Source organism: Leuresthes tenuis, unplaced genomic scaffold, assembly GCF_036924035.1.
Source record: "Leuresthes tenuis unplaced genomic scaffold, fLeuTen1.0.hap1 SCAF_12, whole genome shotgun sequence".
Lineage (NCBI taxonomy): Eukaryota > Metazoa > Chordata > Actinopteri > Atheriniformes > Atherinopsidae > Leuresthes > Leuresthes tenuis.
Window position 1 is genome coordinate 27,383,670 of NW_027325366.1, and position 144,179 is coordinate 27,527,848.

The following is a 144,179-nucleotide window of genomic DNA, read 5'->3' on the forward strand; positions in this document are numbered from 1 at the left end:
TTACAATTCTCTTTTCTGAAGAATGTTTTTTGTTTTTACTAAAATGAAGCTGGTGAGAAAAAGAGTAAATGATCCTTAATTCTTTGAGTAGTTGCCATTTTGAACCACTTTGTACACCAATGTTATATTACATGCTGCTTATAGTATGATTCATGAAACACACTACTGGCATGAACATAATCAGTGTAATCCAATCCATTTTGACTCTCTTTGGTACAATCTTTTTGCCACTTTGCAGCAGAGCTTTGAATGAATCGCCCACTGGGTTAACCTAGCTTACATTTGTGTATGAAAAGAGGCAACGTGAATGGCTCCTTTACAGCCAGGGGTTGACAGAAGCAAAGGGCAGAATGGCTGCTCTGCTTTGTGGCTTGCTCTTGTGCATTTTTGACCCTGTGGTCTGCATTGTTGCTCTGGTCAGACCTCTGTGTACAGAATTCAACAACTGAAATGCAAAACAACCAAAAAAAAAGGAACAAAAAATCTGATCAATACAGGAGAGTTGTACTATGTGTTTTGGCCTTATGTTGCTGGCATACCTGATACACCTCCAAGCTCAGCTATGAACTTGTGTGGAATGTGGTTCAAACCAAGTCTTTAGAATATAAATCAATTTAGTGGACTTAATGTTTGAAGGTAATCAAAATAATAATATGATTAAAAGTAAGTAGACAGACAGGTCACAACATTGCTGATGAAGCAAAAAAACATTTGGACTTCAAATCATCAAGGCAATATTCAATTAGTAAAAGTAAAAGTTTTTTCTACATTTCTCCTTTAATTATATGAAAATCATCTCAAGATAAAGTACAATTTTGTCCTTCATATGAATTTAAGGTGAACATTTCTAAGACTGAAACTTATTAATACAAAACTGCAGGCCAGACTTCATGAATTCTATTTCTAAAAAAATGCCATGGATGAAAAATGCTTACATTTCAATAATAAAAAGGGTAGAGATGTTCTTATATACCTGATCCCTCCTTCCTCATGGCTGTATTACTGTAAAGTAAAGTATCAATTTATACTGCTATCTGTTAGTGAATAGATAAACTCTACGTGCATGGATTATCCAAACACAGACTCTTTTGTTAAGGGTTATAACTGGAACACAACAAACTAATCACCATAAATCATAATACCATTTTATCACCACAAATATCCCCCAGAGCTGTTACATTTCAGATGCTGTGTCCTTAAATCTACATAACCTCAGATTATGTGACATTTGTGCTTTGATATCTGGCCACGCTGTGCAAACTTTATAAACTGTGCATATATCCTTCTTGCTGGCTTATCTAATGTTTAACAGATTACAGAGTGTCAATTATTCCACAGCAGACTTTTACACCCTTAGCTCTATTTTACCTCAGACATCATTGTGGCTATCAAAGGCAGTGGGAAAGAATTACATATCCTTTGATGAAATATTTAGTTTGTGATAAATGCCTCAGAATTGACTGTTAAATCACTAATTCTTGGTAAAACAAATGAGGACAGATAAGAATAAGTTACACATTAGTATCAGCTGCTTTTTGTACTCATACATGACCATACAACAAAGCAACACAGCTAAACTACTTGTTGATCTTGCACATATTTAATAAGAAATTCCATTATGTGAATTTGTATTTTCATTGATCAACATCACCTTTAGACATCCTCTTGAGACCCTGTGTCCTCATATGAGTCATGAAATGAACCCAGGGTGCCCATATGAGGACATACTTTTCTCAAAAACTGCTTCCTGTTCAAAGACAATGCTTTTGGTTCTGTTCTTCATCAATAGCCTTGAGAAATTACAAATGCATGCAAAAATCAAAGCTTGTCTTGGGAGGTGAAAGTTTGGGTGCAGTGAATTGTCATAATGTACACTTTTATACATGTTTCTATTTTGATATACCAGTAATATTAAAGGGGCATGTGAAAAGGCCTGTGTGTGATCGGAAAAGGCTGCGGACACTTAAACAGTATGTATTAGCTCTTTGGACTAGTTCAGTCTACAGCTATCTGTTATGTACAGATATAGCAGTTTAAACTAATATGATTTCTTCTCTGAAATAATAGACTTGGTAGCGACATACATATATACAGCACACCACATGCCGACACTTTGCAGCTTGAAGCACATGGGCTGTTTAGTTTTTAGGCGATGTAGGACAGTTCAGCAGGTGCTGGCGTGTTTGTCTTTGACATGAGGAGGTTTGTTTTCCCAGGTATATGACCTGCTCTTATCAGTCCTGTACAGTCCAGCAGGAAATCACCACTGTTGACTGCGGTGAAAGTCTACATCAGTGGAGAGTGAATCCTGTAAGTGAAATTTAATAACTCTCTAAACCTTTGTTTGGAGAGAGTTATTTATTTTATTTTTCCAGAGCAGATGTTGTTTGTGTTGACAGGAAGATGCTTTCGTTCAAGTGTAACATGTATCTGGATTTTTAGTGAGAGAACAAACACCAGACATCAGAGTTTCGTCACCTTTCCATACTTTGTGTGTGGCTGTGGCCATCAAAGAGAGAAAATAAGTTTGCTTTCTTACAGTTTACAGCCCATTTATATGCTTCATGGTGTGGTGATGACTGGTAATCACAGAGGCAACTGCTGATAAGAACGGCTGCGTTGATGTCAGGTAATAAAGTTTAATGAAGAATTAGCTGTAAAAAGATTAATTTCGTCCTGGAGATTGCAGCAATAGTTTTCTTGAATGTTTGAGTGCCTTGCAAGCTGGATGTGCAATATAACATTTAAGTGTGAGACAGTGTGTGAGAAAACCACACATTAACCTTACCTGAAACAGGGATCAAATGAAAGGTGAAAGATGGCAAACACAGATGGAGATAAACAAAGAGAGTGGAGGGTGGTAAGGCGAAAGGACACACTAACATTCTTATAGGAATCAAATGTGATAAAACGGAAACAAACTGCACAACTGAACAGTATTTGAAATGATAAGGACTTGAACGCTTGAGGGGTATTTCCAACGCCCAATGTTTAGATACACACTGACACTCTTAATTCAATGTAACGATTCAAAGGAGTGCTTGAAGAGGTGCCCATTTAACCCATGAGTGTTTGAATATCCTGTCCCTATGTTGCAGTGCTCTGGCCAATCACAGCTGAGCAGATTTTATGGTGCCAGTAATTTTAAAGCTCACTGCAGGGGTGGCTGAAGCAGTTTTACGCACGAGGTTAAAGTGGAGTTGTTTGGAAAGCGGACATTTCTTAAAAAAAAGGAATGACTGTATAAGAGTTTGCGTTAAATTTGACGGCTTACATAATATGTTTAGAAAATAGTCAAATTTAAAGTTAATCTATTACAAAAAGTATATTTTCAAGTTTTCTTTAGACATCTGGATTTAAGTGCGCTTTTCTATTTTGCAATTAGCTGTTTATAGGGTGCGTTTTGGGTCAGAATGACTGCCACGATTGAGAAATCCAAGAACTTTCGCATTGATGCACTTCTGGCGCATGGCGTAGAACAGATGACGGACAGCAGCGGTGAGTCTCCTGGACTGTTTTACAGCGGGAGCCCGGATGAGAGTCCAGCGTCGACCCGCGGCGCAGAGTCACCCTCCCCTCATTCAAACCCATCTCTTGCCCCGCCAGGGGTCCTTTCCAAATCCCATCTCTTCAACCTGTCCCAATCAGGATTCGCTGCTCTGCATCAAGTGGGTCTCATCGGAGTGCACCCAGGATCCATATACCCTTTGGCGGCCCTCGGAGGGCAGCACCCCGCCTTCATGTGCACTGGCTTCGGACAGCTGGTTCAGCCATACACGGAGCAAATGAAAGGGGGAAGCATGGCCTCATCGCTGCCCCCGGAGGCGTGGATCAGGGCAGGGATGATGATGCCCAGACTGGAATATGGCGGTGAGTGCTTTTGAAAACCTACTTTTTACTTGCAATAATTGAAGGTAACAACGTCTAACCTGTTTGTCTGTCCAACTCAGAATATGTCGAGTAAAGTTATTGCAAAATGATGAAAATGGGTTTAATGAGTCCAGTCATTTTTTTAGGAGAAATAATTACAATAGTAATACTAATGACTCTAATAATAATAATAATATGTTATCTCATCTTATATTTTGATTTAAAAGCTTTGTTGGCATTAGTTTTGACATTGACATTCTGTCACGTATGGGCAATTAGTCACATATATATATATATACATAAAAAGCAACTTTTACATGATGGTAACATCTGAGTTCTTTCACTTAATCAATTAATAATATTTATAGTTTTTTTCATTAAGGTAATGGACCTCTGTTATTGTTTATTACCCTCCTCCAAAGCAATTCCCTCATGGCAATAAATGTTAAGGGACACTATGATGTACAGGCAGGTTGGTCTGTGGTGTCCAAATAATCATCTGGGCACTTTAGGATTTGGCCCTCTCTCTCTCTGTCTTTCTTTAATTGTTTAGATAATCTGTTTATGTCTGAGAGTAGGCCTTTTACTCACATGTAGGCCACATGTTGTTCAGATATTTGCATTGAGATGTGTATTTGATAAACAATGTGATGTTTCTGTTCTCCCCCTCTCAGCTCCAGGTCAGGCAGCTCTCCTTGGGAAGTGTCGGAGGCCCAGGACAGCTTTCACTAGTCAGCAGCTCCTGGAACTGGAAAACCAGTTTAAGTTAAGCAAGTACCTGTCCAGGCCAAAACGCTTTGAAGTGGCAACCTCGCTCATGCTAACAGAGACTCAGGTTAGAAAAAGACTAAAGAAAAAAAAGCAGTGTACCTTATTATCACATTTTTGTTATCTCACTACCTGCCCTGTGGTATTTAAAAGAATGGTGATTTGAAATAAGTTTACCTGTACTGTTCAATTCAGCCAGACAGTGCATATAACATAGAAAAAACAACAATAGAGAATTAGAAATTGATTTTTTATTATTTATCCCACCGCTTCTAACAGGATAGTATACTGTCAAATACATTACTCTGTCTTATTTTCTTAAATCTTTTATTTATTCTTTTAATCAAATTCTTAGGTGAAGATCTGGTTCCAGAACAGACGTATGAAGTGGAAGAGAAGTCGCAAAGCCAAGGAACAAATAGGAGCAACCTCACTGACGGACGCAGAAAGAACCAGGGTGGATATACAGAGTATCAAGTCTCATGGTGACTCTCACAGCTCGGGACTGGAGGATGAAGATGAGATAGAGGGAGAGGATGCGTATGGAAAAGAGATAGGGGTGCTGAGGGGTGGCTCCTTGGGCTCTGTTGGCTTGACAAGGCATGCGGGAGGAGGATTGAGGAGTTACAGCTCTTACTCAGAAGAGGAGATGGAGGAAAGAGCTCCTGGAAAAAGGAGTGGAGTTTTTCCATAGTTGCAAACTTAAGCATGCTCTTATTAAACATAGTTATGTTTATTATGTATGAAATCACAATACACAGTGCAAGGAAGTGCAAATATATTATGGCGTATTTCCACCAACTTGACCTCCCACATGAATATGTTCTGACTTCTGCACTCTGGATTGCATGATTATTTGATAAAACCAGGATAGTGACATCTTTTTCTACCCGGACATTTAATTGTATGATAACAAGCCATCCTTGCCTTATGACCTTTTAATCAGTTCTGGCTTATGTATAATTCATCTGTGATTTACTTATGATAGTGACAGAGAAACAAAATAGTTGTAAATTAGTAAATGTGGTGCAGTGGTTCACACAGCTGCCTGACAGCGAGTAGGTTCCTTGTTGGAGCTGTTTGTGGAGTTTTCATGTTCTCCCTGTGCCTGTGTGACTTTTCTCCCAAAGTTTAAAATACATGCGTGCTACATAAGGTGCATTGGTGACTGTAAATTGGCCGTGTGTGTAGGAATATGCATGGTTGTGTGTTTCTCTGGCATGACCCTTTGAATGACTGGCAACCTGTCCAATCAGGGTGTTCCCCCAACTTCAGGCCAGTTGAAGCTGGGAGGCCAGTGTTGCCCTCTGCAGGATAAAGCAGGAACTGTATAAAAAATGAATGGATTCATGTACATGCACTTAACTGAATAAATTGATTTAATTTCTCCAAGGTGATGCACAAACAGATAAAAATTAATCAATAAATAAATACTTGGACACAGTTGTTGTTAATAGAGCCATTATCCACACTTCTTGGTCTGTTACAAAGTGCTCGCCATATGAAGAAGTAAATTTGGACTGTTGGATGCTGTTTTGGTTTATCATCTTATCGGTACTGTATGGTATATTTAATTAGAGCCACCCAAACTCTGCACATATAGTATTTATGTTTGCTGTTAACATGTTTTTATTCTTATTTATATAGGCTATACATAATTTAATATATTCTCTTAAATGTGACATTAGACATTTTAGTGTGTCCGGGTAGTTTTAAAATAATAAATAAAGCTGAAGTCTTGAATGTGTGTTGAGCAAATTTTATTAGGACTGAAAGCATATATAGACGTATGTAATTCATCACTGAAAGGGCAATATTTTACTTACGTCGCTGTAGGGTGGAAAGTGTTTGTTGGTTTTTTAAATGACTTCCTGTTGGCAAATTCTAATTTGTCCCCCGCTGGTTGCTGTCATTTCCGACCCGATCAATGGCGCGTTGCCATGGAGACGCAGTAGCTGACAAACTTCACTTATTCGCTGTGCGGTGTTTTCGTTAGTCCAGTGGAATAAAATCCCTCCAGTGGAATAAAATCCAGTTGCTGAGGTGTAAGGTAAGAATGCTGTAAGAGTTGCAATGAGTTGTAGCAGAACATTAACGCTATGTGTAGTCGTTGGGTTTCTACTCTATGAGTGAGTAAGTTTAGCCGTGTTGTAGACACCCGAATGTAAAACTGTTGGTTTGAAAAAACTCTTTAAGCTTAATGTTAGGTTTCATTAGGTAGGACTGCTAGCTCTCGTGTAAAAAACTCGTGTCTTAACGTAGAAAACTTCTGGCAAAAGCCTGTCTGTACTATATACTTTGTTAAATGCCTTCCTGTTTTTCCCAAGCCATGCTAGCTGGAGCACGGGGTCCTGAGCCTTTTGGGTCAGTAGCTTCATGGATGTCCTGCACCCCAGGAAAAGATAACAAAGTATGTCTGAATAATGTGTTATTGGCTTCTGTAATGACTTGTGACCCCTGCTTCTGAGTTACATTTAAGTTTGAATGACACTCTCAATAAGTAATAGAGTAGTATTGTCATATCTAAATCTATCAGTGTCTTTTTTGTTTATTTGATTTGGTCTCAAAAATAAATTTTAGAAAGAACTTGCCTTGTCTGTTCAATAGCTGTTCTGACATACAGACAGCTGTGTACAAAACTGATTTATGAGTCCATTTTAGTCAGTCATATATTTATCTGAGTAAAACAATGGACGTGGAGGCACTGCAGGGTCCTTGTAGTGACAGATATTCTTTTGATTCTTCAGGTTTCTTTTGCAAATTGAATATAAAAGGGTCGCTTTAATTTTTGTTGGCTACTTGTTTTAGAATAAGTATTACCTGAAAATAACTTTCCCTTTTCTGAAGTACCTGTTGGTTAATGACTCTTTCAGTCCAGTAAAATCATTTAATCTTGATAGATATATTTCTCCAGCATTTACTTCACTCTATAGTCATTTAAAAGTAAAGCATTTTACTAAAACTTTACAAAAAACATTATTTTGCATCACTCCACCTTACAGAATCCAGGGATTCAACCCAGACGACAGGGTGGGAAGTACCAAAGACAAGCCTCGAGCCAGAGAAGCTGCTTCTTTGGTGTGGAAACTAGGCCAGAGCTGATATGGGAGGACTGGGACCTGGGAAGAGAGTTCACCAAGACACTGGTGTTAAAGAATATTCATATCAAGCTGCAGAAACTGCACATAAGGTCTTATAAATGCACAAACATACTCAGCCACAATCTAAACACTCAGATCCACAGGATAACATGACCCCTCTTTCTACCTTACAGACCTCCAGGGTCCAAATTTTTCTCAACCTCAATTCCTAAAATAGTTGTTCTCAGCCCGGGGACTTCTTTCTCCATGCTGGTCATCTTTAGACCGCTCCAAAGGGTAAAACATTCTAGTACTAAATGGAATAACACATTGTCCCTCTGAGATGCAAAAATGAAATTATAAAGCAATCCACTTCTTTTGTTTCATGTTATCTGCCAATGTAACGCTTTGTGTGTCTATCTGACCGTGTGGGACAGTGTGAATATGAGGACAGCATTGAGTTTCACAGTAAGGAGGGCAGCTTTCAGGTATGCCTCCGTGCCATCATCCCTCGTCATACCCTGGAGATGCCTGAATCTGTGATGCTTCCGCTCTGTGCTGTTCAGCACTCATTGCAAATTAATTTCCTGCTAAAAAACATCGGGTACCTCTAAATCTTGTTACTGTATATTTGTATGTCTTTACTTATGTATTTTGTGGTGTGCAGCAAGAAAGTTTTTATATGTATAGGCCTTTTTGATTTTTTTCTGCTTTTGCAAATTTTACTCCCACAGTAAACTGAAGACGTCATTCCAGTGGGAATGTCCAGCGCCGTTTAAGCTGAGCCCAGAGCAAGGCATGTTGAAACCCAGCCAGGAGTGTCACATCACGGTGGTCTTTCAGCCACAAGAAGCGCGGGTGTACCAGCAGCAGGCACACTGCAGATTTGGAGAGGAAGGGAACGAGGCGGAAAGCTGCTGCACTGTGATTTTACAGGGACTAGGTACGAGTTATTGGTTAACAAGAGTAGAATTCTGACATCTTGAGCAGACATACACTTTGATTGCTACTATAGACAGTATGATCAGTACCTCCAGTTACTCTTGTGGGCACAGTTTGCAGTTCAAGTTTAAATTTATGGTTATGTTAAACTCCACTTCTCTCCTTAGTTACATATATCTATATGCATTATGTCTACATGTAAATCATAAAACAGTTGTTTATTTTTCAAATTAAGCACTTAAGTTACTGATTTTTCTGTGTGTGCAGCTTTATTTGGATGTACCAAAAATGAGTGTCTGTGTTATGGATTGAACCACATTATATTGGTATATTCTTAATCTCAGACAACTATGCATAAGGATGTGAGGATCCAAATCCCTTTAACTTGCTGTATTTTCAGCTAAATACCCATATCTTCAGATAAGAAATTCCACGAGCAACGATGAAGTGGAGCATCCGGTGCTGCACTTTGGGTCGGTGGCAGTTGGTCAGAGTTTACGTAAACACTTTGACCTCTTCAACCCAACTCCTGTGGGTAATACACATACACATACACAGACCCAAATATACACTCTTCACTTCACTTCTCTCACATCTCTCCTTTCACTCCTCTCCATCAGGTAAATGTGTTTTTTTCTCTGTCAAGTCTGCCCGGTGTGGCAGCCATGTTGGAGTCAGAGTTCAGCTGTGATGTCACTAAGGGTGAGGTGGCTCCTGGTGGATCACTACGGGTCTCGGTCACTTATTCTTCCGCTGTGGCGGACACTTTCTCTGTTGAGTACTTGACTCTAAAATATAGAGGGGCACTCAATGAAACTCAGCTCAAACTCACTGGAAATTGTAGAGGTAAAAAGGACGCGCACACAACTTAAAAATCCAATGTTTTTTTTTAACTTGCAAAATTAAGTAAGTGTATGCTTCTCCGACATAGTGAAAAAATCTATTTCTACTTAGGTCCTAAAGTTTCCTTGTCCTCCTCTGTGGTGGACTTTGGATGTGTTGAAGAAAGAGGACCAATAGTACAGACAGTGGAGCTGATTAATTCTTCCACTGTGGAGGCTATCTACCAATGGGATATTGACTGTGGGAACAGTGTATTTAGCATTCTACCAGCAAGTGGCACTGTGCTCCCACAGAGCCATACCACACTGAGGGCAGTTTATAGACCCACACACCCTATGGCACACTACAGGAGAGTGACATGCCTCATACTGCACAAGGTATGATATGCAACTCCGTATACACTCATAAGAAGTAGGCAAACATAATTAAGACCATCTACCATCTTACTTATTCATCCTTTTAGGATCCATTATTTCTGGACCTGATTGGGACCTGTCACTCGGAGCTCCTGCAACCAGCCATTCTGAAACCTGAACACTTGGTTCTGTACAAGCTTCACTGGTACCGCAGACAGGACTCAGACTCTGCCAGTGTCCCACATCAAGACTATGACACTCACATGGACCAGCAGGAAGCACACTTCTGCACAGAGGAGGTATTTTTCCCCCATAAAAGTATTTCCCTGTTCAATACTGTTTAAACAAACTTTTAGTCACATGTAAACAGCAGCTGTTTTTGATAAAGGACAAAGTATTGGCTTTTTTTATTTGTCATTGTCTAGCTCTCAAATCAAAAGACAAACAGTGCCGCTGTCATGTCGACCACACCCATGGAGGAATTTTACCAAACATGCGTGGGATATATGGATCCTCTCTCTTCAAGCTGTTCTTCATCTCCACATGTGTCTGTGGTGCCAAGTGAACTGTGGTTTAATCACAAAATGGCATCCTCTTTGTCTACTTCATCTGCTTTCTCACAGTCTGTTTCCATTACAAACCACACCAGTGGGAAACTCAGGTAGCTCTGCTTGTCATGGATCTTTGTTTGTCACAGCTGCATTTTCCTGATTGAAATGTAACCTTTATATCTGTTAGATTTGTTCTTCCCTGATAAGGCCTATATTACACGTGATTCTGTTCTAGCCTGGTGTGGACTCTTCTCCAAGACTCTCCATTCTCTGTCTCTCCCTCATCGTGTGACCTCTGCCCACTAAAGTCCACCTCATTCCGTGTGACATATGACCCCAAGAAGCTCAATACCCTGCATGGAGCACAACTTGAATGCTTTGCGCAGCATAAGGTAGTATTCTTGCACAACCTACTGTAAGCAGTCTATAACAGTGAGTAATAGTTATTTTCCTATTTGAGTTAAAGTTGCAGAGACATGTCTTTCATCCATGTTGTAAGAAGTGAACAGTTGTGAAGTTCTGGTGTTGTGCGGTTATTGTAAACCTCTATGCTGCAGGACAGTCCTGACTTAAGACAGCGACTGTTGTGTCCTCCCTGGTGTGTGACTGTCAGAGTCATCGGCCACTCCTTTCAGCCAGGCAAAGAGCACTTTATCCCAAACTGCTCCCTGAAGCCTCCTCAAGTGGTGAGACACAAGCACAACCAAAAATACCTGTTTTATCATTTTTAATAGATCCCCGACTAAATAAAATAAAGTACAGCAATGTGAAAATATTCCATCACAAATAAAACTCTTCAATGAAAAATAAGTCAAAAACGTGTAAGCGCTAGCAGATAAATGTGACTAAAGTAATAAAGTAAAAGCACTGGTTTGTTCTCTTTGTGTGTGATATATTTTTATGACATTATTAGGTTAATTAGTTCTGAAATATTAAGTAAGCAGCATTTGATTGTTGCAGTTGCTAGAGAAAGTGCAAATTTGAATTACTTTGAACACAGTTTTATTTATAGCTAAACCAAATAAATCTGAGACCCTGTCAGATGAATAATGGGAAGTTTAAGAGGGGAAAAACAAAAAACTAAAAAAGAAGCTGTGATGCCAAATACTTTTTTCACAATTTTTCTTTTGTGTGGAGATATTCAGACATTTAGAAAAATAAACCATTTGACAAGTTAAGAAGGATGGATCACTATTTGGTGGAGCTGTTAACTCGTACACGATATCTCGATATGTGCAAGTTTGTCATTTAAGGAAATGTATTTAGTTCCATTCTGTCATTTACTTAGTTCTCAATGCTTGAAGAGTTTGGGTTTTCTTTTAACCTACTGGGTCCTGTTGTCTCAAGAAACACATCAACACATTGTGAAAATAAAAATAGTTTATTAGAAAACTCTGTTAAACACCCCATCCTTAAACAATGAAAATGATTCTGTATTAACTCTGTCACCTTGTTCTTGATAGGTGTTTCCAGCACTTGGTGCCATTTCCTATCGGACAGTGCTACTGCAAAATGACGGAGACCTGCCTGTCACTTTCTGCCTGGACCACAGATCAAACTGTCCTTTGGTAGAATCAGTATGTTTACAGCCAAGCTGTGGTTTGATCCAGCCAGGGGATCACCAAATCCTCACCCTTAGAACAATTCCCACAGAGGACAGTCCCAAACAGGGGTTCAACCTGTCCTTACAGCTCAATTCAGCTAAATTCAAAAGGGTACCACACTACAGAAAAGACATTAGACATTCAACCTCATTTACATTGTTCATGTTTTTTTACTTTTACTTTGCAAATATGTCTCTTTCTTTTAGGAATTGACTGTTGTGAGTGTGGTGGAAAAGATGTGTGTGTCTTTGGAAAGTGGCAGCAATCTGTATTTCCGTCCAACTGCTGTGGGTTCACAAACCCAGCGCACCCATCGCATCAGGAACTTAAGCCACCTTCCTATACGGTTGCTTGCTTTTATTTTTATCTTCTTTTATTCTGGTCCTGTTTTCTGCCATTTTCAGTCATTATTTGTTGTTCTGACTTATCTCAGCATCATTCATTTTATTTGTGGTTTCCTGTGATTGTTCTCCATGATAGCTTTCAGTGGAACATTCCAGAGCCAGACCATGATCTTATCTTTGTGAAACCAGATGCTGGTGAACTGCATCCAAATGAGAACTCAGTAAGAGAAAATATCACATACCACACATTAATGACTCATTAAAAATGAACTACTAAGCCATTTACTTTATTTTTATTACAGGTCCAGATGTGGTCCTTCAGTCCTCAAGCAGAGAAAACATACACATTTAAACCAACTCTCACCTTCTGGCCACTTCAGAGTGATGCATCAAAGAAGTCACACCTTACCCTTGAAGTTTTTGGAATGGGTTCCAAGGGCTTCTTAGAGGTGACTGTCATTGTGTTTGCGGAGAACTTTATTATATGCTGGTGTGTAGATGCTTATATAATCAGTTTCCACCAATTGAAATGAATGTTCCACATATTCTTAAAGCATCAGATGAAGAGTTCTGCTTCTTTTTGTCTTTATCAGGCAGAGAAAACAGATCTGGACATGGGGGAGACTCTTGTTGGAAGCTGTCACTCAGTTGAGGTTCCGCTTGTGAACAACGGCCCCTGTCCTGTTTCTTTTTGTCTCTCTGTACAGGAGACACTTAAAGAAAATTGCCCTTCTTCTGACTCTGAAGCAGGGCAGAGTGGTAATTGCTTTTGTGGCCTTCCTCATCATTGTTTTACTCTAAGTGGGATGTTCATCACTTCTGTAAATTTGCATGTGCATCTTATATTCTGGTCAGGATGTAGTTTGCACACTGGTAGACTAATTTTTTCACATGTGGCCATTTAAGCCCTGCAACTTGACTGTGAAAGGGGAACCATCGCCTCACACTCCACAATGCTAATCCGATCCACTTTCAGACCATGCAGACAAGCCCAGTACCTCTGGACCATCAGCTACCAGATTCTAAATTCTAATGGTAAACAGAAGATGTATGCACTCAACATAGCTTGATATTTTCTACTGTTCAATTCTCAATACTTTCAGCTGTCTGTATCTGTCTGTCTCTTTGCAGGGTTTGTATCAGGCCCCCCTGAGGCACTGTGTGAAGTGCGAGCTAAGGGAGTGTTTCCCACCTTACAGGTGATTGATGGATGCACTGGTGGGAGTGTGGGCAGGCTAAACAAGGGGCATTTGTGGAAACTCTTCTCACTGGACAGCCTCAATCAGTACCTGCTCTCCGGCCCCTCCCCCGCAGAACTCACTTTTAGAACTCCCATCAAGCACAAGTTGGTTTGATGCAAAATGTATCAAGATTCAATATACAGGAAAATTGAATAATTAGTCCAATAATTTATTGACTCTCATCAGGAATAGTCATATTGCTCGTGCAGAGTGTGTGCATGACGTTGCCCTCTTTTTCGGTCTCTCATTTCCACAGTTGTCGTTCAGTTTTCACCAAAACCCTGTTGGATTTCAACTTCAGTTCTGCTCCTCTGAATTCAGACCCCTCACAATTTGTGTTGATGTTTCATAACCCGGGGTCTAACCCTGTAGACTGGTATGTAAACAACAGACTGCAGAAAACACAGTAAAATCAAACCATCGAATGGACAAGAGACCAGACTGATGTGTACAGTTCTTCATTTTAGTATTTCAACATCTGTTAGAAATTGATCGAATGAACATTCTGCTTCTTCACTATTTTTTGGACTTTAACTTTGATTTTAGGGCTTTCTTATTTCCGGAGGACCAACAGATGGAGCTTGAGTACTGGGCAGTGACAGGGGAGTTCAGCAGCACAGAGCTGTACCAGATGAAGGTCTTACATTTCCTTTCAATTTAAAAAAATAAAATACATATATATATATATATATATATATATATATATATATATATATATATATATATATATATAATACATTTTTTATGTATATATATTTTTTTTTTAGGATAAATTAGGTTAGGAATTCAGAAAAGGAATAAATAAAGCAATTTTTTTTTCTTATTGACAGGTTCAAGACAATCAACTATTCAGTGTTTCCCCTCGCTCTGGAACTTTGCTGCCTGGTCAGAGAAGTGCAGTGCACTTCAGTTACAGGTCGGAGATCATTACACCGTGTATAACTCACATAGAAGTCCAGTTTCAGTTTAAGATTTTATGTCAGAATTTTTCTGACGGTGAATGTTTTGAATACAAATGACGTGTCTTGTACAAAGCTGCTCTTATATGGATAAGAATACACTCATTATTCTATATAATGCTTTTCCTTCACAGCCATGACTTTGTTGGAACAGATCGGCTTCCTGTTGTGTTCAAACTCTCTTATGGGAGAGAGATCATGGTGAGGTTTTATATTAGGCATATATTTATTCAGTTCTGGCAACACAATTATAAAAATTGACTTGCGAATTCCTGCAGAATCTAAATTTAAGCAGAATTTGCTGTTATTTGTAGTTGTTCCCTTCAGGAGTGCTATTCCAATATTGTCTCTTTAATCTGCTGTTAATATTTTCATCAACCATGTGATTTTTTTTTCTGTGTGCAGCTGAACTTTCAAGGGGTGACTGTGGAAAGGGATAAACCGTATATCCACTTTGCCTCCAATCAACATGTCTTCACTTCTGTAACTATTGGGGACTGCAGTCCTCCAAGGCAGGTGTGTGCTTGATTCTCTGATATTTAACAATCTAACATACTTTATACTGTATGTTTAAAATTTGAGGTCTTACGAAGTTCCTGACTAAATGCCTCAACGTTTGTCTGAATTTATTCACTGTGCAGATGTATGAATTGCTCAATGGTGGGGTAGTGCCAGTCCGTTATGAAGTCGACACAGCTGTGTTGTCACAGCTTCAGCTGGACAACTTTAACCATCCGTTACTGTGTTGCCTCAATCCAGAAGGAGAAGTCCTTCCAGGAAAAACCACTGTGCTCGAATGGATCTTCTCTCCACTGGAGGCAAAGATGTACCATGTATGGACTGAGCTATATTCTCTTTACCTTTGGTGCATTGTCCTTTCACATCATTTATTTTGTATGGTACCACAAAGTGTTTTTCTCTATTACATTGTTATCATTAAGCTCATAACAATTAAGAAATGAGTTTTAGGCCATGGATTGATAACGATGATGTGATGATTTTTGTCTGTGATTTACTCTTTTTTTTTAATCTATTCATTTCCCCAGATGGATGTTCCGATCCACATTCAGAATGGCGAGTCGACACTGGTGAGGTTTGAAGGATGTGGGGTTGATACTCCAACACTGAGCTCCTCAAACTCCTGTACATGCAGTGATAGCAAGGCTCCTGTTCACCGTGTTCAGAGGGTGCCCTTTCAGGGACAGGTAAGTTCACATGTGAATAAACAGAGTTTAGTAAAACAAATGCACATTCCTTGTCTTTGGCGTATCATTCGGGTATTATTTTTACTCTAATTTAAGAAGACATTTTCGTCTTTATGGAATACCAGCAGCCCATGAAAGTTTTTGTGTGTGCAGGTGTTATTCCTATCTGAAGACAGTGTTTTTCTCGGTGATATCGCTGTTTGCTCGCAATCTTCAAGAATCCTCTTCCTCACCAATGTGTCCCACACAGACACTGTTCAGTATATGTGGGAGCTGCCACAGCAGAGCAACCAGCAGGTTTAGTTTTCCTCTTGAATCAGTTCAAACTTAGAGCTAAAAGTATTATACCCCTTCTGACCAGCTTCGCTTGTGCACGTCTTATGTCAGGTGGTGCAGATGCATCCGGAGCGAGGCTGTCTTGGTCCCGGGGACTGTGCTCTTTGTGTTCTTACCTTCACTCCTACAGATTACCCCACCGTCTATATGCTTGATTTGGTCTGTCAGGTACCACAGATGTGCCATTGTTTAATTAAGGATGTATTAAGTGGCAGATGGTCCTACTTTCTGTTAAATTTTACTATGGGTTTGACAGACAATTTTTTCACATAATGTTACATTCTCTCTTCTCCAGGTTATTCAGGAAGCTGCACTTGCTGAATATCATGAAGCTTTGCAGCGCTGGGAAGATGAAAGAGAAAGACAGCAAGATGAATTCATAATCACAGACAAAAATGTCCCAGAGAGACAAAGACTTTTGATTGATAAGGTTCAATACTTTGAAAAAAAGAAAAGAAAAAGTTACATCATTTTAAAATTTTAACAATGCATTCTACTTGTATTTCATTCTGGACACAGGAACGTTTAGCAGCACCTGCAAGAAAAGGGCCGCCACTGAGAAAATACAAGGTTGCTTTTATTTGCAGTCATTATTAACCTTCTAATTTTTAAATGTGGTGTAAAAACCTAAACTTTTGAGAGCATAATTTGTGTGATCTAGCTTTCTATTTCCCCTTTAGACTCTTCCTCCCATTTGTGCGAGCAGTAGTTGGGAAACAGTTGGCGGCCTTTGTGTTAAACAAACAAGAACTGAGCGGCAAATGATGCGAGAAAAAGCAAAAGTATGGAAGCGACCTGTTCCCCCCAAAGCTGATCTGCTGCCGCTGAGTGTTACAGCACACTCCCATGGGCTTCTGGAGTACTGCACACACTTTCCTGATCAGTACAATAGGCTTTGCAGGTAACATCTTTTACACACCTAATATAGCTGAGGAAATTACCTGACTTTGCAGTTATAGAAATTTTATGCTTCTATAAGAAAAGTTCACATTTGGAGTTTAGGAAATTGTCATTCATGTTCCAGAAATGAAGATCTGCTTGCTGTCATGTAGCTGAGACAGTCATTTTTTACCTTTTTTCTTTCAGGTACCTTCAGCAGAATAAGGTCCAGACACCTGCAAGCTGTTCTGAAAGCCCATCCCTCCCTGCTGGTCTGTCTACAGCTCCACGTGGCCCTGAGAGAGACCTCCTTGTGAACATACTAGCCCCTTTGCTACGGTAACACCCAAATTATATACTGCAAGAGTTCACACACATATTGTGGCTGAATTTTTACTTCACATAAACGTAGCTGTTTGATATGAAATGATTTGATTTACAGAGAAGAGCTTTGTAACAAGTAATGATCATCTCTGTCATTTCAGGGACATACTTGATGATTCAGCCTTCATCCAGTCTCTGATTGCTTTATCTTCCAAGCCTAATATTTACAAGCCTACAGAAATGTCTCCCACTCTGTGCCCAAGAGTTCCATCACTGCCCTACCCCGCAACATGTGCCACCTCTTGTTCCCCCTCTACACCTCAACCTCACTTTCTGTTGAAGGGGACAATTGACAGGAAGGGGACTACAGTATATTCTGAAAACAGGCCTCAAATCCAGTCCACACTACAGTCTCAGCATGCTCCTGCTCATGTGAATGAGGCCATTATGATGAACACTCTGCAGAACCTGATGATGGAAGTCATCAGAGGAGAGCTTATTTTAACAGCACACCCCCGTTCCATTAGCCTGCCGCCATTTTCAAAGAGGTAAATACAAGCCCAACTTTCACACACACATTGACCGTGACTCTGGCTGTGTTATCGTTCTCTTCTTTTTGTTATACAAGAAATTAACTTGTTCTGTGCTCCATTAGAAGCAGACAGATGTCCAGAGCCATGGCTGAGGAGGACCACTAGATACTCAAGTGTCATCATCTGCCCAATTCCCAAAGGTCTGCCTCCCTCAAGTACGTTGATTAAAATCCAAGCCACGCTATTCAACTTGACACATGTATCCCACCCAAAGTCTTCCATCTTTTTTCCTCCTCCATCCCACCAGCATATTTTTGTATGGGGCCCTCCCCTTCATAAACATCTCCACAAAAATGTGACTAAATACGTTTCAGCATAAATGTTTCATCAGCTGATAGTTTGAATAAGTAACATAGAAACTCTTATTTCTTTTGGGGACTTTCCCGAGATCAACAATGTTTATCTGGGTATAGAAAATGACAAATTAATTGTTTTAATCACTTAGCATTAAGTAATTGTAGAGTAAAAAACATGAATGTAACGTGCAAATATCAGATCTATTCTTGTCTCATTCAGCTTGTAGCATGATTTATGGGGGTGGGGGTGTTCAGCTGGTATACAGTGGCTGTAAAATTAAGATCAAGTCTGTTATTTCTTTAAATCTATAAAATATATTGCATCTAAATTTCTACTGAAACTGAAATTAAACTAAATCTGTCAGTAGTTCCGATGTTTTTAGTTATAAAGAATCCCCTCTGACCAATCACAGAATTTAAGGCAAATTATGATAGATTTATTCAACAAAAAAATACATTTAATTTCATTTACATCTCATTTAGAGTCAGTTATCCATTATTCTTTTATAATTCATTTTATTTACATGTACTGTATTTTGTGCTCAAATTGACCACATAAATTAAACAGCAACAATGAGCTACCATCAAAATGTCCATTATTATAAATATCAATATATATATATAAAAGGCCAAGTTCAAGTATACGATGTATAGTCAAACAAATGAATTGGGTAATGTTTACCCCTCTCTTGCAAAGGCATTTTATGCATCTTGGTAACGAACAAAAAGCATCGCTCTTTCATTAAGAGGCAGCTGTGATGGCACCTTGGCAAAACTGTTAGATGGAATTTGATGATATATTTTTGGTGAACATAAGGCAGGTTGTTTAATAGAACCAATGTCACAAATAAGCCAAAAAAAGAACAACAGTGCAAGAGGTATTTGTTGCTTATTGGGCACTGAAACGGCTTAATCGTATCACCCGACAGTGTGATCAGTGACCTGATAATCAAGTATATTAAAAGATGGTTTGTGTAACTGATCTAACAGATTTTTTTGACTTGACACAGTTTTAAGACATTTGTTGATTATGTCTGAACTTGGAGATAGTGGGGTAAATCTTATCATGAAGATATTGGACCTTTTCCTCCCGAGTTCTCAGCTTCTCATATTCAAAATAAGGGATCTGTAGGAGAGGGAGGAGACGTGTTTTAATTCAATCCAATTATTAAGATTCTTTCTTCAGACAAATATAATATAAATGATAAATCTCTTATTTTTATGATTGACCAACTCTTATTTACATATGTCAAAAGTGTTATAATCAGAGAAGGGCAAGACAGTTGAGTCCATTTCAAATGACATCACAGCATATGTGGAAAATGTGCAAAAGGAAAGAAATAATTTTAAAAAAAGAATGTACACTAAGTGATTTTATATATAATATGAAACTGTTGTGAGTGTGGTATATATATAATAGTATATATTATATATAATATACACAATAAAAAACAAACTCATGTAAATTCATGTAACTGCAGGTTGGTTAAATGTTAACTTACTGAGAGGAAGCTGCAAATTAGCAACCTCCAAATCTTTGATATCTTGTTTCAGCAATCTACTCTCATCATGTTTGCCAGTTCTGAAAAGCCTACCTGCACCACCTCGTATCCAGTCCTGCAGAGGTGTCGCCTCTTTGTGACTTCCTTCCCCAGCAGATGCTGTGTGTTGCTGCAGAAGCGGTTTTGACCATCCAAACATAGCGCAATCCTATTCAAGACACGATGCAAGGTTGAAATATTCCATTAAGACTTTGTGCAAAAGTCATGCCTGGCCAACTTCCAAATCTAAGAAAAATTAAACAAGGCTACTATGGTTTAAAGAATTATCTATCTGCCATTTCCAAATACTGTATATCTTCTACCTTCTACAGAAACACTTTAAACTACTGTCAGCGTGCTGAAGTGAATCCAGGCCTATTAAACAAAACAGGGTTTACCTTCTGGAAGTTTGTTCCCACTGAGACAGGGGCAGGACAAATCCATTCTCATCCAGGCATATTTCCACATCTGGATATAAAACAACAACTGTCTATCAGTACAACTGAAGCAACAACACAAGCATGGCTTTGATGAGCCCCTTTTGGAATTTTGAAGGAGAAAACCATAAATTGTTCCTATACCATCTATCTTAGGAAGCTAAATTTACATGTAACATATTAATCTAGAATAACTGCCATGCTGCTGTATGTTAATCACACATTTATTGATATGGTTGTTGCTTACCTATGGTATATCCAACTTGGGTAAAGATTCTGGTGGAGAAAAACTTCCCCCCTAGCAGCACTTCAAGTGGACCTTTGACCTGTCTGTACAGCAGACTCTCCACAGGTGTCTCAAAGGCTTGGTCCATGGAGGAAAACTTCTTTACACGGAGGAAGAAGGGCAGTCTGGACCCCTGACAGGGAAGGCATGAATAAAAACATATTAACAATCATCAGTTACTGTTATTTTGTCAGTCAAGATCCTCTTCAGGCAAAATGAAAAGGAATTGACAATAAATAAATTTTCTATAAACTGTATTTTGTGTGAAGCTCACCCAGTAGTATGTGCACTCTAGTGAGGTAGAGAGATGGAGCTGTGTCAGTTGCCCCAAAGTGTTCTTGTCCACTAGCTCCCCCTGTGCTGTAGGACAGACAAGGACACCTTATATCAGAGATATTATGTAAGCCACTGCATGCATACAGTCACTGCTATGTCATGCCTCTATTTACTGGTAAGAAGTACAAAAATCAATTGAAAGAACAGTTACTTATGTATAGAGAAAAACAGTTTTACATGAAAGTCTCTTTAAATGAGCAGCTGTTACCATCTGTGTACATATTAGGTGAAAGCAAAAAGTGACAAGCTCACTGTGAAACTTCACACTGACGTGAGAAACATAGAAAAGCTGTGATTGAATTAGACTGTTGCACATACCTTGCAGCTTCTGTAGGAAATACGGGCTGAACACTTTTTTTATGTAGTTGAGTGGGAATCGTTCAAGGTGAACGCAGGCATGCAGCGTATCTATGAGCGAGCGAGGCTGGAACTGGGAAAACCTTGCTGACAAAATGCTCTCCAGCTTTTTAAACATCTGACCGGAGCACTGAGGAGCACCACAGAGGGGACAGAAGGAAAACAAAACAGATTAGTGTGCTGTAAGCAACTGCAATTTCCTTCTTCATGACGAAAAAGCAAAGCACGTGCAGGCACCTCACGTAGCACATGCTAAAACTGAGAAGTCTTGTGAAATGATATGCTCACTTGTTGTTAGCAACATGGTTCAAAGAGCTGAGGAAAAACACTTAACGTTTGATGTCAGCTCTAATGACGTTAATTGTCAACAGGTCAGTAACATGATTTGATATAAAAAAAAGCAATCCAGCGAAGATGCTGAAGGGCTCAACACTCTTGAAGAATGCATTTGTAAATAGTAAACAATGTAAGAATGACTTCTCATTTCATAATTGCAAAGAATTTGGGGGTTTCAGCATCTACAGTACACTATCATCAACAGATTCAGAGAAGCTGGAGATATTTCTGAAAGCAAAAGATAAAGATAAAAACTTCAATGTCTGTGAGCTTCATTCCCTGAAGCACCAGTGTTTTAAAAACATATTTGTTTCTGTGGCAGAGGTTACTGGGTGTCATAGGGAACACTTTTAAAATGCACTGTCTGTGAACATAATCCCGTTTTGTATCCATATCCAAGTTAAAATTCTACCATACAAAGAAAAATGTACAGAAATGCCTCTGTCTTCTCTGAACACAGGCAAGAATTTCTTGCCAAGAATGATAGATCACACTTACATTAAATGATAATATGACAAGACAAGAATCAGTCTCACCTGTGGCAGGTAATTGAGTCTCCCCATGGCGACTACCTGTTTGGCTATCTGAAGGTTGGTGTGTCTCTCAGCGCTGCACACAAAGTTCTCAGCCACAGCCTCGAATATTGGCTCAGAGCGGCACCTCATTTGCAGACAGTACTCCATGACAGTACTGATGAGCTCTGGATCACACTTTCCCATCCTCTCTGACACACAAAACCATATTTAGTGATTCTCTTTTACCATCTGTAGCTTTTTACCACAGAACAGGACACAAACAGAAACAAGACAAAGTACAAAGAATGAAATTTAACCTGACTAGTTATAAGTTACATACGGCTAGGTTTACCTCAGGCCATTTAAAGCACAAATTAAGTAAATAGGAAAAGAGAACACACCTGGCAAGTGTTTCTCCATTGCAGCCAGCAGCTCTTCATCGTGCTGTCCCAGAATCATAAGCGCAGAAAGTACCTTAGTTATGTCATCATCACTGAAAGCTTTAAAGACACGAGATGCCCTGTTGCTCAGCCTCAGCACCAGGGCAATGGCCTGTGAAACAAAACAGAGCAATGTATTCAAGGCGTTCTTTTAACTAAAACAAAGACAGATTAACTAAACTGTCATCACAGAACAGCAGAGTTGTGACTGTCCCTACCTGTCTCTGCTGTAACCTCAGGAGGGACTGCAGAATATCACTAACTTGATGGGCTTTCAGCCGGTGGACCATCCTTTGTGTTTGTCTGTGCAAAGCAGACAGCATCCCTGTTTGCTGCTGGCTGCCTGGGTCATACAATACAGTCAGCAGGGAATAGACTGCTACAGCCTCGCTGGGGGAGACCATATCGTCTTCTACAGCTGTGCTGATTGAGTTCATGACTTCTGTCCCCATGGGGCACTGGCGACCTTCTAGGGCGCATGCCACCTTCCCCAGGTGGCAGAGCTGTGCCACCCCAATGTCCCTTTTGGAGAGGAGCTCCAGGCTCTCTTTCACCAGTATGAGGACAGGAGGGCTGTGGGCTTCCAAGCCAAACTCAACACAAGCTCCAAGTAAAGTGGCCAGTCCCTCTGCTCTGTCATTGCTGGGAAAGTCTGCCAGCTTGGAACACAATCCAGCGATGACATCCTCCTCAAAGAGCGACTGAATATTTACAAGTTTACAAGTTACATTGCCCTGTGCTTTGGCATATGGGGTGTATGGAGATAAGTGTGGGACTGCTCTTGTCGCACCTTTATGTGTCATCCGCATTCCAGCGTGGTACATGGTCAGTTCATTGTCTCTCCTCTCAGGTGTTCTGGGAAGAAGGGCTGCATTCCCAACGCCAGCTGTTTCATTGCGCGTTCTTTCCCATTGGAAACAACGCACGTCGGTTATGCACGGTTGTTGCGCAATTACAGTTTTGCTGGCCAAATCCACGTTTGCGCATCTTCCAGCGGTACTGCACAGACTGAACCCACGGTAAAGAGGAAAACAAGCCGATGTGGTCTGACATGCTGCCCTGAGTGACGCTGAGATACATACGATAGACTTCATTGTTTTGTCTCAGAGATGCTCCTTCCTGTATCAGAATAGCACAAACAATTCCCTGTCGGTACAGAACATTGACTCATTCAGACAAACGGATATGTTAAACGAGATAAAATATAAGCTGAAGATCTACTGCAAATAAAACAAACTGAAACTAACAACAGCTACTTTAAAGTAAAAAATATAAATAAACCACAGATACAAATCTCAGCAGTAAGCAACTACTGGCTTTTCCAAATAAAATAGTCGACTTACCCACAATGAGACACTGTGAACTTGTAAGGCTGCAGCACATTACATACAGAACTCGCCTTCACTGTTTTGTAATGAAGTTGTGTAATATCACATGTGTTTGCATGTGCTGCCACTCTGTGGCCAAATCATATATTGCAAGCTGGCTGCACGTTATATACTCAAACCACTGTGGATTGGTTAAAACTGCTGGCGGGAGGGAGTGGTAATGGGACGGAGAAGAAACAGGAGGAGCCGTGTCATTCAGAGAGAGGGGACACATCCGACTTTTCTGACATGTGCGCTGATCGTCTGTCATAGACGAGACTGAACAGGTTCATGACATCACAGTTTAAAGTATTCTGCATTTTATTGAGGGTGGCGAGTTGTAACATGTTTCTATAAGATGTATTGATTTTTCGTCAGTCGCATTTCTTTTTATTTTATTTTTCTGTAACTAATGACAATGCAACCATGCAATTTATCCTATTCTATTCCATGCTATTCCATTCTATAATAAATAGCTGACTCCATGGTTTGTAAATGACAGAGTAACTGAAATCATTACACTGATACATGCAGATCCATTATTGCACAGATGCATCACTGTGCAGTGACTGCAGAGTCAAACAGACAGTGAAGGTTGTCAAATACAAAAAAAAACTTTATCTGAATGAGTCTCTTCAGGTTTTCTTCCAACAGGTCCAGATTCAGATACTTTAATAATCCCAGAGGATGTATAGGAAGAGAAAACGTACAATGGTATGATACAGTAAATCAATAATCTAGAATCAGCAACAACATCTACAAACCATCACACAGGTCATTGAGGTGCTTAAGGCAGATATACATTACATTACATACAACATATGAAAGCTTAATAGCAAGAGGAAAAGAGGTTTGCATAGTCCTCCAATCTAATAATCTAAACCAAAGGGGAGGATAGTCTCTGTCATTTCAATCTGGATTGAAGTGGTGTTAATATTCTACAAATTTTCCAGTTAAACACTATTGTGTTATGGCTGTCATCTACTACATGTATAGTATCCTAGTCATTGGCCGCATACAATGGTAATTCTTGTGCACAAATAACTCATTTTTGATGTGTTGAGGTCTTTACTAGAATAGAACCAACTCATAAAAGTAATTCCATAACAACAGCCATTTTGACCTTATCTTCCACCTCCTCATGTGAATATTGCAGTTCAATCAATATCCACAAGATGGTAGTAGAGTCACATAAACTGATCTCCCTACAGTTCATGTTGCCAAATGTAAAGTGAGTTTATTTCGCTCACATCTAAAACAGGCAACATGCTATGAATTGTAACGTCACTGTAAAATAGCTCTAACTGCGACTCAATAGATTGTTCATATTTCCGTGTGTGGTAATCCATCCTAATGCAAATTTTGTTCATTTCTGGGGTTGTACTTTTGTCACTCAGAACAGCTCAGGCTCTAATACTAAAGTTTTGAGCTTCTTCTTTTTTTAAAAAACTGTAAGTCTGTTAAAAGTTACTGTGTGTGCTTTGATATGACTGCCATTGTTTAAAGGCTGGTTCAAAAGTCATTTGCACCCACTATCTCCAAGACAATCTGTGCAAGTGTGTGTATGTGTTACCCATCTGGCTGGTCCGCTCAATCTCTTTGCAAACAAGCAGCAACACCACAAGCCCTCTGGACACAAGTTGGACAAAGAAGAAAGAGCAAAGAGACTCGCAGCTTTCAAATGGGGAGCTGGGCAAACTAGATAAGATCAGTTATAATAAAGTTACCGCTCTGCCAGTAATGCTGATGAATCACTCTGAATAGTCACTCTGGCTGTGTGTGTGTGTGTCTCTCTATAGGGGGTGTGTTTTGTGAGAGAAGTGAAAGAATCAGTATGACTCTGCTGTGAAAAACCAGCTTCATCTACAATCCCTTAATCCATATCATCACCTTCACAACTGTTGAGCCACACAAATTCAAGCAAAGCACATTGAGGACTGGACTCTTGCTGTTTTAATAGGCTTATGGGGTACTGAAGTGCTGATGTTGTAACCTGTAAAAACAATGGAATATAATGGCACAGCAAAGCTGTAAAGCTTTGGCAGTTGTGTCATCTTGTTTGTCTGATCCTGAAAATTAAATGTTATACTCATACACACCTTTTGGACCAGCTAGGTAGCTATAGAAAAACTACAAAAATCCTTTTGTAAATACAGCAGTCGGTTTTTTTCCAGTGGAAGCAGCTTAAATGATTTACTGTATGACTGTTGCACAGACATAATCATATACGTCAATAAGTCAAAGATGAAGAAAAGAGTTGGAATGTGCATATCCAAACTTGATGAAGAAACATTGTCAAACAGTTACTGCTGAAGTTGGAAATTTGGTTGATTACAAAATTTCACTCTCCTTTATCTTTGGTTTTGACACCTGAGGGAAAGATGTGGCTCTTTAACTGCTTCATTGTATATCATGTTACAACTCTAATTCCAAAAACGCTGGGACAGTATATAAGATGTAGATAAAAACACAGATTTGTCATTTTTCTATCTAATGGCAGCCACATGGGGCCAACAAATAGCTGAAAAAGGAAGTGGTACTGAAAAGACACAGCTGGAGGAACATGGTGCTACTAATGAGGTTAAGTGGCAAGAGGTCAGCAACATGATTTGATATAAAAAGAGAACCTTCGAGAGGCAGAGTCTCTCAAAGTAAAGCTGGACAGAGGTTCAGCAATCTGCAAAAAAACTGCATCAAAAATTGTGGAGCAATTTCAGAATCATTTCCCTGTGTGTAAAATTGTGAATGCTTTTAATATTCCATAATATACAGTACATAATATGATCAAAAGGAAAATACTGCATGGCCTCAGGAACATTTCCAGGAGTAATTTTCTGTGAACACAGTTCCCAGAGCCATCGACAGATGCAGGTTAAAGTTATATCATGCAGAAAGCTGCCATCATCTGTGGACCAACACTAATTTAAAATGGACTGAGGCAAAGTGGAGAAAATATTATGTGCTCTGATAAATTTAGATTTGAAATTATTTCTCCAAATCATAAACAGTGTGTTATCTGGAGAGAAAGGGGACCATCGAGCATGTTATCAGTGCTCAGTTCAAAAGCCTTCATCTCTGCTGGTATGGAAGTGCATTAGAGTCAATAGAGCTGGCAACATGCACATCTGGAAATGCACCATCATAGCTAAAAGGTATATACATTTTTTAGAGAAACATATGCTCCCATCTAGACAAAGTCTTTATCAGGTAAGGTCTAGCATGGTATTTGTAAAGCTGACAAATACAACGCCTCTAGATAGCTGGGTAAAAGGTATCCTTTTAAATGTTGTTGAGTAAGAATGTACATTTATATGAAATGATTAACTGATCTAAATATGTCAGTATTGTTCTATATTTAGGAGAATAAAGAACCTTTTTTCAACCAGTGTGGGAAATTCAAGCTTTCTAAAAGTGATCAAACGCGATCAAGTGTGAACAGTTAAGAATGAATCATGTTGTTAGATTGCAAATTAAGAATTTTTAATTGATTGCAAGTTTTGTTAGAGAAAAAACTACACTCTTTCATGATGTGTTGCAATCTCAGCTCCTCTGCTCTGTGCTGTGGCAGCTGGTCCAGGTGCTCATGCCTGTTAGTGCATGTGAGTCCCTGCCAGATTTTCTTCAACTCAAACCACAGTCAACCTCGCTTCCTTGGAAAGATCTGTGAGCTGCTTGAAGGCCTTCAAATTTGTTTTCACTTTTAGTTTTGTTTTGTTTTTCCTCCACTCTCAAAAAATATCCCATCAATACAGCAATGTTTGAAAAAAAAAAATCTTTATCAAACTGCAAAACATAACCACGACAACATTATTTCCATAATGACAGGTAATGCTGTATGTACACATGGTTCAAATGGCACCTATTTGCCTTATCATTTCAACCTATAATTTCAGCAACAACCACTTCATTCTCAAAATTGTCCTGACCTCTAAGCTAGTGGGTGAAAATGTATTTCAGAGGAAAAACTGTGTTTTAATGTGAATGAGAAAAGCATAGGAAGTGCTATGTTTGTCTTTTTGTGGACAATGCCTGAGATTTTGTCTGCTCTACTGTGACACTCAGCGATTGTCTTATGCAATTCAAAAAGAATCTAACAAGGCCAAAAAAATAATCTCCAAAATCAGTCACAGATACACTAAATTTGAGAGGAAACCTAAGCCGTTCAGTTCAACTTTCTGAGATAACTTCAACAATTCTAAATCTTTAGACAATTCAAGTGACATGTTTACTAAAGACTGCATTTCTTATGATATGATTAATTAAGACAGAAAAACACTCACTGCCACTGCAAAAGGTAGTTCAGGGATATGATATGTGTGACAGACCTTCAACTGTCTCATATAGAAGAAATGACCCATAAAGAGAGAGAAGTTAACCTTAATAATTGTTATGCTAAGTCACTTAGACCTAGGACTATTTCTCTATGCAGCCGTCTTCTAGTAGGTGTGGATGTGATGGGCCTCAAGCTGTAGCAACGAGAAATCACAGAACTCAAGTGTTTGATCAACTCTGCAAAGTTATAGATTATTCTTCAGGATGAGAGGATTACTGGTCAATTCTGTCTGCAAATTTATATGATCTAACATAAGCCCAACTATGATGACACTGGGTTAAAAAAGCTACAAGAGAGACAGAGCAGAACACTTCTGAATAACACCAAATGAGGGAGCTTTTGCTGACAGATAGCAGGCAGGGTTTACTTTCGTTACTTGCTGTAACAAGACCATAATTTTGCATAGCTTCAGTTCCTTCCTCTCTGAAAACAGACTTTCTGCTTCTGGACATGTAAAATCATGTGGCAGCGGGTGGTATTAATATTTTATACTACAACCTCTCTCTCACACTCTCAGTATGTGTGTGTGTGTTTGCCAGTTATGAAGGAATTTCATGAACATGCCTTTCTCCTGGGGATTCTAGAGATGACTGTGGTTTATTTTAAAAAGGTTAGGGCCATCATGTGTTTCTGATTTAGATCTAATTCAAGCTGTCAAATAAAATATTAGCCCCAATGGGATTTCTAATCATTTTTGATCATAATCGCTCGGGAATGTGTTTTGTGGACTTGCAGCTAGGGCAAGGCATATTTCTGTGGAAACAGAAGGGCACATGTGTGGCACAGAGAAAGATAAAATAATAGGAGGAAAAACGGGGTGAAAGAGAATCACATCCAGAGATAGGTGGTGCATTCTGGCAGGCCGTAGGAATCTGTTTCACGCCCAGATGAAACCAGTGTCAGAGGGGGAATGTGTGTGTAGCGTGAGTTTGATAGGTGTGGCAGGACAGAGGTTAGGCCTGTTAGCTTTTCCTAGGTGGAGGAGGGTGGGAGGGAACACTTCATAATACAGACCAATGCTGTTAAACTCAATTAATGAGAGACCAAGGGGGAAACCACAAGTTCTTGCAAGTGATTGTTTTGTTTTGTTTTTCTGCACATGTATTTCTTCTGAAGATTTTTCCAGTACAATGTGATACAAAGTACAATATAATACAGTCTAAAGGTGCAATACAACATTATCTTTTATGAAGTGATACAGTGACAGAGTAACTGTTGAGATGTGAAAGTGGACTGAGTCCAATATGTACTTTAATTTTCAGAAAGCACAATAGTGACCCTGTGAGGTAATCAGGCACAGTGGTGCTTTGTGTTGTGGCAGCATGCTCACAAAGACAATGCTAACATGGTTAATCTGTATCTGACTGTCAGTGGTGTTGTGAACACTGTCACTAATCAAGGGGTTGGGAAGATTCACATTCTGAATTGTTGATCATGCATGGGAAAAAAACAAGAAAAACAAAAAAAAGGTTCATCCAATAAATTTCAAAAAACATTTTTGTAAAAAGACAAATCCTGTCAGAATGGCAAAAGATGAATCATAAAAAAACAGACATGCTTGGCCTATATATGGCAAATAGCCAACAATCTATGATCTTACATATACTTCTGAGCTCCCACTCAGTAAAAACGTCTGTCTGAAAATGTAAAGATGCTAACCTACAGTAAGTAACTTTACAGAGGTTGACTTAATTTTAATGAATCTTTCCTTGCAGGTGAAAGGAGACCACCATGATGGCAGTGACACCATCCACAACTGAAATCCTCAAAACTGGAAAATGTTTTACTTATTTTCAAGCAATTAGGTTTGTTATTGTTGTTTAGCACCTGAACTCTTCTACAACAAAGTCATACAGTTGTGAAATATGCAGTATGTGGTTTTGCATCGTCTTGCTGAAATATGCAAGAAGAAAACAGTCAAAGCCAGAAGGAGAGGTCATTTGGTCTGTTTTGCTTTTGTTGTGAAGATAATAGACCTGACATGCTCTAGTTATGGCAGTGATGTTACAATATATTGTTTGGAATTGCTGCATCTAAACAGTGAGTCTCTCTGTATATAGGGTATATATAGCTACAGGTTAGCAAAGAGCAGTGGCCTTCTGACTGGCCAAACAGGGAGATATCATCTCTCCAAGTCGAGCCAGTCATAAGCTGTAGAGCTAAGAGGGAGGAGGAGGAGCAGGAAATTTCCCAATATTGTTAATTGTCAGAAAGTGTTAGAAATTGAATACATAACCATTCTGAGGCAGTTTCAGCTGCTGATGGGCAGATATGTGGGCAGGGCAGGGCCAGACTTCTGTATTCATAAATCAACATTGGCTGAATGAGAAAAAAATGGTATAGATTCAAACAATTGTAAGCACATGACCTTTTTCTTTCATTGCAAAAACTTAAAAATTCACAAATTTGGGGAAAACAGATGAGTTTTTAGAGGATTGTTAACTACTGGAAAGGGTCTTTAAATTCAAGAAGTAAGTTTTCTTCCCATAATACCTCCAACAATGACTGACTACGTAACATGGGCTGTGCTGAGGTCGAGCTTTCATGGTGCCACTGATAAATCCCTGTCAATAATTTCCTCCTCAACAACAAAAGATCTTTTAGAACAAAGCCTATGTTATAAGTTTAATGTAATGACTAAAAAATGCATTGTTGGCAGCTCTAAGTGAAGTTCCCATATCTATCAGGGCGTTCTCCTTTGCAGCACTGACCTAAGTCTCCACAGATGTATTATACATGCTGGAGGGACATGTCACATATCTCTACTCTGAGCAAGGAGTAAGTGATTAAGATGTAACAGTGGAGGAGTAAACAAGTAAAGGGAAATAGGAAAGGCTGAGAGAATGCACTGACTTCAGCGGGAGAAGCCTTGTCTCAGACTCAGTCTTGAGGAGGACAACATAGCTCTTGCTGCAGAAAACCTTACAGACAGAAAAGGGCTTGAAGAGACACTGATGGCCCATTAACCACAAATGTCTCCACCTCTTTGCCAAAGGTAGTATCTGTTGCAGGACAGATGTAGAACTGAGCAGACAGGATGAACTGCCAATATTATGCAGGATGGCTGAAGCTGTCTGGCTGAGCTCTGAACTTGTTTGCACATTTAATTTGTAAAATTAGTGATGAGATTTTTTCACTTCATGCAATGTATTCAAAATGCAGAGGTAAAGTGTTGAACACTGATGCTGAGTCATTTTCTGGAGATCAGTTCATCTCAGTGTCCATAGTGGTGAAGAATGGAGCTGCTTACGGACAAGAATTCTACCAATACACCATGCACAATATAAATCTACTGTATGTGGGCTGATGGCCATCTGGTTAGGGGCTGTTCAGTGTCTCCTCCCAGCAGGCAACTAAAGCTGAGCCAAGACCCCAGGCCCAACACCCTGCCGGACTTTGAAATCAGATCTTTATTGTCCATAAAGCCTCAGCCAAGTATGAAGAATCAGCCCTCCCTAACAAAACACACTTACCCAGCAGAGAGGGGGACAAGATGAGAGAGAAAGGACGGAGGAGAAGAGAGGGCAAGGTGGTTGAGAGAGAACACCCAGTAAAGTATGGTACAACTGTCAAGCTTATGTTCACAACTATGCTGCAGTTATTTATGGCTCATTGAGAGATAACTCAATTTTCATAACTTTCTAATTTTGTTGCGGTTGGTCCCAGGTCACATATCAATACAGCACTCTCCATGGAGATAAGCTTTGACTAAAACATCATAGTTTATTCTGTTGACTTTATTTTGACATATGAGAGAGTAAAGAGGGAATGAGAACAACAGCATAATAATGAAGATTGAAGAAAATTTTATCTGCTGAATACATGGATCAAGGATGTGCTTTAAGTGTATTGTTACGTCATTGAAAACAGTAAACTTGAAAATAAACTCCTGTATCTCTATGTAAAGACATAAATGAATGGCCAGATTATACCAGCATAAACTCAGTTTTGTGAATGCTCCACACCAACAAACTGGCAAAGTCTCTCCTTCCATATAGGTGCTCACACTTGCTGATGATCAATTAATCAAGTGTATTTAACTAGCAGCACTTGGCTGCTAATTAACCTCTTAATTCCTATGTAATTTCAGACACTGCTTCAGCATTTTGTCAGCATATTTTAAATAATCAAATATTATAGTATGTCATGAGTTGTAGTTCATGTAAGATTGCATTTATCTCATTTTAGGACCGTTTTATTATTGTTACTACATCAAGACAATCACTCTTATTTTCAAAAGTTGGCCATAGCTTAAAAAATGTGAATGTGAGACCAAAATAGACATAAATTAAATAGAAAAAAATGCTCTGAATTTGTTAGAAATTGTGTTATGCAGGAATGATGGAGCACAGATTTACAGATATGCCTTTGGAACATTGATTAATTCATGCAAATGAAATATTAGGCATGCTACTCACCTGTCTACTCGTATAGACTGTACTGGTAAGAAATGCCTGTGAAGTTATCTTATAAACTGTCATCCGGCCCTACCTTTCAAAGAAATATTGACAAGTGTTTTCTTCCCTCAGGGTTCAAAACCCTTCAATAAACTATCACAGCAGGTGTTTGTTGTACAAATATCAACCATATGCATATTTAGAAGACACAGAGTCAAAACTTCTTCCAGCAAGCATAAATCCAGTGTTGACTCTACACTTTTCAAGAACCTTTTTTTGGAATGCCAGTACATCTGTTTATTCATAAGATCATCCATCAGTTATACTCAGAAAAACCCTCTTAATGGTGAGTAGTGGGAACATAATCTCCAAAACTGGACTGCTGAAGCCTGGTAAAACAGCCTGGGCTGATTAATCATGAATTTTGCTAAGGCATAGAGCTAATGTTTGGCTTAAACAGCAGATACAGATCAATCTTTGTGTACACAGCTCAGGGCAGTGGTGTGACAAACGTTTCACTGACACATTTTTGTCGACTTAATACTCATCAATCATCAGTTAAATAAAACAGGCAATCTGAGAAGTATTGTTGATCATAAGCATCTGTTAAGGGTTACAGCTGATCTTCCTCTATGCTAGCTACGTCCAGAATGCTACCATATTTTTTTCCACTCTATTACACATCTGACTTGAGCCAGTAAAACAAAAGGGTCTGAAAAACAGTCTCACATAAGTCCATCACTCAAGCCAGACTGTGTTGATCATGTGCATAATTTGTTGTCTTCACTTGACTGAGCCCACCTATAAAAAACACAGAGTGTCATCACCACTTTAATGTCTATTTATAAGCCATAAGCATGAAATCTTCCAGATCATGAGAGTGCATCTAACATGATCTGAATGCAGTTTTGGGCACAATTTCTGTGAAAAGATTACTGGACAGAAACTGCAAGACTAAAGAAAGCCAGAAGGAAATTCTAAATGATCCAATCTAGAGTCTCACAAATCTCAGTCTTATAAAAGAATCCCATATCATCAGCCCATGTATCCCATCCTTTTTTGTTTTGTTTTGTTTCCTAGTACTACATGCCATTATATGATTAAATTACAACACTCATAAATGTCCCAAATATGAGTCAGTTGTAATTGCTTTTACTGGGCAAGTTGGACGTTGCTGAATCTAATTGTGCGTACAAAGATCATAGGCCAGCTAATGTAAGTCGTAAAATATACAAACTTACTCATCTAAGTATGGCATAGTTGTTGTGTAGATGATGAGTTAACTGGTCAATAAATGGGTTGTGCCATGTATTAAAGGAGCCTGCGTCAAAGAGTTATGACCTTTTATAAGTGGGTCGGTGAAGCATTCTAAGATTTATTGTAATATCAGGCTTACATTGCATATAATGTGACATTTGTAACAGTGTATGACAGTTCAAATAGAATACATTATATAAGAAATAGCCTTTTAAGGCCTATACCATAGCACAAGATACTTGCATGCCAGAAAACTAGAACAATTTCTGAATATTTCTCTTTTTAAAAGTTTCATTAGTAAGATCTTTCACAGCCATAACGCACCATCATGACATATGGCTGTAGTTACTCATAGCACCCACAATTATATTATATAATCACCTTTATTTTGCTTTATTTTCTACCTGGTAATCCAAGGCTTCAATTGCACAAAATTCCTGTGTAGATATGATCTTGAAATATGCATAAAGAGTGCACATTTCCACCACTCATTCTTCCTTTGGAAATACTAGTGTTGTACCAATTTTGCAAGTAGCTCCAAGTGATATCTGCTCTTCTTCTATGCTTTTCCACAAAATAGCACAAGCAATTAAGAAGAAGCAAACACAATTGCAAATGGGAAAAGCTAAACTAATTGGTAAAAGAATAAGGAAAATATGAGAATATAAATAAATAAATAAATAAATAACATTATATGTAACACTTAAATAGTTTAGATCAAAATGTATTAGTCAGCCTTTGGCAGTTGGAATTTGTAAAAGTGAAGGCAATAATAAACATTAAAGGCAACAATATATGCCTTTTGGGTTTTCTCTTTCCCCTTGTGTATTTTGAAGGTTTTTGTGTATTGAAAGAGTTTGCAACATTCAAAGGCTAAAGTTCATGCTAATGGGAGGTCTTTAAAAAAAGATTTTATTCATTTTTTTGCACCTACAGAAGGTGAATGAAAATACATAGTTTTGTTCAATCTGTTTCACTCTCTTGTTGCCTGTTTACACCTGATATTAACATGCATCCTGATTGGTCCAGTCATAAGACAGCTCTGATTACAGGTTTAAGTGTACACAGGAGCGTTGGAGATTCACTGAAATTGGATTGCTCAGATCACATTCAGATGTGGTCTGGAACATGTGGCCTTATCCTAATAATGGTGTGAATGCATAATCAGTTTAGGACTAGGTCAACAGCAAACTATTATGCTCAATTATTTTCTCGCTCTTCAATTGTTCTGGAGAAAAAAAGTGTGACCAAACAAAGGCTGAATCTTTGCCAAAATGAATAATTGCTTAAAACAGCTGTGAACCCAATGCCAAAGCTTAAGGTCCAGAAGTGTGCTGACACTGAGCTATGCAACACTGCAAATGCTACTTTTACTCCTACATTGCATCTGACGTTTATCACATAACAACTTTTTAAAAATGTTTTCCAAAATATGGGAAAAACAACATCTGAACACATGTGGGGGTGCAATATAATACCAGGCATAAACTGATGAACTTACATCTGTCCACTTGTGCTTGGATGACTCAAAATAATTGTTAATATCATGTTTAAACTAACACATTCTTATTTTCAGCTGATAACATAATTGGTCTCAGTCAAGAGTCCCTCACTTCAGTTTTAAACACACAGACTATCCCTTTAACAACACTTTCCAATGTACTGTGAACAGCTGCAAGTTTTCATTTTTTCTTTTGCAGCAATAACTAAGCATTTGCATAATTTTTGTCATCAGTTTGCTTTCCTTTGCTCTACTATTGTACTACTTTTTACAAATTAAAAGCACTTGGTTAAGTTTAGGAAAACATGATGGTTGGGCATAAAACACTCAACAAATGTTATGGCAATAAACGTTTTTCCACATTGCCATCCAGAAGTGTCCTACCACTGTTCCATTATTGATTCTCATGCAAAAGTCACTCCTAAAAAACAACTGTTATTCTAGCTTTTTCGTCTTCTTAGTCTCCATTGACATTAATCCACATTTGCACAATATCTACCTGGTGGATTCTTTGGACACCTCTGGATGAAGAATGAGCAGCTACTACAGCTACAGCTAACTTTGATCTGTCTAATCTGAGCAAGCTGGATCTTTTAGAACTTGTGCCCTTAAAAGTCAGGAGCCAAACCAACCTTTTCTAACAGACAGGTGACAAGAGGGGCTTCAGAAATGCATGATATGAGTGAGATAAAGTTGCTTTTGAACATTAAAGCATTTAAACCTTTTCTTGCAGATCCCCACAAATAATGTTGTGAACTTGTAAATATCCATAATAGCTATGGGCTCTTAAAATCCCCAGTTATGGGTTTGTGCATTGGCGAGGAGCCCCTTAATCAAAGGCAGTGGTACTAGTCTGGGTGAGCATGCCTGTGTTTGTGCTTGTGATTAATTGTATCACTGCTGTGGAATGAAGTCGGGTGACAGGTCTTTTATTGGCAACCACAGCACAGTCGTATTAAATTTCAGTGGATATGTCCTTGGCCAGATAGGTGATAATATACCCCCGCCACCAGCGTACACACATCAGATACAGAGTTAGCAGTGCACCAAGAGCCTGCTAAATACAGTAATAAGAATATATTGACTTATTTTGTGCACAAAAGTTGTCCGAAACAACTGTTGTTAATGATACTGGGAAGTGCACACTGAGGTGAAAGTTAATCCATAAATAGACATGACGTGTCAGTCTGTTGGCACAAATAGAGGAGAAGTTCCATCACACCTGTACTGACACAGCCTCATTTCGTAAACCGATTTCGGGGAACCGTAAAATCGCAGTGTACCAGATCCATGTGTATATTTGTCTGCTAGTCTGTGTGTTTACCCCGTGTCTGCTCTTTTAGGTCCTCCCAAAACTAATTGCAGCCTCTCTTTTCTCCCCCTCCCTGAATGACAGCGAGGATTTCGCCTCGCCCGGAGCGACGTCACACTAAGGTGGAAGAAGACGAGCTCATTTTTCCTGCTTTTATCGTCCAAAGAAAACACACTGACAGACTGTGCAGCAGAAACGCCTCTACCTGCAGCCGGTGGGCACCGTAAATTGTTTCAGCCACTTCATCAGTACGTCAGTTTAGAGCGCAGAGAGAGTGATCAACACCTCAACGCGTTAAAGAAAAACTTAAAAAATAAATGAAAAAAGCTATCAATGAGGGCAGCAGCGTTTTTCGTCCTCTCCGTCTTCATTGTAACGTAATTACGTGTACACTTCTCCGAGTGGCGAAACTCCAGGACTCAGACGGAGCTGTTTCGTGCGCAGTCAGATAAGACTTCGCTGCTCTCTTGGGTATTCTCTCTCCTCCTTGAAAGCATGTAACACGCTGCGACACACAGAGCAGAACGACAATGAAGAGGTTAACCACACCTTTGAAAGCGGACATCTCTTCAGTAGCCACTTGACCAACTTTGTTGCGCATTAAGATGCGCCCGACAGAAGACCAGTTGGACTTTTGCGCTCACGCTGACAGCCACTTTGCTGGGAGCTTTTACTGATTCGTGCCGTCAGAAACAAGGACCTCCTATGTATTTAAGTAATAACCACACTCGGTATTGGCTGAACTCTTCACATTAAACTTTGCTGGGAAATCTCATTGAGGATCTGCAACGTTCAACATGACGGTTCGTCTTTCACGGATCCAACTGGCCCTGTTCTTTATCTTGCTCTGTCCGGTCAATATCATCGGACTCTGGTGGTAAGTTACCACGTGTTTTATGTGTCACACTTTTTTTGTCAAACAAAAATCTGGTTGGTATAAAAAACTTAATTTGTGCGCACGATGGTGCGTAACCGTGTCTTACATTTATCTACAGCACCATCACTCAGCATGATCTCATCAGCTTTTAATTCAAATATTCACTATGGTCAATTCCCAGTTGGACTGGGGCAAGAGCCTGATCATGAATTCTATGATAATTTTTAACTAATGTGCTAAGCAAGATTTAAAAAAAGGACCAAGCGCAGTTTTGATGTTTTATCATTTCATATTCCTCATAACAGAGTAGATCTGTTTATATGGCATATGTATTTTAGTGAAATATTTTTTTACATATGCTTTTGCCATTCTTTGTGACATAGTATCTCTTACCGAGTTATAAATACTGGAGTTGCTGCACTCAAGAAAGAAAAAAACTACAAGGCTTAACAATGGACATACAAAGCTGTGTAGTAACTAAGCTGCATATTTGTGCTTAGGAGTTCAAAGATTTACAGAGAGAGCAGAAAGATAGAGGAAAGACACTGAAACAGTGAGGTGAGAAGTGTGTGCACTGTATGTTGCCTGCAGTGAGTAAGAGGACAGAGAGTTTGGTGGAGGTGGTGTTGATGGTGTGTGTGTGTCTGTGCAGAAAGTTCAGAGTGAGGAATGTCAGGTGGCCCTCTAGGCGCAGTGGATATGTCATCATAAAACAATCCATATAGGCTCAGCTCCGCAAGGTGTGTGACAGTTGAACAGACAGACAGACGGGCCCAGCAGATGAGCTGATAACATGTTTTCTGCTCTCTTGGGTTTCTTTCTGTCTGTCTGTTCAGTGCTTTCGTTTGTCTCGTGTGCAGCGTTTCATTAGACAACATCAAATGGTTCTGTCCTCTCACACACACGCACACACTTCTGCAGCATTTGAAAGTGAAGCTTTGTGGTTTTGTTCTATTGAATCCTCCCACTGTTCATTCTCAGCGCAGTCAAGGTCAATGTGGGATGTAGTGTCAGGGAGGCTCTGCAAGTCTATGTGCTGTTTGACTGGCAGATAGCTCTCCTCATCTTAGCCATTTTTCTGTCACTTGCTTCAAAAGTGAGGTAAAAGTAAGTAATTTTTGGAGATAAGTTACTGAAACTGACTCCATCAGTAGTGTATATGCTTAGGTCCACAGAGTAGGAGAGGGAGCATTGAGCAGCAGGGATTCAATCTGTCTCTGAGCAAGTAACATAGTCTGTTTCTATACTACGATTCATCCACAAAAGTAGTCCACATGTTTAACAGTGTGAGACCACTCTCCAAAAGAGTGCAGCATCATACTACAACACAGCCTGAGAAATGTTGTGAAGCTGTTCCAAACCTTAATCTATTTGATCGTATTCTGGAACACACATTTTTTCATTTTGTGCATGTGGATATAGAAATGCAACCTGAACTCACAAAGGAGAACCTGCAATAGCTTTTACATTAAAGGCTCAAAAATGTAATTTTTTACCTAAATCTTTATTTAAATATGGAGATTGAGCTTATGACTCAATATGTCACAAAGTCCATGTTTGATGTCTTGCTCCATCATGGCGGGAAGCTTCAACATCTTGTTACAACTGTCACAATGTCAAGATTCTACACAGTGTGCTACTTGATAATGTTGATTTTAAATTCTGCTGATTTATCAAAAAACCTTTCAAGGAGGCACGGGAGAGAAAACAGTTATTAGACCTATCCCCCTCGATGTTTTCAACACTGCCATCATAATGCGATTTCCTACCACGGCGTTTTACACTCCTGTGTTTATAAGATGAAAACAAACATATTTATTACATGTCTTTGGGTAAGACTAGTCTGGAAAATAACTACATAGAGGAAGGCAGTCTCTGGGCATTTCATTAAACTGTCACAAAAGGGGCAATTATCAGATTTATTGGGTGGTAAAAGTTCACATTTGGTTGTGGAGTTACACATGACTGTCAAGCTGGAAAGCTTGACTGTAAAGGTAATTGATTAGGTTTCCACAAACAATTATGTTCTTAGATTTAGATTTTAAAATGTCAATGGTTAGGGTTAGGCATTAAAAATCACTTGTTTAAAGTAGGATAAATATTTTTTACAGCTCACTAACTGGTGAGTCCCAAGAGAATGTTCAGGGGACATTTTCCACATAGATAAATTACACTTAAATTGTGCAAGAGAAGAGCAAATTACATAATGTGAGGTGGACAGACTGTTGCGTCTCAGCTGGTTGAAAACAATTTTCTAGGTGTTGCTTAACCAGATAAACATCATTATAGGTTAATAACAAAGAATCAGTTTTCATAACCATGGTTATTACATTTTCAGAGACATCAGTGTGAGTGTAAGGCCAAAATTTGTATTATTATTTTTCAGTCAGCTAAGTTGCTATGAGTTATTCAGCTGCAGTAACAGATTTCAAAGCCTTCAAACTAAACTAAAGTCTTTACACAAAGTTTTTGCTACATCTGGCAGAATCATGCCATGTACAGGACTATCAGCTAAATCCAAACCAAAAAGAATTGTGTGTCAAAGTCTGTTTAATTTCTGTAGAGTTCATGTCAGTGTTCAATTGGCCTCACATTTTGCAGGACTTGGGGCATTTACTGTATATTAAAACTAAAATGGATTTAGGGAATCAACACAGAGGAATAAGCTACTTCTTTTTCATCCCCACTGACATAAATTGTCATCTTCTTTCACTCACTCACTTGTCTGCTGGCTCGCTTACACACTCACACACACAGTGACTGACTGTGATGCAGCCGGGGTGAAGCCACACCTGTGGCTTGCTCTCAAGACTGCCAGGACATTGATTCTCTCTGTTGAAAGATGCTGGACATACCATCCTACGTTGCTCTTTTTCTGTCTCATGCTCATTCCTTTTGAATGTCTCTATCTCCGTATGTCTTTTGAAGGAAAATGACTATCATCTGGATAGGTTGTCGCTGAAGGAAAAGAGAGCTGCAATGAGAGACGCAGAGTGAGAGATATGAAATGCTTGGAGATAGCCGTCCTTTCAGAGCCTCTACTGATTAAAGCGCTCTAATCATTTGGCCTGAGAGCAGAGAGCTCAGCTCAGAGGAGTGAGGAATGTCTTTGCTCTCTTGTACTAGTTTTGACTGCAGTGCTTTGCAGGGCCAACTTTGTTATTTGTGTGCGTGTGTCACAGCCCTGGTTTGGCGGTCAGCCTGCACAGAACATGCCACAGTGCCACAGGTGCACGTACACACTGCATTTGTGTATGTCTGTGTGTTTAAGTATCCTTCTTTGTGAGTTCATGTATGTGTCAGTCCAAATACATGTCCAAACAGTAGATCCCAGTTAATCTGTCTAACGTGCACTCAAAGATGCACAACAGCCCTCATTCAGTCATATGCCATGGTTATGGGAAGATGTACTGTATGCACGCATATTAACACACAAGTGCAGAGTGTACAGTCAGAACCTCCATCATCACTGGAAGAGAGCTCCACTGTAACAGATCTAATCTCGTCCACTCCAGTCCCGCTCTGAAAAGCTAAATGTCTAATCAGGACCAGGGAGATGGGTAGAGATAAATGACAATGTGGGTTTGGCAAGATGTATAGTACAGAACTGACATTAAATTGTTTATGTGTGTATGAATGGGATTGCGTGTCTGCACTTTGGAGTGTGCCTGGAAGCTTTTTTATAGACATGGATGCTTACAGTGTATACTAGTGTCAAAAATATCCAGGGAAAAGCAAAAAAAGGATGCCAGTCTGACCTGCCTTAAACTTATTTTAGTATTCTTTCTAAGACACAGCATACACAAACATTTTTTAACTTCTCTCGTGTTGAAAGTCAGATTTGTCATCATTCTTTTTTTTTTTTGCACAAAAAAAATCCAACGGAGACTAAACTTCTTATATCTCACACGTAACATGAAAGTTACCAGAGGCTGCAGCTTGTTTCAGAATGTTCTTTCTTGACCGTCCTCTCATCTCAGTCGGATGCACAGAAACCAGTATCATTTTCCCACTTTGGAGGATGGCTCTTTTTTACAGTGGTTGGGAAGATGAGCTGCTTTCTGCTTTGACAACATTACATTACTGTATATGAATTACACAAATGGCAAATGTAAATTAAATCTGTTAAGCAGGTGTAGTAGTACCAAGTGGTCAAGTGGGTTAAAGTGGACATGGCATGATCATTTAATTCTTAACCTTGGGAACCTTAAGATTAACTTCGCATACTTCATAACTCCAAATAGTTTATCATTAGTCCAGAACGAGAGTAAACTTTCTCTTGGGGACAGTCTCCTCTTGAGAAAAAGAGAATCTGACTAAAGTGTTTTCTGATTGGTCAAATTCTTTGATGTTTGCCGGGGAGTCGGGAAAGGGGACGGTGGTGACGTGTGAATGCGCATTACTCCAGTTGCTGGCTTAGAAGTTATGAAAAAAAGAAACAGAGAGAGAAACACATCACGTTTTCAAGCATGACAACACGTGAGATTCAGACCTGGAATTGGATCCCAAATATCAGAAGTGAATAGCACAATGGACCTGTCACAACAAAGTTTACAGCTGGATGTCTGTTTGGTAAACATGCTCAGTACCTGCTATTGTGCATTTGGTTGTGTGAGTAACTCAGTGTTTCTGAGCAGTCGTAGAAGCAACAAGGGGATACGTTCAGTTGTCTTGTGTATACATGTATTACCCATAGTGCCATTAGCCCACTTAGCTACTTGCTGAAGTTTGTTAAAAAATCTGTTCACATGTCCAATGGCAACACAAAACAGACAGTTTCACTTACTGCTTTCGTTTGAGATTTGTGCTCTTTTAGTGATGAAGCAGTCATCAGTCTCCCTGCAAAGCCAGCAACATACTGGTTCTTGTCTATAAAAATGTTGTCCGTGAAGAGTAGCAAACACATCCAAACCTTTTCTTGACTGTGCTGCTGACCAGGAAAAACAAACTGCATCCACTAATCCAAGATTACTGGGTTTTTGGGAAGCTGAAAAGACTCAACTTGTCCTCAAAACCAAAAACATCATTTTTGTGCACTGCCAAGAGAATTTGACCATATAAGAAAATTCTGCCTTTCGCTTACTGTGACATTTGAGTGCAAAGTTGTCAAAAAACAGTTTTGTGAGTGATAGTTTGAGACTCCTGAACAAGACAACATTAAGATTTAAGGTGATAATACATCATTTTAAAACTGCAGATAAGTCAGAAAACACGGAAAAGCAAGCCCTGGGACCTTTAAAAACTGTTAAGTTCCTGTCACCAGCTGTTCAATAGTTTATATCTATTAAAATGTAAGCTTGTAAATTAATGTAATCTTAACCTTAATTTACATCGTTGTTGTGTTTGATGACCCCAAGATTATTTATGTGTCAAGTAGGAAGATGAGTTCCATGCTCTGGTACTTTTGAACTGATGGTTTAAGAATTTATTTAATATTAACTTCTGTGCTCTTTGACTATGAAATATCAGTCCAATGAATATCTGTGAGCTGAAGTTGTTTCGGATAGGCTGAAATTTCACAAATACCTCAGTGGCTGGCCAAATTAATTTTAAATATGTCTACAAATAATTGTCCCCGATGAAGCCCAGTCTCGTGTGTGACAATCCTGTGCTAAAGTTATGGGCTCAAACTGTGCACCATTATCTTGCCAGATAGCTTTTCTACTTCTAGATTTGGACTGTGAAAGTGTTTTCATACCCAAACTGAGCTAAGAACTTTGTGGCTCCGTCTAAGCATACAATAGGCCCTAGCTGATAGTGAGAGGAGGTTCTTTAAACTTTTTCTTCTTTTCAGATGATACTGGCCACACAGAACAGTTACCAGAGTCTATGATAAGTGGGTTTGTTGTAGAAAGGAGTGATAGTAATGGCAGTGTAGGCGAAATTAGATTTTTCACAAAACATTATCACCATTGTGTTTTCCAAGCCATTAACACTAAGTCTCTCTATTGTGTTGAAAAAAATATTCTATCACCATGACAAACATTTGCGTCACTTTGCTCACTGTCTGACAATGGAATCAACATGTTGCATCTCTTTTTGAGTGGAAAACATACCACAGCTTGCCAGAGGTAATTGCTAGTGTGATGTGCTCTTGTTAAAAGGAAAATGATTGTGTAATGGCCCCTATCTAGTTGCTATACATTTAGTTTGGTCTAGCTGACTTGGTTTTATGCATGACGAAGGCCACTCATCTCAGTCACACTTGGTTGAGTTACAGAAAGCATCAGCTTACATATCAGTTTACCAACTCTGTTTTCTGCAATCCATAGGGAGCATTGAGCTCATCCAGGCACCTTTTTAACCTCTCGTGTTTGTCTGAATATAACCATGGTCTGAGTCTGATGTGTATCTTTTGGCTGCCGGTGCTGCTGGGTGTGCCACTGTTGTTAAAACAGAACAAATGTTTTTCTCATGTGAAATTGCTTTCTCTTGCTGCTCTCCCTTTGGTCGCACTGAATTGTTACTGTTGATGGTTGCATTGCAAATTCTGAGTGTTGAAACTTTTTTTTGACAGATTCCATTATTCTTAGCCTTAGTTTAGATCAACATGACCAAACATGTTTGAAAAATTTGTCTAGAGATGGCAAACATTTTTTGTGTGCGTTTTCATTTTTGGCTTATTATATAATTTTTTTACAACCTTGCTTATATCTTTGCATGTCATCTTGTGTCTTCCTCATCCCACCCTAAGCCCCCCCATTTTTAGACTCTTTCTCTGTTGTCCTTTGACCCTTTTCCTTTTCCGCGCAGTGTCTAAGACTAGAGCTTGTCGTGACTATCCTCATCTCCAGCATACTTGAGGGATTAAGAAGAGATGAAATTCACTAATTCGTCTGTGAAAAAAGAAAAAACAGAAGGGCCCTGTACGCTACAGCTCTATATCTATGGTGCAGTGAGATCTTTAATGAAACTAAGGTCTCTCAGAGCACCATAGTTTAATCACTTTCTGATGCCCTTCTGGGCCCTTAAAATAATTAACTAGGTATCTATTTCTAATACTCCATCTGTATTTGAAACCTTAGTTTTCTCTCTTATTTCACCGACATAATGAAAAACCCAAGCCTTTAAACTTTGTCATAAAGTTGATCTATATTAGGTAATAAATCTGAAAATCTGATTTATTGAAGATGTTTTTTAAGTAGTACAAAACATTAGAATAACTTTAACCCTATACAGTTACAGCAGACTATTGTAGGGTATGGGTTTAGATATTCATGATCAATCTATGAATCTAGGATTTCTTTTGATTCTTCATCTGATTATATCTCTGATTGTTAGGCTATTCTCCCTCTGTTTGTGTCTTTATCATGAGGGGCAGTGTTTCCCCAAAGCCTCTGATAGCGTCGATGGCTGAACATCCTGCATGTGTTATCTGTTCAGGAGCTGTATCACAAATTACAGACTGAAGAGGAGTGGCACTTTGCACGAGAGATTCTGATTACTGCCTGACTTTGAAGTTTCTACTGGCAGGTGTATGCCAGTAGAAACCTGTTATCTATGTTCATGTCTGCACTGTATTAAATGCACCTGTTTGGATAACTATGGACATGTACGTGTGATATCTGCATCTTTGTGAATATTTCTTATGCATATATTGTATACTTGACCCATGAATATGTTTATCTTTACTGAAGGATCAGACACGTAAGCTTCCTTAAAGGAATAATATACAAAATATGAGTGATTTGTGTTTGTAAACCGCCTTCACTGCAGAGTAATGATGCACTCAAAAATCCCTAAATTTTCAAAATTAAGACTGAAAACAAGGAAAATGCCTTCATGTTTAATATGTAAAACTGTCTACCTTACCTGTGGCTGAGTTACCTGAGCAACAACCTCTTGTACCTTTTTCTTTTCTGATTTTTTCTTGTCAAGAATCGGAAAGGAATTAAAAACTCAAGTCTGTCACAGCTCAAAGCAATAGATTGGAGAAATAAATTTTAATTTACCAATTGAATCCCAGTGGTTATATATTAAAACACAAATAAACTACCCCCGATATTCAATCTAGTGGTGTCAATATTTGCTGGACTCACAGATCTAATGTATATAAAAATGCAATGTTCAGCATCCTCAAATGACTTTGCAACCACGTGCAGCAATATTGTATTAATATAGGCATTCAAATTATGACTTTGAGCTCCTTTATCATTTAGTGCTTTAAGATAAGTTTTATTTTCAATATAAAAAAGCAGCTTATTTTGTTTGTTTTTCTATTGGTACCATTGTCTTAGTGACCTATGTCAGAACTGGACATACTATAGGTTGTCTACCATGCAGTCACCACAGAGGTCCACAAATCATGTGTAATGGCTACTCACTAAGTCACAGCTCTTTACTTGGGCTTTAATTGAGTTTCAGCAGGTATAGCCATTATTGTAAAGTTAAGGTTTTGATGAGTGCTTATACGGCAGCTCCAAGGTCTTCAGCATCTTGCTAACCTGAGGTTGTCCAAGACTGAAAAGCTAATTGATCTTTAGCTATGGCAGCTGCCATATATGAGTTGATTCTGTTCCCTCTCTAAGAGTTGGAGGGTAAGGTTAGCAGAACCTCTTTAATTCTTGTCTTACAAGTCAGGATGGCTGCATTAATTGATGTTGCATATGTCAGGTAAGGGTGAAAACAGCTAACATGGTTCCTTATATTCGTTGTATTTTCAAATTATTACATTTTTGGGTTTCAGTATTACACATTTTATTCACGTTTTACAGTAAGTTGATAAAATTCAGGGCAGATGTCCGCTTTAAAAACATTTACTGCAATTTGTCAACTTCTTGCTGACCTCCTCCACTATATTCCAACAGCATTAGCATAATATTAGAGTTACATAACATATCTTCGTTTGCTTTTTCTAATTCTTCTTCTTTGGTGTTTAGCAGCAGTCAATTGTCATGTAAGACATATCTTTATTATTTAGACAGTATTTTTTGGCGTATATGTATCCTTATTTTATGGAGGCTGCAAACTCAATTATGGTCCGCCACTACAGAATTGTACTTGACCACATCATAATGAAGTCAAATTGGAGAAATTTCCACACCTCTAGTCCACACAAGTTTGTCGGAAGCTGCTTTATAATCAGAGTCGAACTGAGTGCTGATTATCAGTCTTCACACCTGCATGCTGTCATACTCTGGTGTCTATACAGACTCTGGCCAAAATATTCAGACCACAGCAAATTAAGAAAAAACAAAGCGATTTCATCTGTATTAGTCTGTACATGCTGTTTTGTTTTTAAACAAGCACTGCTTTTCACGCCTGGAATATGCACTTCTTGGATCCCACAGTAAAGTATTTCCATAATACTTTACCTCGAACATTAGAGGAAGAACACTTCAATGTTTTTCTTTCCAAACAAGGACAAGAATGCTTGGCACTTGCAGTACATTTATCCCATCATCCAATTAATGCACCCCATTTTTGGTTATATCTCCAGCAATGTACTTTTCCACCTGAGTTCACCCCATTTCCAGCAATCCCACTTCCCTCATCACGCCCCGTTTCTAAACTTCTAAGGCAGTTCAATGCACATTATCCAGACTCCAGAAGAAACTCAGGAATGATTTTATCCCACCATGTCAAAAAGTATTGTTTTGATGTACTCTCTTACTTTGAACATAAGTTACTTTGACATATGTCTTAATTGTTAAAGTCTTAACTTGCTCGAGCTCAACAAAGGATAGTTGTGTAATTAGACAAGAAAAATGTATAATCCGGAATCATCTTCAGTTGTACACTACACTTCTTATGTAACTTCCCAGGCTGAAGAAGATACCATGTGGGAATGAGTTGTGTTTATGGGGTTTTGGTCTGTTAGTGGTTGTTACAGTAAAAGAAGAAAAAGAAATGCTGCCCACACAAAAAACTTCACACTGCCTATACTGCATATACATATCACACTGAATGTTTTCTCAAAACTTTGATTTGTCAGTTTTGAAACCAACCAAACAAAGAACAAGAGACATTAACAAAGTATGAATTCCTTATCAGCACTGATCACATGTAGGATGCCTGGTTAAATAAATCAGCTTTTGTTATTTGGCTGAGACTATTACTGAACTTAGACTGAAAAGACATGTGAAAAGGCTTTGTATTCTTTGCTAGATTTCCACAGCCACACTCCCATCTCACACCGTCTACATGGATATTAGCTACAGATTTTAGGTATGGGAAGTTGGGCTTTTACTGTGGTAGTAGAAGGGGCTGCTTCTCTAAGTGACAGCATAGCATGCTGTGAGGGATGCCATATTTATGAATGCTCAACAGTCCTTTGGCTTGCTTATTTCAAACTTTAAGAATCTCAAATAGATCATTTTGTATTCTTTTCCTCCTCCATGTTTCCGTCCATTTAAAATGGCATGTGGGGAGTAGGGACTACCCAAATTCCACCACACTTTACACACACGCCTCATCAAATATACTGGTGGTTGTTGGACTGATCATGGGTAATGGGAAGATTGGAAAATCCTGCCCAAAACCTGTCACATGGTGTGTTATGATCATTTCATTGGAAAAGGTTTTTGATGTGAGGCAGAGTGCAAAGTGAAGTTAAGTGAAAAATCACATGTTCCCATTTTGGAGGGAAGCTGTTTTGGCAGAGTTGAAATAGATGTTAATATAACAGGAAACAACCTAGAAAATAATGATTAAAAGCAATTGAGATTGATGTCTTAACATATTTTTGTGATAAGGTTTTTGTGTAATGTAAAATAAAGTGTTGCAAGTCAAAGCCCAAATGACTCATGAGTAGTATACACTACTACAATGCTTAATGTTAATTCTTCTGTCTGATACATTGTGTCTTCATCTCTTTCATCGGTCCACTTTGCAGTGTTTTCTTTTTTGCTGAAAAAGATCATAAGGAATGTTTTCTCACTTTGTGAATGCCCTGTAACTGTCTTAGTCTTTCTCGCTTCCAGGATTCTTTTCTCTGACAGTGACACAGGACTCTACCCAGTGCATTCACAACTTTTACAACTCTACACCTCCCATTATAAAATCCAGTCTGGTTTTTAATCTGCTGACAGTTCTTGCTTCCTAACTCTGCCCCTGGCACACATATTCATACAAAAGGAAGAAAAAAGCCACCTCTTCTTTGCATCCAATCACACTGCACTATGAACATACAGATATTTGTTTTAATCTCTCTGTCTGTGTTAGGCTCTTGCTGTTTCCGAGACACACACATTCCCTGATGGCAGTAGTTGAGCAATAAGCGGTTTTTGAGAGGGAGTGTGTTCCTAAGTGTAGTACCTCCATCTGCTAATTAGCACCTACAGACTGTCTGTATGACTTAATTATCTGTTTGACATGTTGAATACTTACTCACACTTTATCAAAACAGACACCTGTATTGCAAGCTCTGCATTGTTTCCATGGCAATGTTGTCAATACACTCCACAGCAGATCTGTGTGTCTGCATAGGCCTGGGATTCAAGCTCAGATGCAGGCACTTGTATGTTTTTCAGTTGTATTAATTCATATTTTTTACTTTGATATTCAGGTTTTCACTCCACATACTACCCATCCATCCATTTTCTTTACCTGCTTAATCCAAGTGTAGGGTCGCAGGGGGGGCTGGAGCATATCCCCACCGAGAGGCGAGAGGCAGGGTCTACATGTTGTGTATGTGATTGTTTAATTAAATTAAGTTTTTGAATTGCGCCAAATCACAACAAATGTCACTTCAAAGATATACTCCAATTCAAGTCAATTAGAAATACATGGCACTGTGACCTGGAGGCAGACTCACTAAGGATGGGCAAGACATCTGGAAAGACTGGCCCATGATCGAGATGCATGGAGAGAGATAATCGGAGGCCTGTGCCCCAAATGGAGCCACAGGCGATGACTGACTGACTGATGATCCATTTCATTGTAATACAGTCACAATTCAATCAAATTAATTAAAATCCAAATTAATCCAATTCATACGATGCCAATTAACTAAGATTGCATTGAAACTTCTCTTTGATTTTGAACTTTTCTCTTTGATTAATTTCCCGTCTTGAGTATGCATAAGGCCAAGGTGGAGAGAAAAACTCCCTTTTAACAGGATGAAACCTCAGCAGGACCAGGCTCAGAATAGACAGCCATCTGCCTCTACCGACTGGGGGTTGTGAGGACAAGAAAAAAAGGACAATAAGCACCACAACACCAGGCCAGGGATACCTGCTGAGCTAAAGAAACATTAGTTGGTGACAACAAATATTTCACCTGTGCATGGAGAGTAAAGAGAGCAGAGTAAAGAAAGGTGCATTAAGATAGGGTCCCCCAGCAGTCTAGGCCTATAGAAACATAAATAAGGGATGTTTCAGGGTCACCTAAGAATCACCTAAGAATCCCTAACTCTAAACTTTATCAAAAGAAAGTTTTCAGCCTAATCTTAAAAGTTTAGAGAGTGCCTTCCTCCTTAACCCAAACTGGCAGCTGGTCCCACAAGAGAGGGGCCTGATAACTGAAGACTCTGCCTCCAATTCTACATTTAGAGACTCTAGGAACCACAACTGAACCTGTAGTGTGACAGCAAAGTGCTCTGTTGGGAAAATATTGAAAAATTAGATCTTTAACATACGATGGAGCTTGTTCATCGAGAGCTTTATATTTAAGGAGAAGAACTTTAAATTATATTCTGGAAATTATATTCTAAAACTGGAGAAACATGATCTCTCCTGTTAGTTCTCATCAGAACTCTGGCTGCAGCATTTTGGATCACCCGGAGACTTTAAGAGAATTTTTGGGACAGCCCAATAATAAAGAATTACAGTAGTCCAATCTTGTAGTAACAAATGCATGGACCAGTTTTTATACATCACTTTGAGACAGGATATTCCTAAATTTAGCAACAATACGAAGATAAAAGAAGGCAGTCATAGAAACCTGTTTCATATGTGAGTAAAAGGACAGATCCTAATGAAAAAATAAATCAGTGGTTCCTCATTGTTGTACTGGAAGCCATGATTGTGCTATGTAGAGTAACTATAGAGCTAGAAAGTGTCTTCCTGAAGCACTTAGCACCAACTTCAGTTTTATCTGAACTTAGAAGCAAAATTCTGACTCATCCAGGCCTTGTCTTTAAGAAATGCATGTTGTCTAACCAAATGCTTGGTTACATCTGGTTTCATAGAGAAGTATAGCTGTATATCATGAGCATAGCAATGGAAATTTACACCATGCTGTCTAATAATATTACCTAATGGAAGCATGAATAAGGTGAAAACAGAGCACTGTGGAACTCCATGACTTACTCCAGTGTGTGGGGAATATTTAAATGAACAAACTGGAACATATCTGATGAATATAACCTAAACTGGTCTAATGCAGTTCTTTTAATCCCAGTAACATGTTCAAGCCTCTGCAACAGAATGCTGTGATTGATCATATCAAATACAGCACAGAGATCCAACAGAAGGTCATTGATAACTTTCACTTATGCTCTGAATCCCGACTGAAAACCTTGAACATTATGTGGAATTGAACTATGTTTAATTCTATTACAAGATGAATTGAGTATAATCTGCGCTGTCTACATTATTCACGTTGTATTTTACATGCTGGTGTGTATTTGATCGTTTGCCTGCAGACCTGCTTTTTTCCATGACATGATTGATAAAGCAGTTGGCACAAGGTGTTTTCATTCCATCATCTACTGACATGTTAGCTTGTCAAATTAATGGTTTTATTTATATGAAAAAAGATATAACTTTTCTATAACACTGGAATTGTGCAGCTGTGTGTACATCCATACGGTCTCTCTGTGTGCACACACTGACAGACACACATGTCTTGCTGAGAATCAGACCGCCAGGGGAGAGGACTGGGGAGAGTGTTTGCTCTGCTTCTTAAAACAAACTCTCCAGGCAGATGAATGATATCAGGAGGTGTGATTAACAGGGACAAGGCTGAATGAAAAACTGTGAGGTAGCCCTTTGGTCACCCTCACTTTCTCTCTCCCTTGCTGTTTCATGCTAAAACTTAAAAGTAGTGGATCAGGTTTGCTTACATGCAAGGATTATAAGAGTGTGACATGAAAAAAATGACAGGAGACTGTTAGAAAAGGTGTCTTACACATACAGAAGAGTGGAAATAAAGTAATCTTGTAAAGCCACTTTCCTGTTATGCCACTGAAGTGGCCACAGATGCTGGCAGTGATTTTAAATAGTAAAGCCAAGCCTCTTTTTGCCATTAAGAGTTAGAATCAACTATTTATCTGTATTATATACACTCATCTATCAAAGCTGCTTAGGAGGTCCAGAGCTGCATTTGTCAAATAATAAATGTATATAACCTACATCTGTGGATGGCACGGTGAACTGTGTTCCTAGACAATGATTTCTGGAAGTGCTCCGGAGCCCATGCTGTAGTTTCCATGACAGAATCATGTCTATTTTTAATGCAGTGCCTTCTGATGGCCCGAAGATCACGGACATCCAATACAGATTTTAGGCTATGTCCAATGTGCACAGAAATGTCCTCAGACTCTCGTAATCCCTTGATGATACTTCTTATGTGTTGTAGATGATGAAATCTTTAAAGTCTTTCCTGTATTAAGTTGAGAAACAATATTCTAATATTGTTCCAAAATATGTAGATGCTCTTGTTGCAGATTGCTGAACCTCTGCCACTCTGAGTCTGAAAGACTCACTTTTCTGAGGTGTTGTTTTTATACCCATTCATGTTACTAACCTGTTGCTAATCATCATAAGTAGTCGCAACATGCTCCCCCAGCGGTTTCTTTTTTCGGAACACCTTTCCCACCTTTAGTTTCCCAGCGTTTTTGAGATGCTTTACTGCCATCAAACTCAAAATTAGCTAACATTATTCATGAAATAGTAAATTGTCTCATCAGTTGATTTGTTCGATATGTTCTAACCCTTCATTTATGAGGTTTTCAAATCATTTAATTCAGTTTTGATTCTCATTTTACTCAGTGTGGGACACTTTTTTAGAATTGGGGTTATGCATACTTTTCATTTTGAAAGGATTTAATCTGGGAAGTTTAAAGGAGAACTGATTTGAAGGGTATGTGTGGTTTTAGCGGTAAGGTTCCTAACTGGTATATCATTTACAGAAAAGCTGCATCATCTTGGAAATCTAGAAAGTCTGCTTTTTGGTTTCCCAAAATCATCTTAAACGTGATTAAGATACAACTGTAAATTGCCTTTCTCTTGACATGCATCCAAATATGTGACTTCTAACTTTGTGAAGACCACACAATTCTTCCAAGTTCTTTCAACAGTAAAATAAAGACTTGTTAATATGACGTCAGAGCTAAGATGCCGGGAAACTGTGCTCTGTTGTCTCCCACGTGCCTATTCAAGAAGCACATTGTCGCCACAGCTGAGATGTGGTGGGTAGAGCTGGCAGGCTTGGGGGCCAAAGAAGAAAACTTAGCTGGCATTGATTTTTTGGCAGCCAGTGATCACAATGTGAACTTTCCTGACATGTTGCTACAGATTGATCTGTTTCCTAACATGGTTCAAACTTTTGCAGGGCAGTGGGCAGTCCTCTGGTCATGGACCCTAACAGCATTTGTAGGAAAGCAAAACGCCTAGCGGGGAAGCAGGCTGAACTTTGCCAGACTCAGCCAGAGATTGTCAACGAGGTGGCCAAAGGAGCGAGGCTGGGTGTCAGGGAGTGCCAGTACCAGTTCAGGTATCGCCGCTGGAACTGCACCAGCCACAACAGATACTTTGGCAAAATACTCCAACAAGGTGAGTGAGTAAAGAACTGATGTGTCCAATTTTGCTTATGTAACGACAATCTCTGTGTATTACTTTTCTCCTGTCTTTTACTTGTATTATATGATATGAAGTTACACTTTTAAAGAAATCATTGAACATTTTAGGAACTATGCTCATTTGATTCTTTCTGTGGGTTAGATGAGATGACATACCCAACTCTTAAATAAATAGTATGCTACAGGTAATATGCAAACATACTTGAGTACTTTTTTTCCATTAGTATACTTCAATAAACTAAAATGTGGACTGGAAATATATACCAAGTACACTAGTAGTATATAGATGAGTGTACTTGTTGTTTACTTGAAAGTGTACTTTTGTAAATTTAAAAATGTTCCAATTTAGTCCTAAGAAGTATTAAATTAGTATACTTTCTAGTACAGTACAAGTACATGGTCCGTAGTATACTATACTTATACGCAAGCATAGTTAATAAAATTAACTTTGTGTATACTACTTTTTGCTAAGGGACAATTAGCAGCCCATCAGAGTAGCTGACTTATCGTAAATAAAGAAAGGACATCTGTTACCAAAATGTAAATGAAACACTTTGTGGTCATGTGTATATTTGCAATTTGTGCAAAATCACTGCATTACATGCAAGATGTTTTGTCTGACAAACAGGTTTGGTATGACTTACAGGTGCTTATAGGGATATTTTGGGTGGAGTTAGGCTCACTGTTTTCCCTTATTTACATTCTCCAGCTGCAGCTTCATATGCAGCCAACAATCTCGAGTGTGCTTTTCAAAATAATGTTTAGCAACATTATCTATAATTTCTGCACAGTGGTATAAGTTGCTGAATGCAATGATTTGAAAAATGACACGGTTGACTTAATGAGCTTTAACGGTTCAAGTAAAAATTCTCCCAGTGAAATTAATTCTAAATTTATGGTTGAAAGAAAGGTGACAGTGCTTTGTTTTTTTCTAGTGAAAAACAGCTTTGTTTGCAAAGTAGACAAAATTATGAAAATGTAGATGGATAGGAGATGATCTTGTTGTTCATAAAGGTAGAAACAGCATTTATATTGTCATCGATGTTTCTTGCTTTTGACTAAGGCTGGATACATGGTTTCAGTGTTTGCATGTCCAAACTTATTGCAACTCTGCAGACTCTCACAGGATCCTACACATACTACCTTTTGGGTCAGCTGTGCCAGAGCTCCTTCATGCATGGGCATGAAATGTGTCTACTGCACATTTTAAAGGGTGTGGCCACACCCTTTAAAATGTGCAAAAAATGCCCATTATGGTTCCTTTGTACCATGTCTTCTTTGTTTTGATATTTTGTTGATCTGGATGGAAATGGAATCAGGTATTAAGCATGCTGACTCAGAAGCAGCCAGGTGAGGATACGTGTCACACAGCGGACAAGCAGATGCGAAAACTTGCAGAAAATTGCCTTGAAGGCCGGTAGATTATAGACCGGGATTGTTTGGTCTTGTGTGTTTTTTGTAGCCTACCAGGTAAACAGAAAGTGACCCAATCCTTGCAACAGCAATTTAAAAGTTGTATATTGACACAAATACATTTCATTAAACAGATCATTTATGTTGTGTGGATTTGGTCAGACAACAGCTTAATAAAAGAAAACACACTTTGTGAAATCAATCAGGCTCTATACATTTATCATCAGTCCTTCCAAAATCTTTTCATGAGATTTTAATTCTTTGCAAGCTCATTACAAAAGTGTCATGTCCAATTTTTCAGCAATCAGTACCTTGGGATTGCAGCCGGTGCTCTTACGTCAACTTGAGGTCAGATCCCTGTCTGACAGCATTCTAACAGACAAGGGTGGCTGTTGTATTTCAGACTAGACATACTCACACTTGACTGACTCTCCTCTTCATCAGATTGGGCATGCTTGAAATGATTAGCTAAGATTGCATTTTCTCGTAGCATCTCCCTTAAGATCTCCTAACATCTTACTAAAACTCTTTGAAGTCTCTAATATAACTGACATCGGGTCACAGCTGGGTCTTCTGCAATTACTGTGTTGGTTTTTCTCTTGTGTGATTAGATTCTTAAAGATCTACTTGTCTCCTGTTTGACTGGCATTACAGGAGACCTTCTACTCGTTGTGTTTAGTCAACAAACAAGGAACATTTGATATTGAGTCACGCAACCAAGCATGTTATTAGATTCCTTTTGTTCTCTGCTGTTATTCACTTTAACTGACGTGTAACTTTTTATTCTTTTCCAATTTCACATGCTGTATTACACCACTCTGTGGGATTACAGGATAATTGGCGGTTTCTCAACCAGTGCTTTATAATTCTCATAAACTTGTGATTATTTCTTGACAGAACAGTAAACAAAGGATTTCACTTGAGGAAGGGAATGACTTGAAATGCTCTTTGACAGTTTTTACCGGTTCTTCTAACAGAACTTTGAACTTCTACAGCCATGGTGTTGAAATCTTCAGAAACTGAATAGCAACATTTTCTGTTTTGAAACAGTTTTAAATCATTCTTATATCAAGCCAGTTTGTTGTTTTAATGCAAAAATATTGTAAGTGCTGCCTCTCAGTTTCCTAACCCATACAATTTGATCATGTAAGGACATCAAAAAAGTTAAATCATCTAATATTTCATGTTGCTAAATCTTGATAGTTAAAAAGAATGTTTTGTCTCTTATCTCAACTGAATTATAACAACATGACTGTTGTCAGAATCTCCGACAGAGGAAAAAAAACTAAAGTGTAGATGGAGAGTGAGCGAGAGGAAGAGAATGGGGAAAAAAGGGGCAAGAATCTACCAGTTGAAGACAGTTAATCATGAATTCCTGCCTGTCTACAAGGGAGGCCAAAGTGCTCTTCTGTTTTGAAGCTTTTGTCCTCAATTACCTGGATCTGCTCTTAATGGCTGTTTATCATACTCTAATACTAGTAAATGTCCAAATAAAAGTGCCTCTGTATTTACCCTCTATAAGTGGTTTACTTAACCACATTGACATCTGTTTAAAGTTTTTGCCATTTCATACTGTTATGAAATCTTCTGATGACTCATGTTTTGCAAAATGCAACACAAAAAATGCACATCAAGTTTGAGTTCACTCTTAATTGGTCATTGTATTGCAAAGGGTTCCATTTGAAACTCATCCCCCCGAAAAAAAAAAATGGAATCATTGAGAATAAAAGTGAAAGTGCGGTTGTTTTTTAAACTGGCGCGCAAACCGCAATTCTGGTTTTTGTATTTATCATTTTGGCTAGTTGTCTTTCATTTGTGTTTGCGGCTGCTAAACACCAAATAGTGGAGGTAACTTCAATATGCATAATTTACTGAATTCCCAGGTTTTCTGTTTTTTTTTTTTTCTTTTGCATTTGATTTAATGTTTGCAACCAAAACCAGTTATATAACCATTTAGCAGGACTGGTGGCACAAATATAGGTGTAAAATTATATTTCATTCCTTTTTCTTGTTAAGTGGGTTTATGTGGAGTACCTACGTGTAGTCGATGGCTGCAAAAGACGTCGTCAGAGTGCTCTCAGTTTGGAGAAATAGGGATGAATTTTGATGGCCAAACTAGGCTAATACTGCCCAGAGGGAGGTTACATGTATATCATGTAAAATAACTCAAACCTCACAATTTTCATTGTGGTTTTAGCAAGAACAATAGAAAGTATTTTTACCCAGTGTTATATTTGAATCACAGTTTTATGCTTTGTCATTATCTTCTCACTTAAAGAATCTTGCCACTGATCAGCTTTTTTTGTTATATTACTTGGACAGCTTACTGATGGGCTTTACTGTTGCAACGTTTAAAAAAAATCGTGTTTGTATGAAGTGATGGGGAGCAGCACAGACGTTCCTCGGTTGAGAAATGAGTGAAAAAGTAAACAACTCACTAATACAAAAGTGACAGGATGTAAAATTCAAAATACATAGCAACTGATTTTCCAGTCAGCTACAATCATATGCATATCTCTCTATATGTAAATTAAGGTGGGCAGTGGAGAGAGAAGAAGGACTCAAATGCTGACACATAGGTAGGAGTTAGTGGAAGAACTGCACTTGAACTTGAAAAAAAACCTAAGAAGTATCAAAATCTGACTATATCCTGACCATGAGAGAACAGACACAAACTATGGAGCTGTAACTGCGAGGATCTGACAGTGACTATGAGAACCCAGAGAGCTTAAATACTGTGGAGCAATGATCAGTTAATGGTTGCAGCTTAGAAGATTGAACATAGGTGTGGCAGTGGAGCTAATGACAAGAGCAGGAGAGGACTGAGGAAACTGTGGTTGAGAAGATTAAATCAGAACCTGAAACAAATCCTAATAAGCTCAAATGACTAAAAAACAGACACAAAAACTAGATAGAAACAAAACATAGAAACAACAAAACTTGAAAAACCAAACCAAAGTAAAAAATTACACAAGTCCTAACTATACCAGTGCTTCGTGGATATTACCCGCTTTGTTTTTTAGGTATTTTATAATGCATTTCTGAAAAACAACATTTTATTGTGTGATTGTGACAGGGTGATACAAGACAAACTATTCCCTGAGAATGCAGTTGTACCTGTAGGACTTTCTGGAGAACAACCAACTTGACTAAACCCTCACATTTCTGCAAAAAAACGTACTTAAGCAAACTTTACTCTTTTATTCCACTGTAAACCGTGCACTACTTCCATCATGTGGTGTGTTTGTTAGATAACGTTCTGTAGAAAAGGATTGTCACTGTGTTCCACACTTTGCTCCATGTTAAAAAGTGTTATGGCGGCTATATGCCAACATATTTCTGAAGGGGATTGAAATTAAACTTCTTGTAGTCCGCACATCTGTGTGTATTTCATGCTTCAGTGTTTTAGATGATCAATGTGATAATGGATGCATCACATTTCCACTTGTACTAGACTTAAATAAGAGCACACACACTAAAGTGCAAATGCTTTCTTATTGACTTGCGTCAGACGGGCAGAGAGAGACTGAAGGTGCAAAGTGTGGAAATGTGCGAGGTGTCAAATTTTATGTGAGTGTATGTGTGTTTGTGTGGGTGTAATAGGGTTTTTTTTTTTTTTTTGGGGGGGTTTTAGTTGATTTCACAACATTACTGAAACACTGCCATTTCACAGCTTTATTGCAAGAGGTGCAAATGAATGAATGAACATGTTGACACAAGATCTTAATTTGTGTCTGAACCAAAAAATTCTTTCCTCTGGACACGAACATTTCACACACTCAGCTCCAAAACAAGGTCAAATTTCTGCTTTCTTGTCATTAATCGGCAGTTATTATCCTTCTTTCCTTGATCTTGGCTGTGTTTAAATAACATACAGACCCTAAAGCAGTCTTGACACGCAGTGTGAGCCAGCCGGTGAACGGGATCCTGGTAATCACACAGGGGCTGCTGCAGTTCTTCTTTTAGAGTCACAATAGATTGTTTGTAAATCGGTGCTGCAGGATAAACACAAACTTGCTAGGGGCTGTCTCGTGATTGCACACACAGAGTCATGTCAAGATTTCACAATTTTTCGCATAGGTAAAAACATATCTGAGAATAGGTAAGAGTAGATTTGAAATTTGGACAACTCAATAAGACTCTGCTATGGAAATAATAGCACGATGAGCTAAGAATTAATACAGAGAAGACAGTATTTAGTGAAGCTGTTTTCACATCAGCAACCCTAAAAATTTCCAGAGATGTTCCAAAGGGTTTGCAGCTGTGAGAGGTGGTGTGTGTGACTTGTTGTGGCAATTTTCCAGCCAGCTTTCTAGACATGTATTTGGAGCATTTACAATACCACACACACACACACAAATACTATTTGGGTTGTCTGTCTTAAAGGAATCTAAGTGGACCTTAGATGACGTGTGTCAACTTTTCATGTTCTTTCTCTGGCTTGCATTTTTCTTATTTATTTTCTATGTGCTCTGTCACTGAAAATGTTAAATGTTTCAGCACTCTCATAGAATGGCACAGTGTCTGTACTTCTCTAGTGTACTTCACCTCTGAGACTATGAGTATGAAAGTAAGCAGGCTAAACCCATAATTCAAGTCCATACAGATAGCATAGTAAAGATATTATAGTTTTTGGTTAATGCAATGTTGTTTAACCATGTCCTACATTTATCCAGTAGGAGATTTCCTTGTTCAGAGGCAGCTGTTTAAAATAATAATGAACATATTGGCGAGTTAATTGAAGGTTGTTTTTCTTTACTTGGTTTGTTTGTGTGTCTTGACTTGATTTTATAGCTTTCTGTTGCAGTTCTCGAAGGTTCACACTGCAGACACATATTTTGTCATCAAATCCAACAAAACATTTAATGTGCTTCTTTCTGTAAGAGACTATTGTTTGTTGGTGTTTTAAAATCTTTGTTTAACAGTAAGGTTATTGTCTGAGATATGATGCACTTGATCACCCCTGTGTTGTTGCCCAAAGATTGAAAAGTCATTAAATGAATATGTGCTAAATGCTGCAGAAGGAATTAGGAGCAGACATAGGCAGGCCCAGACACCCACCATGGCAGAGAATTTGTTTGGAATTCATGTCTGCAAGGAAAATGTGAAACAGGGTGCCTCAAATCATCAGATTTTTGATACCTTCTTTAACACTTCCCTCTTTATCCTCTCACTTCTGCAACCCCTTGCTTGTTTTCATTTCCACTCACAGTGTGTCCTTTGCCTTTCTCATTTTTTTTGCCAAGTTTCAGATTGATAGTTTGCTCTGGGGTTAAAAATACCTTCTTTACTGCATGAAAACAAAGCTAACGAAAACTGAACAAATGTCAATGAAAATAGGTTAAATAATACTTTTAGAATACATAGATGCAGGGATGCTGGGAGGTAAGACATCTTGATTTGAGTTTATTGTGGCTTGAAAATCTGAGCCCTGTGTTGCTGAGAAGCCGGAAGAATAAGGTGTGGTTTACTTGAGCTGTAACAAGAGCATGTAGCACACACTCACAATCTTATGTAGACAGTGTATGTACCACCATAAATGTGTAATGTTATATATACAGATACAACACTGATTTACTCAATCTGGCATTTTTCACATCCAATCCCCCCCAAAATATGAAATATCAGATGAAAACGTCACATAAACATTAGATGAGCTGAAAAGTTGAGAAAAATCTCAAATATCTTACTTTGAACAATACTTTTTACTTATTTACCCAATGATACACATGCACACTTATAAATCTACCCATACACGAAACATCTCATGGGGTCAGGGTGTACAGCTGGTATTGATATCAAGGCATGCTGGAGTGTGCAGGTTTCGTCACACGCCACCCATTCTTTGTGTGTGTGTGTGTTCTCATTCCTAATGAATCCCATTCACTGAATCATGCGATATGGAGTTGGCAGTGTTGATGTTGGTGACTGTACACTCACTGCCTTCCAACTCTTAGAAATAAGTCATTCACTTACTCTCCACACACCATACAATGGATGGGATATTTTTTTTAGCTTATGACAAGCTGTGATGCATTCTCTAACGGGTAAAGCGGACATTACATTGATTTACAGTATATTTATTTCTAGGTAACTAATGCTTACCTAGAAGTACTTCTTGCCTAACCCTAACCACAACCTTGCATAAAGTATTCTTACAAAAACTTTATTTAAGGGGACTTGCTTTTCACAAAGCGACGTATGGCCTCATTTTTATCTCCATTATACCAGTAATTTTACACACATAGTCACCACTACATTCCTATTTACCCTTATTTAAGCCCTAATCATCATTGATAAGATCATTGATAAAACCCATATCAAAACCCTAAGTTAAAGGTCTTATCAAAACAGATCTCTAAACTCCAGTATCTTGGTCTGACCCTCGCAAGTATAGAGTGCTCCCATGCCCCATGAAAATAGAAAAACAAGCATACTCATACAGATTAAACTGCATTTACACAGATGCAATGTGATATGTATGTAAAAAGGTTTGATGATGGCCATTTCAAATATCTCAATGTTTGGAATTGCAGGGAGGATCAGTGACTAGATCAGACACACGATTAATCAGTCGATTTGATAGACTAGCGTGTGCTCTGCTGCTTAAATTTTTTAAACTATTTTCAACTTCCCACCGCTAGCTATTCTAGCAAGGCAAAATAACGGACCCACAATTCTATTTGGCAACACAAAATGTTACCCTTTTCAAACTGGATTGTAATGTAATGTTTTTGTCACAGAGCAGTACATTGTTATATTCTTTGCCAGCACAGTTAGACAGTTGTTGGTTTTGGTCTCTTTCAGTCATTTCTGTACAAGAAAAAATATGAAACAATGACAACCTTTTTTTCCATTGTTAACTTTTTCCTTTGCTAAATTTTAATGAGTCAGACCAACTGAACTCAGGTTTCTAAAAATATGTTTAATCTGTGGGAGACTTTAGATTACCCTGACATTCAGATTTTTCTACCAAGTGTTTTATCACAAAGTAGACTGATTTTAAGATGTAGCTTGGACAGGAGCACACAATAGATTAAAAACCCAACAAAACTAAACTAAAAGGAATGAATGAATGAACATTTACAAATCTGAATTCTCTTATTTCAGTCCTGGGTGTAACTGCCATGGCTGCTATTTTTATTTTAGAATTAAAAACAATAGCTGCAATGACGGAGGATATGCCGTGTTGAGTTGAGGTTGAATATGATGCTGAAGCCACCGGGCAGGACACACGATCAATTTGCAGTTGTGGTTGGACATTCCTTTAGCCAGGAGTGCTAAGCTCTGCACCCAAAATAAACCAGCAGCTGCGGTGTGTATGAAAGTGCAAGTGTTTGAATGTGTGTGCATTTAAGAGAAACAGCACCTCTCAGCACCACAAATCCAAAGATGCTTGATGTTGTGGTTATGTAACAGGACTGAGAGGACAGTGCTTGTATCCTGTTCCATGAAGCTGAGACGTTGCCTGAATGGATTAAAAGACATGTCTGTATGATTTGATGGATGGAAATGACCTTCTTTTGCTTGTTGAAATAGTTTTTTGTTGTTGTTATTGTCCTCCAATGTATTGCAAAAAAACCCAGAAATTATCAAATACTTGAAAGAAAAATTAAGTAGGTTTACTATACTTACTTTCTGCTTACCCTTTGCTTGCAAGCTATAATATAATGTAGCATACTTTTTGACATATCAGGTTGGTCTTTGCTTTGCTTGTCAAGCAACATGTTAGCTTGTTAACCAGAAACAGCTACGCTTGCTCTGTCTAGGCATTAAGACTTGTTTCACATACACATACACTAGTAGTCCTTACATATAGAATTTTATGGTCTCCAATATGTGTGCAAAACTCCTTCTGTTTTTATTTTTTTTTATTTTTGCTGGAATTTGCTGTCTGCTAGCTAGTTGGAAAAACAATTATGCAAGAAGTCATTAAACTATTCAAACCATTAAATACCAAATGTATTCATTTCCAAGTCAAATGCTGAAAAGCACAGATAGTCACCAATGATATTAAATTGATGAGTTGCTAGTTGGCTAACATACAAAATAAATACATAGGAGTTTATACAAAAAGAAAATTTATTTAAGTGTCTACTTAATGGAACCTTCTCACTTAGCCTACTTTATGGCATGCACCATTGGTCTTGTTCTTCTGCAGTAGTCCTCCATTTACACAATCCATAAAAATGTACAGAATAAAACTTGGTAGGTTGTACCCTCTCCCATGGCTTCTATGAAGTGTATGTCAGTCTGTAGAGAAAAGCATCTCCTATGATTAACATTAGGGAAATATCCTTGTGCAAAGGAACACAGCCGAGAATCAATATTACATGAAGTCTATTCTATCTGTTCTATTCCATAATTCTATCATGGAAATCATTACATGAGCTCAGGAACATTTCCATAAATCTTGTCTATGAGAAATGTCATTGTCGTTTCTCTGGACCAAAGCTCGTTTAAAATGGACTGAGGCAAAGTGGATAACTGTTTCTTTCTGGAAAGAAAGCCCTCATCTCTGGTGGTATGGGGGTGCAGTAGTGCTTATGGAACTGGCAACTTGCATGTCAGGAAAGGCATCATTAATGCTCAAAAGTATATATGCTCCCATAGAGACAACACCTTCTCCAGAGAAGGCCTTGCATGTTCCATCAAGACAATGCTAAACCACATACTACATGTATTACAACTGCATGACTTTGTCGTAGCAGAGTCCAGGTGCTCGAGATTATGAGATTTGCAAATCCCTGTATTGTGTTTTTATTTACATTATACACAATGTCCCAACATTTTTGGAATAGAGGCTGTAGATTACTTTTGATGACATCAGATATTTCAACATAACTGAGATTACTCTAATCATGAATTTTGGTGACATTGTCTCTTTTACTGCAGATATCCGGGAAACAGCATTTGTCTATGCCATCACAGCAGCTGGCGTGACACACGCTGTGACCCAGGCCTGCAGCATGGGAGACCTCCTGCAGTGTGGCTGTGAAGCGACAAGGAATAGAGCGCCTCCAAGGCCACCTTCATCCTCCTCATCTGGGGATGGGGTTAAGTGGGAGTGGGGGGGATGCGGAGATGATGTGGAGTTTGGTTATGAAAAGTCAAAACAGTTTATGGATGCCAGGAGGAGAAGAGGCAAAAGCGATATCAGGACACTCATTGACCTCCACAACAATGAAGCTGGCAGGCTGGTAAGAAACAAGTTTCTTTTTACATTTTCAAGCAGTAGAAGTCCCCACAACATCAGCAACTTTCATAGAAAAAATAAAAAGAGGCAACGATGGTGCTTGCTCTTTGGAATCTTCCTTCATACCACATCATGCAAAAGAGAAAGACATCGCCTCTAGCCATATTTGTGCAGTGCCGTAAACTGATATTCTAACAAGAATCATGTTTCTGTAACAAAAAAATAAGAACGTGCCACATATTTTGTCTTCAAGCCTCCGAGGCAAGTAACTTCTAACATTTCCACAGGCCTTGTAGAAATTTTAACATTCTTCTTTGTTGCCTTAATTAATGCCCAGTGAATTATGGTTGCAAGAAATGTGGTATCAGAAAAGCGGTGCTAAGATTAAAAATGGACCCCTTTGTGACTTGTCCCTTTCTACTGCTTTTTTAGTCTCAGTATGTTACTGTCCACTTGCATAAATGTTGCACAAGAACCCCTCACAGTTATTAGGTTTGTTTTTGCTTGGGTCAAACTAAGGTAGAGAGGAACATAGGGGAGGTTTTTTGGCATGTTGTCCAATTGTAGCACTAGCGACAAACCATTTGAACATCATAAAAAAATGGCACACATATTCCCAGAGGTTGAGAAATAAAAATGCTGTGATGGGTTCACATTTCTGTTTGTGTGTATGCATGCATGTGTTCTTGTACGCACACTTTGTTGGTGCATGTGTGTCTAAGCGGACAGGTGTGTTTGCGTGTGTGTGTGTGATGGGTTAATTATGTGCAGTATAAGTGAATGATCTGTTGTCAAGGCTTGTTAGATGTAGGAAGGCCAGAGGCAACATTGAGGTAAAAGGGGGGTTGGGGAAAAATTCCTTCAGATCAGCGTCTGCTTTTATCTTACCTATCTATCAATGAGTGTGTGTGTGCCCGTGTATGTGTGCGTGTGCGCATGCTCTGTTGGCTTTGTCTGTGATGTATGGAGAACACAATAACACATTTTTCTTTAGTGAACTTGTCATTTGTCAAAAGCCTCACTTCGGGGTACAAGTTAAAAGTTCTTTGTCCCTTTTTTCTGTTTGATCAACCTTCTCTCTTTCCTTTTTTTTCACTGCTTATACTCCCTCACCTCTTTGTTCCCCTCTCCTCAACCCACACCCCCTGCCCACACTCTCCCCTGCTAGGCAGTGAAGCTCTACATGAGGACTGAATGCAAGTGCCATGGACTCTCGGGCTCGTGCACCTTGCGCACGTGCTGGAAAAAGATGCCTCATTTCCGTGAAGTGGGCGACCGCCTGCTGGAGCGTTTCAATGGCGCCTCCAAGGTGATGGGTGGCAACGACGGGAAGACCCTGATCCCTGTTGGCCAGAATATCAAGCCACCAGATAAGCAGGACCTGATCTACTCGGACGAGTCTCCAGATTTTTGTCTTGCAAACCGGAAAACGGGTTCACTGGGAACAAGGGGGCGAATGTGCAACAGCACAGCCATGGACATCAGCGGCTGTGATTTGCTGTGCTGCGAGCGAGGCTACCGGGAGGAAACAGTGGTGTTTGAGGAGAACTGCTTGTGTCGTTTCCATTGGTGTTGTGTTGTCCAGTGTAAGAAGTGCCTGGTACGAAAAGAGCTTAGTCTGTGTCACTGATGAACTGAGTTGGCTAGTCAAATTACTTTGTTAATTATAACTACTTCTGTTACTTTTTAGGTTCTTGCTTTAGTTTCGCTGGTGTGAAAGAAGGAAAGGATTTGGACCATGGTGATCTTTTTTGTTTTAGTTTTTTACAGTCAGACCATAACCCCAGGAACTTTCATTTGAAATATTAAACCACATTGTTCGATTCCTATGAGCTTTGAATGGATCGCCAAAGACGTTCCCTCTCTGAACTACCTATTTCCTGTTTCGTGCATATGACAAAGGACCAAAGAATGTTCATCTTCATTAAATAAAAGGACCTGTGCATGGAGGATCTGGTCTTGACTAAATGGCACAGTTTGAGTCTCCTCCTTCCACTCCTACTTCAACAACAGTGCTTTGTGTAGCTATAAACTAAAGAGTTGCATTCACCATAAGCCTGATTAACCTTATTTCATAAACTGGCAACAAATTTACTAGTACCACACTGAGCATGATGAAACCTGGCAAGCCTGTAGTGACTATTGTACTGTCTGTTATTTAAAATCATTCAATGAGTCCATTGTTTCTTATCTACATTATGCTATAAGATGATATGGTCCAAATTCCAATATTTCCATTTTACTTTAACATGTGTGTTCATCCAGTTACTGTTGTCTAACAGTATAGTCCTATGTTTAATTAAACATCACCAGCAGTCTGTGAATGTTTACACCATACTACCCACAATACATTTTGTCCAAATCTTTTAAAATGTTCATATAATCTGTGTCTCTCTCTCATTGTTACTGAATTTTATCCATTTCATCAAATGTGGACACCAGGTACAAAAAAAAAAATTCTGGTCTTGACAAATGTTTTCTGCTACTGTGTCAATATTATGCAAAAAAAGGGAAGCTGTGTCACATTACAAGTTAGAAGAATGCTGTCAACACTGTTCTTTACAGGTGTAGACTTGGCCTGCCAGGAATGACTCTTATTTATATAAAGATATGATGACAAGACTACTCACCTCCATCCCTCTCAGAAGCACTTTGGATACAGTAGCTACCGTGGACTTCCTCAACAGCGTGGCAATCAAAACTTCTGGTGTTGGCTGTTTCTTCTAAACCAAAAAAGAACCTTATGTTCCCCTGACATTGTTTGATATCAAGAAAATGTACATTTTTGTTAAACTATTAAGATATACAGGGCTAATATAATAATGCACTTTGGATGTTAGTTTTGATTTGATACTGTAAGTGCATATTTGAGTGTGTATGTGTGTGTGTGTGTTAAAGAAGGTTTGCAAGATTATGTATATGTGCAGGTTAGCCAGTTATCACCATATCCTTCACTCGACAGTACTTACGTTGGTATCTGTAAGTTCCTGTCTGGCGTCTATGCTGGTTATTAAAAGCACACCTCTCTGTGACTCTCTGTCTCTGAATGAGACGGACAAGATCTTTTCATTGTTGTTCATTTCCATGTGGAAGCTTGTTCCCATAAAGCTACCATGTCATCTCATTTATACTTACGTTTTCTTATATGACAACATACAGGAAGCATACTGAACTATAACACTGCAATGCTTCATCTCTGTTGATGTTTTTTGTGTTCAAGCAACTGTTTAGTTGGTATCTTATCTTGCCATTAATAATTCCAAGTCTGCTCTGTCTGATCTTGTAGCTGGTGGTGTATCATTACTCATAACTGTATGATGTTCCCAAAGTAACCTTATCTTTTATAGTCTGCTCCATGACAGCATTTTTAAGAGCCAAAAACAAATGAACAGCTTTGTAAATGTATTGATTATTTTGTTATGAAAGTTATTGATGATGAACATCTTTGAAATTCTTCATCAAAATTTTACCATAGAAGCCCACAGCTTTTTGTGTAAAATAGATCAGTGTTTAATTGAGACTATGCACCTCCCCTAAACATGCCCCTAAAATAACGTATGCTTACGTCCTTCTGCTTATGGGAGTGTTATTTTACAGGCTCATATTTAAAGGTATGACCAAACGACTGAAATCCTAATTGTGTTTAAAGGACTGATTACATTTTTCCCATTAAGGCGTCTGCAGAAAAGCAGTAATCTCAACACCACTGACCTGGGTGTTTTCTCATTTGCGATTAAAAAAAAAACCTGAGCATGGCACTAAAACACCTAATTAAAAAAAATCTTCCCAGATATAAATGTGGCAGTATTGACAGGTTCAAAAAATGAAACACAAACTACTTAATTTATCCAAAGCTTAGTAATGAAATCCAACCAGATTCATCCATTTGTCATTTTTAAAGGCAGTTTTTCCCATGTTGCTTTTCATTTCCCACTGCAGATACTTTGATTTCCTTCTGATGTTACTTTGTAATTTCATTAAACTAAAAATGTGTAAACAGAATATGATGACTAATGACTCACACTCAAAACATCCCTAGAATTTACCCCTCTCACTATGCACAGCACATTACAGAGCAGTGTTGCTTGATTGTCCTACATTGTTTCATAAAAATGCTGCTGAAAAATATCTTCAAAGAATCCTGAAAATAAAATTGAGGGACCCAATTAAACAAACTTTACTTAAATGTGGTCCTTTGTTGACCTGGAACTCTATATAATAATACATGTCAGTGTAGCAAGAACTGAATATTATACTTTATTAAATCACCAAAAGGACATTACACTATTGCAGTATAAATTAGTGAGCAAAAATAACTAAATGAAAATGTATTTGTTAAAAGTTTAGATGTAGAAGTGAAAAAGGTGTGGTTAAAATCTCCACAGATCATCATAAATGCTTTTGCATGTTGTGTCTGTAGCTTGGCGGCAGTTGAGCTGATGATGTCATATGCTGCATCAGTAGTTTACTGAGGTAAACTCTCTCTCCAGACACAGTGGACAAAAACTCACAGCAAGCAGTTTCCCATCTTGGGGGCAGATTTGCTCCTTCACAGTAGCATGTCCACAATTAGACCATCCGTTGTTAACGAGCACCAGTCCCTCCTCCTTTACTATTACTGCATTTCCTGCTGTATCTGTCTGCCCTATAGTCTAAGAGTCAGCTAGAGAGACACTGGGTGGGAGTATTTCCTTTTATATTTCCAATATTACTGCTATATAATCTTTAAATTGACAGACTTGTCCATTTTACCTGCCAGTGGTTTCACATTCCCAATGATGATTAGAGGAAGCAGTTAAAACATCTTCCTTATTGCACTCCATTTTGCTCCTGCCTTACATCTGTGATGTCCCCTCTTCAACTCATCAGGATTGATTAATTAATTTTCATATGGCCAAGTTTAAAGTCCTGACTTAAGTCCAAGTTGTGGAAGGAATTGAAGTGAGATGTTCATGAAGGAAAACCCACCAACATCCTACAAGTGAAGCTGTTCTGTACAGAGTAATGGGTCCTCCAAGGTGACATTGAGGACTTTTTGAGGGCTCATTGACACAAAAAATGTTAAGTTGTTGCTACTGCTGCAAAAAACTGCCAAAGCATATGCACAAAGGAATGCAGCATTGGATCATTTTTAGTTTAATTTGGTGACCTTAAACTTATCTTATAATTTTAGTTTTTCAATTTATTTCTTCAGATATAAGAAATGAACCCAGAGGAGACTGCCAACGAGCATGTTGCACGTTTTATTGATCTTTCAGCAATTGAATCACACACAGAAATAATAATTTTCAATTATCATTTTACACAGTTTTTTTCTTTGTGTGTTAAAGACATCTGTTGTGTATATGGTCGGTTTTGAGATTTTCCAAGCTTAGTATTGATCCACAAAGGCATCATACTCTGCCTTCTCCTAAGGGTTAAGGGTCACTACTGTGTATTAGATATAAGACACAGACAAAAATTAACTTGTGCTTCATGTTGCAGGTATTTGGATGAATTCAATTTTACTTTGAAGTGTAAATTTGTAGTTGTGACTTTAAACCAAACACTGAAGCCTCGTTTTAAAATGTCATATTCCGCGAGGCGGAGACAAATCAGTCTAATTTCTATATAACATTTACGTCTTGTACTTCTTACCCCATTTATGTTTTTTTCTTCAATTATTTTGACCCAACCAGAACCTATCTGTGCATTTTTTTTCGATTCAAACCTTGGTTCGACTCAGCAAGTAGAGATATTGTTTTGAGATATTTATGCCACAGAAATGTAAAAACAAGGGGGGCAGGGGGCTGTATTAGTCTAAGAGGTACAAGTTAACACAAGTTCATATTTTCCAGGAATTTGTTACACAGTGGTGTGCAGCACTTGGGCCAGAGGTTGTGTTTACGACATGGAGAGGTTGGCCAAAATGCCATAAGGCACTCGACTCCTCCTGTCTCCTGAACCTCTCCTCTCCTTCTGACTTTAACCTGTGCAGGCACTGCATGTTGCATGGGCAAAGCCAGAGAAAATAGACAAGAGAGCAGATAGATTTATTGGAGCGTTGGTATAAATATAGTTGCCTGTCGACATCTGTGTGCATGTGTCTGCATGTGGCTGTCTTTTTCAGTGTGTGTGAGTTTGTGTCCGTTGGAGTGTGTGGCCAGGCTATAATAGGCGTATTTTTTCCATGGGTCCCTTTGAGAGAGAAATAGTGCCTGAGGAATGCAACATCATCTCTAATAGAGATGACTTTTTGGCTCCACCTATGTTGACTCTTGAGTGCTTATATACTTCAAAATACAGCCCTGCACAAAGCATTAATGAGGGGTTGCCACTGTAAAAGGATATACAGTGTTACCCTGCAGACAGTTGATCAGTAAGACAAATAGCATCCTGTTATTGCTTATCAGCTATGGTGGAGTCTTGGTGGTCTTATGCTTTAATTCATTTATCCTACAAAACATAAATTTACTTGCTACAAATCAGAGAGAGGGATACTGTGTCAACAGAAGGGATTCAATTGTATGAAAATGAAAAATGAATAGGCCTCTTTGGGGAAATGAGCAACAATGGAGGGAAAATTAACACAAGAACAGATGAAAAAAAGCATGGAAAGACAGAGAGCAAGATAATGAAAGTAAGAAAGAGACAGAGACCTTAGAGGTAACACGACACTATAATGCTCCTCCATTTGTGTGAGTTCTCCTCCAATCCCCAATACCCTATCAATCTAGCAGTGAGATGTTGATTACACAAAGGGCACATCCAAAGATCAGCTCTGTGTGGGGTTTCATCTGATACCAATGAGTGTAATAATAGGAGTGGGAGAGACTAACACATGCAGCGAAACAAGTTTAACTCGTGTTTACGAAATGAAGCCATCTCACTTATTTTTCTCATGAAATATGTAGAATTAATTATGCGCTCAAAATACACATTCTCAAATTTGCACTCATTCTCAAAAAGCGTACTCATGACCTCTACGTTGGTGGAGCTTGGTGTGTTTGGAGGAGACAGTTATCTTTATGGGTTAATGCAGGCCCTGGAGGTGATGGCTCAGCTGCTGCCGGAGTTCCACAGCCCACCCAACCAGCCTGCTAATACAAAGAGATTTAATTGTCCATTTTGTGCACAACAAAGCATCTTCCCTGTTCAAGCAAAGCTTGCCTCAGGAGCATTAAATGGCATTTACTGTACAACAAAACACCTCTGGGGCCTTTGACACGACTTATCTTGCATAGGGTTGTTCCTGAACATGAGGTGAGTGGCGCGCTAAGCCAGATAAATTGCTTTACAGATAAAACACAGCTCGAGCAGTGTCAGGTTAAAATGTACTTTGGCAACGTAACTGCACTCCTTGAGAACTATACTTTGTGAGAAAATATAAGTGCTTTTCTCAAGGAACCTGTCATCATTGCAACATCCTAAAACAACACTTGCTGCCTTGAGAAAGACCCATTGACCCACATCTTTGTCTTGGGTGGATAAACACTGAGATGACCTCGCCGTTCATCTTTAACTCATCTTTCTCCATCGCCCTGGCTCCCCTAAATCTCCCTACATGCATTGTGCTTTTCTGTTTCTTCCTTTCCTCCCTCTTTGTCACTCTCACATTCTTGCTTGCGTTTGTGTCATTTATCAAACTCAGTCTCTCTGCCCCATGTTTTCTCCTTCTCCTCTGTTATCTTGGACTGTGAAAACATGGCTGCCAGGAGTTGGTGGGAGACCGAGGGCGCCTGGTGTCTATTGGGGCTTCTTTGGCTCAGGGTCTGTTCCTGTGTGAAGACAGGGCAGGCCTTTTTCACTTTAGAACAGATAATAAACATGGCTGTTTGTGCAACAACAGACTTGGAACGCCTTGATGAGAAGCAAACAACCAGGTTACTAAAGTGCTCACATATGTGCATGAGCAAATCTTGAAGAGTACACACAGCATCTTTTTCCATTTCCATTCAGTTCAAGAAAATGCTCAGCCTTATTAAAGGAAGCAGTAAAGGCCTCCGTTTACTGTAAAATACTGTATGTGCTGGTCCATTTAAACCCAGTGTATCCATAATGCAGTATACAGGTTTAAACAGTGTTTATAAAACGCAACCAGTTATGTCTTATGTCCATGGTGAATAGACATTTAATGGCCATTTTGGTGTTTAAGCACAAGATGGCGTCCTTGGAGCAGAAAGTAACTTCATCTTATCTAACTTAACAGTCTTCACTGATAGGGCTGATGGTAATGATCTTCACAATAATGGCTCAAAAAATATACATGATACATATAGTATTATCTAAAGTGACTTAAACAAAACAGAGATCACAAGACAGATAAAAAAGGGTGACAAGAAATCATGAAACAAACACACAACTTTCACTTTAAATCATGTGTGGATGTTTGCATGTAAATGTCAAAATGTTGCAAACGTTGTGTCTGCCAGAAAATGAAACAGAAAAGTCAGCTGGCATTCTCATCTTAGAAACCCATGTAAACATCCATCTTTTTTAACTGTAATTATCACAAAGCTTTGAAACAAATTCTTGGATCTGTTGTGACTGCCACCTCGCATACCTCTTGACCTCTTGAGTTGAACTTGCACACACACAAATGCACAATTTGAGCGTGCACACACATACACACAGTCATAGACACAAACATTTTGAGATAACAATAGCACACAAACATGTTGTAATCATACCCAATTAGAGATGCCCTGAGGTAAGTGAGGCGGCACGAAAAACAAGCACATCTGACTTCTCTAAGTGAGAAGACTGTGTGTATATCCATGTGAATAGCTTTTGTATAGAATGCTTTTAGAATGGCATGATCAGATTTTTAGATTTTCTAAATTTCTGCATATTTCAAAGTTCTGTTTTGATATGCTACATTTTCAGCACAAGGAATTTTGTTTAAAGCTTTATGAAAGTCTCCTTTTAAATCAGGATTAGTTTAGATGGTTGTGAAGAAAAGGAACTATAATCAAGAGTGAGTTCCGGCAGCAGTAGAGTACTGCACTCAAACCCAGGACATTATAGTCATACACTGAGCAGCTTAGTAGGTTTCATTAAAGGACTTTGAAAAGGACACTTGACTCTTTTTCTTTTGGGACCAAAGTATATAACACTGGATGACAACGACAACTTTTCCTTACATTTGTTGCCCCTTACACACAACTAATACAATTACAGAAAATAGCTCCTTTATGAGGAATGAAATTTAATCCAGTGTGAGCTGGTCAAAGCAAGCTTTTGCTCTAAACCCAAAACCCTGCCCAAAAAAAGTAAACAGATACACACAAGTTATAAAAATATAGTCTATCGACCAAATAAACCATATATTTAGGTCATTCACATTTATTAATTTAGCTGACAATTTTATCCAAATCGACTTACAAATAAAAAAAGAGAATTTAAGTTTCAGTGCAGTAAGAAATCTGGTTCTACACTTGGAGAGCCAAGTCATCTAAACAGCAGAGTTTAAGTAGAACAAGAGCAGTAAAGTAAAGTGTTGGGAGAGGAGGTTTTCAATCTTCAAGAGATTCTTGAAGCTAGAGAGGAATACCCTATGCTCTGATAGCACTTGGTAGCTCGTTCCACAATCATGGAACCACAAATGAGAACAGTGTTGACTGTTGTGCGTAGAATGTAAAGTGAATGCATGCAACATATTTCCATTTGAAGGCACAGTTTAAACGACAAATGCTGTCTTTTGTAATAAATAAATAAACAATAAACTAATAAACAACACTTGCTTGAATGCAAAGGATTTGAAGAACTGGAATGAGCTGATACTGGCAGATGGTAATGAATAAGATGATTTCAGCCTTTTGAAGAAAGGCTCAACTAAAGTGTATGGGGTTAAATGAAACATCCACTGCATCCCCCTTGGCCTAAAATATAAGTTTACTTTCCTGCTGAAATATAAGTTTACTTTCCTTCTTTTCCAAAGAACCCAAAAATATTTTCTTTTCCTTTCAACAGGGGAAAAAAATCATGGAAGTTCATCCCGCTTTGGTGCCTGTTTTGTTAAAGGATCCTCGGTGAAGTTTTATCTCCCCTCGGGCCTCTGTTCTCTGTACATTGTGTGAGCTGTTAGAATCATCCAAAATAAAGCCAGTTCTCACTACCCGAGGATATTTTCATTCCCTGCAAAGACTGGTTAATTGATTGGAACCACACTGAGGCCCCAGCATAGGATTGCAACACAAATACAATACAAAACAGTGAGAAACAACTTTGTTTCTTTTCTAATAACACACATGTGTTACTGGCACTGAGGAGGTACACCATGTGTTACATTTACAGCATGGCATGTGTAAGTGTACTTTGTAGATCATTAAAACAAACTAGCTTAAAGTGAAAGACAAAATGCATATGATAGTATTAAATGTCAGTAATAGGAAAGAAATTCACATCCCTACCGATTTACCTGCTGATTTAAAAGTCCTATCCTTCTACTGGTGCAAGATTAAGGCATACAGTGTTATGCTGTTGTTTCATTGGAAGTGTCCAGGGAAAACACTGAAGGAGGAAAAACTGACTCAGAGGTAGACAGTAGAAAATTAGGTGAAATGTGTGGGGAAAGGTGAGCCATACATCTCGCATATGAGAAGTTTTTGTTTTGATCTCCTTCTTTTTCAGACCAGCACTTCAGTCATATAGTGTTGATCTTGCAATCGTCTAACAAGGAGCCATGTTATCTGTCTCAGCATGATGTTATTGCTCAGCTATTTGCACTGTTTGTCCCATTCTGTCTGATCTAAACATTTGAAGCAAATTCACTCACAAATCGTGTGTCAAAAAAAAACTTCAGATATTGACAGTCTGAGGCACCCATACTGTTTTTCCTTTTCTCTCTCCGTTTCTCAGAAACACACATGCACAGTACCAAGAATTTATTTGTTAGACGGTTGTTACCAGAGTTGAGGCTTGTAATTGACAAACCTCTGCGCTGCCGCGCTCCTCTGCTTTGCTCGTTTTCATCAACCCAGTCCAAAACTTTCCAAGAAACTTGACCTTTGCTTGAACCCCCCTTTCAGAAAGATGCCGAGAGTAAGGGTGTGACAAACATAATTTACACTGTGCGATGTTACTGGTCCATGTGCTGAGGTAACCAGAGGCCAGGACGCAGAGAGACAAGAAGAGGGATTTTTGCAAAAATAGCCGCAAGCTATCTTTAAGTGCATGTACATTGTAATTATACTTGACCTTATCATAAATCCTATTACAGTAAACTACCTTCTACTTAATTTGTGGTATGTATGACAGTTTGGGTTCAGGATGATCCTTGTGAATACATTAAGCGGTGACAGTAACTAGGAAACCAACTCTGCAATTTCTCCAACAATGAACTCGAAAACTCTAAAGTTATGGAAGCCCACAACTGTACCAATAGAACACATAAAAAGAAGGTCAGGCCACAGTGGGATCTTTCTAAATTAAAAAAGAAAGTAGTATACTGAATCTCTATTAAAGATCCACCTGGAACTTTACCAGTGTGAAGGACATAGTTAAACCAAAGTTGCCATGGTTTTCAGTCAAGCATTAAAGCAGCTGCAGCTGAACTTTATAGTTAGAATGAGGGAAACAATCTGTTTTGATACAATTTAAAACAACGCAGAATTCTGGTAATACCACAGACATGCTTTTGTGCACTTTTTTTTACAATATATGAGATGACTGCTAGCACTGCAATGTTTTTACGCTAACTTTGAAGCTACAGTACACTACTTAAGCATAGAGTCTGAAAACAGTGGCAAAGCTAGCCTGGCTCAGTTCCCAACAAAACCTGTACAGCAACACCTCAAAAGTTCACAAATCAACTTGTTAGAAACAGTTTGTTAAACGAAAGACATAGAGTTTATATAATACAATTGTAAATCCAAAAAAAGATGGCATTCTGTGTAAATTGCAAAAAAAGAAAAGAAGAAAGAATGCAATGATTTCCAAATCTTTTCAACCAATATCAGTACCAGAACAAAGATGTATCAAATGTTGAATGTGAGACAGCCACAAAAGTTGGGACAGGGACATGTTTACCACCATGTAGCATCCCCAATCATCTGGGAACTGAGAAGAAGAATTTACTTTTGGGAAAGAAATGTTGCTCCACTTTTCTCTCATATATAATTCCTGCTGCAGCCTTGGATCTTCTTTGTTGTATTTTGCATTATGATGCAAAATGTTTTCAGTTAATAAAAGGCTGGGACTGCAGACAGGTTAGCACCCTGACTCTTCTACTACAACCACTGCTGCTGTAATAGATACAGTATGTGGTTTAACATTGTTTTGCTGAAGCATACAAGGCCTTCCCTGAAAATTGGATTGGTTGCCTGGATGGAGGCATATGTTGCTGTAAAATCTGTATATACCTTTCAGCATTATTGGTGTGGTTTCCACATGTGCAAGTTATCAGTTCCAGAGGCACTGACGATCCCCCATGCCATCAGAGATACAGGTTTTCTTTAAGTGAGCATTGATAACACGCTGGACGGTCCCTCTCCTCTTTAGTCCAGAAGATGTGGTGTACATGACTTCCAAAAATTATTTCAAATTTTTATTTGTCTGATCACAGAATTGTTTTCCAGCTTGCCTCGTTCTATTTTAAATGAGGCCTCTTCCTTTCAGTTCTAACCTGCACATGGTACAGTGAACTGTGTTCACAGACTATGATTTCCGGAAGTGTTCCTGAGCTCATGCATTGATTTCCATGGCAGAAACATGTCTCTTTTTGACCCACTGCTGTCTGATGGCCTGAATATCACCAGCATTAAAAAATGATATACTTTTTTACTGGGATACAAAGTGTCTCTGCATCCCAGTTGTTGAACTGTTGGCTATGAGTTCCTGCCCATGTTGTCTACTGAGAGAATTCTGTTGCTTTTACCTGTGGACACTGTATGTGTGATCATCAGCTAAGTTGTTGCCAAGCAACAGAAACAACACCCCAATCCATTCATGGCTGTCTCTGAAGATCTTCCTCCTGAAACGTTGCATCCTGTGAGCTGTTTTAAAACTCTATTTATTTGTTTAACACCTTGTTCAACTTCTTTTTCGAAACAACATTTCGAATTTGCCAGAAATGTGTTTTCATGAGAAAGTCTGTAAATTTGATGAAGTACGTCAAAGCTTTTACTAATTAGAATAGTGCAATAGTACCAGAAAAAAAGTTAATCGCTTTGAGGGTGCAAAATCCTTTGTTTTGGCCTGGAGGGTAAGGTCACCAGACATTCTAGTTTGACACTTGGCTGTGTTTGAATTTCAGCAAAACAAATCTAAAATTGTTGGACTGAAGTCATCAAGAACACAAACTGAAGAAACTTAAAGGTCAAAAGTTCCGCATTTCCAGTTTTTTTAACTGTAGTATAACTGTGTATAACTTCTGTTTCATAATTCTACCACACTAAAAGTTTACAAGCTGATGGCATAAGACCATAAACTATATATTCCTGAATACTGTATGACCTAATATGTTTACATGGCACTCTCCACCAGACTGTGAAAACTTAGCTCAGTCATGTCTCTCCCTGCAGGACAATAAGGATTCCATTGAAGCAGACACTGCAACCTTACAAAAATACAGGCGCTATTGGGAAAACTTTGTGTTTTAGTTTATTATTGAATTAAGTGTTCGTCAGTTTCATATTTCATGTAGCAAAGAGAGAGAGACTGAGCAGAGCAAGATAAAAATAATAAATGTTTTCACAGGAAAATCTTGTTAAAGCAAAAAGATATTCAGCGACAAAACTGGAAAATGAGAAACAAAGCTGGAACAAGTACTTCACAAAAATTAAGTTTATGTCTCTGGATACAAGAGTCAGGCTGAACTGAGAATAGGAGTGAAATGTTTCCCACATCATTCTTAATGAATGTTCCTAAACAGAAACATGCTCTCTGCTAAAAAATGGGACACTGTGTGTGTTAAAGGTTGAAGCAGAGACAGCAAGATAGAAAAAAAAACAACACTCAAAGAGGTCCAGAATAGAGTTATACAGCTGACCCAAGTTCTCGACATGGGTTCTGGTCCAGATGTGGGGAGTGTCAGAGTTATGTTTTTACATTTGAGTGACTTTGTGTGCAAAATCTCTCTCTAAATGTGTCATTTAATTTAAAAAAATGGTGCAAAAATGATCATGTTTTGTAATTATCAGTGGTTAATTCTGAAAAATATTTTCTTAATGTTCCTGAAGAAATAAAACACTTAATGGTAGGCAAATTAATGTGAGTAACAATCAATTTTAAGTAACTATCTGATCAGATTTTGTCTTTATGTAATGATACGGAGAAACACGTACGTCATTCAGTTGAGAAAGTAAACAACGATATGATGAACAGTAATGTAGCCTTCACTGAACTGCTATGAAATCTTTTAGGTCTGAGGTGTCTTAGATGATGAGAACTCTTCTTTTGTCACTGCTCTCAGTAGCTGTTAGCTTGGCTCCCCCATGAGAATTCCCCCATGCTCCTCCAAACAAAGAGTGCTCTGACCGCCGCCTACTGGAAGGTATAAGTAAGTCACACAACCTCACAGATGAAAACTCAAACTATCCATTTGAAGGAATACAGATTTTAGCACATTATTTGCTATTTGGCTCCCCCTGCAGTTATAGGATGTAACACCACTGTAACAAATAACTCCGTCTGAGCCCTGCAAATGTACAGGCATACACGGGATTTTTTTTGTCATGTTGAGGAGACCATAAAGACGCTGTTAAAAGCTGACAAGAATGTCAAGCAACTGAAAAGCAAAATGGTGTGGTGCGGAGCTGGAAACTGAAGTTGTGAACTGCTGTATCTCAGCCCTGAGGTGCTTATGGGCAGTTTCAGACCTGGAGAATGTACATAACAAAAGTTAATGTACTTCAAACTGAGCCTGTAGCACATAGTTTAAAGGTTCATAAACTTCTCTAGTGTTGCTTTAAGTCTAAATCTAACTCTCTACATCAGAATTTTGACTCATGACTCCATATCTTTCCACTGGTAAAGCTAATTCGGACTAATTCTTTTTTCTCTTAATTGTGACTTAAGTGAACATTTCACGTAACAGTGGGACATATTTTTCATTTTATCAAAACTTTTAAAAAATAATCTATGTATTCATTTTTTTTTTTTAACAACAACTTACCATATATTCCAGCCTTTTTTACAGTACGACAAAGCCTCTGTTTTCCTGAAACCTTTACACTAAAAGAATTCCTCACTGTCTTAAAACAGATATTGTCTCTGCATTTGTTTTTGATTATCAAAGTAAAGAGATTGGTTCAATGTGTCAGACATGTTTACAGAGAACTGTGATTCATACAGTGATAATGTTATTATCATTATGTGTGACAGAGAGATTCAGATGATAGTGTGTAGCACATCCTGCTTCATAACTGAAGTCGAAATCACAAAACCACTAAGTCTACATGCAACGCAGCTCCTCTCACGTCTTGAAATAATTAAGCACAAATTTGCCATTCCAGCCAAATTTCCCAGGTCAGGGTGAAGTGATAAATCCCTCTGGGAGAAAATTTGATGTGGTATTGTTTCCCTGATCTTCTAAATTTGTGTATGGCAGCTTAATTACGTCTGAATGCTAAATCCGTGTTATGTTTTACCACTCTGGTGACTCCATGCTGGCAGAATGCTTGCTTCCCTGCGCTGATGGGGGAAAAGCCTTTTTATTTGTGGTTTCTGAATCTTTATTCGAAGCTACTCATAAAGTACTGAGATGAGTGATATCATGTGGACTTCATCAACAAGGGAGCTTTTTGTTATACTTTATAGTCTTTTAAATAGAGAGATTAAAGACTGTGACACACAGGCAAAGTTAGACAGCAATGGGAACCACCAATTTCAACAACTCCTGCTTTCTTCATGTTTGTATCTACTTACAGAGCACATGGGTTCTTGCATTTCTAGAATTGAAGCATTTTTTAAAAAAGAAGACACAAAATCAAGGGATATGGTTGGCAAAGAAAATTACCTCACCTGGGGTTAATGGAGGTTACCAGGCAACATGGATCAATGAAATTACGCTCTGGTTCCTTAAAGGGAAGTTTATGTCAGCCAACACTGACATTTTACTCATAGTAGGCAGTGTTTACTGTTGCTATAGATGGGCTTCCATTGCCATTCTTTACTTGCATTTAGATGACATGAATAAGAAAAGTTAAATGGAAACAGTAAAACCTGAAGAAACTTCCACTAATGCAAAAACATGCATTTGCTTGAAGTCTTCAATGCCTTTTTTGAAGAAGGCTGGATGCGCTGTAGGGGGAGGATAAACAACTTTTTGAATTCCATCTGACTTAACAAAGATTAAAAGGAGGAAACTGTTTCTGATCTGAGCTGTCAAACAATTAAACTTGTTTAACTCACTGGTGTTTTCCAATATACAACCTCCCAGATAGTCCCAGAGATTAAAGTATATCCTTAAGATTATCCCTTTGGACTTTCCTCTGGTGGGTGTCGACTTTAGATGTTGTCACTTAGTTTCTTTTTGAGGTGAGAGCTCAAATTTCCAGTTAGGATAACTACTTCTTGTACTGAACTACAATCTCAAGCTACAACTTATATTCAAGGTACCCAGTTAAAAAAAAGTTAAAGGAAATGTGTCTGATTCATATTTAGTTTTTAAGCTTTTCGTGGGATTGCCTCAGATTTGGTTCACAATCCAGTGTTTTGTCTCTGGTGAGTTTGGTGCAGCTGGTCAGTAAATTAAATAGTAAACACACAACTGGCTGGAGTTCTTGCAATTGGAAAGGAGAATTAATTGAGCTAGCTAGGTTTCCTCAATCACCAACTTGTTCTCACTCCAAAATGTTGACGTTTGGCATTACATTTCAATGCTGCATGTGCCCACTTTGGCATCACTTTGCAATGTAGAGTTACATAACGTATAGATGCTATGGAACCGTACTCTGCTGATGCTGTCATTAACTTGGGACTCAGCACTGTGGTAACCAAGAAAATTATGAGGTTTGTTGTAGAAGGGAGAGGTGCACCAGTTTAAATGTTCTATAACATTATGAGAGGGTGTTAACTATCATTAGAAATCCCGAACAACAGCTTGTTGAAAAAAAGAGACAAGAGTGATCAATTGTATTTGTCTGTGTGGCAGCTGGCAGCTCACTCAGTCCTATACTATGGATTGACAACTCTTCAAAATAAAACACTACCCTAATTACCACAGAAAGTCAAGTTTATCAGAAATTGTTGTCCATTACAACCTGTAGGGTACAGTGTAATTCCATCCTTTCATGTTATCATTGATAGAGGCTTATCTGCTGGGACAGAGTGGTCATCACTGAAAAGTTCTGAATACACTGTAGTCCCAAGAGCCCTGAAGATAAACAAACTACCACTGGCAATGGGAAAATAGTGTTTAAACAGTCCACTTTTGATGTAAAAAAAAATAGTTTTACATTTTCCTAACAGGTCCCTCTGTTAATGACTAACATTAGACAATCCTGGTGCTGGAGGCCAGCAACAGTAGCAAGCCAAGGGGAAAAATAATGATTTATGCTGTGGCTTTGCCTGTCAGTTTCCAATATATCTATTCAAGTATAACTCAAATAAAAAATAAAACATAAACATATATGTAGGGTACCTTGATGAAAGTGAGTTAAGTATCTAAGAATTATCTAAGGTTTTTAATAGTTAAGGACTATCAAAAAGAACAAAAAACAACAACCGCAATCCCATCTATTGTACATATTCTTACATAATTCAACATTAACTTAAAGGCACAAAATCAATAAAGTGACCTTTAAATTCTAGAGGTGGGGAAAAGCCTGGGGGTGCTAACCATTAAAACAGGGATTGAACATGATTTGCCTTTGGTTGCATCATTGTGTCAAGACACAGGAATCCTGTGAATGTTCGCAGAATGCACATAAACAAAGTAGTTGAGTAGTTGAGTTATTTTTCAGTTTACCATAATTATGGTAAACTGAAAAATAAAACAACAGAGCTAATCTAGTGGCCTTTCACAATCATGACCTCACTGAGTTTGAGTTTCTGTAACAAATCACTATACTCCTCTTCTTCTTTTTTTTTCTTTGTTGTAAATTCATCTGCATGATAATCTGTTCAATTCTTGAAACCAAGCACTGGTTAAAGTTTTGTTTTTTGAACCAGTTTTTCATCACCATCCTCATCCTAAGCATTGCTCCTCCGGTGGATATAACTGCTCCGCTTCACACAGGGCGCAGGCTAAGTGTTTCTGTTGTCCTTATCTTCAAGGATCTCTATCCTGCTTTAACGAGGCACTTGACCTCCCTCGGCGCTCTCCTACTCCCCGAGTGACGCAAAAAAAGTGGGCTGGCGAAGCACTAAGAGCAGTAGTTTAGAGGACTATCGGTGCGCACCGAAACATCACTAGTCAAGCAGACTTCATTTAGAGCGCCTATAAGTTCTGTCGTCTCTCTCAGATGTTTTATGAATGCTGAAGCCTCGGAGGCGGAGATACCGGCATGAGTGCGGATGTATTTGAGAAGGAAAACGTCAACTTTTTTTTTATCAAACTTGTAGCAACTTCTGCCAGTCTGTAAATTAGGAGGTTGAAGAAACTTTCTTTCTTTCTTTTTCTTTCTTTTTTTTTTTTTTTTTGAATGAGTATCTCGCCGCTGGCTGGCACATCTGGACTCAGGGTTGTAAGAGCTGTCAAGTCCGGCGCTAACTTTTAGCAGGACCTTACCACTTCTGTTTTTCATGCCTAAACTCAGAGGCGGAATATTGGAATTAGATTGAATTAAACTCCTCTCTCCATTTCTCCAACTTTTTGAAACTCGTTTTTCATGTTGTCACGAGGTACAAAAATGGAGCACTCAGTTTTCAGATTGACATGCGTCTTGGTGATTATCTGCCTCCTGGATAAAAGGTGAGTTTAATTAGTAGGAGATGTTTGAGTTCAAACTGTGCCGTTTTAATACACTTAAAGACCCTTTTGCCCTTCGAGTTACTTTACCCTGTAAAAATATAGTATACCATTACATAAAACTACCTAAATTGCACTAGGAAATCCGTTATCAATAAGACATGGTAAATAAATGTTTATCAGCTTTACCAACACAAAAGTCATCCTTCATTAATGTAGACTTAGGTAAATGTTGAATAATCCGCACTATTTGAAGCTTAACGATGATATCAAATAAAGCATAAAAAAATAAAGTATGAAAACTTTTTAAAGTGATTTTATAGCTATCTCTATCAAAATATTTGCTTCCCATGTACACTCTCATTATAAAACAATCACCCTCTGCAACAGCAGTTGTTCTACTATGAGAGCAGGAAACACAACAGGTAGCAACTGTCACTGGAATTTCAGGTGCTCACTGTTCAAAGCCATCTTCAAAGTACCGCACTGCCATGCATATGAACGACATGTCATGGCAAGTTGTAGTTATTGATTTTAAAGTAAAACCAAAGCTACTGGTTGCTTTAGGGAGCACAAGGTAGTTCAGGAATAATGAGTTAAGTGTTTTTTTTTTCTTTTTGCAAGACTTGCATGAGTTACACGTGTTGTAGAAACTGTGCAAAGCGGCGCGTGCGCTGCAGTAATTGTACACTCTTCCTCACACCTTGGTATTTGTGTGTGCATGTCAAAGAGTGCTTGTGTGTGCAGATACGGTTTATGTGTTTTCCGCAAGCTACTCGTGCTCTCGACTGCTTGTTCTAGAGGACTTCGTGTTTTACTCAAACAACCTGTGTTTTACGCATAATGACAATGAAAAGTGAACCAAAGCACTTTTTAGCTCTCAAGCCATCATCAGCGTAGCCTGTGTTTTCCTTGTTACTGTTTCTGTTTCACTGTGTAGTAGGAAAGAGCTCAGGGACCGCTGTCAGCTGAATTACTGTTGTTCGCATGATTGATTTGCAACAGAGACATTACAGAGTTGAGTGTAGAGACACACCTTATATCCTAGATAATAAGAAAATGTGTTCCTCTGGTAATTTTGGAAGGCAGGTGTTAAGCTTTTTCTTCTCTGCGTGAGTTATCTTTGGTTGTTTATGAGGATGACAGACAGGAGGCTAAAAAAAGACCTGAAATAACACATGCATGTTTTAGAAACCTAATATAACCAATATTACCCTATAGCTTTTTAAAAAAAGATACATTAAGCACCTGTACCTTCACATATCAAAGTTAACTTTAGTTTTTTTTTTCATCATTTGGCAACAACTTTGTAGTATTAAAAACTGAATGACTCTGAAAAACAAAAGCATACTCGCAGATTTGAGAGCATACTTCCCTCTCAAACCGCCTGCATCTGGAGAAGTTTTTACAAGCTTTAACTCGCAGTATAAGTGTATTTTTTAGGTTTTACAGGAATCAACCATCAGCTTGGGGCATCTTATAGTTAGTGTGGGAACTGAACATTGGGGTCACACCCGAGAAGCATTAGTAGACACCCTACTAGTCCTAACTAGACTTTAGAGCCTAACAAATGTGAGCAGAACAGAAACAGAAGGTTTGAGTTGCGCATTCGTCCTGCCAATAACCTGACCTGTGTGCTCCATGCAGGGTGGACTCCAATGAAATCTTGGGCCTGAAGCTCCCCAACATCGAACCGATCCTGAATGCCAACACAGTGTGTCTGACACTGCCAGGCCTGACAAGGCGCCAGCTGGAGGTGTGCATGCGTAATCCAGACGTGACGGCTTCAGCAATCCAGGGAATCCAGATTGCCATCCATGAGTGCCAGTACCAGTTCAGAGGGCACCGTTGGAACTGCTCTAGCCTGGAGACTAGAAACAAAATACCATACGACAGCATAGTGTTTAAAAGAGGTTAGTTTTTCAGTCACTGTCTGAGGTTCCGTCTCTTCCTGTTTTGCTGGCATTTTGCTTTTTTCCACATAAAAATATGGCAGAGTTTGGGGAAAGTTGCAAAATACCTATCATAGAACTTTTATCATATGCATCCGATTTGAAAGCCTACATAAAGAGGAGATTGATCTGGGCTTTAAAGTTGAAATCTCATCACAGGTTACCAAACTGAAATTTGGTTTTTCAGAGTGTGGTTTTTTCCTCAAACACACTTCAATGAAGCACCTTGAAAGGATAAGCTTAGCAAGATTAACTGGCACAGAGACACAAAAGGTCCAAAACAAGAGATAATATAATATTACTCTTCAAACACGACTATAAAGAGAGATCATATTCCCCTTAGGTAAAATTTATCAATGCCGTCCTCCAAATGGTCAGGTTATCGTTAGTCACCAGCAGCCTGATGTTTCTTTTCTAACCACCTTACTGTTGCTTTTCAATGACATATATAAAAGAAAAGATAACTTCAAAAGCAGTTAGTCACCTCCAGATTACCAAACCTCATGCAGATCAGTTTTCTCTGTTGCTTTGTTGTGCTTGGAGCTTTGCAAGTGGGCCACAAAGGATGAAAGAGGATCTTTACAGCAGAGAAGCCTTCAAATGTTCTCATACCAGGTTATGGACTGGAAAAGGCATCAATTTCTTTGTAGCCTGAGCACCTGGCTTGACAGACAAATGCACAATGTGGCTGGTAGTTTGAGTCTTGGGGTTAGTTCACTTTCATTTTTCAGAAAGCGAAGACTGAGAGTGTCCTCAAGACAGAATTATATTGTATTTGGCATTTAAGGGGCTTGCAGAAGAGTTTGAGTAATTAGAAGACATTTTTGCATTAGCTAATATGAACAGTGAGTGTCTTGTTCAAACTTTGAGAAATGTGAAAAACACATATTTTTGATATTGTGGAGAATTGTGGAGATCAAGTCCTCTTTCAAAAAGTGGTATGAACTTTGTGATTTTTTTATCTATTCTATTTTACACAAACAAAAGGAAAAAAAATATGTCAGATCCTGTTGCAATAATTTATCTTGTGGTTGTACCATGTTTGGTTTTGTTGCAGTAGAATTGAAGAATACATTTTATCATCTCAAAGGGACTTCAGAAAAAAAATGACTACAGTATGCTCACACACACTTTCACCCCTCACTGACTCATTTAAAGGCTGTTTGTCATTATTAGTATAGTCAGTTGCTGGTTGTCTGGCATCCCTGGTTTGCCTCGGGAGCAGAAACTCCAAACCACTGATATAAACAACCTCTTTAAATCAGATGATTCATCTGTTTCAAGTTGATACAATCCTTTCTTCAGAAGCTAAAAAATGGATACAAGTTAACATGCTGCAGCCATTATTGCATGTAGCTACTGCAGAGCGACAGTGCTTTCAGTGTGGCATGTTTACAGACATGGATTAGACGGAACTGGGGAGGGCTTTCAGCGTAACTGCCTGTAGAAAAATAACTGACAATCTCGCATGAGACTTGTGAGTGCCAGACTATTATTTTCTTTGAATGTTTATCTATGGTTTTTAAAAGTGTTCATAGCAAAGAATCTCTCTTACAAAACAACTGTTGTTGGAGCCTCACTTGTTCAAATATTCTTGCAGATCTTTTTTCATATCTATAAAGTTTATTGGTAGGCTATCAGATGCTCCTCAATGAAATGTTTATTTTGATGTCTAATTTTAATGCATCAGATGCTGCTTGGATTTTCTCAGGCTCTGCCGCGGATCTATCTGCTGTTGGTCTCTCATAACTTCTGTGGGCTGTTCCTTCCTGCTCAGCTTGCATGAAAAACTAGGCTAAAGAAGAACCCAAGCAAGAGACAGACAGACAGAAATTGGTCCATCTCTTTCTGTCTTTCTTTCATTCTCCCTGTCTTCCTCTTTCGCTGGGCTGCTCCTAATGCTTTTACTTCCCTTGCCAGAGCAAGTACTTGTGAATTTGCTCTCAGCACTTTCCCAACTCTCGGCGGCAAAAGCATAAACCTGTTTAGTCGGTTTCTGTAACAGAAAGTGACAGTCTCCTTTGAATCTTTAATTCATTTTGCCACTTCCTCTGCCATCAGTTCAGCCGGGCGTGCCGCAGCCAGTGAATTATTTGTTAGATTGATTTGTTCCCAGTCTTCTGGGGGCCTGCGTCGCAGAGCCCAGAGCAGAGCAGGGCAAGAGCTAAAACAGGCTTTCTGTATAGGAGGATGTGCCTAAGTGCCATCTCTTCTCTTCCACCTTGTGCAGGTCAAGGTGGTAGGGTGGAGGAGGGAGGGGGGGAGGTTGTGACTTAGTGAGCCAAATTATATATATAGTCAGTGAAATCTCAAAAGTTACTGTGCCTGCCTCTCTCTAAAAAAAAAAATCTGGATCTTAGGAAAGTTTATTAAACAGTTTTGTGACAGAAACATGACCCAAGACTAGAGTAAATCCAACTCTAAGAAAAGAAAGCCAGTATTCAGAGAAATAAATATCTTTGTTTAGTTAAATCAAACAAGAGAGCTGTGAAAGTAAGTTTAATAAGTTTTGACTTGTGGGTTTTTGTGATGAGAAGAAAAAGTCTGCATAAATACGGAAGAAGATTTGGTTGGAATCTCACACCCTCAATGGAAGACCCATGGTTGTCAGACCCATGGCTTCAGGTCATAACTTTAAGAATTGTACCTAATTTTACTATTCCCTTTTCTTTTTACATCAAAGTAAGACCAGATAATTTTATCATTGTTTTTGCCCTTAACAGTTGTGTGATGTAACACCACTGTCATAAGAACAAATCTCCAACAAATCTCAGACGTGTTACTGTGAAAACTGCCAGTCTGTTTTAATAAAAAAAATATCCAAACTGGCTGCAGAGAAGTTTCTCCGTCTTTGAATTGATGTTCAAACTGCAAAGAAAAAGACGGCCCTATGTGGAACTGACACAAAAATGCTAGATGCACCTAAACCTCCATCTCAGAAATACAGAAAAGTAACGCTGGGTATCACAACACACACATAGTTGTTTTCCATTCGAATTAATGAAATGTTTTTCTTTTTGTGACTATTTCACAAATTTTCACGAGACTGGGCTGGAATGTGAGGAAAATACGAAGACTCTAAAACATTTGCAAATTTGCCAAAACTAAACTCTTGCTTAGTGTGTGAATCTCTCATTTACTCCTTATTAGGCTGCCTCTGACTTTTTATGTGTTCAGTATTAAGTATGCTGAGCAAAGAAGGTCAGCATGGCAGCAACTGCGTCAAACATTACACCATATCTCACAAAAACAAAACAGCACTACTTTTTTAAAAACATGTATAAAGAAGGATATAACCTCAAACAGTTCTAAAAAGGGGCAGCTCCATTTAATAGTTTTTTTATTTGACTCCAACAAGCAGCCTGAATCATTTCCCCTTCAAGCACTGTGCTATAAACCCCTGACTGGTTTCTTTTCATGTTTTCTTTACAAGTTTCCATTCTAATCCTCACTGTTTTCTAAACCAGTAAGTGGCTGCTAGTGGGGCCGCTTTTACAGAACCTGAGGGCACCTTCACAGGCAGTAAGCTGAGATGTAACAACAAACACCACAGAGGGTACAAGTGCAAGTGTTTCTGTCGCTCTTCATCTTTCGATATTCATGGATTCCACAATTGGACATGGATTTCTTTGTCTATATCAATGTAGACAGGATGATTGCGCATGTGTGTCTTCATGTGTGTGTTAGAGAAGTCTACTATAACATTAGTCTTAAGAATTATGGAGCTGCTCTCTGTTGGTGCACTCATTACACATGAGGTGCACTCATTACAAGTGCTGGAAGCAAGTTAGACTTGCAATCAAGGAGGAAAATATGTGTTCTGATGAAAATACTAAATGAATTACACATTACATGTAGACACAACATGCACACAGATGTTTACTTAACTCTTCTTGCAGTAATCTGTTGGAGACAATATTGAAGTGATTACAAGGCAAAAGCTGCAGTATGGCATAATCTACCTCTAAGCTCAGTGGGTAGATTGCAATGCTTGAAATGCTCAAAATAGTGAAGGGATCAAACTACAGCTACCATTAAGCCAGAAAAAAAGTCAGCGACTAAGTCTGCGACTAACAGTTGCTGTCTAGATGAAAGACTCTTGTATAACGAAGAAAGTTAGATCAGATTAGATCGTCAACAATGTCACTAACACTGCTCCTCGCTTATATGCAGTAGTTCAACTCTGTACAGAGTGCAGTAAGGCGCACAGTTAAATATCTTGTTTCTGACCAGTAGGACAGACAGAAGGAGACACATCCCTTTTTAGTCACAATGTTTAACTCCCCTGTGCATCATCTAATAGGAGTGGTGGGGGTCTGTTCATGCTCAGCTGGTCCTCAGAGAAGAAATATGTAATTGTTTGGAACAATAATTGCTATTGTCCCAGGTGTTTCCTCTTGTTTTATAAGCAACTGTCTTGCATATTGTTTATCTTGTATGAAAGAAAGAATGCTAAGATGCAATAAAGCGATGAAGTGCAAACTCGCCAAGCATGACACTGGTGGTCTTTCAGGGCATTTTAAGATGAGAGAAATTGTGCATCTTGATGTTGTAATACTTTAAATAAAACAAGTTTAATTGATAGTCATTTAAATAAGAAATACATGTGCAACTACCACCTTTGTTACATCATTGTGAAGATGGATCCTTGTAAAGAAAATGCAGTTTTCAGTTTTCATGTCATCTGACAGGCTCATGATACATAGAGTGGTATGCTCTGCCTGCAGGTTATTTGGATTTCTTCATCGTACAGTATAACACTTAAAATGTCTCCACAATAGCTTTTAGAATTCCATGGCACGTTGCCATAACCTACATAGTCCTAATGTGAACTTTTGCAGTTTGCATATGATGCTTGTGTCATTTTGGACCTAGCAGTAAAACAACTGATAGGATGGCGTAAATTCCAACGATCCCTTAGTAATAGCTATGTTAACTGAGAACATGTTTTGAACTAGACACTGTTATCACAATTTTATTTTAAACATATTCCTGTCATTTCTGTCCAAAATCCTGTTTCCTGACTGTGGTCCTTCTAATAACCATTTATATCAACATCAGCCTATATCACACAATTTCTACCCTCTTCTTGTACCAACAGGTTTCAGAGAGAGTGCCTTTGCATATGCTATCGCTGCAGCAGGTGTAGTGCACGCGGTGGCCAATGCCTGCTCCATGGGCAAACTGAAAGCATGTGGCTGTGACGAGAAGCGACGTGGGGATGAGGAAGCCTTTCGCATCAAACTGCACCACTTGCAGCTAGAGGCCATCCATAGAGGGAAGGGCATGGTTCATGGTGTCATGGAGCACTTCCCTGCTGACCTGCCGGGGCCCCAGGACTCCTGGGAGTGGGGCGGATGCAGCCCTGATGTGGAATTTGGAGAGAAGTTCTCGCGGGATTTTCTGGATGCCCGCGAGACCTACAAAGACATTCATGCTCGTATGAGGCTGCATAATAACAGAGTTGGAAGGCAGGTGAGTGTTTTTGCGCATCACTGTTTCAGTTCAGCACACTGCACAATGAGATCAACTTCAATTTAACCACATCGTGCACACAAATTACTCATTTTACATACTTCAATTCGTTTTTTTTAATAGCTTTAGCAAAACAGTGCTTCGGAATACTTAAATTCTTTTGTGGCTGCTGCAGTAACTTTACCAGAGTGGTATTGGCTTGGGAAGTCTACTTTCACCTGGATGTTGATCCCTACCTTTGAGTAGGGGACATATAAAAGCCTTTACATTTGAACCACTGTATCCAAATAACTTCCTGTTTTCAATCTTAAAGAAACCTGTTTCAGAAACTTAAATCTATTTTGATTTTGTCATTGTCTTCAGTTAGCAATGCAACAAACCCATCTGGCTGTTAGTGGGTCTACAAGTCTAGTGTTTGTCTTATGAAACTGTACATGAGGGATGTATGTCCACCATGATGTAAACCATTGGTTTGTGGACTCCTTGTTTGAGGCCTGGACTTTGACATTTGGTCATCACTACCATGGATTTTAGCCAGAGCTGACATGCAAAGGATCTATGTGAGAAAGCAAGAATATCACACATATCCAATGCCTATTGGCCACAGGGCCTATCTGTTACTCACAGCGGCAGTTGTTATAAATTGAGTAAACAGCTCTCTAGACTAAAACAAAAGGCATAAACATGTTTATTTCTGCTGTAAAATAAGTTACTATAGAGCTCCATGGGACTGATTGACTTTTGTAACTTGAAGGAACTATTGATTTTTTACACTTCTACATTAAAAGTCAACAGAAGTTAAGAATTTTCCTAGTCGAGTAGAATCAGTGTCTTTTATTTCATCAAGGTGGAACAGTTTGAAACAGGATTTTTTTTAATAGATTTAGTTTTATGGCACAAAACAACATCTTTGAAAATGGGGTCATCCATAAAAAAGAAAAAAGGTTTAAAATCATTGATTCAAATCAGTGAGAACATTAGTATGCAGATAAGCATTCTGGACATTTAATCCACGATTATGCTTGACATGATGGCTATTGTAGAAGTGAATTGTGACAGCAACACAGCAGCATAACAGCGTATATATATAGGAATGCAGTGCAGTGTTCTTCCAAAACAGTAGGCATAATCACTCTGACAGTGACATCTCTACACAACAGGAATAGCACTAGAAGAAGTAATACAGGAAGGGCATTATACTGTATATACACAAACATAACTTCACAGTTCTGATTTCTCTGTTTTACTTTTGATCTTTTTTTTTGGTATTTGTTGCTCATTGTTCCCTCTTGAGTTTTGAAAGATTGTAAAGATGCCTATAGTAATCTATTTTGCACATCTTCCTTGCAGGTCAAAGAGTAATGATGATACCCTTTGTCAAAAAAAAAAACACCACTATGTGCATGTAATGATTTGATTTTTACAAGACATTTGTCACATCCAAATGGCTATTTTTTAACTGGGCACAATACATAAAAGTACCAGTAGAAACCATCTTGATATACTGTATTTTCCAACATTGTTTTGCTGTCCAGTTCTGAAGGCTTTTGCCTTGGGCGACACAAGAGAAAGATGTAAATGACAATGATAAGCCTTGGCAACATCCAGCACTGTGGTGCCACAGAGACAAGAAGCAACTGTAAATTGCTCATTGTTCTCTGTTTCCTCCTGAGTAATTTGGGCCAGTATCTTTTCATCAGTTTACTTCTGGTTTCCTTGATTATGCAGACAAAACACAAATGTGACGCTCGTCAACCGAATGCAACAACAGCTGGCGTCCCTGTAGTAGTAGCTGCAGTGGTAGAAATAGTCATACACGCAGACATAAGTTCCAATCAGTGCTGTGGACATGGGAGTAAACACGGGTGCGGGCTGACATGACATGAGTAATAATGATTTACTGAGCCAAGGAAAGAGAATCATTTTTCTTTTGAGACCTCCTCGTTTTGTTTAGATATGGTGAGTAAGGTCGTGAAACTTAATAACATGCAGGATCACAGGATGCTAACGTGTATGTTGTTTTTAATTCCTCCCTCTTAATGCCACAGCCTTCCATATAATTAAACACTTGGAGATAGCACAACGACTTACATATTGTCTCACAGCAAACACATTTCAGGTATAACAGATAAAATGCTATTAAACAAGACACTGAGACATCTCTTCTTCTGAGGAATTGTATTGTATATATATTGTACATATATATATATGCATCTTGACTGTTGACTTTGAATAATGCCCTTCTACTGGAGCATAATGACAAACATAACAAAAACTCAGAAACACAAACTAAAAAATTGCACCACTCAGGTTCATTTTGATTATTTTCAGAATGCTTCTCAGACTCTACACTGTTCTTGGTGTTAGTATACTACCACATATTTGTATCCATAGCAGCACATGCACCCATCAATCAAGCAACATGTTGACTCAGAATAATCAATTAAATCAATCGCTACAACTAAAACTGAGAGCTCCAGCATTGCTTTCTGACTCAATCTTGATGGCCTCTGATGATCTTGGTGGAGTTCCAAGCTAGTCTTTTTCAACTGATTTATCTAATTTCGTTAATCTGATAACTGTAAATATCTCCAAACTTTAACTTAGACTGGAGGGGAGGATCCCTATTATGTCGTCAAACTTACAAAATGGTCTTAATATGTGATTTAATGGAGAATGGGCTTAATTGTAAATGTTTTCAGCACAATACCACCAGATCCCCTGATCCTCTGCTCTCCAGATTTGTTACAGCTCACCACATACTGGAGATAATTTCCTCACAAGCTGGGTTTCCATTCACAAGGGAAGCAAAAAGAAAATGTGAATAACATGTTTCCATAAAGTGATTTATGGTGAATAAACTAGGCTGCGTAGTGTTGCTAGAGTGTTGTCAGTGATTGTAATTCAGTAGAAGAAGTAGTTGTCCTAACAGAAAACTAGGGCTCCTACCTCTTAAATAAAAAAAGAAACAACAAATACCATGTTGAACATCCATAAGGGTAAAATGGAGAAATGTCTTCTTCAGAAGTTATGTCTTGAAATGCCTGGTACGTCATATTTAGGGAAATTTTAATCTTTACTAGGTCAGACGTGATTCCTAAAGTAGTTCTTATTCTCCCTAATATACATAATTTCTTTTTTTAAACTGGAAAAAACCACCTCAAGCAAGTAGATACATATTCTTTAACATTATTGGAGGTTCTTTACATTTTTACCAATTCCATTCACCATTTATTATTCACATGATTTCTTATTCTAAATGTGAATAAAAACTGCAATGAACTGAATACAAAATCAAGGAGTGAAAGAGAGACCAAAAAGATGAAGGGGGATGACAGTCAGAAAAAGGCGGGGGAGATGAAGAACAAACTTGTGAGTCATTGCAGAGCTGTTACAGTAAAATGCCCCACATCTTATGACTTCCAGTGTTACTGAAAGGCCCAATAAAGTCCTATTAAGACCACATAGAACCCATATACATGTGCACACATGGATCCGTGTATCAAACAGAAAACCCTGACAGGTGGTGCCTTAAAATAACGCCTACCCATCTCCTCTGTCTTTCCTCCCACCAACCCACCACTACTACCACTTCACCTCCCTCCACCCCAGCCCCCCCCCCCTGCCCCACTCACTCCTTTCAGAGAAGCAGTCTTTAAGCAGAGGAATGCGGTGGTTTTTTCGCGGGGTGTGCATGTTGCCTCATGCCCACCCCAGGGTTCTCACGGCGTCCTGTCTTGTTTTTAGCCCTAATTAGTGACTGCTGGCAGTTTGGAAACAGATGTTTAAAACCCTGCAAAAGATTTTAGACTTCAAACAGTGGGGCGGAAAGTAGAAAGAGATTCGCCCTTCCTTCCCTCCCTTCTTTCCCCTTTTTTGCTCTCCCTCCTCCAACTTCTCTCCAGTAGGATTTGGAACAAGCAGGGTATCTACAAATTATGTCACTACATCAGTAACACCATACGTGTAAAGTACAAGTTTATAATTACTAATATGAAATATTGATAAGGGTAAAATATTACAGTGAAAAAATAACATGAGACACTCTTTTAAACTTAGGAATTTATAGCACTCACATTGTTTAGAATAAATTCTGAATATAGATTACCTCCATTATATATAATTTTCCTGCAAATTTAGCTCCTAGTGGTGCCATTAATTTCCAGTAAACATGTATACAACCACTCAATAGATAAATGAGCACTTTTGAAACAATGAAACATCATCTGATAATAAATCTCTTGCTTACAGCTTTTTACCTCACCTCTAAGTATTCTTATATACCGTTTAAAGACCACACTTCAAAACAAACGCTTGGCACATTTCCTTATGTTCATGTTGCAGAGCTGAGAGCCATATCGAGGTTCTGTTGAATCCTGTCTACTCATTAGGCAGGTGGTGACAATGCTTGCCTATGCAAAAGTCTGCTGTCTTACTGGCAAGCATATTCTGATAATTACAATTTACCATCAGTGCCTGACTTCAGGGGAGTAATGCGAGATGGGTTGCAGCATTTCAGGATGGAAACTGTCCATTTTACCCAATTTCACCCTTCTTTTTAAATATGTACAGTATTGTGCAAAAGTTAAGCCACCCTTCATTTTTTTGGATACAGCTTACAACAAAGAAAAATGAGTGCAGTGATGCATTGAAATGTGTAAAGATAAATTGAAATACAGCATATAATGCGAAAACACAGTTACTTGAAAGTAAATATTTGGTATGAGCACCTTTATTCTTTAACAAAGTCTGAAGCCTTTTAGACAAGCTTTCTTATAATTTAATTTAATTTAAGTAATCTTCAGGAATAGTTGTCCAGGGTTCTTGTAGAACATCCCAAAGCTCTTCTTTGGATGTTGGTTGCCTTTTGTTCCGTTCTTTGTCAAGATGATCCCACACTGCTTCAATAATGTTGAGGTCCGGGCTCTGGGGAGGATTCATCCCTCCATAAGACCTGTTGCCACTGATTTTCAGTTCCCTTCTTGTGTCATTTGGCATAGCTCAGCCTTTTCTCCCTGTTTCCCTTCTTTAAGAATGGCTTCTTGACAGGCACCCTTCCATGGAGACCATTTCTGATGAGGCTTGGGTAGTGTCAATGGATCAACTGTTTCTGTTCTTTGCTGGATTTCTTTTCAAATTCTTAAGGACATCACTTTTAGAAACTGTTCATCTGCTGTAAATTGTTTTTTTAGGCTATCCACTTCTTTTGTTCTCTATTTTTCCATTTTCCTCAAAAAGATAGGACACACTGAGCATTATGATAAGATATGCCATTTTTTTTTGGCTGACAGGTCTATGAGAATAAACTTTGTGAAAAATACTACTCTATATATGTTAAACTGTGAAATGGCCCCAAATTATATGGGTTTGTGAGGGGCTATATACAGTAACAAAGTATGTAAAGATGGTTGACTCAATGATAAACTTAATGGTTGACAAAAGCACCAGTACAGAATTAAATGTTTGCACTGACACTCCAAATACTTGTCAATCATATTCATATTGGTACCTATGTCTTTGGTATTTTATTGATTTTGGTTGAGTTTCAGTAGTGAGAGCACAGGTTCAGCAGTGTGACAGGCTACCACAGAAGGATGCTTTGACTTTTAAAGTCACAATGAAACAACACTTCCTCTTTTTTATAATTTATGTTATACATTTCATGTTTGGTGGAATATTTAGGCACGGGATGTTAAAAAGAGGGACTTTAAATCTTAGAAGATTACCTACAGAGCAAAATGAGTTAACAAAGATGACACAATCAATCAATTGTAGAAGATAAACCTTGTTAGATCAAAATAATGAGTAAAAAGACAAATTGTATTGTAATGCAAAACTGTTTGCAGAGGAAATAGCTTGTGATTAAATTCAACCACATTTGCCTTGTTCTGCGACCAACTGGAAAAAATCTAACAATCAAGGACTAAATTTCTGTTTGTCAAGTCATAACACTGCCCCACCAGAAAGATTTATAAGTCAGAATGAATTTGAGCAACTCCCATTCGAGATCCACTCAGACCAACATTACTGAGACTTCCAGATCCTTTTATGGCTAATTTAACTCTTTAGCAATGATAAACTGCTCTTAAGAGGCCATTAATGGTAATTCATTGACTCAGAACCCACACAAAAAACAAAGTGTGTTAGATCACAAAGTATGTGTGCTGGGTTTGTCCTCTGCTCTGCAGAGGCCATTTAATTCAATCAGAGGTATGTGGACTATTCCTGACAATACAGAGGAACGGGATCCAATCTGTATGTATTCAATGCATGCACATGCACACATAAAAACTAAAGCCCTTACTAACTTCTCTGTTTTACTTATGCACATAAGTAAACGTGTGTATACACAAGTATACACAGTGGCAAATCTTTCATAGTAAAAGCTCAACAGGTGGAACTGCTTATGTGGGTAATAACATTTTATTAGCCTCTCTAAATGAGAACTGTAGACACTGTGTGCAATTAACAGTGAGTAAATTCCGTGCACATAGACACAAATACACAGAAATTCTTATGTAGTAAAGCTGTACTCTGTATATATGCATTTGTGCAGTAATTGCATGTCATTGTGCTAGCGTGTGTGTTTGTCTGCGTACGCTTAGCAGTTCTTTTGAAGAAAGGCGTTTGATTTGTTTAAAGTGATGTCTGGGTTTAATGTGTTGCTGTGGGATTTGTTTGTGTGCTTTGATATCGCCTCGGCTTTCTGCTCGGCTTTAAGGTCCTTTAGTAGATTTGCTTTGAACTGACAAACTCAGGGCCGCAAATGGACTAGTCGGCTGTTTATCTGCAAAAAGGGTCGACTATGGGACATGCAGACATTAGATTAGGATTTCCCCAAATGTGGTTAGTGGTGATGACACAGGGATTGGCCAGTGATTAATTTCAAAGCACCAAACAAAACAGTGAATAGGGTATAGATTTACTGTGGCAGTTAAGATGGTTATTACTGGCAAGGACATCGTTTAACTTCTGTACTTCAACGTAGTGAACATATCATATAAGTTGCAGGCAGCATATGTTTTATTGTTAAACAGAAAATCATTACTGTCTGAGGTGACACATTTGACAGTGAGGGGGGAAGAGAATGTTTTCTTCTTCGAAGAGGAGTTACAAGCAAAGAAAAACAAATTCTTATCTGATCGTGATGAGTTATTTCTGTTGCAGTGTATCATGCCACAGGATTTTCCCAATGCTGTTGGTCATCACCATCTGCTAACTGCTGAGTCGATACTGAGTCAACCAAATATTTAAATATAGTGACAAAACACCTTTGGCATACAGCGTCCTGGATCACAATATGTGTTACGACATAGCTGGAGCAGGCAAGTGCATGCAGGAATTGAACTGTCTCATTAACTTTGTATGTTCAAGAAGAAAAAGAAATCACTGTCATTTTTGACTATTGTTTAACTGGCATGCTACAAAATATCGTAAAGATAACTGCAACTTTTATTGTTCAATTCTGATTTTGGATCTTGGGCATATGCCCCTACAATTATTATTATTTTTTTTTTACTCAGAATCACATTGTGGTATGGTTCTGATCTTTAGTTTATTTCATCTACCCCTCCACATTGCACAGTAGTCTGGGTTGACTTTTTCCTGGTCTCCTGTATTATGTAGCTTCCAGTACTTGTCTGCCACCAATATGTTGTATTTGATCTCTGTCTGGGGTTGTTTTATAGATGTCTCTGTCTACTCTCTAGGCCCATTAAAACGTGCCAGATGTTTGCTCTAACTATGGTCCACAACTGGCTTCGGAGCAATTACGTCTCAGTTGTGTATGTACAGTGTAAACTAGAGTGAATATTAGAAAGACTACATATCTAATAATTGATGTGTCTAATGCAGATAACCAGACCATTGGGATAGTTACTCCTGCTAGTTTGTGCTGCAAAGCTTTACACAAATGTACACAAATGAGTAGCAAATAAAAGTAATTACTAACTGGAAATAGCTCAGTAAGGTGTTGGGCAGCAGTGTGGCACAAGAAATGTTACTTTGCATCACATCACATTAGGTCATTTAGCTGACACTTTTATCCAAAACAACTTGTAGGTAAAGCACAGCATTCAGGTTTCAGTAAACCTTGGCCTGATCTTTAAGTTCTAAATGTATTTCAGTGTATCTAAATTACAGAGAACAAGAAGAACTGGTGCAGATGTGTAAAGTGAGGGTTGGTTGGGCATGTCAGGGGGTTCCAAATGTTAGGAGAGGAGGTGTTTAAAGAGAGATGAGTCTTCCTAACATTCCTGAAGGTAGGGGGGACACTATATATTGTTCCACTATAAGAAATAGATTGTAAAATAGAACCGCAAATGAGATGATGATCTGGACTGAAAGATTGATATTGAGTGATACGTGACGTTCTAGAGTGGAATGCAGTGGTCGAGACTGTGTGACTGAGTGTAGCTGGGTACAAATGAGGCAATCCCTCTGTTGGCGAATGTTAGAGACTAGAATTTGATTTGGACAGCAGTGGGTAGCCAATGGAGTTTGATGACTAAACACGTCCTTTTTGGCTGATCAAACACCAGACAAATTGCCTTGCTCTGGACCATCTGTAGCAGTCTGCTTCAAGAGCATTGCAGCAGTTAAGGTGAGAGATAACGGTGACCTGTACAAAGAGTTTAGTGGCATACTGTGTAAGAAATAGCCCAATTTACTACTGTTGTTAAGTGCAAAGCAAAATGACTGAGAGGGAGATGCAACATGATTTAGATTATTTCAGTTTCGTAGAGATTTAGTCATTCATTCCTGTGATAATGTCAGAGAGACATGCTACAGCGTTGTATGTACTCCACACATATCCAAAACTCTGCTGGTGTGATTGGACTCTGATACAAACAGTAAAAGACACTCTAGTCTGAACACTCTACTGTAAAAGTCCAGTAAACGTTTTTTCCCTCCCTTTAATTGGTCATCTGTTTGATTATGGATTCTTGTTTTGACTAAAATTTATGCATTTTCTCTGGTTAACAAAATAGCGTATCTTCCTCTTTTCTAACTGTGGCTCTACTTTTATTTGTCATGTATCACGTTGCTGAGGCCGTTAGTGATTTTAGGTCAGATAGGGTACATACTGTGATCTAATCACTTTGCTGTCATGCAATACTTATACTTATAATATTCCTACCCTGCACCTTGTGATTGTAAATAGTTCGGTATGTTTGTATATTTGATTAATATATTAGTTAGTTTTTACATTTGTTGTATATTTTTATAATCTTTTTACTCAGTTTTAACTGCTTTTATCTACTGTTTCTACTCTACGCATCTGTTAGCTTGCTCCAAATGATATCTCGCTGTACTTGTACAGTGACAATAAAGACTTCTACTATCTACTATCTATATGGAAAATGATGTGTGATAACACCCACACACACACCTCACACAAGCATCCTTTGTGCATCAAGCTGTGTTGGGACGGCAAAGATATGACCCAAAGACCATGTCCTCCTGTCACCCCTTTTTCCATCGGATCTAAATTTACTTTACACTTCATCAGGGTTTATTCTTGAGATCTACAACTTCCTGTTTTCACAGTAAGTGATTGTATCATTTGTTTACAGACAAACAGACAGACACACAACAGATTCTGTTTCCTCTCTCAGAAAATCATTAGAAATTTTTTCTAATGCTCTTAATTGGGAAATATACAGCACTAATAAAGAAAAAAAATGACACTGTCATCGTAGTCAAAATATGATCAATTGACAGTTGAATGATCTCAGTACTTTCCTTCAGTACTAGAAAATCGAGTCTGAATGTATCATTCACTCTTGCCCTTCACTTTATTAACGAGTGACTTTATTGACGTGCTGTCTTCAGCTTATGCTCAGCTTATGCTCTTTATCATCTTTGTCAGGTGGATCAGACCACATGTCTTATTGGCAGACCACTTCTAATGGAACAAGAGCAGACAGCTTCCTTATTTCCGATCACTTGTTCATGGTCTGAGCTGTACCTATTTGGCTTTCATCTTCATGCCAAGAGAGTATTTCCCACACACATAAAGCACATTTCACCTGCAGTTATTTTCTTTTGTTGAGGTTTTAGGAGCTTGCAAAGTCAGAGAGCAGGGTGTGCAGCACACTAACAGTGTATTTCATGAACAAATACACCCTGAAAAGGAACTAACAGATGTTCTTCCTTTGATGATGAATTGGTAGAGGTGTGAACTCTTCAAGCAAGTGAAACCTATATGTAAATTAACAAAAAAAAGTTTTTAGGTCTCACTAATCAAGTTTGGACTTGTTCGAGTCAGAGGGAGAGATAAGAAGAAGTTCTAAACCTAACTTGCTATGCCAAACAGAATAAACCAAAGTAATAGGATATAGCATTCTCATTTTGGTGTGGCATGTGTTTCACTAGAAAATGACCTGTCCCACACTCAGTAAATTCTGTTTCTACCCATGACTGCTTTACAATTCAAAATCTTTTGTCATTTTAAAAACAATGAGTCAGAACCTTGTAAAACCTTCCTTCCAGTGGTGACTAATGTATGACAGTCAACAAGGGTCTATTGCATCCTGTTCATGGATGATCTGGGCCCACAGCTGCCTTCCCTGAGCCTGCTCCCTCTCCCCTTACTATGGGGGAGATTATTTTTAATATTAACATTGTAATATCTTGACCCTGCTCTGTAAGGTTTGTTTCCAGTTGAATGTATTATAATGGATAAGTCAATATTTTGTTCAAATGCCACCTCATTCAGTCTAACAAATGTTTAGCCTTTGGCACACTTTTATAATAAATCCGACCAATGGCTTTCTCATGCTTCCTTGTCTTTGTGCATGAACTCTTGTTGTGTAAACTGATTTATAGTCTTGGACTTTAATAGCCAAACTAGACTTCATATTGCTTTCCCACACTCATGAATGGGACAAAGTAAAATCTTAAAGATATTTCAGACTTTTTAAATGTTAATCCAATTCTGATTTAATATAGTCATTTTAGGGTTTATGGCATGAAGCAGTCATATACAGCTGTGCTTTTCCAGTGATTGGAAATGGGGATAATTGTATTTTCTCCAGTGTGCATCATGTCAAGGACATAGAAATGACTTGGAAGACCAGTCCCAACGCCAGTAAGTCATCTATATCTTGTGTCTGCCTCAGAAAGAAATGTCCTACCTCATATAAAATGATAAAAAAATGTATAAAAGTTAATAATAATTTACCTAAATACTAAATATTTTCAAGATGTGCTGAAAGGTTTTGCATATCAAAAATAAATAGCTCTGTAGCTGTTTTTGCTGTTGTACAGTTCTTAGTAACCTCTATCCTTCTGTGAATGTTCCATCAAACAGTAGCAATGTGGATGCAATTATGACTCCTAGGTCAGTTTGTGTCTTTAAGGTTTAAGTGGGTTGGAGCGTTTCATGATTACAGACTCTGCTGTGTGTTTAAGGCCAGTACGTTTGTGATTCTGGGGTTGCCGCTGCATCTATGTAAAACCTGAACCAGAAGCAGCAATCTGAACTGCAGTGCAAGTGCTGTTTGAACTGTTATAGCGTTTGTTTACTATAAAATCTCACAGCCTCTAGTATCTACTCGCCACAGATCACAGCTCCTTTAAACTTTCTTTTCAACACTCTCAATAACAGTAGAGCTCTGTTTATCCAAAATGTGCACTTACAAGTCACTTTCTGTTTCCCAAACATGTTATAAACAAAAAAAAATGCAATGATGCAAAGACAAAATATAAAATATTTTGCATTATTTTGCTTGATTGTTATAGTATGCCATCTAAAGGGTTTCTAACATTTCATTTTCACAAATGCTCTACATTACTGGCAGGTTTGAGTGTTGGGAGGATGGATATTTGGCCAGACATAAGCATTTACTAACAAAAAAACTTAAAAATAAAAAAATTGAAAAAATTTCTATCTATAACTCTATCTGTTAGTATGCACAAAACAGTAGTTTATTGTATTTTAACAGCTCCATAGATATTGTGACGATTCTTGACTTATGAATTACCAGCCATGATGAAATGTGGTCCTGAATAGCTTACACAACATTGCAACTGTGTTTGATGCCTTTATCAAACCTTACAGGTGTATTTGACATGAAACTGAAGATAAAGTCTAATAAATGAGTGTGGTCCTATCCACTGTTACTGAGTAAACTGCATTAAAATGAAGGATGGCTAAAGGGCTCATGACCTCTTCCCACTTTTTTTTACTATACTCTTTTATAAATCTCTTTTTTTCTATGCATTTTACTTGGTCTTTTTATTTTTCTCAGCGTTTTTCTTTAATTAACAGGATGAGATAGTGTATTAGAAACTAAATCATGCTCCTAAACCTAACCAAGTCGGTTTGTTTACAAAGACTGACCAAGTACTTTTAGTGGCTAAACCTACAGTAAACATGACACTGTGTAGACTAAACCCAAACAAGTAGTTATGAAGATGAAAGAGAATAGTGGACAACACGTGAAAATAAAAGCAAAAAAGTGAATGAAAAAAACACAAGGAAGTGGAAAAAAATTGTCAGACCTGTGACTTCCCCTCTTTCCCTCCAGCCACATTATTAGGACCTCGACTTGACTCTTGCTTATTTGTAAATCTTCCAGAGTAGCATTTGCAGTGTTTGAAGTTGGTGTCTGTACATTAGTCAGGAAGTGCTTGTGGAGGACAGCTTGTGTCCATCTCAGAGCCTGGGGCTTTGGCAGAAAGGCAATATCTGACACCCAAGGAAAGAGGACAGGTTTGGTAATTTCTAAACATGAAAAGTACTTCTCAACTTGTAAGTTGTACACATAGTCAAGTCGTAACAAGCGCACACACACTCACAAGCTTGCACAGCTATACTCATTTGGAGATTGCAGTGACTTCCATTCATTGTGGGTGCCTAATCCTAACCTTTACTATTACCAGATCATACATACGTGTCACTATGCTTCTGTTCTTATTCTGTTCTCCCCAAAAAGCTGCAATGATTGTTTAACCCCTTCGAGTTCCTATGTCTTGCCCGACGTAATATCTGAGGTTTTCCTCAGCCCCCCTCTCTATGTACCTACATGTTATACACTGTTAGAAAGCTAACGTTCTTGAGATTCTAATGATTTCGCCATTTCAGGATACAAGCATAACTGTAGACACAGTAAACACCTGTCAAACCAGTCGCAAATACAAAAGATTTTGCAACTCACCTGTGAAGCCTCACAGAATTCCAAGAACAGATACAACTCTATCAAAAACTGTCCTGTTACGTTGGAAGGGGTCCAGTTAACTGAGTAAAACACAACAAGTCTTAGATCCATAAAGACACATAGTTCGCTGCTGCAAACTTTCAAAATTTCCGTCAGACCATGCCTCTACTCTAAATGGTTCAAGAACAGTTTTAAATTTACTTTGGGTATGCCTTTTTAGGCATTTTAGGCAACAAATGCAGGAATTTTAAGGGGTTCATATTTTTTGCATGATAATATGATAGCTTTATTGTCATCACGTGTTGAGAATGTCTTTAACGTTCAAGCCGTGTGTGTATGGGGGTGTGTGTGCGTGTGTGCGTGTGTGTGTGTGTGTTGATAGGGGTGGCAGCAGTAGCATCTGTCAGTACTCTGGGTGGCCTGGTGTTCCTGTTGGTAATTGGATCTTAGAATTTAGGACTGGTGCTGATGGATAAACACACACCAACACACAAATGAACACACATACACACAAATGCATAAACCCATTACTGAGATAGACAGGGCTCATGCCATTTAGGATTAGTCTGTCTATATCTCTGTGTGTTTATGTCAGTGCACCGATACCAGTGACAGGGATGGATGGGTTCTGCAGTGTTGCTTATGCTCTAAGGGAAGTTTTTGTGTTAAAACATGCAGATGCTGACATTATCACCAAAAATTACACTTTTAGACCTTGTGAAAGAGTAATATTGTGTGTTGGGTCATGTTTTCACTCACTGCCTTGTGTTGATAAGCAATATGGTTTAATTTAGCAGCATTAAACCATTAGAGAAAATATGTAAATACTGTAGTGCCCTGATGCCTAATGTGCTGCTACATGTGGGTCATGCTTGGAGTAATTTCTTGATGCCTGACAATGAATAATGACTTTACTGTCTGTTTGGGTAATGCCTGCATCTATCGTGTTATTTGATATCACCATGTTTAACAACATACTCAGAGTAAGACCACCTGGATTTCTGAATGTGGAACCAATATTTATGCAGTGTTTTTTGTTTCATTTAGTACACTGAAAACCATGTACAAGTTTAGATTGTTCAGTACATTCCCTTATTGAACTTAAAATGCAACTGGTAATCAAGAAAGTCATTAATCCTTCTCATTTTCTTTCCTCCCTCCCATCACCCCCTCACCTCTGCCTACTTCTTCCCTCCATCCCACTCTCTATTTTGTCTATCTGTCCTGTCCGTGTGTCTTGCAGGTGGTGCTTGACCACATGAGAAGGAAATGTAAGTGCCACGGGACGTCTGGGAGCTGCCAGCTGAAGACCTGCTGGCAGGTCACTCCAGAGTTCCGGGTGGTGGGCTCAATCCTCAAAGAACGCTTCCACATCGCCACACTTATCAAGGCTCACAACCGGAACACCGGACAGCTGGACCACTCCCACCATAACCATCACAACCACCACAACCATCACCACCATCACCATCATCAGCACAACCACAACAATCACCACCACCACACGCATCGGCGGCGGCCCAGCATTAACGAACTGGTGTATTTCGAAAAGTCACCAGATTTCTGCGAGCGGGACCTGGGCTCAGACTCAGCTGGCACGCAGGGCAGGATCTGCAACAAGACCAGCCAAGGGATGGACAATTGTGAGAGTCTGTGCTGCGGGAGGGGGCACAACATTTTGCAGCAAACGCGGAGCGAACGTTGCAACTGCAAGTTTCACTGGTGCTGCTATGTGGTCTGTGAAGAGTGCAGGATAACCGAGTGGGTCAGTGTCTGTAAATGAAGAAACACACACACTTAAAGATTAAAGAAAAGAAAAGAAAGAAAGAGACATTTTTCAGTCCAGGCCATCACTTAAAAAGGGGAAATGACTGTTATATAAATGCCCCAATATTTTTTGCAGTGGACTGCAGTTTTTCTTTGCAGAAAAGAAGGACAAGGACAGCAAGATGCAGTTGAGCCAGTGAATAGATAGATGTGTATGTCGGTAAAGAGTGTGCAAGTGCAGGATAAGAATGGAGCTGCCACAACTCGGAGAAGTGGGATGTGCACTGCCTTCCTCTTCAGACTATGGAACATTAATAATTTAGATAAATATTTTAAATTAAGAATATCTGATTACATACGTCCATCCAATTAAATTCAAGGGAGCATAGAGGAACTTGAAAGTAAAATTGAAAGAAAGGTTTCCTGGTTAGAGCAAGGCGACATCTGCATGAAACTTAATAAACTGATTTATTGTTATGCCATACACTAAAATTCTTTCAACCACCAATATCATGACTTACATGAAAGCATAAATACAGCCTTGATAAGACAACATTTGCTATGTTTCTTATCTACTTCATAAAGAGACAATATACAGTATTTGAGCACTTACAGTTTTGTGCCTTGTTTAAGGGCAACCATGAATCTAAAATATTTATTACTAGCAGCTGTCATAGAATACAGCATTGTCAGCTGACATTTAAATGTATCAGTCAATGTTAGTGTGTTGTATGTAATAAAGTGTAACCCTGTCAAGAATCATGACAACCCCTTAAAAAATACAGCTGCCGGAAAAAAAGAGTTGTGTCTGAAATTGAGTCTTGGAACTATTTGAATTGCAAAGTTGCAACAATGGGATGAACTTTGAAACCATAGCCTCTGTGCAGTGACTACAGGCGTTGACAACCGAATGGTTGAAGTTAAAGGCGGTCAAAAGACTGATCTGAAGCTCTGATTGTTGGTGCTTCTTCCTGGGATTCCTCATTTCACACCATCACAACTGAAGAACATCCCCTGTCCTCAAAAAGAGGATGTGAAAAATAATTTACAGAAATCGCTGTTAAAGTACCACTTTTATACACCACAACATTCATATTGTGGACCCTTCTCAAAAATCACTGAAAACCACTCGTTCCTCGTTCCAATGTTTTCAGACCCCTCAAAAAAGATGACACATAAATTGTCCTGAGTTAAGTTGTACAAAATGTGCCATGTGTGGTTTATGTGATGTGATACGTGATGTAGGAGGACGGTCAGAGTGCACAGTAGACACTCATCTCACATGTACACTTTTCATCTTCAACATGATCTGAACAACACTGTAAATAGAAATGAGTAATGCTGCACAAATGTCATCGGTAACGTTGAAGTGCCTCAGGAAGCTGAGTGCACAGGAACGGGCTCCAGTTGCACACACTATAAACATACTTAAGAGACATCAATCAAACTGTTTCCTGTTTTGTGATGCAATGTGCTATGTGCAACACTGTAAGCTTCTTCTTTTACATATATGTATATATAAATATATATATATATATATATACATATGTGTGTGTGTATTTACACTCACCCTCTTCACACTTCTTCAATGTGTACTACAGGGATATTCTGATGTCAACTTCAAAGTATATAAAGAAGAATGTTGATTTGGATTTCGGCCTATGTACATTTATAAGATCATATTTGATCTCAAGAAACTTGTATGAGTAAGGCTTCTTATCAGATGGTGTAATTTATTCTAAGCAAATGTGTTTCCATGTTGAAACCAGAGGAAAAAAATCTGAGATTATGTTTTCAGTGTAACAGATCATTTTGATTCTGATAAGTAGTTTGCACATACTAAACTGTGTCCAGGAAAACTCTGGGAAGATATCAGCAATATGCATTTTTTCATGTGTTAAATGTAATGTATGTTTGTATTTTTTTATGTTTTAATATCATTATTATCTAAGTTATTTTAATTTTGTGGATAACTTAATATTTGTAAGACAATAAACAAAGACCATGTTAAGGACAGTGGCTTTAATGTGATAATGAAATACTGCAATCATGTTCCACTGCAGTGGGTACAGGTATGTTCATGCCTTTGCAATAATTCAGCAGTAATTCACCAATAAACCTTCAAAACAAAAGTTAAAATTTTGCCATTTTTACACAGACTTTGTGGAATGAACGGTGCCTTCTTATATACTAAGAGTGCAGACCTCTGACGAGGCCAATAGTCCATTCTTGACATGACATGTCTCTATCTTGGGAACTCCCGCTGTATGAGCAGATACTAGAATTATTTCTTTAGCACAAAGTTATTAACAGCTTTTACAAAAAAAACCCACATTATTGCTCATTACAGAACATTCTGCTGGTCAACTGGAACCTAATTGTTTGTGTTCCTTTAAATGCAGTCCAGTTCTAAGTTTGGTTTTGATAGATTCAAATTTTGTTGAGATGTGACCTCACCTTCTGTTAAGCAACTTCTGCTGATTTAAACTTATTTGAAAAATTTCCAAAGAGCCAAAAGTTTTCTGATACTCTTTGTGAGGCTCGGTCGAAGTTGATGTTATAAAAAGTGCCCTTCTTTATCCTTCTTTCACTGAGGAAATACTCTCATCACCTCCCTCCATTGTTGATTCTTGTCATGCATAAAACCTGCCTGTAGCTATCAGTGGATGATGTGGACTGGTGAGGCACAATTTGCCATGGCCATCGACACTTGCTAGCATGGAGAATTTCATGAAAATTCAGCTCCCTGGTGAAGTAATACTTAAGTTGCAGATTCTGGTCCATTAAAGTTTGTACAGCCTACATTTGTTGAAGTCCAGGTAAAGAGAATTTAGATGACTGAATAAACAACAAGATGTGTGTCAGACAATATCTTGAAACTTGTTATGAGTCTGAAAAGTGTGTTGAACTGAAATGCAGAGTCAGACAAAAACATGGAACAGTGGGCCACTGAGTGGCAAAAAGACAACTATCTTGACAACGTTTTGACCAGCTGGAAAACTGTTAAAAAGAAACAACAAATATACTATAATATAAAAATACTTTATTATTTTTTTATTTTTTTTTACTTTTGATAAGAGAGTCAAATGGATTACTGGAATTCCTAGAGACAACTAGAATTCAGGCTTCAAAATCTCAATTTGCAACACTTTGTGACCAGTATGTTGGATTTCTGATTAATAAGTAATATTATAAAATATTTTGTCAAACCTGGATAGGTTATTTATTATTTCCAATTCACTGTCTGTGTAACTGCAGTGTTTTTGCTAACATCCGACAGGGGAAAAAAAAGAGTGCAATAACTCTCTTTTTGGTCTACATTGTGGATGAGGATTAGATGTGAGCTGGTCATGACAACTCATGAGTAACATTTACAGCTGTATCCTGTTGATATAATTTGTGCAGAAAGGGACTTAATGTTTAAGTTTGACACAAAAAAAGTTCAAATTAAGTTTATTGTCATTGAATGATTGAAGTCAAATGCCAATATTGCACTGAAGTAAGTAATGGGTATCTTAACCATTAATTCATGAAACACATTGAGACAATTATAATCCTATAATAACATTTCTATGAAATTATTTACTACGAAATTGCTTGTGTACAACCAGAATGTCATTTGGGGTCTGTGTCAACTTGATTTTCTTTAATCCTGCTGTGAAGTACAGCCAGGCGTCCATTCCTTTATATGCCTTCAGTCTTTGCCTTGTGAATTTTCCTTGTGTAGAAATTAGCTGTTGCCTTATCGTGGTGGGGGAGTTTGCGTGCCCCAATGAGTCTGGGAGCTATGTTGCCTGGGGCTTCAAGCCCTTGGTAGGGTCACCCAAAGCAAACAGATCCTAGATGAGGGACCAGACAAAGAACAGCTCAAAAGACTCCTTATGATGAATAAGAAATTTGGACCTCGTGATCCCTTGCCCGGATATGGGACACTGGGGCCTCCCCCCGGAGCCAGGCCCGGGGGTGGGGCCCGGCAGCGGGCGCCTGGTGGCCGGGCCTGTGCCCATGGGGCTCGGTCGGGCATAGCCCGAAATCATGACGTGGGTCCCCCTTCCGACGGGCTCACCACCCGTGGGAGGGGCCAAGGGGGTCGGGTGCTATGTGAGCTGGGTAGCAGCCGAAGGCGGAGGTCTTGGCGGTCTGATCCTCGGCTACTGAAGCTAGCTCTTGGGACGTGGAATGTCACCTCTCTGATGGGGAAGGAGCCGGAGCTGGTGCGCGAGGCTGAGCGGTTCCGGCTAGATATAGTCGGACTCACCTCGACGCACGGCTTGGGCTCTGGAACCAGTCCTCTTGAGAGGGGTTGGACTCTCTTCCACTCTGGAGTTGCCCGTGGTGAGAGGCGCAGAGCAGGTGTGGGCATACTTATTGCCCCCCGGCTGTGTGCCAGTACATTAGGGTTTACCCCAGTGAACGAGAGGGTAGCCTCCCTCCGCCTTCGGGTGGGGGGACGGGTCCTGACTGTTGTTTGTGCCTATGCGCCAAACGGCAGTTCAGAGTACCCACCCTTTTTGGAGTCTCTGGGGGAGGCACTGGAGAATGCTCCTACTGGGGGACTTCAATGCTCACGTGGGCAATGACAGTGAGACCTGGAGGGGTGTGATTGGGAGGAACGGCCCCCCCGATCTGAATCAGAGTGGTGTTATGTTGTTGGACTTCTGTGCCAGTCATGGACTGTCTATAACGAACACCATGTTCAGGCATAAGGGTGTCCATATGTGCACTTGGCACCAGGACACCCTTGGCCGCAGTTCGATGATCGACTTTGTGGTTGTATCATCGGACTTGCGGCCGTATGTCCTGGACACTCGGGTGAAGAGAGGGGCGGAGCTGTCAACTGATCACCACCTGGTGGTGAGTTAGCTCCGCTGGTGGGGGAGGATGCCGATCAGACCTGGCAGGCCCAAACGTATTGTGAGGGTCTGCTGGGAGCGTTTGTCAGAATCCCCCGTCAGAAGGAGCTTTAACTCCCACCTCCGGCAGAGCTTCAACCATATCCCGCGGGAGGTGGGGGTCATTGAGTCCGAATGGGCCATGTTCCGTGACTCCATTGCCAAGGCAGCTGATCGGAGTTGTGGCCTGTCGTGGCGGAAACCCTCGAACCTGCTGGTGGACATCAGTGGTGAGGGAAGCCGTCAAGCTGAAGAAGGAGTCCTATCGGGCCATTTTGGCCAGTGGGACCCTGGAAGCAGCTGATAGGTACCGGCAGGCCAGACGGGCTGCGGCTTCGGCGGTTGCTGAGGCAAAAACTCGGGCCTGGGAGGAGTTCGGTGAGACCATGGAGAACGATTTCCGGACGGCCTCGAAGAGATTCTGGTCCACCATCCGGCGTCTCGGGGGGGGGAAGCGGCTCACAGTCAACACTGTGTACAGTGGGGACGGGGCTTTGCTGACCTCAACTAGGGATGTTGTGAGTCGGTGGGGGGAGTACTTCGAGGAACTCCTCAATCCTACCAACACGTGCTCGGAAGAGGCAGAGTCGGAGAGCTCGGAGACGGGGCCTCCCATTTCTGGGGCTGAGGTTGCCGAGGTGGTCAAAAAGCTCCTCGGTGGCAAGGCCCCGGGGTTGGATGAGGTCCGTCCTGAGTTTCTCAAGGCTCTGGATGTTGTAGGGCTGTCTTGGCTGACACGCCTCTGCAGCATCGCGTGGACATCGGGGACAGTGCCTCTGGACTGGCAGATTGGGGTGGTGGTCCCCCTCTTTAAAAAGGGGGACCGGAGGGTGTGTTCCAACTATAGGGGTATCACACTCCTCAGCCTCCCTGGTAAGGTCTATTCCACGGGTATTGGAAAGGAGGATCCGTCGGATAATCGAGCCTCGGATTCAGGAGGTGCAGTGTGGCTTTCGTCCTGGCCGTGGAACAGTGGACCAGCTCTATACCCTCTGCAGGATCCTGGAGGGTGCATGGGAGTTCGCCCAACCAGTCTACATGTGTTTTGTGGACTTGGAGAAAGCGTTCGACCGTGTCCCTCGTGGAGTCCTGTGGGGGGTGCTCCGGGAATATGGAGTGCCGGACCCCTTGATAGGGGCCGTTCGGTCTCTGTATGACCGGTGCCAGAGTTTGGTCCGCATTGCCGGCAGTAAGTCGGATACGTTTCCGGTGAGAGTTGGACTCCGTCAGGGCTGCCCTTTGTCACCGATTCTGTTCCTAACTTTTATGGACAGAATTTCTAGGCGGAGCCATGGCGTTGAGGGTGTCCGATTTGGCGACCTCAGAATCGGGTCTCTGCTTTTTGCGGATGATGTGGTTCTGTTAGCGTCGTCAGGCCGTGACCTTCAGCTCTCACTGGATTCGCAGCCGAGTGTGAAGCGGCTGGGATGAGAATCAGCACCTCCAAATCCGAGACTATGGTTCTCAGCCGGAAAAGGGTGGAATGCTCTCTCCGGGTCGGGAATGAGATCCTTCCCCAAGTGGAGGAGTTCAAGTATCTCGGGGTCTTGTTCACGAGTGAGGGACGAATGGAGCGGGAGATTGACGGGCGGATCGGTGCGGCGTCTGCAGTGTTGCGGGCTCTGCACCGACCCGTCGTTGTGAAGAAGGAGCTGAGCCAGAAGACGAAGCTCTCTATTTACTGGTCAATCTACGTTCCCATCCTCACCTATGGTCACGAGTTGTGGGTAGTGACCGAAAGAACGAGATCGCGAATACAAGCGGCCGAAATGGGTTTCCTCCGCAGGGTGTCTGGGCTCTCCCTTAGAGATAGGGTGAGAAGCTCAGTCATCCGAGAGGGGCTCGGAGTAGAACCGCTGCTCCTCCGCATTGAGAGGAGTCAGATGAGGTGGCTCGGGCATCTGGTTAGGATGCCCCCTGGACGCCTCACTGGGGAGGTGTTCCGGGCACGTCCCACTGGGAGGAGACCCCGGGGAAGACCCAGGACACGTTGGAGAGACTATGTCTCTCGGCTGGCCTGGGAACGCCTCGGGGTCCCCCTGGAAGAGCTGGAGGAAGTGGCCGGGGACAGGGACGTCTGGGTTTCTCTGCTCAAGCTGCTGCCCCCGCGACCCAACCCCCGGATAAGCGGCAGATGATGGATGGATAGAAATTAGGTACATATGAATATCATGAAACCTGATATCTGGCCAGAAATTAATGCCCGTGGTCCATAAATTCTTGGGTAGGTTGCAAAATCTCAGTTGAGACCAGCAGCCTTCAACTTAAATGATGTTCACTTGTTTTACTCGCCAGTGCCATAATTAGCAGTGGCAGCAATGTTGATTGTTTAACCACTGAGGGGGTGTGTCTAAATGGAGCAATGATTTAGGAGCATATCTTCTATAGTGTGGTTCATTTGAGCTGGTCTGAGATCTGTCAATAAGCATCTTCAGCTCACGTCCCCAGCGTCTCGGAGAAGCACACACTGCTCATTTTCCAAGATTTTGAAACTTCTTTTTACTAAGTCATGCATGACAGAATGGTTAAGAATGTCTTGTAATGGGAAAGACTCAGAAAGAATATGTATTTCTGCTTTACTTTGAATTTAACATCCTTGCAAATTTACAGAGTTGAAAGCATGTTGAATTATCCATTACCAGTATATGTTTGTTATCCATGAGTGTTCAGCTATTGCTGGATTACTCTGATGCTGGCAGAAAATAAAAAGTATTTCCTATATCTATGATGTATAATCTAAACAAGATCGCTTGTGTCTTTGTATCTTAAGTTTTGTTGTTGCTTGTTTTCCTCTTAGTTTTGTATTCGGTGAATGTTCAAATGATTCATATAAAAAAAGGTAAGAAAGCAATCCTTATGACATGGGTTAATACAGGGGTTTTAAATTTTACATAACATGAGGGGGGAAAGTGTTTCTTCAAAGAAAGAAACAATTAACAAAGAGTTCATCAATAAATATCTGACCTTCAGGTAAGAATGTGTTTAGAGGCTTTTATTTCTTCCACAGTGACTGAAAAACCCACACAAAGGGACCACATTTGGAGTTGCTAGCCTGCCTATTGTAATTATAGTTATTATAGTAATTACTTTTGACTGTACATAGACTTAATGTTTTCTTAGGAACCTTAAGATATACCCGGACCAGATAAGACCACAAGTCTGTGGTCAAGTGTAGACCCTCCCTTACCAGTTGCAGCTTGCGTGCAGAGAGGAATCCTGTGGAGTGTCCTGACTCATTTATATATTCTGTGCCCTGAGGGTAGTGATGAAGTCACCAACTCATGTGCAAGAATGCAAGAGATACACTTTCAAAGTAAACAGATGTGAAGTAAAAAGGTGCCATTTCGGAGTCATGCAATTCTATTCTTATCCAAACATACAGCTGCTGTCTGGCGCACCATCTGTACATTGGCTTTAGCATGCACGGTGCATCTTTCAGTGCTCTGATCTAAGTGAAAAAGCTCTTCATGTCCCTCTCTCTGCGCATGAATAGTTTATGTGTGAATGTGTGCTTGCAGTGACAGTGTGTGTGAATTGAATGTGTGTTTGTTTTTGCAGTCATGTGTGTTCTTTTTAACTGGCATATGCATTTAAGTGACAGGGTGGGTGTATGCACGCTAGTATTATGTTTTCACAATGACCCAAAGCCAAGGCTGAGTAACTTGCTGTGATTGCTGCCGGGCTCTTCCATCAGTAGGTTTTAGATGGTGCCAAATTAAACTTCAGCTGATCCTGTCAGGAGGGCCTGATGCCTGGACAAAAATTAAAAATCCTCATTTCTTCTTTTTCAGATTGAATATTGTTGTGTTGATTAGAAAGAAACAAAGAAAATGGATGTGACTTTTAAGAACTTTTAATCAAATTCCTAGTCTTGATAAAAACTTGTTTATTATTAGATCAGACAAAAACATTAATCTTCATGTGAATCGTTCTTGCCAGTGAATGTTGTGAACACCAGGCCTGGACTTGTGCACTGAGTTTATTTGAACAGTGGCTTTTATTTTAATAGAGAACAGGTCCCAAAGTGACAGAAGATTTGTGCTGAAAAAACATCTTGCTGGTGAGTTAGATTTATTATGTTGTGACATGAATGAGCATGTCTGCATCACTTGTTAAACATTCTTTGATACTTTCAACGAGAAGGTCAGACTGTTGAGCAGGGATGCTAGAATAGACTATCACTATGTATGTAAATAACAGTGAGTCCCCATTGGGTTTCATACAACTTACTGGGAAGAATGAACTTGTAAAATGAAATCTGAAGTGAAACACAGAGTGGCAAATTAAAGGAAAAAACAAAATTCCTGTCGACAACAGGGTTCTGTAATGCTGTGAGGGGAATTTTTGCAGGCGAAATTTAGGACCACTCGTTCCCTGTGACCACTTGTCACTGCAAACCAATACAATGTTGTTATAAGTGATCAGCTGTATCACATAATGAAGCTTAGTTTTTCTGTGTCTTTCTTGATGACATTCTGTGGAGCAGAAAAAGGGTCACAAAATGTTTTGATAGAAAACTGATGTAAGTCATATGCATCTTAACCCATTTGAGAAAACACTCTTCATCATCATAAAAAAAACAACAATCTGCCTGCAAATTAACAACATTGTTAGAGTATATGTGATAGTTCATATCAATCAGTGAATAAACATACATGAATAAGCTTATGAAACGCTTAGAAAAATAATAAATGACCAAGAGAATTGAGCTTCTCAAAACCAGACTAACACACCCAGATAATGTAATTGCTGTTCAAATCTATATACACTCCACTAGCCTCAAATGGGATTAGTCGCCCCACAAAAGCTCCAAAATTCAATCTTTTTGTATTACAATAAAGCAGTTATTACTATTCAAGTAAATCAAAGACATCTGTGCATTGAATTCAGCTATACTTACATATAAGTTGATCTGCCACAGAGAAAGTTAGAAGTGCCAGCATATCTTGAATGTTTTATCACATAGTCCACAGCATCAGTCAATAAGTTCGATTGTCTCCTGTGCATGTATACTACAAGAACTGTTGTACAGTTAAATAGTGAAGTGGAGCCGGAACTGGAACTGGACTGAACTGTTGATGAAACTGTGCTAAATAAAACAAAATTCCTGAAACACAAACAAGTTAGGTTTTCTGTTATTGCATACCAAACTGCTGGCAAATATTGTAATCAAGAATAACCATAATTGACTTAGGTGACATTGTTATTTATTAGTTGGCATGTGAAGAACTTTTAATGACTTGATTACAGTCAAACAAAATTATCAAAAGCGTAAATTGTTCAAATTCAGACTCCAACTAACAAAACCACAGCATTCATAATGTGATTGGTGTCTTTATGATGCGTGCAATAAAGTATGAACACAAATGACTTTATCAGACACAATGAGGGTTAGACCGACTTAAGGCCTTGAGCATTTTGTATGTTTGTGAGCATTTGTTCATTCATAATACGCTATATTACTTGTTTGCATGACAGAATATAAGCTAAACCAAGAAGGTTAAGTTGTTAATAAAAAGAAAATCCAAGGAGGTTTACCCAAGGGAGAAGACAGGTGCACTATTTTTACAAATGAGCCCAAGTTTCTCAATATAATACTGAAAGAAAAATACTTACAGAGATGAATGAATTGTTGGCCATTGTTCAGTTCAATTCAATTCAGTTTTATCTATATAGTGCCAAATTACAACAAATGTCATCTCAAGGCACTTAAATAATACAGTCTAGTTCAAGCCAAGCCAATAGTTCTGACAAGATTATCAAAAAAAACCTCTGAAGGAAAAGGGGGCCCTATTTGGGGCCAGGAATAAGACAGACAAGAAGCTGCCAAGGGCAATACTCTGATTCTAAACTTTCGAAACTAGTGATCTGAATCAGTATCAAAACTGAATGGGGTCTTCCATTCCATTTTTTATTTAAATCAATAAACCAATTACTCTAAAGTCACTCAAATAAACTGATTAAACAGAAAGAAGCCTGGATCTGTGCTTGGGACTGCTCTGAATCCCATGGAGGCGGTTCTGCAAAATGGAATGTTGCAAAATCTACTCATAATGGATAATAATGGACAACGCTACAAATCCTCTGCACAATATACTGAAAGATGACATTAATAATCTAATTTGTGACATAGCAGCTAATGCCTTTTCTGTTGTAGAGCCTACTTCTGGTAATTATGTCAACAGCAGTCACTCCAAATTCTGTACTGATTGCATAAAATTAAGTCCATAATAAAGTTTTGCGAATTAGTCCCTGAATGTCATTTTAGACATATAATGTTATAGATGCCCTGATTGAGGCTGCATCAGATCCAACTTGCTTTAACAGGCCTTCTTAAGTTGAAATCAGTTCACAGTTATCTGCTATTGAGCAAGCTCACTGACTTGCTCAAATGTTAAAGTGTATTCTCAAATTGACTATTCATTACTGTTTCTTTGCAATTTTTTGTTTAAAATTGTGATTTATATCACATTGCAAACAGCTTTGTTAAAAGGGTTTTCAAGACGGAAGATAGGCCCTGTGATAAGATTACTAATTCATCATTTTTATACCTTGTGGGAATCCACTGTGATTTCAATTCAATATGACAGGAAGAGAGAACACGCGAGGCACATTCACATGATCTCATAGGGCCCCTCTTGTATATACAGTCCTTTCAGGTTCTTTACAAATACTTGATCTGCGCTAACACTTCAGTTTGATCTGCGTTATTTATTCATGATCTTTTCCACTAGGGAAGGATCGAAGAGGAAACAGGGATCATTTTTAGTGTGCTTTTTCCTCATTCATTTTTTAAAGCAGAGGCCAGCGAGTACATGCTTTTAACACCATTTGCAACATGTTCCACTCGACCTAAACTGACTCTTGATTTGTGTTCCACTTTCTTGAAGCCTGACAGGGAACGAGATGATGTAGAGAAATGCTATGGGCCTGCTGACGGATTCACTTTAACTCAAGCCTCACACACACACATACACACACACACACTATATACTTGTCCATGTTAGCTTGGGAGATTGGGAGTGACACAGGGAGCAATTTTTCTGAAATATTGATCAGCAAGGGTCAACCATTTCCTCACAAGATGCACTATTTGTGGAAAAGGGCTAACTCCTCTGGTCTAGTGGTTTCCCCACAGGAAGAACCTTTGGCTTTGCTTGATGCATCTAGAAGTAGTTGGAAATTTGCACTTAGTCTGCAATACTGGATAAATATTCGAGCGGTATCAACGTTCTCCCTTCACTGTAGGCACAACTCTAAATAGCAGCTTTTCTTATAATCGTTCCATTAACTTGAGAGTTCAAGTCAAGAACACATCTGAGGAAGGCCGATATCTTGATTGTTGCACTGTAGCAATGGAATGAAAATGTGCCATTGATTGGTCTTTTATCTCTACATTCTTTCCTTGCCTGTCATGCATTCTCTTTCATTGCTGGAAACCCTTTTGAACTGACCATTCCTTCCATTAATTTCAACGGACACACTCATACAGTAAAACTTCATTAAGTAACTATATGTTTTGCAGTGACTTTCAAAGGGAATGGTCAAAAGTTTTTTTTTTTTTTATTTAACAATACAGTGACATTGACACATTTTTCAACCCTCTTAATGTTATCATTTTGAGAAAGAACTGACTACGGGCTGCATGGTTGTGTCGTGATTAGGACTGTCACTTCACAGCAAGGAGGCTCCTAGTTCAAATTTATGCTTGGGCCTTTCTATTTGGAGTTTGCATGTTCTCACCGTGCATCTGTGACTACTGTCCAAATACTACCACTTTGTGTACAGCCTTTTATGTACAGTAATTGCACTCCAAACCTGTAGGGCGCTCCAAAGTCAACAAATTCTATATAGCACTGCTTTAAACTTTCAAATTAACTATGTTTGCTATAAAAAAATAAAGTTCATGAAGGAAGAATTATTGGTGTGGGCAAGAATGACCTCCTGGACCATTCTTTGTTTCAGCAGAACTGAAGAAGCCTTTCACTAGACACATTTCATTGTTTGGTCATTGTCTTATGTTCTTATATAGAGGGTGCACAGTGTTGTCTATTATATTTCGTAACTTGAGAACATTTGTCTTTGCAAAATCAGTTCCAAAGACTCCAAACTAGCCTTCTTAATTTGTTTGTTAAGTTTCTTTGGGTCAGTGACATTGGTAATGCTGCATCACTTTATCACTCAAAAACTGATAGACAAATATTTTTCTAGCAGTTTTATTCAAAAGTACTTAAATTTTAGTTATTTTCAGTTTTGCTACCTAGGGTCGGTATGCCCCTATCTATCATAAATACAGAAATACAATCACAAACATATGCACGTACGTATATATTCGCACACCAATTAATTGCATGAACTTCAAAAATTATCTCCTCCAAGTTGCTGTTTACTGAAGAGCTGATCCATCACCACTGAGATAGTTACATCTCTGAACTGAAATTTCAGTAATGTTCTCATTTGACTGCATCAATCGAGCATTGTGTTCTTATTTCTGTATTTCCCCCAGTCTCAAATATCTCCCTTATGAGTCTGATTGTGGTTCTACGTTGATTAGTTATCTGCCCAAACTATGTAAAAATAGTTGCATCATCAAACAAACTGTGCAACTAAGACTAAGTAATTAGTCATTTTCATCATTAATAACACAGTGAGTGACAAGCACTAGTACCCTTTAATCCTGGACTGTTCAAAGGGCTAATTTATATGCTTTCCACTTCCTACCTTCTTTTTTTCTCTACTGACCCATGATAGACTACAAGTCTTTAACCAGACCAGCCTTTAAACCTCAAAGGGTGTGTACGGTTCAAGAAACAGATCGGAAAATTAGTGGTGAGCCAAATGACTTTGTGAGTAAGGTTCAGTTTCTAACTTTGTAATGACCTTTGGTATTCTCTTGGGACCTTTAGTGGATCAAAACATTTTAATGGATGCAAAAGGATCAGCAGAGGCATTTGTTGCACAATTTTTGCAGAGATTGGTGGTGAGATATTCATGGCCTGTACCAGAAATTGGTTGGCATGTGAGATATACGGTAGTTTTATTTCTTTATGTTATGAAGATTAAACTGATATGACTGAGAGGTCGAGAGGTAATTGGGTCCCAACATTTGTCCTTCCCATGACACTGTGAAAGAACACCCTGTAAGGTAGGATTTTAACAATCACCCTTGACACAACCATCTCAGAGTTATAATGCTATGGTTTAGTAGGTGTCATAGTTTACAAAGCTGCTTATAGGTTGAATAAGATAAGAACAAAGGACGGTGTTGGACCCCGAGCTGCCTTTAAGGCGTCTGCCACAAACAGCAGAACTGTAACTCTTAAATCCACTCTGATTTGGATAAAAGATGTTTATTCATTAGAGGAAATGTGAAACCTGTTAGAACAGCCCTTTCGATAACCTTTGATAGGAATTGAAATAGCAAGACTGGTCAATAGTTCTCATATTGACCAATGTTAAAACTAGGCTATTTGAGTCAAAATGAGGGTTGAAAATCTTTATCAACTGCCTCATGGCCTTGTTTTCAGTCGTAGTCATTAACAAAAGTGTTCTCAGCCTCACAAATGGCCTTGAACAGAACTTAAAAGAAACATTTTATTCAGAGCAGATAAGTATTAGGGAGTACTCTCAAAAATACTTAAGAATCAAGGGACATGTTCCCAAGTTTGAATTATTCGAGAAAATAGAGCTGGCAGAAATGTGTTAAAACAGGATCTGATGGGGAATGGAGTGAAAAATGGAGGTTTAAGAGTTTCAGAAGATGATCAATAAGTGAAAACAAGAAACAGATAAGATAAGTGCCAAGCTGATTGGAGGAAGGAAAAGAAATCAGGATAAATGGTACATAAAAAACAACAATCTTGATATACTGTTTGAGAGCAGTGTTTTGCATGAACATGATAAAATGAGCTGTCCATCAGTTTGAACTGAACAAGTTCTTGTTGACAGAGAGCATTTTATGCTGGATTGTGCATGCATATACCCCATGGGTACCAACTCTAGCAGAAGCCACAGACCTTGTAATTATTTGTGTATCAGCCACAGATATAAATACTGTAGCCAATATGTAGCTCATGCAACTGCATTTGGATGTGACCCTGAATTGGATTAAGCGGATATAGAAAATGGATAGATAGATGGACTTACCACATCAGGCAGTCAGAAGAGGACACCTGTAATGTAAGTTGAACTTTTGTTTTGGCTTTGGCCCAGACGGCTGTGCTGCACACCGTGGGTCCTGCATTAAGAGTGATTTTATCTAATGTCATTCTCCCATGCCAGATTTTGTTACACAGCTGCTTATCTGTTTGTTTGGTTTCTTGTTGGTGTTGCTTCTGGAGTTATCTTAAGTCAGTGTGAAGTTTATTGCGAGACTGAAGCATTCATCTTCATCGATGTATGAAAATGATCAGGTAAAGAAGAAAAAAATGTGTTTATTTTTCTCAGCTTGACTTGGAGTATCTTGATGGTTGCTGATAAAATGGAGAAATACTGCAATGTACATGCATCTGCTTATATGGCGATGGGGTCCATGTTGCAGTACTTCATAGTACTCCTTAACGCTATGTTCCATGTAAGGAGGAGAGATAAGAGGTCATAAAAAGTGAAAAATTTATGTTAATTTTGACACTGTGAACTACGTACAGAATTTTAAATTGTGAACTATAGACATGACCTCAGTTTTAATCTCCACTAACTGAATTTTAAAGTGGTTCATGTTCGGTGTAAACTTTCACAACAATATATCCAAATTATGGAAATTTCATAGAAGTGACAGTTAAATTGGAGGGCACCAGGAAATTATGTTTAAATACTTTAAAAAGGGGGCCAAAACAGGCATACTGGCAGGTATAGTGCCTGTGTTATGGTCTATGGGTTTTTGTGTTTTTATCTATGTTTGGTTCCCTGGTTCTGTTGCTTTTTAGTTGGTTTAGTCTTAGGTCTTTGTTAAATCTTCCATTCTAGGTCTTAAAACTTGTTTTGCAGTCTATCCAGCTTTTACTTCCTGCTTTATTCTGCAATGCTTGTCTTAACTGATCACTTCAGGTAGTTTTACTAGTATACTGGGTGGTCACATGTGTTTGCTGATAACTATCTCAGCTTGTTTATTTGTCATTAGTTCCCTCAGTATATGTTCTTCTGGGATTCCTATGTTCATTGTCAGATCTCCCTCTTGTCAGCATGTCATGTGTCTTCACTTGAGTTTGGTTTCTTGTTAGTTTTGTTTTGGTATCTTGTATCTGTGGCTGTGCAGAGCCTTTTGATAGTTTCTTAGTAAAGTTTCAGTTTCTTCACCTGCCCACCTGCTCGCTGTTGGTCCTGTGTTTTGGTTCTACTCCTTCTCAAGACACGAATTATGACATCTTGTATATTTACAGTTTGAGTAACTTGTAGCAACTCTTCTGCCATTTTTTGTTACATGTCTTCAACAAATAAATTTTTTTAGTCAACCATAATTTTTCTTTTCAATAATCATTGAGTCATTTGTCATGTTGAAAATAAAAACCATGCAGTGAACAATATCAAACCATTTATTTTTATTTGTGTAAAACAGGAAAAATCTCATGCATGGGAATCATCTGATATACCAAAAATGGACTGAACCATTACACAAAAACAGACCTCACGGTTTCATAACATTGGACGGTGCAGAACAGATCAACTTGGCACAGCTCTTTAATCCTTCATTTTCCCATTGCAGACAGTATTCCCTTAACTTACGCAGGATCAGCTATTATCAGCAAGTGTGAAGCTGTAGCAACAAAGACAAGGCAATTTTTCTATGTGTCTGTTTGTTACTTTAGATTGACTTATCAGGTGCTTTCATCTAAATAAAGTGTCAGTATCTGTTACGTGCTACTACCTGCAAAGGAAACCAAAACATAGTGACCTGTACTGTACTGTACCATGTAATGGAAAAACACCATTACTGAGCTGTGGAATTTTCTATAACACTTCCAGTTTGTGAAACACTTGCTGGACTTGAAGGGTTTAAAAAAACTGACCTACTCCTCATGCCGTTACTGAAAACATCCAGAACGACACAAATAGAGCTGAGGCTGCTGCTGCCACCAGACAGCAGTGTTAAAAGTCTGCAAGTTACTGTAATGACATGGTTTAGAAGCAAAATAATACCTCTACTATTCAACAATTCTCTTCCAGTAACAGACATTTTAGATTTGTCCTAGTTTAGTTCTACTGAGAGGGATGCATGATTTCCTTTATCTTTTGATGATTAAAATCTGAGTGGAGACTGTCTAAAAATGGGCGTGAGAGATAATTAGATGACGGTTAATCAGTAGCAAGTTATTTGTACAAAAGATGAGACAAAGACATGTCCCGAAGCTATTTCTACTACCTTCCCTAAAGTTCACTGCGCATGTTGTCTCTGCACAGACCTGTCGGGTTGAGCTCACCCTTCATTCCTCACATTTTTCTTTCTTCTGTTCCCTCCTGTCCATCCCTCCTTTTTCTCCCCCTTGATCCCAGAGGGCAGTGCTGTCTGTAGACTGTAACACAATGTGGACAGATATACTGGGGACAGTTTTAATCACCTGACCATCTGTGACTTATGATTGTCTTGCACTATTACGTTTTACACATGCACAATAGAATTAAAAAGTATGACTCAGAATTTGGGCACAGTAAATCTTAATTAATCACCCAGAAAGATACATTATTGATCTCTCCAGAGAATGTTGTTACAATTATGTGAATGAAAAAATACAATTGCAATTTACAAAAAGAAGCATGGCCATAATTATTAGTTCAGTGCTCAAGCATTTAGTTGCTGTCTCTGAAACCCCATCAGAGGACTTCCCTATTTTTCTTTTTACATGTGCAGAACACAATAAATACTGTGTGATTTAATTAAAGTGAAGAGTGTATGGTATGTAAGCTAAAGCTTTCACCTTCTGTTTTGTACAGGTGTGACTGTTGCTCACAGCTCCTATTTCATGTCAAATCCCACCCCCACTCAACCCTTTAACCTACAGATGCTGTTCATCACTCTTCTAGTTTAACTCATTAGTGCTGTATCGACCCAGTGCATCCAGAACATAGTGCTTAATTTCTTTAGACAGAGGCAATCGGGTACAGATAAAGTGCAGAATCTGTGATGAGGACAGATTTGAACATGTCAGAGGGGAGTGCCAAGGCGTTACTGCTACCGCAGTGTTCAAACCTGCCCGTGCTAAAGGCAGGCGTGTGAGTGTGAGTTTGCATGTGTTTGAACACATAAATACTGTTTTCCAAGTATGTATCATTGGAGAACAGATACCTCCCAGTGAAAGACACAACAAGATAACCCCTGGTGTTCAACTTAAGGAAAATAATAGAATAATAAATATTTTCATATAGATGGAAGTTCAGCTACAGGAATAGAAGAGGCACTTTTTTCAATCTATTGGAATATGGGCATTGAGAGACAGGGACATGCAAGTTAGGAAGTTAGTCTGAATGGTCAGTTTTATGAAACTTGCTAAAACATATATCAATACCAGTTAACTGCAAATGAGAACAAGATGTATATCTGAAAATTAGTTGTTTTCAATGCTTTCAAATGTAGAATATCAGAGATTTTTGGCTTTGTATTTTTGTGATTCCCTGTTAAACACAACTAGGTTAAGGTCAGGGTAACATCATGGCTTAAAATAGAACACTTTTACATGAAACTAGAAAAAAAAAGCGTTAGTCTAACCAAAATCGGACTTTTGAAAAACATGTAAACATGTAGGTCCAACCAAAGCCTCTCAAAAAAAGACAAACACACCCAGATAATGTGGTTGGGCTTCTAATCACATCTTTAAGAATCTTTTTATAGAAGTATCAAAGGCCAAAGAGTATGTTAATACAGCCTAATTCTTAAAAAAGCCACAGTCATTTAAACATTTTTAGTTTATTTTCTCAACTGGCTTAACACGTTAGCAATAGTAATTGGAAATCGGCCCGTTAAGACCACGCGTAAACCTGATTTCATTTCAAGCATTTCCAGATTGTTGCACTGCTTTAACATAATCCTGATTTTATTATCACAGCGTCTTCTGACAAACCCCCCCTTCAAGTAACTTAAAGGCAATTCCTGTGTAGTGAATTCAGCTATACTTATGTGGGACAGTTTGTCATAGAGAAAGAATTTGACGTGGCAAAATGTATCCAACTTTTTTCCATGTAATCCATACTATTGTGGCATCAGGCATACTTAGCCTAATGACTCAATATTGCTCCTGTCCATTTTTAGAGGAACAAAGTTCATCATCCAACAAACTTGCCTTCAATGAAAAAATAACTAACTTAAATGAACTACTTTAATGGGTAACATGCAAATAAATTAAATTTATCCAAAAAGACAAAGTGGAATTTTGTAATGTAACTGAATCCACAAAAGTACATAAAAAAGTTATTTGTATCAACTAAAGTACGAAACTCTTCACAGTACAGCGGAGCTATAACAGTATCTTGACTCAACAATGCATGTAACTGTGGCAAAGTACCAGATTACAGTGGTGATGATTCCGTAGTTTAGCAACCCCTTTAAAAACACACTAAAAAGGTATTGGAGACAAGAACAAAACCTCACCTTGACTTTACGTTTAAAGTTGTGTGGGATGGTACAAGAAAAATGTAAGAACATCTATTTGAAAAATGAAATAGAACAATTGTTTTGTTATATGAGTGTTCAAAATTTTCCTTGAGACCAGGTCGTATTAATGGTTTATTAATATCAAAGAGTAAGGCATAGCATTTATCACCACAAAGTATTTCTTGCCACACTATAAGTATCTTTGAATTATATGACTTATGTTTAGCTTCAAGTAATGAAGTATCCATCAAGGTACCAAATCGAAGGTGTTTTTCTGTAAAATGTCACTGAATTCCTGAGTACAGTATCTCACTTTGAGACAATGGATTTCATTCTTTTGTGTAATAGAGTATTAAGTAGAGTGAAAAAAACCTTCCCCTTTCTAATTGCTAGCTCCTGAGCATGACATAATATTTGGCCAGGCAGCTCCTCACCTACAACAAATGTCTTATGAACAACATTCCTTTTCGTATTAAGCAGCCACTGCTTGTGTGTCACCACCTCTCTCCATCTGACATGATCACACCTTCTGGCTGGATGACGTGTGAGTCAATGTGTGTGAGGTAACCGAGAATTCTCCTTGTAGTAAGTGAGCATTCATTTTATGTGATCATGAAACACACGCCAGACATCTGGAGGGCTGTGCTTTTATTGAGGTTGTGACATTAAGAGTATACTCTTACAGGGATCAGCAAACAGCATGAGAGTGTGCATGTTTGCAGGTCTCTGTGTACTTGCAGGTACTTGCATCCACTCACTTGTGTTTATGTATTTCCATTCATGGAAATGCGCTCAGAGTAAAAGGAAACAAAGAGATCACACAGATCACACACAGAGATGGAGCGTTTTAAGAGTGCACCTACCTCCCAGTGTCACAGCAATAGCCTTCATCTCACCTCCAGAAACCACAACAGAGGATGAAGAGCCATGCCTCACTGGAACATGACTGATGGCTCTTGCCAAAAGGGGAATTCCAACTAAATCAGTTTCATGCTCAATTGAAATGTATTACTCGTGTTGCTTCAACCAAACTGAAGTCAGTTTCACTGCAAGTCAAAGTTTGATATTAGATGTTGGTAAAGATTTTACTTCATTTCAGCTATTCTAAGTTATTTAAATACAGTTAAAGTTTAAGAAGGACACTAAGTTACTCATGTGAACTTTTAATCAGAGAAAAATGAAATAGTGAGTTTGTACTTGGTGTATTTTGGTTATTTTTCTTGCATGGGGACATTATCATCCTAGTATTAAACAGTTAACAGATGTTTAACAGCATTTCTGATTATTTTATTCTTTGGACCTTTAGATTTCATTAAATGTGGGCTTTTATTGGTCTCTACAGTTCCCAATTGGGCATCAGTTTATGTATCTCTACATGCAGTCTCAGGCAACCCCTTTGGATTACCCAAGTTTTCATTTTCCCACATTATTTTGGTTTTAGACTGAATAAATCTTGCCATTATGGGATCCAAATATCAGTTAACATGTTCAGATAAAATAGTGAAAATAATGTTCCTGTATAACGCCAGCCAAAGATTGTAGGAATAGATGGGGAGGCATTAATATAATGATCAATGTCAGATTGTTTCTTCAACAATACATCCTTACAAAAGGTGTTTTTGACATTGTTTTGTTCTGTCAATCTTTAAGCTGTCAACTAAACCTGATAATTTGATTTAACTTATGAAGAAACAGTTTTGGATATGAAAAGTTATGCTTTTATTGTAAATTCTAGAGTTAAATTGGTCTGACATTTCTGTCTTTCTTATTCTAATAGTTAACGTAAAAAAAATGTGTTTTGTATGTTGATGTGCATTGCATAAGGCTTGAAAATTAAAAGTCCAAAGATTTAAACTCTGGTGGGGTCATTTACACCTTGAGTTGATAGGATCACATTTGTTGTTCAACCACCCTGTAGGTTTTTAAGAGTTATTTTCACCTGTGGGTTGTTCTATGTGAGATTTTGGGGTCAAACAACTCAGAGTTGGAATGAAAATGAAACTCCCCAGGGGAGGAATTTCAGGGCTGCACCGTGTGATCCTGAGCCATATTAGTTTCATCCACAGCCTCAGATAACTCTTCATTTGATAGCCTTTAAAATCCTCAAAATAAAAGAAGATTCTACTTGAAGCTTAGCTTCTAACCCAGATGTCCCGATTTCATACAATAGTTGACAATAGTTTTTGTTTTAACAATATGTTGACTTTCTTTTTTATTAAAGCCATACATAATGTAGCTTATTCCACTATCCTCTGACAGCTAGTTCATTCACTACAAACCAGATAGTAACATTACAGATATGCATTTGCTTCAAATTTGCTTGACAGTTTTATGGCCTGAAAGCCAAAAACACAATTTTTTCACATTATTGTCTAGTTTTATTCAATGTATCAGCGAGATGGCTCTGCCTTACTGATGCTGTTATGCTTTGGCTTTGATCCAGAATACTTGATGTGGAAAACGAACATCTTCACATACATTTTTCACATAAAAACATGATTTTTTTTACTCTGAAAATGTCATCAGACAAATAGTTAGAGATATACCAGGTTAAAAGTACTCACTTGGTTACAAATATTTTTTTTATGCAGAGTTCAGCAGGTGAAGCAATTGTATCTAAGAGAGTGAGTTCCCAAACTCTCCACCTTCTATCCATCCATCCATTCATCCATCCATTCATCCATCCTTCTAACCGCTTACTAAGGGCATCCAGTACAGTGCAAGCCTCTAATCTGCAGGCCTGAGCAGCTGCTGCCTTGTGGTTGACAGACAGCAGGGCTCTTATTATTGCACACACACATACATGCACTAAAACATACACAAGCACACATACACCAAACTTCTCTAATGTGGTAGGCCAGCTGCCAGTGGCGTGCCTTCCACTCACCAGTATGACCCAAACGGTGCTGCTGCAGCTCTTGGTGCTACTGCTAAACTCAGGGGACTTTCCAGTTCAGAGGTGAGACCAAACAGTTGAGTGTGTGAGAGCAAGTTTTCATTAGGAGAAAAATATGTATAAAAATTAACCAAAAAGAAGGAACAGTTGCAAAGTGATAGAGGATGACACAAAAGGAGTGGAAAACAAGGTGGAAAAATGACAGTGTTGCTTAATCATTTACCAGCCAGACAAACATGTTGTGACTGACATCACCAAAAGTAGGCAAAGGAGGTTATTTTAAGGAAGTCCTACCATGAATAGAGACCAACCATCCTGCTTTACAGTTTCAGATAGTACTGCCTTGATTATTTAACCTTTTCTTCTTCACATTAATTCAGTGTTTTCCATCGTTGTTTGTCCATTTCTTCTAACCTGCCAAGTGCACTAGGATTCTTAAGCAACTTAAACCTTGTCAGTCCTACACGTATAGTCTAAAAGACCATTCACTTAGAAGAGTCATAAGCATGCTATGAGCAAAATTATATGCAAGAACTTGAATGAGACTATTCATGTAGATTCAACAGTCTAACTCTTCTCTGCCCAACCCGGGCAATACCATTGCAGACTGCACATCTGCTAGTGAGGTCAACAATCTCTTCCCATCGCAGTAACATTAAGATGATGGATGCTTTGGCCACAGAGGTTTTCTCTGTGGTTTCTTCTCTAGAGCTTAGCTCAAGACTTACTCTGACCATCTCACTCTCTTTCCCTTCATCCCTTCATCATTTATCTTCCTGGCTACTACCTGAAACAATTATGTCGCCCTTGGAAATGTCTAACATGTTTTAATGGCTTCATGTCCTAATGCATTTCTCTCTCTTCTCTGATTTGAGGCTATGAGGAAAACTTTGCACAGGATCAGGAATGATTATATCTATAAAAAGAAAGCAGAGTAATATCTGCTCTGCAATTTACAAAGTTCTGATTTATCCAGTTCATGTCTGCAGGGCCCAAAAAGGAGTCAGCTGCCTTATGAGCAGAGATGTAAGTGCTCTCAACCAGCTAAGCTGGAGAATTACTGAAAGCCCTGACATGGGACCTTGGGGAGCAACTTTCATAGAATGAATGAGGTGAACAGTCTTAATATGGAGTTTGTTTGCGCTTAAAGCAACATTTAGAGAAGTTTTGAACCCTAAAACTATGTGCTTCTGAATCGGTTTATGGTTACACCAATCTTTGTTATGCACCTTCCCAGGCCTTAAACTGCTCCAGTATGCGTTGAGGCCTTAAATGGGACTTAAACTTGGGCCGGCAGCAACAAGGGACTGTAACCTCTGTAAATAAGACACTCGACCAGTTAAACTCTACAGTGCCCCAACACTGTTTTGCTTTACAGTACCGTGTCATGCACCAGCAACTAGATAAAAACAGATTATTGCTGTAATAAACAAAGAGAAAAAAAACATTGTTTTCAGTAAAAAATAAAGTTTTTGGGGGAAAAAAACCTCCATAGTAGATGCAGCAACAAGACCCAAGACTATACTTTGAAAGACAGAAAGATGCAGAGTTAACCCTATTGTTACCACTAAGTAATAACTCATTAGCTCTCTTGTTTTGTCTTGTTTGCTTTGCTTTGCTCTGTCAGTGAAGCTGTTGACATCCGTGTTTAAATTCATGAAAAGAAGATAATAATGATGATTCCTCCCTCTACACTGTGTGGGCTGTAAATCAAAGGAGACTGAAGTTGTGGTTGATTCCTTGAATAAAACTAATAAAACACCTTAGACAGCTTCTTCTAGTGCTCTGTATCATGGCTAAAGGGAAAGTCACAACATTACAACTGCAGCATTATTATTCATGTTATGTTATTCAGAAAATGGTAAAAAGAAAAATTAAATTGTATTAGAGATAAACTAGAACATGACAACAAAGTCATATGTACGGTATGGATAGAGGTTTGTTTTTACAGTGGATTGCACAAGGGGTCGAAAGAAGAAAATATAGCCTCGTGATGCTTTAATACATCCATGATTTCAGCCAAACCTCTTGAGTGCACATGTAGACCATCTGTATATTTTTTAGCTGTCATGAACAAGCTTCATTATCACCAGAATCTTGAAATGAGTAAAGCTACATCTGCATCTCACCTGGTAAAACTGTCAAAAATTAAATGTAAACAAAGATACGCCCACCTGTGGGTGGGTGTAACCGGACTTTTCACTGGCACTGTGCATTCAATTACATATCATTAACATGAACGTGAGACATTTAAAGTGACATATGTAAATCTGGTCTGAAGACCATTGACTTCATACTGATCAAGCAAAATAACCCACTTTGAGTCTTGATATTCACATAATTATTCTGTTATTAGCAAAAGGACCACAAGCACACTGACCGGAGGAAGCAAATGTCACCACAAATGGCATCATCATGACTTGTGCACTAAATTTAGCAATATGATTTCATGAGGGAACTAACTATGATCCATTGACCACATTCATCTTTTATATAGTCTTCCTTATCCAAAACTATGAAACTTTTGGTAAGACCAGTTCAGCAGTCATAGTTTAAATTAAGAGGAAAGCTTTTTATATATTTTGTTACACTATATCAATATCACAGATTCTTTGTTGCCATGCGTTCTTAATAAATAAGAAAAATTTTATTTTAATGTGTAAGCGCCTGAAAAAGTCTGTTCAAGTCACAACTTTGCCACTGAATACCATTTAAGCATTTAAGAAAAAACAAAAAACACTGTAAAGGGTTAACGGGAGGTATGTCACATAACAAAAAGACTTCCATTCACATTTCATTGAAATGGAGCGTCTGCATTACATTCACAGGAAGTACACACACAAATACACACACTCCATGGCCAGCTGCATCTGTTCATGGGAGGTGACAGTGAGATCAAAGCAGTCATCTTGTCATCCCACACTAGACTCATCACACACACACACACACACACACACGACTCTTCTAAGTTTGAGGAGCTATCCTTTTCCATTTTATCGTTATTAGTTTTAACAAAAACTAAATTTACACTGTAGCCCTTACCTTAAGATGGAGCCCATAAAATAAGTTCTGTCTCATTAGGACCAAGCTTTGATCCCAAAATGGACAAGTGATAGTACCAGAAGTCCCAATAAGGTCCATAAAACAAGAACACACACACACACACACATAATCAGTATCAGCATGAGCTACTGAGAAGAGAAATGAAGAAACAAAGGATTATAGGTTTGATTTTCTGTATGACATAGTTATTTGGCTTTGAAATTATATTCTTCATATTCTTTTGGTACCGTCAAGTGATGGTCAAATATTATCAGTAGTGGTGCATAACTTAAGACTTTTTACAGACACAAGACAGCTTGTGTATTCAGTAAATGCTCAAGGCTAAATGACAGAGACGTGTTTACACCTTATGTCAATTGAGCGTTGGAGGTTTTCATTGGCTATTCCACATGCACAACAGTATTCAGACCTTGATCAAGGTACTGTGTAAGCCTCCGTCTGCTTGAAGGAATATTCTGGTTATAGCATTTCAATAAAGACAAATAAATTTCAATAAAGACAATAAAAATGTTTGCCAAATTAGACTGGTCATGCAGACCCCCAGGTTATAAGGGCAGATGACAGGGAAGAGATCTTCCTTGTTGAACTATATATAGCTATTTATATGAGTTGTGTTCATTTAAATCTTACAGAGCAAAGTCTGATTAATGATTTACACCACTATTATGTCACCCTACACACACATTTTAATGGCTGCACCCACCCAAAGTCTCAATTAACCCCCCAAAACATGTGGCGGTGTTCTTAAAGTTCTTAAACTAGTAGTTCCTGATTTCTGAAAAACTCATCTGTTTTGCTGAGGATTGTATAATTTTCAGTGTCAGGTCTTATTCCATGTATATATATACATTTCATTAGAATTCCCTCTAAACCTCATATAGATTTGTTGTGATATCCACCCTTTCAAAGATTTATACAAGATTGCAGTCACACTGTCTCCCTTATTTAAAAATCTTATGGGAAAGCGAGCCTTGAGTTACCGTAAGTGTTTCTTTGGGTCTGTGTTGAGTCACCATTCTTGAGCCAGTCACAAAGTGAGGTCGGAGGTCAAATGAGGTCCCGCCTGATTCAATGGAAGAAGCCATATTTCCTGCAGTCACAAGCTTCTTGTGTGGCTCCAGAGATTGGATACAAGGGAAAACAGAGGGAGACATGCTGGGAATAGAATGAGAGAAAAAACTTCATTTTGAAATCTTATCGTTGGGGTTTTTTAACATCCCCTCATTCGCAGACAGCAGTCGGCTGTAATGACACAATTGTATCCAGATGACCGTGATGGAGGGGAGGATCTCTTTAAAGTCTTTTCTCACAAGAATCTGTGTACTTGTACTTTGTCTCGCCCAAATGAACACAAAGACTTGATAAACTGAGTCAGAGGTTGTGACTGAAATAATCACATTTCAGTCACAACTAGTATTTCTTGGCCAAACACAATACAACTATATCACTAAATCAGGGTGTCCAACAGGTAGTTAAACAGAAATTTCATTGCGCATCAAATTACCTATGTTCACCAAAAATATTAGTTTTGAACTGATACATTCAAGTAGATAAAGATTCACCACTGTAAAGATTTTATGAAGGCAGCACAATGTCTTGAAATGCAAATGATTAATGCATTACACAAATATGTAGAAAATGCTTTGGTCACAAAAATATATTTTTGGATATGTTCAAAGAAATTGTGGTTTTAGATTAAAACAAGTAGGTGGAAAACCATGTCTCTATTATCATGGATTTGTGTTTGCGTTTAAGTTCGACAACATTCATAAGAGTAAGCTTACTCCAAAACTAATAGCGATAAAAATGTTAAAGCAGTCCAAGGGAGATGGCTGCATTAGGATTAGGATTCCAAGGGTCCCACAAGACCTGAAGACCTGAAATCTCACGGGAGCAGGCAGTCAGAAAATAAACTGTGGGTCCTATAGTGACAACTGCTCTGGTAATTAGCTTCCTTTAACCACAGAGTTGGAATTGACCAAGTTGAAAGGATGATTAAAGCATGAGTTTACAGAACAAGCATGATTAAAGGTGGAACAAAAGTTAGGGGTGTTTCCACCCATTCAGTTTTGTTTGCCAGGCTTTCTTCTTCCTCTTTTTAGAGGAGGTTGACAGACAGTGTATAAATGTAATACCGCCATGGTCTAGATTGGCGCATGTTACATGCTTTGAATGTTTATTACTGTTTTTCTCACGCTAATATGCATTTATAAAAATAAATAATAAATATAAAAATAAATAATAAAGTTAGATGCTGCTATACTGCCAGTTTGCCTTGTACCGGTACTTACTTTCACCCCTTGTTAATGCGTTTTTGTTTGTATGTGATCTAACAAGCTAACAAAACTTATAATGCTTTCTAAATGTAGGTTTTTGCTAGTGATATGCTAGGGAGATTTATGATGTAAATACCAACACATTTGTTAGACAATTCACACCATTTGTTTTACAGTCATAACATGTCATTTGTGCTAACTTTACATGCGATTAAACCTTTTGTACCATCTTGGAATATAATTCCAATATAGCCATTCTTCTGTTATTCTGTTATAAATATCTGCATTAAAATGAAGAACAGAGAAGACTCTCTTAAATATATTGGTCTTCATTATGTGTTTTGTTCTGTCTTGGATGTCCACGAGTGTTGTTTATGCTTGAAATCCAGGCTAGTTATAGCCATAGCAACCATACAAGACAGAGACACTGATGAAAATGTGTTCATGGCTGTATGAATCGGTGTGCACACATGGTATCATGGGAAGGTTTTATCGAGCGAGCTAGAAGTCCAGACTGTGGGGTGAGATGTTGACAACTTGGTCAATATTTCCATTAAGTCAGCAGTTACTTCACTTCACACTTTCCTGACATTTTGCTACCATCAGTGTTGTGTGGCTTTGTTTCTGGAGGACCGCCAGCTAACAGACACAGATGCAGAAAATCTATGTCTTAGGAACATATATGGAACACATACATAATAATAATAGATTTCAAACAAATTGTTTTTTAGTAATCATATATGATTCTGTTTTTGATTAAACTCAAATGAACAGAAATAAATTGCTACTGTTCTGCTAAAATTAGCTGTACTGATAGGAGGATTTCCTTTTTTTCCATTTAATCATTGATAATCAAGCCATTGTGTATCATCACCAATCAGAATGTTGTTTCAATTAATTGTACCATATAGTTTAATGTTATAAACTATGTAGTTTAATTATGATTCAGCTCGTTCTTTCTACCTTCTCAGCCACTCCAGCCAACACATAGTTTATTGTAGTGGGCATTATATGGCAATAACAATGAAAATCATCTTTTGAAGAACGCAGTCTAAAATTATGAAAATGTTTTCACAAATTGAAATCAGAGCTTTTCTTAAACATGTCTTCTCATTCATAAACACAAGATGTCCAAAAGTGGAACAAAAATAATGACAAAATGTCAGGGAGTACTGTCAATTAAAGATCTGTATATTTTGAAAAGCAGTACCTGCATGTTAGAGACCACCATTAGAGGGTCATTTACTGCTTTAATTACAGACAGAAAAAATAAGTGACAGAATGTCTAACCACTCTAATAGGTATGACCCCTGAAGGTCCCCTACGGGGTTAAACAGGGTCACCATCACTCTTCAAAAAAATCTCAGGGCTCAGGAATCTAAGTGGTCTAAGTTGTATGTGCTTATTAGGTCTGCAAAGGCTAAATGTGATATTGAATACCTAAGTCATTTATACTGAAATTATATAGTAAAATTACAGTGATATTAGCAGTATAACCTTCTTAGAAAGAAGTGCTGGTTCAATATGCAATACATTCAGTGAATATTTAAACTGTTTATATAGTGTTAAATATATTTAATTGCTTGTTTTGATGATTTCATGATTAAATTGTACTGATATTTTTCTTACAATGCCTCTGAACTAAAATAACCAATGTAATCTAGAATTAGTAATGTTGTGTAGAAAAGATGACAAGAGAAAGAGATGCAAATTTGCATTAGGTTAAAGAGTTAAATCACAACCCAAAGCTCCAAAATGACTAAAACAATAAATCTAAGAATATAACTACACTGAAGCACTTTAAGCTACAGGGAAACACAGCACTAGCAGTTCCTCAGAAAAACATTTGAAATTGGTATCAAAATGTTATTTAAGCTTGTTCAAATTCTTTCTGAATTACTTTCCCACAATGTTTTTTTTAAAGATTTCCAAATTATTCTCAAACTAACCAAAGCCACAGTAATATCAACCAGATTTAACCAGCAAAATTTCCTAACTGAAAATACGTTATTGGTTTGATTCCTGCGTGGTTCCATATGTCTGTGGTCAAGTTGAGCATGCATCTGTTGTGTGTGTGTTTATGTGGTCTGTGAACATATTTGCATATATAAAGAAAACATGTACTTGTACCCAGTTTGGTGTCTGTGTGTGTTGCATTTGTTGCATTAATTTGTATTACAATTTCGTGAAAAAAAATAAAGTCAGTGTGTTTAAGTGCTTGTCTTTTTTCTTTTTAGTGTGTGTGTGTGTTGATGCTGTGGGTGAGCAGGGTGGGGCAAAAGACCCTGATGTGGTTGTCTTTGCTGTACCTAAACACATGGCGATGGGGGCATGAGGTTCCATCACTAAGAATGTCTGGGAATTTTCTGAGTGTGAGTGCATGTGTGCATCTGTGTGTGTACAGTATGACTTTTAATGGGCTGACGTGGCCAAACTGATCATTATGTGTTTGTGTGTCATGATGATGTCCCGAGAATATTTGCTCCAGATACAAGAAACAGCTGCCCTGCTAACCCCCAATGGTCCACCACAATCACAAGGAATGTATTTATCTTCCACTGTACACATATGGATCCTTCCTTGTGTGCTCATATTTTTCTGATGATTTTTTTATTATACATATATATAAAGTCTATTTCACTGTTATGTTACACTACTTGCTTTGGGGGGCAAATTTTACGTGATTTATAATTGATCTAATCTTCCTTAATATGTTTTTTATTCAAATTGCTTCAGTTGGACTTTCTCAGGCAACAAGTACATGAGTCAAATTTAAGCTTTTGCACAATGTGGCAGGATGGTAATGACATATCTTATTATAAGCCACAACCGAGTGTCACGATCTGTCTTTTGTGGGTTGTTTTCTGTTTGGTCTCAGTTCTGTCACTTCCTCACTTGATTCCTCAGTTCCCTCCTGCCAGTCATCAGCTCCACTCCCTTCACCTGTGTTCACTCATCCTCATCTGCACTCACTCACCAATCACTCTCCCGACAGTATTTACTCTCCCTGTTTGTTCAAAGCACTTGCCAGATCCTCAGTTACTTCTCTTGAGCTGTTCCAAGTGTCTTGTCAATATTCTGGTCAGTCGATGCGTTCTTGTCACTCTGTGTTTTGGTTTTGGTTTTCCATGTTTTAGTTTGACGGATTTCCAACTTTGCTGCGCTTTGTTTTAAAGTAAATAGTTTTCATTCCATTTTTGCCTCCCGGCTCTCGGTCAGTGTTTGCACTTGTGTCCTCCTTCCTCACCTCCACCAGTGACACCGAGTAACTTTGGAATTTGACAAAGTTTTAGTTTTAGGTTGACTTGTTTATTTTTTTTCCTTCAAGTTTTGCAGTTCAGTTGTCTTATTCTGTAAAATGTTATGGGATATGCAAACACACAAAGTTCTACATGAATGACTACAGGAATTGCTTTACCACACAATTCATAGTGTAAACTAATAACTAATGGAGTTTTTCCCTAATTCTACATGATCTTGCTTTTGTCAGAATTTGGTGACCACAGTAGAGTATTACGACTGATACGGAGTAGTTTCCATTGAAAGTGAAAACTGAAGTACAATAATATTTGAGTAAATAATATAAATTAATAAAGCATAACTCTGCTTTTAGCCTGTTATATGGCTAGTTATAGCTTACCTGTTGTAATAGTCTATGTGCCAGTGTGGCTGACTTCCACAGAGTAGTTCCAAAAATGTCTGGATGTCTAAGCTTCTGTACCTTGTACTGCCATGTCTTCATAATAGTATAAAGTAAAAAAAAAACATAACTGAAAAGCTTGAATCTTCATGTGAATGAAAGTAGAGCTCTTTCAAGAGAAACACCACATTGTTGCAACTGAGTATAGTTTAAAAAGGCTTCTATACCTTTTCCAAAATAACTATGTTAAGTGTCATGGTATCATATATCTGTTTCACAACACACAACTCTGTAAATTGTGGCTATGACACATGTCGAGGTTCTCCAGCATGGTCCTGTGGCGGTTCTCTGAGTGGTTCCTTGAGTGGTTCTTGTGGTGTTTTCTCTCAGAGCAGCTGCACAGAGTCATAGCCAGTCCGCTGCTGAATTGATTGTTCTGCTTCCAGAAGTCAACCAGCCCAGGCAAGCGGAGTTCAGCTTTTCCAGAGATCTCGGGCTCCCAGGATAAAACATTGTTGCTAACAGGCGGCCCCGGCAGGCAGGCAGTGGTCAGCACAGCTGGGAGGGAAACACCCTCCCTGTGGCTTCCCTCTCATGACAAATATTAAAGACCTGGCCTTACTCTTCAGCCATTTCTGCTTCCCTTTATTTGTGTGCCATTTCATGGTGTAAATAAGTAAGAAAAAAATCATAACTGGTCATCCCATTATTAAACTTTAATATGAACAAGGATGTTACAAAATCCAATAATAAAAGAGAGAAACATTAAAGCATCAACATCTGTTGAAATACTCTGTTACTCTTCCATTCAGTTTTCCCATAATGCCCAACTGTTAAAACATGAGCATGCGTTTATTGAAAAGGATTTGCAGTTCCTGTTGGAGAGTTCTCAACATAAGCTGTAACAGAGAGCTGTCTCGTCTTCGTCTTGTCTTTTTCTTTACTGTCATTCTGTCTTTACTCCTCCTTTGTTTCGTCTCACAAGGTTATTGGATAAATAGCTGTGTATTTAAAGGCAGACAGTATGTGTGCAGATTTACTACAAAAACACTGGGGTTAGTTGCAGGGCTTGACTCTCAACTGGGGATCATAAGACAATTCACATACTGCTGCAAAAATGAATTTCTAGCTTTTACGAGCTTTACAGAAGCTCATATGTGGCACTTTAAATTTTGTTCAAGTTTCGACTAAGTTTCTGACTGAGCAATTGTGTGACTCATAAAGCATTTGTGTGGGGTAGCTCCCACCCTCTCTTTAAGAAAAACATACTAAATACACAAATGGTTCATAGTGCTTTATTCTGATTAAGTGCATAGAAAGCAGGACTTAAAATAAAACAAATCTCATTATCGGTTCAAGGGGCTGCTGTATTGAGGGTGAAAACACCTGGGAAAAAGTGGTGCAAAAGGCCCTTTGTGCCTCATCCATGCGTTCTCTCACTTTCAGTTCACTTGGGTGTAATAAAGACTTGTGTAACCAATCTCAGTCTGGGAGAAAGAACAGAGAGAAACAGAAAGTACATGGTGACAACAGAAAGGTGAGGGGAGTTCACGTAGAAGTTTGCATTTCTGGGGACTCTTAGATTAGTGGTGGAAGGGTTGGGGGATGGGTAGAAAGCACCACAGAGTTTGAAAGTCAAGCTAAACTTCTTCTCTTGTGCTGGAAGACATCTGGAGAGCAGGTGTTTAACAGCCAGCTGTGGTAGAGAAAGGAGACACTTTAAGAGCATAGGGAACTACTCCCTCTACAGGTCAAAAAGAAACATTACACTTTAGAGTAGCAGAGGACATGCCCAGACAAGGACCATTCAGTCCAAGTACTGATCCTCCCCACCTGGCATAATGTGAGTCAGGGGCCTAGAGACCTCAAAAGATTGAATAAAGGTAAAAACTGAGCCCTAATTTCCAGTTTGTACAATTAACCACCGTGTAGTTGACGTCAGAACTGACTTTAGCCAAGTGATCTAACGCCAGAGTTTCCACCAGAGACGAAATGTAGTGCAGTGTTATTAAACACAATGGAGAATTTTCATAGCTTCATGACAAAAAGCTGAATGCTGTGGTCTTCCCGCCACACTCAATAAAAGTACAATCAAGAATCAAGTTACCAATTTGGGGTTTAAGATAATGTTCTCCTTGAGCTATCAGCCCATTTTTTCCTTATTAACATCACCATTTAATTTGTAGAGTTGGCCCTAACAGCAATTTTCAAACAACAATAAAGATTATTTTTTAAAGGGTGGGAAGCTATCTCAGCATGACTGCGCAACAGTGGAGAGGGAGATCTCTCTCTTAACAGGAAAGCAGTAACAGTTGAAGAAAGAAAAGAAATTAAAAGCCCACGACTTGATAGTCACTTTATTGTTGATATCCCAGATATTTTAATAAATCTGAAATCAGCACTTGTTCTTTCAGTTACACCCTGACAAGATGATTACAAAAGATTAATATGTTTATATCTGACATTAACAATAAATATGCATTTTTAAAGAGAGAACATTTTCTTGTAGGATTGATGGGAAAAAAATGAAGGTTGATGAAACCATAATAAAGCATATTTTTACATAAAACAACATTTTGTCAGGTTTTCTGTGTCTTTCAGCTGTGAGATTAAATATTCAAAGAATATTCTGAAAACTTGCTATAAAACATCATTAAACGCATCATAATGAAAAACTTAAAGAGTGAGATATGTCTTAATTAAATCTCACATTAATTGTCACCAAATGTGATAACCTAATACCTAATGTGTATAGCTCTATCTTCAAACATGGCTGTCTATTGCTAAGTTAAAAAAAAAAAAAACACTTATGAAACAAAATACCTAATTTATGTGCTATGGTTGACCAGCCTCAATAATTATCCTGGAAAGACATATTACTGTTGCAATAACCACAAATCTGTAACATCACAGTTTTGATATGCTATGCCCACTGAAGGAGATCAACCTTGATCAACCATCACTATTATCATGAACATAATGAATTATTTTACTGAAGTGAATCATGCATTGTTCTTACATTAGATTCAACAACTGCAAGTCCAGGGCAGCTCTTGGGAATAAGGCGTAAAGTGGGGATTGAAATCTTTCAAACTGGGTCTACATTCACTCCAGATCTACACCGTCAGTTTCAAATAAGCTCTTGACCACTGGCCCATTGTGCCTGTAGCAACAGAGAGTCTCTAATATAATAATTCAGAATTTTTTCACTGTACATCTCACAGATAATCTCCAGATGAATATCTCATAACAAGAATTCTGTTTAATCCAATCACCAGTAGTCCTGATAGTTTTATAGCTCATTAAATACCAAGTGATTATAAGATGAAAAAAATGTGTGTACTGTATATTACAAGCACTATGTCAAAATCACAAGCATTAAAAGCATTCTATGTGTTTTTCCATTGCCTGCAGGTTGATGTGCCTTGATGTGTGAGTTTGTGCCCATGATTAAGTGCATAGCACATTCCGGGCCTCCTAAACCACGAGTAACAAGCTTCAGTTTGTTGTGCCCTCAAGATGAACTTGAGAATTAGCATCATTTGACTTCTTAGCTTTTGACATGGCTGTCAGTCAGCATCAGTGGCTGAATGTAACTAGAGCCATTGCCCCTGGAGGATCATCTCTCACCCTGTCTTTCTTTCACCCTTCCTCTCCCGTCTTCATTGCTCTGTCATTTTCCTTCTCTTCCACCCTCTGTAGTTCTCCATTCCCTGTTATGGTCAGGTAAATCTGTTTCATATGACTTTGTAAATTGGGCCCCACATGTTCAGAGGTTAAAGAAAACACCAAAGGTGGAACACCAGGAGAGGAGCAAAAGCACCAAAGAAAAAACTGGTTAGCTTTTGTATGTAGAATATACTTTTGCTAAAACAAAGTTTGACACTTCTTGTGCTGTCACTGCTGAAAAATTAGGCTGACAATCTAGTAAAACTCTTATGTCTTGTTGCTTTTAAGAAAACCTTATAGTTACGTCCATAACGGATTAGTTTAAATTCCCTGTTTTCAGAGCTTTGATTTTCTCCAAACTGATGTCATGTTCCCCTCCCATCTCCTCACGAAGACAATAGGAGATGATAGTTGGTTGTAGCCAAGTTACAAAAGGTGAAAGGTTAAGTAACCCCTCACCGTGTGATGGTGTTTTCAGAGAGGGCCATTGAAAGTACCATTCACTCCTGGATACTTAGAACATGTTGGTCTTAGCAAGAAATCAAACGCTGGTGTTCTGGCTCTGTCTCTGTTTGTCTCGCCTCACTCTTAGTCATATCTATGTCTCTTGAGATTTGATTTCAGTGTCATCTATTGTCTATGTTCATTCTCCATCTCTGGTTTGCATCCCTTTGGCTTCATCTCGATGTATTTCTCCCCATCCTCTCAACTTTCTAACATGTCATTGGCTTAGACATCAGTTTATCCAAGATGTGAGCATGACCTTCACATACAAACATAAATGTCTATTTCTGACATGATCAGAGAGCTGACAAGAGATTTGACCAGATGTAATGTTCTCACAGATGTTTTTGTAATGAGAAAAAAAAATAGAAACCTTCAACTGTATCTATCAAATCCAAGATCCATGTACCAAAAAATTATCTTTGGCAGCTTTTCTCTGACCACTAAATACATCTGCTACCAATCATAATTCATATTTCAATACTAAGTAGTTAAAGGGATCTTAACACTTAGTACTGTGTCATACATACAACCGCTTCAGCCTTTTGGACCTCTTTATCTTTCTTATCCACATGCGCACACACTTACAGTGAACCATGTTAATTACGGAGAGCCTCTGAGCTCTAGTAGGTAACCTTTACCATGATTTGATATTATCCTACTCAGGCCTCATTCAAAACAGACAAATTAATCAAACAAAAATGTTCTGCTGCCTGTAAGGGTCCTCTTTGGGTTCAGTGGAGGTGAACCTAACCCACGAAAGCTGAGGGTCATGGGAAGCAGCAGCTTTTGGCTTGACTGGATAGGAACTTCACTGACAGGTTCTCTCAGAGGATGTTTGTTAAATGGCCGACCACTGATACCACAGTAAAGCGCAGCACTCGATGACTGCGCCGTACATCACAAGCCAAGGACATGGTGAGCACATCATGACCAATGATCTGAACCAAGGAGGAGGCAATGAGGAATGAGTGGAAGAGTGAGGCCTTTACTCTGGGTTTGGACTCGGACAGGGTGTGTGGATGTGTGTGCATGAGTGTGTGTGTGAGACAGAGAGAAAGGCGGGGAGGGAGTGCAGCTAGAGAGTACGTGCCCATTTTAGTAGGTTGAATTGGTTTGATTACATTTAGAGATAGCAATCAGTTCCATTCCTCTCACTGCTTTATTGTGTTTGATGTTCGATGAGCATCCAGACGGAGCAACTCGACAAGCATAAATGCACACATATACACACATTTAGTGGGGAGGAGTCTCAAACAGGGCACCATTTAACATAGTCTTTCTTTGTTGCAGGTGTGTGAAGAAATTATTCCTCTTCCCTGACTTCTGTGTTTATCATAGCTTTCATTGTTTTTATGTCTTTCTCTTTAGTTGTTTCTCTATTTTATCAGTCTTGATATATTCAATTTTTTTGTGGCAAGTTGTTATTTTTGCAAGTAAACACAATTGGAAGTGCTCTGTCACTGTTTAGGGTCAGTAAGCAGTGTGTCTGTGTGTGTGTGTGTGTCTGGGAGTGATTGCTTTAAGGAGGTACAGCTCACACACACGCATGCAAATGTTTGACTCGATGCCATGGAAACAGGCAAAGTTTGGTCCTGATAGTTTTTCTCTCTCTTTAATTGTGGGGAAATAGGTTTCAGATGTGACTGCACGACTGATCACTTTGGGTCCCGCGCAGCCCCGTCATGTCCTCCCAAACCACATCAAGGAGACCAGGGCCAATGTGGGATGATAGCAGCCCAGAGAGGGAGGCCCGCTGTGGGGCTTAAAATGCTCCTCTGGGTGCTCTTGCAATAACAAAATCCGCATTAATCCGCAGCCGTGTGATGTGTCCATGTTAGGCTGTGTTGCTGCCCATGTTGATAACTTTGATGCTACTACGCCAGAGCATGGGATTTGTTAATATATTTATTTATTGTCTTTTTATTCTTACATATAAAAAGCCTTTAATACAAAAAGTTATGCTGCTGCTGTTAGTACAGCGGCCTTAAGTCCTAAGATTCTTGTGTAGATTTCAATATATAAGACTTTTTCCTATCATGTGTACTACATGTATATTTGTGGTGATAACCTTAAAATAATGTATTACTCTATAAGCATTAAAAACTTTATGAATATAATCACACTTATGAAAACTGTCCTCAACATATTTTCAGCACCTGTTGAAGAGATGGCAGACCACTGTGGGTGTAACAAACCCACATTCCAGTAATAGAGCCTTTTGGTTGCTTTGGTTTGTTTTCCTTGGATGACTTTTTACCCCTGGGTGAAAACTCTGGTAATTCACATGAGAGAATGTAGGGGTTGATGTCATGTGTTCCAGCTTGAAGAGTGGGAGACAGGCAGGAGATGCAAACGCACAAAGAGCAAGACACATTTGGGATGCAACGCTGCCATCTGTTGTTGAGTAAGGCATGAAAAATATCAGACTTTCAGATGGCAAAATAACTTTTGTGACAAACTAGCACTGGACTCCTGAGGTGTAAACTCATACAAAAAATAGCACAGATAAATACAATGACTGTTCAGATATGTCATCTGTGTTGTGTTGTAAATTAGAACAATTGACTCAAACACTGTTCTTTTATAACTGCACTGTACCCATATTTCCATATTTATACCTTTGAGGTGTGAAACCTTGCTGCCCTGATGGTTCAACTCAAAATATATGTTAATGATTTGATTTCTCTATGATATATATTTTCAGTACCAATGTCTGAGTGACTTACTGTACACTAGTGTATGTGACATGGTCAGTTGTCACAAAAGTCCACAAATAAAATGTAATGTAAGCTTTACTCACTGAATCCTTTACATTTGGTTTGGTTCAGCTGTAGATTACAGGTAAAGTTTGTGATGGAAGCTTATGCAAGATCTTCAACAGCTGGCAAAACTGTTGGCGAATCTGTAAAAGGTGCCACATATTTGGTGATTCTCTTCTTTAATTTTAAAGTAATGTATTAGGATGATAGGAGTGTCACAAGAAATAAACAATCTGTGAAAGAACAAGAAAATGAATAAAGAAAATATAAAGAGGAATTAACTTAAGAAAAAGTGTTTGAATAAAAAGGGGGAAAAATTAAACAATTAATATATGTTAAAAAAAACATTGATTGATATGACTTTTTTCAACATTGCTTTTGCTATTTCTGAGACACTTTCTCTATTTCTTAATTGTTTTTGCTGTTGCTTTGGTTGTTTCTCAATAGCTTTTGCTTTTATAATTTCCATATTGTTTTTCTTTTTATGGATTGCATTTGCTATTTTGCTTTGCTTTTGCTATTTCTGTACCTGGATGAGTATTAAAACTCTATTAAAACCCTATAAGTCTGTAAAGGAAAGTTGGAATCTTATTGATTAATAATATCCTTTGTCATTTGGGATATTCATGTCTCAAAGAATTCAAGCTGTCATAAAAGACTAAGCTAACTATTTCTTTTTATTACATTTTGGTTCACAATTCCAGAATTATTTCCTTGTGATTTAGTGATTTTACTATATACATATATCTTTTTGCCTTATTTCATCTGGAAAAAACAACAAGGTATATTCTACAAAGTTAGAATGTTCATCAGTTTTGTGTCATACCATTTTTGGCTTATTTCAACACAGAACAGAATTATCATTTTTGCCAG

The 144,179-nt window shown here is 38.7% G+C and overlaps 5 protein-coding genes across 6 annotated transcripts; 4 read left to right on the forward strand and 1 right to left on the reverse strand.

Annotated features, from left to right (window-relative positions):
- The first annotated feature begins 2,233 nt into the window (after positions 1-2,233).
- On the forward strand, positions 2,234-6,263 carry LOC140319950 (uncharacterized). Its single transcript, XM_072397717.1, has 4 exons — positions 2,234-2,310; positions 3,396-3,870; positions 4,545-4,705; positions 4,994-6,263. The coding sequence occupies exons 2-4, from the start codon at positions 3,414-3,416 to the stop codon at positions 5,330-5,332; spliced, it is 957 nt and encodes a 318-aa protein (XP_072253818.1). The 5' UTR covers positions 2,234-2,310; positions 3,396-3,413; the 3' UTR covers positions 5,333-6,263.
- A 360-nt stretch (positions 6,264-6,623) lies between these two features.
- Positions 6,624-18,149, forward strand: cfap65 (cilia and flagella associated protein 65). Its single transcript, XM_072397327.1, has 35 exons — positions 6,624-6,688; positions 6,966-7,048; positions 7,641-7,828; positions 7,913-8,015; positions 8,156-8,322; positions 8,453-8,661; positions 9,061-9,191; positions 9,281-9,506; positions 9,615-9,880; positions 9,967-10,158; positions 10,285-10,520; positions 10,646-10,802; positions 10,968-11,096; positions 11,874-12,125; positions 12,221-12,360; positions 12,495-12,579; positions 12,661-12,807; positions 12,952-13,117; positions 13,265-13,393; positions 13,490-13,703; positions 13,856-13,975; positions 14,146-14,236; positions 14,430-14,515; positions 14,693-14,759; positions 14,964-15,074; positions 15,200-15,391; positions 15,605-15,763; positions 15,917-16,060; positions 16,151-16,267; positions 16,395-16,529; positions 16,619-16,669; positions 16,780-17,000; positions 17,186-17,317; positions 17,464-17,850; positions 17,958-18,149. Exons 2-35 carry the CDS (start codon positions 6,968-6,970, stop codon positions 17,998-18,000), a joined length of 5,274 nt encoding a protein of 1,757 aa, XP_072253428.1. The 5' UTR covers positions 6,624-6,688; positions 6,966-6,967; the 3' UTR covers positions 18,001-18,149.
- A 522-nt stretch (positions 18,150-18,671) lies between these two features.
- On the reverse strand, positions 18,672-23,873 carry LOC140319621 (FAST kinase domain-containing protein 3, mitochondrial-like). Of its 2 annotated transcripts, none has more exons than XM_072397331.1 (10): positions 23,783-23,873; positions 22,658-23,558; positions 22,401-22,551; positions 22,021-22,208; positions 21,110-21,278; positions 20,730-20,815; positions 20,417-20,588; positions 20,131-20,200; positions 19,787-19,901; positions 18,672-19,317 (listed from the first exon to the last, which is right to left on the reverse strand). In XM_072397331.1, exons 2-10 carry the CDS (start codon positions 23,531-23,533, stop codon positions 19,204-19,206), a joined length of 1,941 nt encoding a protein of 646 aa, XP_072253432.1. In that variant the 5' UTR covers positions 23,534-23,558; positions 23,783-23,873; the 3' UTR covers positions 18,672-19,203. The 2 variants fall into 2 exon arrangements, with proteins under 2 accessions (XP_072253432.1, XP_072253433.1); XM_072397332.1 differs by having other exon boundaries at positions 22,658-22,742; positions 23,783-23,866.
- Positions 23,874-36,739: 12,866 nt separating this feature from the next.
- On the forward strand, positions 36,740-66,897 carry wnt6b (wingless-type MMTV integration site family, member 6b). Its single transcript, XM_072397336.1, has 4 exons — positions 36,740-37,483; positions 52,979-53,199; positions 63,534-63,838; positions 65,003-66,897. Exons 1-4 carry the CDS (start codon positions 37,404-37,406, stop codon positions 65,462-65,464), a joined length of 1,068 nt encoding a protein of 355 aa, XP_072253437.1. The 5' UTR covers positions 36,740-37,403; the 3' UTR covers positions 65,465-66,897.
- Positions 66,898-82,379: 15,482 nt separating this feature from the next.
- On the forward strand, positions 82,380-105,537 carry wnt10a (wingless-type MMTV integration site family, member 10a). The gene is made up of 4 exons (XM_072397337.1): positions 82,380-82,669; positions 84,314-84,579; positions 89,720-90,093; positions 104,500-105,537. Exons 1-4 carry the CDS (start codon positions 82,587-82,589, stop codon positions 105,037-105,039), a joined length of 1,263 nt encoding a protein of 420 aa, XP_072253438.1. The 5' UTR covers positions 82,380-82,586; the 3' UTR covers positions 105,040-105,537.
- Positions 105,538-144,179: the final 38,642 nt, after the last annotated feature.

Coding starts and splice junctions, on each gene's coding strand:
- wnt6b (XM_072397336.1), top strand. CDS start 37,404: ATGACGGTTCGTCTTTCACGGATCCAACTGGCCCTGTTCTTTATCTTG. Junction 53,200..63,533: donor TGGCAAAATACTCCAACAAG/GTGAGTGAGTAA, acceptor CTTTTACTGCAG/ATATCCGGGAAACAGCATTT. Junction 63,839..65,002: donor ACAATGAAGCTGGCAGGCTG/GTAAGAAACAAG, acceptor CTCCCCTGCTAG/GCAGTGAAGCTCTACATGAG.
- LOC140319621 (XM_072397331.1), bottom strand. CDS start 23,533: ATGAAGTCTATCGTATGTATCTCAGCGTCACTCAGGGCAGCATGTCAG. Junction 20,816..21,109: donor TTTCCTACAGAAGCTGCAAG/GTATGTGCAACA, acceptor TCTGTCCTACAG/CACAGGGGGAGCTAGTGGAC. Junction 20,201..20,416: donor CCAAGTTGGATATACCATAG/GTAAGCAACAAC, acceptor TTTTATATCCAG/ATGTGGAAATATGCCTGGAT.
- wnt10a (XM_072397337.1), top strand. CDS start 82,587: ATGTTGTCACGAGGTACAAAAATGGAGCACTCAGTTTTCAGATTGACA. Junction 82,670..84,313: donor ATCTGCCTCCTGGATAAAAG/GTGAGTTTAATT, acceptor TGCTCCATGCAG/GGTGGACTCCAATGAAATCT. Junction 90,094..104,499: donor ATAACAGAGTTGGAAGGCAG/GTGAGTGTTTTT, acceptor TGTGTCTTGCAG/GTGGTGCTTGACCACATGAG.
- cfap65 (XM_072397327.1), top strand. CDS start 6,968: ATGCTAGCTGGAGCACGGGGTCCTGAGCCTTTTGGGTCAGTAGCTTCA. Junction 10,159..10,284: donor CACACTTCTGCACAGAGGAG/GTATTTTTCCCC, acceptor GTCATTGTCTAG/CTCTCAAATCAAAAGACAAA. Junction 13,704..13,855: donor AGAACTCCCATCAAGCACAA/GTTGGTTTGATG, acceptor TCATTTCCACAG/TTGTCGTTCAGTTTTCACCA.
- LOC140319950 (XM_072397717.1), top strand. CDS start 3,414: ATGACTGCCACGATTGAGAAATCCAAGAACTTTCGCATTGATGCACTT. Junction 3,871..4,544: donor GCCCAGACTGGAATATGGCG/GTGAGTGCTTTT, acceptor TCCCCCTCTCAG/CTCCAGGTCAGGCAGCTCTC. Junction 4,706..4,993: donor TCATGCTAACAGAGACTCAG/GTTAGAAAAAGA, acceptor TCAAATTCTTAG/GTGAAGATCTGGTTCCAGAA.